Here is a 125,275-nt window from a genome sequence, read left to right as displayed (position 1 = left end):
CGTCCCCGTCCACTTGCCTTCTGCGCCGTTCCCGTCCACTTGCCCCTCTGCCATGTCCGTCCACTTGCCCTGCCGGATGGCTGAAAACATCCTATCTATCGTGCAGCGCTGCGCTGGCCTGTAGAGTCTCACTCCGTAGCCTTTAGTACTATGGGATGGAACAACACCCCCCTGCACCGCCCACGACCTTATTCGTCGGAGCTGGTGCCTGGTGAAGAGAAGCGTTCAGGCGAGTGTCCAATCCAGTCCCGCGACTAGGGGGCTGGTCGTGGGTTTGTGTGAAGGCGTAGCGAGATTGGTCGTTGGAGGCCTTGCGCTGGTCAGGGTAGCACATCGACTGATTAGAGTTTTTAGGAGATGTTCCCCTGGCTGTTTGCATCCTTCGTGAGGCCTGTTAGCTGGGGTACCCCTTTACTTGATGCACCGATACTACACCTTAATGTGTGCATACAAGTGTTAAATACTTATGAGATATATGCACTTATTATTGATAACAATAGGGATTTATCCTATACATTATATCATGGCACACAAAAGATACTAAATAAAAAACTAGTGCCATGTAAAGGACCTACAACTAATAAACCATGTATGTTTCTCATGGTTTAGAGATAAACACAAGCAACTTATCATATAAAAACCTATACTAGGCACTGCAATAAGTTGAAATAAGCACATGCAATCCTAGATGAGGTTCACTTCATCTTGTAAGGTAAGCCTCCAAATCCCCATAACTACTTTGGGCTTCAAGTTTTCTTTGGAACCCAAATCGATTGAGGCCCTTCATGTTGATGATGACTTCCTTAGGCACCCAAATGGGTTGGTTCCATCCCCAATCCTTTTTCTCAATCATGTGTGCAATCATCTTGCTATTTTTCTTCTTCTTGAGCTTATAGTGGTTGCTCTTGATCTTATTTTTTAAGTTGGACTTGGTGTAGAGGTTGGAGGTCTTGTTGGAGAGATTCGACATCTTTTTCTTCTCCTTGGTCCCCTTCTTGACTTGCTTGCATTGGAAGTACTTATGGCCTTCTTGATGGCATTTGAAGCATATCACGGTTGACCCCTCCACAAACTTCTTCACCATGAAAGCATGGTTATCTTGAGGAGGTTGGACATATTCTTTGCCCTTTAAACTCGCCAAGTCCTACTTGAGCTTCTCTACTTCTAGCTTGAACTCATCATTTTCTTGTGCAATGAGATTGTTAGATGATTCTACAATAACATTGTCAACACAAATCTCATTGCAAAGGGGTGAGCTAGATAAATCGATTAAATCATCATAAGAAGTTGAAGCATCTACCTTATGATTGAAATTAAATAGAGAGGTAGATTGCTTCAAAGGGACCTTAGTTTGAGATTCAATACACTCAAATTTAACCTTAAGCTCTTCATACTCCTTGCTTAGCAAATTGAATTTATACAATAATTGTTCATACTTAGAAACAAAGGTAGCATGAATGCCATTAAGCGCATTGAATTTCTTAAGCTCTTTAGATTGTTTCTTAAGGGCCCTTTGTTTCTCATGGATCAAATAAAGAAGTTCATCATATGAGGAAGAATTCTCATCGGATTCATCATCACTTACATCACTATACATACCTTTAACCATGAGGTACTTGTGAGATGACGTGTGCGATGATGACTTGTGTGATGACGATCTTGAGGAAGAGATTTTCTTGGAGGGGAGAATGATGAGGCTTTCATCACTTGAGTTTGACTCTTCATTGTCGCTCACCCATATTCCTATGCTTGTGAATGTCTTGGCTCTTCTCCTTGTCTCCCTCTTGTTCTTGGTTTTCTTCTTCTCATTCTTGATATGATTAATTGCATTGACCAAGCCTTCAATGAAGATTGGATGGTCAATCTTGGTATTGATCATCTTGATGTTCCTCTCCACTTGTGCCATGAGCTTGGCCATCTTGGGATCACTTACTCTTGCTCTTGTCTCCTCATCCTTTCCTTCATATGTTGGCATTGAGCTTGCTTGCTTGTGAGAGCAAAGTTCTTAGCGTCGGATGAGGTAGGGGCTTCCACCTCCATGTTCATGGTCATCTCATGGACGGTGATCTTGCCGAGCACTTGACTTGGAGTCATCTTCTTGATATCATTGTTATCATAGATGATGGAGACTATCAACTTGTACTTTGAAATAAGAGTTTGAAGTATTCTTCTCACCACTTGATCATATTCAATTGGCGTCAAACCTAACCCATTGATCTCATTAACAAGAATTGTCAAACGAGAATACATATCATTAGAATTTTCATGGGGTAGTTGCTTGATGCCATTGAGCTTAGTAATAAGCACATGATATTTCTCATTGCGCACATCCTTTGCGCCTTCACGTATTTCAATGAGACTAGTCTAAATATTATATGCATTGGTGAGAGAATAAACACGATTAAATGTATTAACATATATAGATGATAAAAGAATACTCTTGGCGAATGCATCTAATTGTCTCGCCTTGTTGGTGATGCGAGGTTTCATCCCTTCCTCGGTGACTTTTCAAACATCCAACCATCGGGCTTGCAAATAACAAGACATTAAAATTTTCCAACGTGAAAAATTTATGCCATCGAAAAGTGGAGCACTATGGGAATCCATCCCAACCCTCACAACTCACTAGGCGGTGAAGCCTAACCGATCACAATAAGACTAAGGCTCAAATGCCGCTTGAATTGGTGAAACCTTGTGAAATGTGTGAAGCTCTAACACAAATTGAAGAGCTAGATGTGAGCCCTAGCTCTAATACTAATTGAAAGGATCGGTGACGTCCTAAGAGGGAGGGTGAATTAGGACACTTCGAACTATTTCGGCTTCAAAAACAACATAAGATAAACCTATATCAATTTCTATCTAAATGTGCTTTAAGTTTATCTAGTGTATCTACTCTACCGATTAAAGCAATTGCAACATATCTAAGAAGGTAAATTGTAAGTAATTAAATACGGAAACGTAAATAAGGTAGAGAGAGCAAACTCAGTACAAGAATTTTTTTCCGTGGTATCAATGGCATGAATACCACCCATAGTCCATGTTGGAGCTCCACAAAAGATATGCTTCCGGTCGGCACCCGATCACGTCTTTTGAGCCACAAAGTCACAAAGACAAAGCCTCCACCTGGATGAGCCACCAAGCCACCAAGGCAAGATCTCACCACTAGCCTCTTTTTCGGTTCCTCGCCGCCGTGATTACTTCGAAGCTTGAGCCACAAAGGCAAGGGTCTCCGCGTCCCCGTACAATACCTTGACGTCGCTCCACACCAAGTCGGAGGGTCAACAAGCTTGCCAACGAGTCACCAAGACTCTAAGGTACCGGCGTACCAAGAGGTACATAGTTGGATCACTCCTTGATCCACTCTTTAAGCAGTAATCACCTAGCAACACACTCTCTAGGCCTATAAGCACTAATTACTCTCTAATGGTGTGCTTAATCGCCTTAGATGATCACTTTAAGTACTTTGATAGCTTAGATTCTCCAAACAAACTGCTGCTGCTGCAGGTACTGCACTTTTTTACATTGCTAAGAAACATGCTCATACCAGCTCTGACCGATCCAAAAAAAAAGTTCCATCAACTTCAACTTGCAGAGCACAACATGCACTTTTTCCTTCTTCCTTACCTTCGGAGTTCAGCGAGAGATTCCAATGCAGAAAAAGAGCCACCAACATCTTCCAACTTTCAAATGTTAAGTAACTTGTACAATTTTCAGTCTGCTGGACTACTATATTCAGAGAGTATTTCAGCCGTCTGCATCGTTACCACCTAAATCTCGTCCATGAGATCAAAATTTTGACTTTTGTACTACATCTGACGTGTATCTGCAAAGCATGGATCAGGTTTTCAGATGGTTGAGTTGTCACACATCTTCCCCCAAAGGGTCCCTTGAAATGAAATGGCCCTTCATTCTTCAGTAAGGAACCACCTAATCAAAAGTCAGAGAACAGTAACCTATCAAGCCTTCAAGGACTGTTTAGGATAGCATCGCATATAACAGCATGCACATGTATAAAAGGCCATTTGTTTTCACATCACACGCATCTCTAAACATTGCTCATTAAGTGATGAGATGTGACTTGGAAATATAATTCAGAGTATGCCATAAGCCATGTCTCAGTCTTGCCAATTCATGCTTTCATGGCCACTGCTAAGCTGCAGCAGCTGAACTTGACAGATTAAAGATCCCTGTAGTGCTTGCTGCAGAAATTAATTTAAGCAGAATTCTTAATTAGAATATGCAGACAGTTATTGTTTTTTTAGGGAAAAGAATACGCAGTTGTAGGTATTTGTTAATATAGATGACCTACAACCTTTTTTATTCTTTCCCTGCAAAACACATCAGCAAGTTGATTTTTGGATAAGACGGTGGCGAACACAGGCACACAGAAAGTAACTTAAGCAGGATTCTTCTTTGTTCTTTTCCTGTAAAATACATCAAGTTGAATTTTTGGATAAGACATGACGCAATTCGTTCCAACTGCTCGAAGAACACCCGCAACATCTACTGGTACTCTGAAATCTGTTATCAGGACATACTGAAATATGAATTCGATCTTAGAAGGTTTGCGCTGGATGTTAGTTAGTTTTAGAACAAACAAGAACCCTCACAAGATGACCTGTTGCAGATTGCAAATCTGCGTTGGGTGAGAGATTTGGCGTTCATGTCGACGCGTCATCTCCCTCTGCTTAAGTTTAATTGGTACCAAACAGCTCCGGGAGTAGCATAGCATCCCCTGTTAGGCTACCAGACGAACCTTAGGTATTCTTGAAGCCTACAGAAAGGCGACCGGTCAGTTGCATGCATGCAGGGTATCTTTTCGTTGAGCACCAGATTATAGCAAACGATTAATTAGCATCAAATTGGGTGTTGCTAGATTATGAACACTCATTAAATTGTTAGCTTGTTGCTAATATTCAGAATAGAGGAGAGGAGAGGAGCAGATGAGGACAGACGCAATTGCCGTTCTTGCAGGGCCAGCACATTCTTGTTGCCTTCCGCACCACTCGTCTACTCTAAAGCTATATCATGTATCATTGTGTCATTGACAAAGGGGCGAATGAAATCGGCGTCTTCTTCAGTCGATGAACGTTAGCCACTGATTTACGATCGGACGGATTTCAGCTTGTCTTCTTCCTCCCGCTCCCTACTATGTTATTCTTCTCCACGCGGAAACAGTGCAATGCTCTCTTGTTCCGCCGGCCTCCTCTGTCTCCGGCGATGTCCCTGCCGCCAGATCCGTCGGGACCGTCGACTTGCCTCTTCCGTCCCGGCACCGCCCATCCAGCGGTAGAGATTCCACCTGAAATCTTGGAAGTGTGTTGACAAAATGGTCGTTTCTGTGAGTTCTTAGTCTGCAGTGTCACAGCGAAATGGAAGAGAAAAGATAAGAGGAGCATTCGCATATCTACGCAGACAACGACGGCAGGTAAATCATGGCCCATATTACTGACAGAAAGATGGAACCGGCGGCAAAAAGGGCTTAATAATAAGGGCTGTTACATAAGACTTTGACAGTTCCTGACTTGTCTGTTGTGAATCCATCTTTCTAATTTCTACTTCATGCTCAACCACTACCTTCAGAAAGACATGATGTAACCTGGCATTGCTGGTTGATTAGTCCACAATGCAATCATATTTCCAAGGAAATAGCTTATAGCCTATGGATTTTTATTAAAGTATGCTGCTTGTCTGATATTGGTCCAGGAATCTTTTCTGAATCTTCCAAATAAACTTTGACTGTACATAGCAATATACTCACTTAATCAGAGAAGAAAACATGGGGAAAAAACAAACATGGCAAACTTGTTCGGCGTGCACCCTGGTCTCAGAACTCAAAGAGAAGCCTTTTTCAGAAGGAAAAAAAAACTCAAAGAGATGGATGAAAATACTAAGTATATATAAGTGGATAAAGGCAGCAGGCTGCCACCTCTTTCTAACAGAACAATAGTAGCACAGCACATGAAGTCATGATCAATAACAATGGGAGTATAGCACCTTTTCCCTGGTGGCTTTCACTGCAGAAAGAAAATAAAATTCCATGCTTTGGAGTTTGGACTTGGAAACTGGAAAGGCCTAGAAAATCTTTGCTACCATCAGATAAAGTGCTGATGGTATGGTTTCTTTGTTCATCTTGTTCTCGCTGCTCCCTCCTTGTGACCAAAAGGCACTAAAAGGGACTCAAGAAGACTTGGCAGAAATTGCAAGGAATCTGCATTGTCAACTAACTAAAGGTGGTGGCTTGAATTATGCGAAACTACCAAAATAATAAGAAAGGAATCGATAAACTTGATAGGGATTGCAAGAGAATTGTATCATGTACTTTTACAAAGTAGATTGCCATCGAATTGTAAAGTTGCACTTTGAGACAAGTCAGTATGGAGCTTTCAGATATTATAATCCATTGGGCATAAGGGATGTTCATAGTATACTGAGTGTACAACAATGAAACACTTAGAAAAAGAAGAGGAACCAAAAAGCTTCATTGAAGCATTGCACCAAGCCAAACATTGCCTACAACAACAAATTACCTCTTTTTTATTAAGAACCGGCAGGAGAACTGTCCGCTATATTAATAAGTAGAGAAGGCCCGACGAGCCGAATTACATGAAAATAAACAAAATTGCAGAACCCGAGAAAACAACTAATTACCTCCTATGACAACAAAATTATTGTCCATGTTCCATGATGAACACCTCACAAGTCACAAATAGACACCGGATAAAAAAAAGCATGTTGATTTGAGATTATCAATTCCTCAGCATTTTGATGTTATATACATCCAGTGATCCAGTTTGGCATGATCAGAAGACCATATGCCAAAGAAAAATGAAAGTTTACACATCACAAGAGCTACACTAGAGCAGTGCATAGTATCAAACAAGTTAATGAAATCCTCCATCAGAACAGCTCACTACTCACTGATGGCCACCGCCGGTGGGTGGCGACGGCAGGGGGATGACCCGGTTGTTCTTCCCCACCACGATCGTGATGTACCCGCCGTCCTCCTCGCAGGACGCCGGCGACAGTGGCTGCGGCGGCGGCGACCTCCGCGCCCGCATCGCCTCCTCGGCCAGCGCCCGCCGGTACAGCTTCTCCTCCGCGTCCTTGAGGAACTGGAACTTGGGCGGCGGCGACACCGTCGGTGCAGGGGCCGGGCTCGCCGCCGGGGACTCGAACAGCGGGTTGTAGGAGTTGTCCGTAGCCGCCATCGACGGTGGCACCGGCGAGGATACCGGCGTGTCCGAGCAATGCAGCAGCTCGCCGAGGCTCCGGCTCCTGCCGCACCTGCTCCGGCCGTCCTCGGACTCGAGGTCCTCCCTGGTCTCCTCCTTGATGGTGAACAGCAGCCGCGGCGGGCCGACGAGGCTACCCAGCCGCATCAGCTGCGCCTCCACCGTCTCGTCGTCGTCGTCGTCCTCGACGACGGCCATTGCCACAGCGGCGCCGCCGGCGTGCGGCTCCTTTACCGCGTAGGTGGTCGCCAGAGCGGGCGGCTTCTTGAAGCAGAAGAGCTGGAGCAGCTCACGGGAGGAGGAGGAAGGCGACGAGGCCGCGTCGGAGATTGCGGCGGCGCGGCGATGCAGCCTGCGCTTGTGCACAAAGATGTAGTAGAGCTCGGCGGTGAGCGCCAGCAGGAGCAGCGCAGACACCACCGCGAGCCCAACGCCGAGTATGCTTAAAGCTCTCATCTTGTCCAAGGGCGTCTCTTCCTTTTCGCAGCAAACTAACTCGGATCCACCATTAGAGGAAGCAAACAATCCAAGTAGAAGAAGCCAAGAACTGGAAGCTGCCTCAGAATCTTCTTTTTTGGGCAAGAGAAACCAGGTCAGATTATTCTCCTGCTCAGAAGCTCAGAACTTGTTCAGAGATCCACACAGAGCAGGGAAGATGAGCCTATAAAGCTCAAGATTTTGCCACCTTTCTGGCTTCTATATCCTACCACTCTGACTCTGACAGAAGCAAGAACAGTTAGAAACTGCAACGGCAACAACCACGGGAACGGACTGAGAAACCTGCCAAGAACAGCTGCAACGGTGGAAGCAATCAAAGAGCAGGGAAGAAAAAAGAGCAGAGACAGTTGACCCAACCAAGGAGTGAAGGGAGGCTCCAGGAAGGAGAGGAAGAGGACCAAAGCAGAGACCAAAGGCAGCAAGCAGCACCAGCACACAGACCGAGTGCACCGAAACAAATGCAGCGGTGACTGATCGACTTGTATGGTGAATTGGTGATAAGGCAAGGTGAGGGCTCTGTGTCCAAGAGGAGAGAGAGAGAGAGAAGGGGACAGCTTCACCTCACATGGGGGAGGTGGAGAGGGAGAGAGACTGGAGAGAGAGAGTTCTGTTTGCTTCTGCAAAAGCCAAGCAAAGCATAAAATAGAGCTGGCTGGATTTGGAGGAAGTCATGGATTGGATTGCGGATGCTGACGACGATGATTAGCTTAGGTGAGCTAATCAGGGGTTAAGGAATCCATCCGTGTTATATTCTAGAGAACTCAATTCTCTGAATTGTTTTCTGGTGATGCTGGTGACCTTGCTTGAAATTTCGATCGTTGGAAGGTCCCACTGGTCTCCCACCAGGATTCTCACCAGCAAAGAAAATTGACTGATAATTCTACTCACTTTCATATGCAGATGACAAGACCTTGCCGTTACAGTTACTCTGAAACTGAAATTACAGTGCAAATCGTCTTAGTTCAATGCACTAATGCTCTAGCCTTCTGTAAGAGCTCAGAACTTTAATCACCTCGAGACAAGGGCTATGATTTGTATACTAAATTACAGATGCTAGACATAATCCATTGCCCTAACATGCATGCTACTAGAGCTAGGCTCAATCCATTGCAGTGGACCCTTGTAATCTTCCACAAGCTATATTTCAAAATTCAAACATTCGGGAAATGAGTGTAGCTAGTAGGTGAGAATGGGACATCCCAATCTGGTCCCAACTCGAGTCTAATACATACCACCTAGCTTCACAGACTGAAATGCAGTATCTGCAGAACCAAACAATATTTCTGCTCATTCTTCAGCAGTTTCTTACCAACCATATAACTGCAGATGTATACAGCTGTGCATACAGACAGAGTATATGTGTAGACAGTACAGTAATGTGGTCTAAAGATGTCCATATAGGCGGCCCGGCCCGGCACGGCACGGGTCCAGTCAGGCACGGCCCGTTTTGGGCACGGCCCGTTACAGCCCGTTAGCTAAACGGGTCGTGCCGTGCCGGCCCACGTGCCGTGGTTGCAGCCCAGGCACGGCCCATTTAAGATCGGGCCGTGCCGTGCCGGCCCGTGGCACGATAGGCCCATTAGTATTTTTCTGGCCTGGCGGCCCGTTAACACGTGAAAATCCCGAAAAACATCAAAAAACCGCCGAATGCAGGGATCGAACTCAAGACCTCGTACATGGGAAGCAATGACTCTACCACCCTGTTAAGGATATCTTTATGTATTAGGGATAAATAAATTATATAAAACCTTAAAAAATAGAAAAACTTAAATGGGCCGTACCGTGCCGGCCCGGCGTGCCGCGGCTCCGGCCCAGGTACGGCCCGCCTAACCGTGCCGTGCCGGCACGGTCCATTTACTTTCGTGCCGTGCCGTGCCTGGGCCGGACCAATTTTTTCGTGCCGCGGGCTGGCCCGTTAGGCCCGGCCCAGTTAGCCATCTTTAATGTGGTCCCATACATGTCTCTTCTCGATCTAGCATGGTATGACAGTCTTCAGTGTGCAAAGATTTGTATATGCAGGAATCTTTTTAAATCCTACCTTTGTAACACATTTTTCAGCATGTATATTGGGTCTAAACTTTACTTTGCAGGAGATTTGCATACCAAATGTGTGTACCAAAGTGCTCAATTAGCCGTTGCGCCACCACAAGGCTGATGATTTTTAAAATGGGAAATCCACGAGTCAGCTGCTTCAATTGGAAATTATATGATCCGCATGGATATCTTTTACCCTTTCTTTCTATCTCCTTTTCATCTCAGAAATTATTGAGCTACTAGGCACCCACTAGTTGATTTCAAAAGCCTAAATTGATCCGGAGACGTGAACAATTCACTTATACTCTAACCAAATAATGCTAATATCTCTTGTTTTCCTTGGAGATGTTGCTGTTAGATTCAGAAGCTCAATGATGAATAATCCCAGGTGGAATATTTACATGTCATCAAAGGAAAAGTCTTACAGTGATGCAACAGGGCAAGAGCGCACAGAAACCTTGAGACATAAAATTCAAAAGCTGGCTTTTACAGGCCCATCATTGACAATGAACATACACAAGTGCATAGTGCATATGCACATCGATGTTTTTCCTTCCTCCCACTGAGCACTGAGCAGCTTTTTTCTCCAACATTATCAGCAGCAATAGCAGTAGTACATCACACAGGACCAGAGCACATGAACATTAAAACAGACAGCTGAATGAAAGGAGGAAGGGAAGATTATGATAGTGCACATCCATGCTTTCCATGCAATATCTTCCCTGACGAGGAGACACATCCCAGATTTCCAGGCCATCAGACAGCAGAGGCCAGAGAGCAAGAAACGGAAATAAAATGCTCATGCATGGATCAAGAGGTACAATTAGGTCACCCATCAATCATCTTGCTACCAGTCAGGATTTGTTAATTGACTTGACCAGCGTACAAGGCAAGGGGCTCACGCGACTTGGTGAGAGCTCCACCGCTGCCAGGCCGTGCGGTCCCCTTCCTCTTCGTCTACGGGCGTACTCGCTGGTGGCAAGGGAAGGGGACCCGCCACTCTTCCTGATCTACATTATAGCAAAAACAGACATATTAGACATATGGTCCCTAAAGGTTTCTTTGAAACAGTGTCAGATAAATTATCTTACACGGTTCGTGTTGGCAGCCGTCTAGAATAAGCCACATGGCCATCTAATATAAGTTATATTGTTGATGACTCTAATTATCATGGATCCGCACTTAAGCCTTCTAGAATAAATTTCTGAGTTGATCCACACTGAAATCGTCTAAAATACTCTGAAAGCGTGAGAGATACCGAGGGTTAGGCTTATCTCATAGTTCTAGACCCAACTATCACATATGGTTCGGAAAGTTCTATTTGTGATGATTCCAGCTTAGCACCATTTGAGATACTTTTTACCTGTACGAGATAACCGGCTGTTATCGCTGACGTATTTTTTTCTAACAGCTTAGAAACCATCGGAGATGGGGATTTCCGAGCCATCTGAGATGAGGTTCTTTGTGGTAGTGCTAATAGTATTAGGGTAGTTTGATCCTCAAATAAAGTTTCCTAGCTAAGGTTAGGATTTAGTTTTCTCATGGCGACACATGTGTATGGGGACTTTTGCTTTCTCCATCTCTTCATCGGCGGTGATAGCGGTTTACGCGAGTTCTCCAATGAATATCTAGAAGGATTTCCCTCAATCTATTTACAAACAGGTTCAATGGAATAATTTTTTGTTTGTGTGTGTGCGCCGGGCTTTGCATTCAGAGTCGCTGGCTTGCTGATCTGCCAAAGAAATAAATATTGTTGCCGATGCTTATTCATAGATGCTTGAGGTTGCACTCGTGCTACACGCAACTCTTGCGGTGTTCCAAGGTCTAAAACCTCTTTGTTTTGTTTTGGTAGATCTTGTGCCTCTCGTCTTCAATGTTCTTCGTCTGCTGTGGTGGTCTAACAAGATCCTGAGTGATAGGGATGCATGTCTTACTTCGAGATGAGAATTATCGCTTATGTTTGTATAATTTAGTTAATTTCCAAGATCCTTTTTTTTAATACCAGAATTGTAATCATTGTCAAATATTTTAATATAATTCATGTCCTGTTTGTAAAATAAAAAATAAAAATCTTGCAAGTTGCTACCAGTCTCCACCACCAATCAAGATGTAGCGGAACCAGATCCTCTGACGTAGCCATTTCTACATCAGAGGGCAGTAGATGCTGCCAACACCGTTCGTATCGCATCGAACGGTGGATTCCATGCTCGGGCTATCTCCTACGTCGTGCGGCCCAACAAGGGAGGCCTAGCTCTCTCCACGAGTTTGCTCGGCACTCTCTCTGGCCTAGCTCGCTCTCGCCTCCGCTGCCGGGACAGCACTACGACGCCGATCCCGCCCTGCCACTGGAGGTCGTGGGTGCGCTGGGCTCATGACGTGGCGCCGATTCAGCACTGTGCATAGCCATCGACCCGGCCACCTCGAGCCCCTTGAGGAAGGCCGGCATGACCAGTGGCTCGTGGAGACCGACGACGTCCGAAACAATGCAAAGCACGCGCCCGCTGGTCCCTGGGCCTCTTGCACGAGACCGACAGCAGCATTTCAGAAGCCGGGCTTTAGACGCAGCAGCAGCCAACACTGGGTTTCAGAAGTAGCTTCGTTGAATGTTTTGGTTGAATGTTGAATTGATATTGTAAATTGATGTGAATTGGTTTTCGAAAAAAATGATGTGAATTGAGATTGTAAATCGAGATTGTGACTAAATGTTGAATGTGATGATTGAATGCTTTGTCAATTTAAGATTGTGATCCTTGAATGTTCTATGAATTGAGATTGAGATCACTGAATGTTGTATCGATTTCACTGAATGTTTTGGATGCTACTGCGTCTGAAGCCCAGCTTCTGAAGCTGCTGCTATCAGTCTCGTGCAAGAGGCCCAAGGACTTGTGGGCGCGTGCTCTACGTCGTCTAGGACGTCGTCGGTCTCTACAAGCCGCTGGTCATGCCGGACTTCCACAAGGGGCTCGAGGTGGCCGAGTCTATGGTCGTGCGCAATGCTAAATCGACGCCACAGCGCGAGGCTAGCGCACCCATGACCTCCAGCGGTGGGGCAGGATCGGCGTCGCAATGCCGTCTCGACGACGAAGGCGAGAGCGAGCCAGGCCAGAGAGAGCACCGAGCGAGCTCGTGGAGAGAGCTAGGCCTCCCTTGTTGGGCCACACGACGTAGAAGATAGCCCGAGCATGGAATCCACTGTTCGATGCAAGATGAACAGTGTTGGTAGCATCTACTGGCCTATGACGTAGAAATGGCTACGTCAGAGGATCTGGTTCCAGATGCAGCATATGAAGAGGGTTTGTCAATTGTGTATGCCCTGTCGACAGGTGGGCCCCCACATGGTGAGTGAGTGGCCCAGGCATCCTAAAATCACAAATGCTTGAGGCAATGGATGTCACGCCCAATTTTTCAAAAGAACAACCAGGTGTATTCCACATGTATGACAGGATCTATTTCATCATACACGCGGTGACATCATCAGTGATAAACAATTCTATATCGAACAAAACAACTTTATTAAAACAAATACTAGAGTTTTTAAATCGCAGCGGAAGAACAAGAGGGAACTCCAACGAAGGCTTCAGGGCACACCACAGGCAATCGACTAGGGGCAACGCGACCTAGGACGTTCCATCTTCATTGTAGTCTTTAGCTTCCTTGATCTTCGTGTAGCCTTCTCCAACTGAGCAGCATTTATTATTGGAAATAGCAAGTGTGAGTACATATCGTACTCCACAAGTGTAGAAAAGTATGACATGAGGGATTAAGTCAAGAAAAAGCTAGACACTGGTTTACTGCACTAAACAACCTTAACCTATAACTCTCTGAATCAGGTATCCTATTTACTAAGTGTGAAAACACAACTTAAACAAGAGGAAGAGCTCATCGGATTCCATTCGACTACCAAACTCACCAGATATCCCATATCCAGCTACCATAACTCACCAGATAATCTCATTACCTGGTTACCCGACCATCCATACCAGAACCCTAATCCCAACTAATCAAGAAGAAGTCTAAGCCACTCTTGACCATGAGCATGGCTGATTGATTAGTTTTATACTCTGCAGAGTTTGCACACTTTACCCACGAGATGTGATTCTCATTTTGCTTCACACTTCTGATGTGTAGAGTCAGGATCTCATTACAAGACCTTTACAAAGCGCCTCCAAATCCATATGCACCCACTAAGGTTTCACCACTAACAAAGATTCCATACACTGCAGAGACCCCCTCTTGTGCCACTCAACCATCCACTGGTACATATAGAATAAGGAGGACATCTAATTAATTGAACAGGCCGTACCCATATAAGCCTCGTGGTTGCGCTGTTCAGCCGGGTTACAGGCTTCAAGAACCGGTCCTTAGGACCCCACACAGGAACAAACACATTCCAATCGTGCGGCACAACACATGCGCCTTCATGCACCATCCACATACCAACCATCCTGTTAGGATCCCTATTTCATGTTGCTACGAAAGATTACCATACCTGATTCATGTTGCATAATCATTAGTCAAGATTAACTTCCAACACAATCAGGATAACAACTAGCATATCTACCATTTTCTTCCCATGAGTCATCAACGATGACAAGGATATTCAGACAAAAGCTAATAAACCATATTCATATGTTTTCAATTTAGACAAGCATGCTGTCGGTGTATTTAGAACCAGGGGTCCCTAAGTCCCGAGGCCAAACCGGCCGCCCACCACATATCACCACCCTGCAAGGTAAAAGCAGTACTCGGGAGAGGGTGCTCGGGGCTGCACGTGGCAGCCCGCGAGGACTCGGTGCCCCGAAGGTCTCACTCAAGTACTCGGGAGATGGTGCTCGGGGCTGCGCGTGGCAGCCCCCGAGGACTCGGTGCCCCGAAGGTCTCACTCAAGTACTCGGGAGAGGGTGCTCGGGGCTGCACGTGGCAGCCCGCGAGGACTCGGTGCCCCGAAGGTCTCACTCAAGTACTCGGGAGAGGGTGCTCAGGGCTGCGCGTGGCAGCCCCCGAGGACTCGGTGCCCCGAAGGTCTCACTCAAGTACTCGGGAGAGGGTGCTCGGGGCTGCACGTGGCAGCCCGCGAGGACTCGGTGCCCCGAAGGTCTCACTCAAGTACTCGGGAGAGGGTGCTCGGGGCTGCGCGTGGCAGCCCCCGAGGACTCGGTGCCCCGAAGGTCCCTCTAAAGTGCTCGGGAGAGGGTGCTCGGGGCTGCACGTGGCAGCCCGCGAGGACTCGGTGCCCCGAAGGTCTCACTCAAGTACTCGGGAGAGGGTGCTCGGGGCTGCACGTGGCAGCCCGCGAGGACTCGGTGCCCCGAAGGTCTCACTGAAGTACTCGGGAGAGGGTGCTCGGGGCTGCGCGTGGCAGCCCCCGAGGACTCGGTGCCCCGAAGGTCCCTCTAAAGTGCTCGGGAGAGGGTGCTCGGGGCTGCACGTGGCAGCCCGCGGGGACTCGGTCCCCAGAAGGTTCGCGCAAGATCGTTCAAAGACTCAAAGGGCCCCGTCGCCAGAGTGTCATCCAGTCAAGGGCCCGATGCCGCATTTAATAGGCGCGCGTGGCCTGGCATTCTGACATCCTGACATTCTCGGCTGCCCACGCCCCAGTGTCAGACCCGGCCATGCCCTGGCTGGGGGGCGTGGGTTCATTAAATGCACGGGTCCCGTCCCGTTTCCACTTGCGCACCTCGGGATAACGTTACCAGAATCGAAGCACTCGGCCTGCCACCCTGCCCTGGCAGGAGAACAAGACAGAGTGGGCGCACCGGGCACCTCTGAGGCTGTCCGGTGGGCCTTTTTTTTTGTGGCGCCCCGAAGCTTCCGCAGCGGCTAGTGGTCGAATGCGCGCCGCCTTCCTCCACCGCCCCTGTCACTTCACCAAAATGAGATGATTAGGCCTTTCTCCGTGGCACCTGGGCATTGGCATCCCCTCTTTCCCATTCAGGATATGTCGAGGTCGGCGCATCTATAAAAGGAAAGGAAGGAGGACGCTAGAGAAGACAGAGAGACGAACAACGAAAAAGAGGAGGACAAGAGAAAAACAAGAGGTCAGTCGAAGAACAAGAAATCACCACCCCCGATCACAAGACAATCAAGAAACCAGCTAGCTAGAACATAAGAGCCTCCTGCTCTTTGTAAACAGCTCTCCCTCGAGAACCAGATATACCCTTGAAGGATCTCCTTCAAGGATAGATATAACACTCATACAGGAGTAGGGTGTTACGCCTCCGCGCGGCCCGAACCTGTCCAAAAACCCGGTGTCCCCGCAAGCCATCGCATTTTATTTCCTTTTCCGCTCATTTCCCGTGCAAGCTTTTCTAGGATCATCCCCCCGGCCGAATCTCTAAAAAGGGGTCTCTCGGGATCCCTGCGACAGGAGTTCACTCTCCGACAGCTGGCGCGCCAGGTAGGGGGGAATATCCCTAGATTGTTTGTTTCCCTTTTTTCTCCACAGGAAAAGATGGCCGGTGGGCATCGTCTCCAGTGTTCCGGCTCCACTTCCAGTAACGGAACGCCGCCCCACGGCCAAGAGGTTTTTCCCGCCCAAGGGGATCAGGGCGCTGGGCCCATCAGCGCCGCCGCTGCCGGCGTGCTCTCTGACCCCCAGCAGATGGTCAGGGCCCCGGCCGCTAGGCCCGCCTCTGGATCACGTCGGGCGCCGCCCCGGCGCAGGCTCGCTTTTAGTGAGGCCAGCCCAGGGAGCGCCTTGCTTGCAGCGCAAGCCCTCCTCAGGCACCCTCCCATTCAGGCCACGCCAAACACTCCGGAAGGCCGGTGGATGCAAGACATCGCCGCTTTGGTCGGCACCGCTCGCCGCCAGGTACGGGTCGAGAGCCCTCGGGGGCAGCCACTCCCGAATCCGTGGAACATCGAGCATCTCCGACGCTTCTACCCGTAGATGGTCAAGCTCGCGGTTCAGGTTGATAAGGCCGGGGGCTTCTCCTCGCCCGAGCAATCTGGAGGCTTCGCCCCGTATGGTAAATCGCTGTCGCCCAACCTTGTAAATATCGTACATTCAGTATTTTAATAAAGCAATCACTATGGCGAATTATTTCTCTGGATTCCCTATGTTTAACCTGTCTGGTGAGGTGCTCGGTTGTGCGAGAAAAAGTTCGCTCTCTCGTTTTTTCCCATTGATAAAAGAATCCCAATCGGTATACATGCGAGCAGTCGCCGCTGACTTACGTCCGACGTGGTAGGCTGTGGTGTTCGGTGTCGTGACGGGCTCCCGGGCACTAACCGAGTTTCGGGGCGCTCTGAGTAATCCCATCACTCGAGCTGCTCGAGTAGGCCGGAGCTCAGGCCCCCGGAGCGAGCTGTCGGTGCTCGGTCTGGCCTGTCATACCCGGGTGCCACCGAACCATAGGACCTCTAGGTTATGCCTCTGTCCGCCCTTGTCTTCCGGTTCGGGTATTCGAGAGGTCTCGGGTCGAAAAAACAAGAGCAGTCTATGGCAAGTACCGCACTAACAGAGCGCACCAGACAAAGAAATCCTATATTATCTCTCTTAAGTCACAGGTCGGCAATCACAAGCAGTTCGGCCGCGAGGGCTTCAATGCCCCGGCCTCTGGTCGGCCCCAAGGGTCTTCGGGTGGTCCTACCGCCTAGGCTTGGGTGGTCGAGATCACCCGACCCTAGGAGCCTCGTATGACTCTGGGCGCTCGGGCGCCCCGTTGAAAGGATCAAGTCCCCGGGCCCCCGAGCTCGGAATCAACCCCTTCTGGGTCGGCTGGCCGGAAGGCCGACGGCCGTTCGGTGAGTGGTTGTGTTCAGACAAGTCTGCTTTAAGTAAATTTATGTTCCCGAGTCATTCTCGGGGGCTCTTGCGCTTTAATCTGCTCGGTGAGGTGGTCTCCTGGCCCGTGAACAAACCCTGCCGCGTGTCGGCCTTTTTCTAGAACGACAGAGCGGTTCGTAGAAAGGAGTACCGTGCGTGCGGTAACGTCTGACCGAAGCCCTTCGTGGTGGTCGTGGTGTTCGGTCCGCTTTTAAGGACCCCGAGCACTACCGAGTCCTCAGGTGCCCTGGGTAATCCTATCACTCGAGCTGCTCGAGTAGTCCGGAGCTCAGGCCTTGGGGGCAGGCTGTCAGTACTCGGTCCGGCCCTTTTTTGAGCCCGGGCACCACCGAACCGCGAGGACTCTTGGTCACATTCTCGCTCGCACGCGTCTCCCTTCTACCGGCTGAGTGGTCGCAAAGTGAAAAGGTGTTCACTGGGCACGGCGTGTTCCGGGCAGGGCCGTTCTATCTCCCGGGCAGGGAGTCTGTGTCTTTGTTTCTTAAGCTAGGCAGTACGGACTCGCGAGAGCTCGAAGGCTGGCTGCGCCAACACCGGCGACCACAACTACTTCGTTTTTCGGGGATGGAAAGGTCGGGAGCGGCCCGACTGAGTACTCCTCGGGACTTCCAGACAGAGCGCCGGAAAGAAACCTCAAGCATACAAAAGAAATTGGAGTTTCGAGCCCAAGGAAAAGCTGCCATTATATTCACAAGACCTGGACAAAGCTTTTTCTAAAGGTTCACTCCTACATCTGCAACAAAAAAGATAAGGGCGCCGACGGCCTAGTCTGCGGCAGAGGCGTCGGCTGAGTCTTCTGAGTCGTCCCCGGGGGCTGGCGGTGGCGGCACCTCCCGCCTGAAGCCAGCCGCCACCACAGAGGCGGTACTACTAACCGCTGCCCGGGCGGCCTCCTCCTCAGCCTCGACCACTCCCTCCCGCGCCGGCTCCAGCGGGAAGTTCGGGTCCCTGCTTCGGTAGCAGGCCAGGACATGCTCAGCCACGGCATGAGCCAGGCCACGTCCCTCCCGGGCAGCGAGCTCCTGGACTGCCCAGGGCAGGGTCTCGAGGCGCTCGCAGACTTGCTGCAGCTCCAGCACTTGCCGTGCGGGGCCGTCGCCCTTCGTGTCGCCGACAAGCCGCCCAAGGCCGCCTTTCTCCATGGCCCGTCGCATCCGCCGGAGTATATCCTCCAGCATCTGCACCAGGTTAACCCGCGAGACGAAGGCCGCCTCGAGCTTCTCCTTGGCGACCCGCAGCTGTGCCTCAAGTCCCTGGTCCCCGGCCGGACCAGAAGAACCGCCGGCTGCGGCAGGGGCAGCATCCTGCTTCGCCTTGGCCACCACCTCGGACAGGGCCTGTTCACGGGCGGTCAGTTCCGCCTCGTGTTTCGCGTTCTCTTCCGCCCTGGTAGCCGCGGCGGCCGCCGCGGCAGCTGCCTCGCCTTCCCGGCGACTCAGCTCGCCTTCCCGGCGACTCAGCTCACTCTCCCGCCGGGCCAGCACCTCCTCCTGCTGGACCACCGAGTCCTCCCGGGCTCCGAGGTCAGACGCAGACAGCGCGTTGTCCACTTCCCGGATGGAGACGTCTTCTTCCCAGCGCTTGATTTCTCCTCTGATCCTCTGGAGGTCGTCTTCCCAGCGCTGGAGGTCGGCGCGCGTCTTCTCGACCGCGCCCTCTCGGCGGGCCAGCTCGGCCTGCCGCTCCTCTGCAAGCCGCTCCCGGGACGTGACCGCCGCCTCCCTCACCTGCGCCTGCCCCATCCTGGCAAGGGCATCGGCAGCCTGCCGCCTCGACGCCTCGGCCAGGCGGGCGGCGTCTTCAAGTTCCCGCGCGGCTCCCGCGCGGATGTCATCAAGGAGTTTTTTCTCCCGCACGGTTGCCGCACGGGCCTCCTCTCGGGCGCCGGCCAGCTGCGCCCTCTCCAGTGCCAGGCGGGCGCGCTCGGCTTCGAGCTCCCCCTCCTTGGCATCCACCGCCGCGCCCAACTGCTCGACGGCAGCTCGGACGCCTTCAATGGCGGCCGAGAAGGGATCGGTAGGCCGGCCGGGCACCGCGAGCGCCGAGGGCTCCCGGGCTTCTCCGCCGGATCCCTCCAGGGGGGCCAAGCTCTCCGCCGGGCCCTGCGCCGCCATCCGCCCCGGGCTCTGACTGACCGGGGTAGGCTCCTCCGGAACCAAGGCCTCGGACGGCGGCTGCGCTCCTGCATCAGCCGCCTTGGCCACCGGTCCCGACGAGGCATCCGCCTCCACTGTTCTCCGCCCCGGGCTCTCCGCGCCCGGGGTAGGCTCCGCCGGCGCCGTTTCCGTAGTCGCCGCCACTACCTCTCTCCCCACAGCCGCCCCGTCGATTGACGCCTCCACGTCAATCGGCGCCTCCGCCGTTCCTACACTTGCCTGCGCTGGCGCAGCGGGCAGGTTCGGCTCCGCCCTTGGCGCCTGCTCCTTCTCCGACGCCGCAACGGCTGCGGCCGGCCTACGGGAGACAAGTAAAAGAGTCAAAACTTAGTTCGGGCCGAAAATACCCATGGGAAAGCAAGAGAAATAACTCACCGATATCGCCACTTGGCCGCTGGGAGCCGGACGTCCGGGTCCGGTGACGTCGGTCCGGACCCCTCCCGCCGCCTCTTCCGCTGGGGGCTCGGCTGGGCCACAGCACGGGCCTCGGGTGCCGCCGCCCGAGTCTCGGACTCCGCCGTGCAGGTCGCCGGCGTGGTCGCAGGCGTCGGCGCGGGCCCCATCCGCACCAGGCGCGGCTCCAGCACCGGGAACGCCGCCGCTGCCGTCGGCGACGGCGGAGACTCCGGCGGCAGGATCAAATTCCGGGGTCTTTTTCCCCGGTCTCCCGGCATCGACTCCGCGGCAGCTTCGGGGGCAGCCTCTTCTCCGGCGCGGCGGCTGCTGGTTGCGGCAGCCCCGTCGCCGGCCTGCGCCGCGCCGCCAACGCCCTCCTCGCCCAGGAGATCTTCCAGCCCAGGGAGTTCGGAGGCCTCGGGACTCCGGCTTCTTGGCCGGTCCACGGGCCCTTGGGCGTCGAACTCCGGCAGCCGCTTCAGGATAGCCACCCGGTCGGGATTGGCGCAGAGCGCCATCTCCGGCCACGGAAGCTCCGCCCGGCTCATGTCCTCCGACCCGGTGATCACTCGGATCATCCCTCGCAGCTCCGCCTGCCCCAGATCCCAGCTCGCGCCGATCTGGGTCCTGGTGATGTCCTCCGGCCCGGTGTAGAACCAGCTTGGCCGGGCCCGCTCCCGCAAGGGCGCCAGTCGACGTCGCAGGAAGTCCGCGACCACCATAACGGAGGTTAGCCCGGACTCGCGCAGCTCCAGGATGCGCTCCAGCACCGGCTTTAGCCTCGCATCTTCTGGCGGCGGCGCCTCCCACGTCGATCGCCGAGGTTCCGCCGCCTTCTCTGGCAGTTCGAGCCGCTCGTGGGGGTCGGTGTCGACGAAGAACCAGTCCCGTCGCCACTCCTCCCACTTGCTGCGCACCACCTGGGGGATATATTGGTCCCCCAGGCCTTCCCGAAGCCGAAGGTTGCAGCACCCCGCAACATCCGCCGTGGAGTGCCCCCTCTTCTTCCCCACCGGTCGAAGGACGAAGAAATGGCGAAGCAGCGTCGCCGACGGCACCACCCCCACGAACATTTCGCAGAGATGGGCGAAGACCGCCAGCGCCACGACGGAGTTGGGGCTCAGGTGCGCCATCTGGATGCCGTAAGTCTCCAGCACTTGCATGAAGAATGCGGAGAACGGCGGCACCAGCCCCGCCGCCACGAAGGAGGTGAAGAGGACCGTTCGTCCGGGAACGGTCGTCGCCGGCGTCAGAGTTGCCGGCTTCACCGCCACAGCGCCTTCCTGACCCTCCGGCACCAGCAGCTTCCTAATTTTGTCCGCCGCCTCCTCATTCCTCAGGCGAGACTCCGGCAAAACGCTGATCGGAGCCCGATCCCGGCGTCCCCCTCCAACCTTCGACATCTCGTCGGAGAAGAGGGTGGTTTTCGGTGGAAGGAGAGAGAAAAGTAGAAGCACGAAAGAAGCAGAAGCGCGAGTGCGAGGGAGCGTGAAAAAAGGGAACGGACCGATCCTTCCCCCCTTTTATATCTCAAAATTCAAAAACTGCCGCCCCGACGGTTCGCTCGGCGAAGTGTCGCCTCGATCGACGCAACTGACAGGCGAATCTCCCGCCGATCGCGCGATGTCAGCATTTTGCCAGGCGTATTTTCCTCGATCTGCGCGGCAACCGCACGGGCCGCCCGTATGATTATCACACCCCTCGGAAGTTGTATGGACACGCGTCCACTCATTTGCCCGTTGGGGTCTGCTTGATGTCTAGAAACCGCAGGGGCCACCTCCGGAAAGCTTGCCGCGTGGCATTCGGCCCGCCTTGACCTCGGTCGCGACGAAGGGCCCATTCGCAGTCTCTGTCCCATCGGCTGCCAAACGGGCCCGGGGGCTACTGTCGGTGTATTTAGAACCAGGGGTCCCTAAGTCCCGAGGCCAAACCGGCCGCCCACCACATATCACCACCCTGCAAGGTAAAAGCAGTACTCGGGAGAGGGTGCTCGGGGCTGCACGTGGCAGCCCGCGAGGACTCGGTGCCCCGAAGGTCTCACTCAAGTACTCGGGAGATGGTGCTCGGGGCTGCGCGTGGCAGCCCCCGAGGACTCGGTGCCCCGAAGGTCTCACTCAAGTACTCGGGAGAGGGTGCTCGGGGCTGCACGTGGCAGCCCGCGAGGACTCGGTGCCCCGAAGGTCTCACTCAAGTACTCGGGAGAGGGTGCTCGGGGCTGCGCGTGGCAGCCCCCGAGGACTCGGTGCCCCGAAGGTCTCACTCAAGTACTCGGGAGAGGGTGCTCGGGGCTGCACGTGGCAGCCCGCGAGGACTCGGTGCCCCGAAGGTCTCACTCAAGTACTCGGGAGAGGGTGCTCGGGGCTGCGCGTGGCAGCCCCCGAGGACTCGGTGCCCCGAAGGTCCCTCTAAAGTGCTCGGGAGAGGGTGCTCGGGGCTGCACGTGGCAGCCCGCGAGGACTCGGTGCCCCGAAGGTCTCACTCAAGTACTCGGGAGAGGGTGCTCGGGGCTGCACGTGGCAGCCCGCGAGGACTCGGTGCCCCGAAGGTCTCACTGAAGTACTCGGGAGAGGGTGCTCGGGGCTGCGCGTGGCAGCCCCCGAGGACTCGGTGCCCCGAAGGTCCCTCTAAAGTGCTCGGGAGAGGGTGCTCGGGGCTGCACGTGGCAGCCCGCGGGGACTCGGTCCCCAGAAGGTTCGCGCAAGATCGTTCAAAGACTCAAAGGGCCCCGTCGCCAGAGTGTCATCCAGTCAAGGGCCCGATGCCGCATTTAATAGGCGCGCGTGGCCTGGCATTCTGACATCCTGACATTCTCGGCTGCCCACGCCCCAGTGTCAGACCCGGCCATGCCCTGGCTGGGGGGCGTGGGTTCATTAAATGCACGGGTCCCGTCCCGTTTCCACTTGCGCACCTCGGGATAACGTTACCAGAATCGAAGCACTCGGCCTGCCACCCTGCCCTGGCAGGAGAACAAGACAGAGTGGGCGCACCGGGCACCTCTGAGGCTGTCCGGTGGGCCTTTTTTTTTGTGGCGCCCCGAAGCTTCCGCAGCGGCTAGTGGTCGAATGCGCGCCGCCTTCCTCCACCGCCCCTGTCACTTCACCAAAATGAGATGATTAGGCCTTTCTCCGTGGCACCTGGGCATTGGCATCCCCTCTTTCCCATTCAGGATATGTCGAGGTCGGCGCATCTATAAAAGGAAAGGAAGGAGGACGCTAGAGAAGACAGAGAGACGAACAACGAAAAAGAGGAGGACAAGAGAAAAACAAGAGGTCAGTCGAAGAACAAGAAATCACCACCCCCGATCACAAGACAATCAAGAAACCAGCTAGCTAGAACATAAGAGCCTCCTGCTCTTTGTAAACAGCTCTCCCTCGAGAACCAGATATACCCTTGAAGGATCTCCTTCAAGGATAGATATAACACTCATACAGGAGTAGGGTGTTACGCCTCCGCGCGGCCCGAACCTGTCCAAAAACCCGGTGTCCCCGCAAGCCATCGCATTTTATTTCCTTTTCCGCTCATTTCCCGTGCAAGCTTTTCTAGGATCATCCCCCCGGCCGAATCTCTAAAAAGGGGTCTCTCGGGATCCCTGCGACAGGAGTTCACTCTCCGACACATGCAATGAAGGATAAACAACTAACATAAATTCCTAAAAATAGGTGCAAGATGTTCAATGACACTTGCCTGACTGTTGCTCAGTGTTGTCAAAATCTTGATCTTGAATATTCTCGAACGGCTCCGGGATAGATCATCTACACACAGAGAGAACAACACACTAAGAGCAAGTGCAAAATGAAGCTAATGCAACAAACAAATGTGAAGGCGGGCTTGATTACGATTTTTGGAAGATTTGAGCGCAAGAATCACCCAAATCGGAGTTATGACGCAAAAGCTACGGTTAAACAAATTTTTAAACAGCTGAAAACAATGAAAACCATTTTTCTAGAATTAAACCTAATTTTTAAAAGGCTTAAAACATTTATTTAAATTTCTAGAATTAAACTAATTTTATTTACAACAAAACACATTAAAAGCATTTATTTTACTAAATAAAACATATTTAAAATATTAGTAGAATTATTCTAGATTTTCTAAACTATTATCCAAAAATGAAAACATTTATTTGAATCATTAAACTATTTTTAGAACTAAAATTGGATTAAAAACCTATTAATTTTTTTAATTTAAAACATAATCTATTTTCTAGAATTTTCTATTAAAAAACCTATTCTCAGAATTCATTAGATTTTTGGAATTATTGTTCTAAAGGAAAACCTGATTTACTACGCAAGCGATGATGTCAGCAATGACTGGGACGCAGACTCGGCTCGAAAATATGACGTTGCCGACATGTGGAAGGCACGTGGTGCTGACGTGGACTATGAGTGCTGACTGGGATTATGCAACACATGGCGTTATCTGATTGGCTAGCGAAGGGGTACAAGAGGATCTAATCATGGCCGTTCATCAACGATCGGACGGTGGGGGGGAGGTCTACCTAGGCTCCGTCGGTCGGTGTCGTCGACGATGGGTGGGCGTGGCGGCGCGGCTCAGGCGGGTCGTCAGAATTGCGCTCCAGCGGCCAGTTTGCGACGACGAGCGGCGGAAGAGGGTGCGGGGATGATGACGAACCTCCCTGGGGGTCACGTTGGCACCGGGACGGTCTTCAACGGCTCGACGACGGTGGAGGGCAACGGTGAAGGTTTGGTGATGGCTGGAGCTTCGTGCAACGGCCGGAACTTAACGGGGATCGATCGGGGACATCAAGATGAGGACGGTGACCTGAACTCAGACAAGAAGCGACGGAGCGGCACGACGACGGTGAGGGCGCTCGGTGGAGGTTCGGCGGCAACGTGAGGGAGCTATGGTGGAGGAAACCCAGTGAGGTTTGAGGGCTTGAACGCGGTGGGGCAAGAGGAGCCTCGGTCGGGGGTTCGATTTGGGTTTTATAGCCGCGGGCGGGGCAACGGTTGCGAAAAAGTGAGGGGTGCGCGTTCCAGCGTCGTGGTGGCGATTGTGGGGGAGCAGGAATGGGAGGTTGTGGGCGACGACAGTTGCAGAGACAGACGTCACAACGGAGCACATGGTATGCATGCTGGTATGACCGTACGAGGAGTAGTGCCAGAACAAGAACATGAGCATTGAGATCCATCGATTGAGAGCTGAGAGACTGATATGAGATGGCCGTGTCAGGCAGTCTCTGAAATGAATGAGCAGGCCGGCAAGATGATCCTGGATTCCGGCCTGCTCCATAAATTCTTCGTAACCAATGATCATGCATGCATGGCGGCAGCTGGCAGGAGAAGAGAATGAGCAAACCAACCATACGAGAGAGAGAGGGGGGAGAGAGAGACACTACTATACAACACTACTACACAGGTGGATGGAAACACCTTTTCATAGATGTTTAGCGCACCCGCCTGCGATCGAAGGCCATTTTTTCACATGCGCAAAATAGGCCGCCTGCGGCAGCTGGCAGGAGAAGAGAACGAGCAAACCAACCATACGAGAGGGGGGGGGGGAGAGAATCATCTCGATCCGATGTGATCCGGGGGAAAACAAACCCATGGATAAAATTGGCAATCATCACGATCATGATGGTTATTTGTTTCATCAGAAGACGAATGCAGGTAGGTCTGAACTAACGAGTTATACAGACAATAACAACCGGCCGCAGGAATCCGTGGCATCCAGAAGGCTTCATATATGGATCCTCTCTTTATCTGATGCTGCCAACTTTCTTTTGGTAGTGGACGCGTCAAGAGGAGAAGCGATCTCTCATCTCTGTGTATGTCTTTTGGTAGTGGAAAGATGTTGGTGATGGACTTTGCAATGAGCTAGGTCTCTGCGGCGTGCCGCGTGCATGGTCATGGTGGGGCCGCCGGCGCCACGGGCGAGCTGAGCTGAGGTCAGATTGCCTAACTTTCAGGGGGAGGAGATGAGGACGGATGCAGTGCGAGTGCGAGTGCGAGTGGAGTAAATCGGAGCACGCGATCGATCCAGGTCCGGCACCAAGAGCAGAGCAGAGCTGCCTGCTACCTACTACGTACTACGTCACCAGCACTGCACTGCCGCGTGACGAAACTCATCAAGGTGGTGACGAATTAAGCTTAGGAGCTGACGCAAGGAGTAGCTCCTTGCGCTAGCTCCCAGCAGCTGATCCGGATTCGATCCCGACGGCTGTCTCTGGGGCGTTCACTCCAGGTGGGTGTGAGTCTCTTTAATAAAAAAAAGCTTAGGCCATCTCCAACAGGGGAGGTATTTTTCAGATTCGGCTGCTACAGTTATATGCGGTGTACTGTTCATATACTGTAGCATCTCCAGCAGAATCGTTATCCGGCGCTACAGTGTTGCTCCAGTGCTGCAGAGAGAGAAACTGACCTGCAAATCTGCGAAGCTACTGTAGCATCCCGTAACACTGTAGTAACACTGCTCACAGAGACTGACAGTGGACCCGGAGGAAGAAAACGACGTCTGCTCACGGAGACTGACAATACTGTAGCTGTACTGTTCATAGAGGCTGACAGCAGGCCCAGAGAGAGAAAAAGAGAAGTAAAAGGTAGAAAATAGAGTACCTGCTGAAGATAAAAAAATAAGGGATGTTGTAATAGTGATAGGGGATGCTGTAATAGTGTTTTTAAGGATGAAAGAGCTCGTTAGAAAGACCTTAAGTAACTTAGAGTTAGTGAGGTATGTAGAAAGGGGAGGATTGGTCCGTAGGTGGCTGCCATACACTAAGTTGAGGTATCTCCTATCATTTTTCCGTTGTTTTCGAGCTCGATTCGACCTTCACGTTGTTTAGACCCAAGTTCAACCTAGGCTAGATCCAGTCCATGAGGTATTTTGAGTTTAACTCGGTAAATATTGTCCAATTCATTTTAGAAGCACTCCACTAGTTTTATAGAGCATTTTGGAACCTTTCATCGTCGAAGGTCTCACCGGAGTCCTCGTCGACGACCCCGCAAAGGTGTTGACGGTAAGGTCTGGTGGTCGGACCGCCGATAGGGCCGGTCTGATTGCTAGTTAAGGTCGAAGAATCCGAGTTGAAAACCGTATACAGGGGTTAGACCGCCACTAGGGCCGGTTTGATCGTTGGTCGGTGGTCTGACCACTAGCCCAACACCGGTCTCCCCACCAAAGGCCAAAACCTTCTACACGCCGGCGGACTGACTGCCAGTTGAATGTCGGTCTGACCGCCAGCCTCTGAAAGCTAGATGGATTTGGTTAGCTTATATGGGGTTTCAAACTTCGAAACCCTAATCTTTCAGTGATCTTTTGCAAATATTTTCGAACATCGACGCTCTACTATTATTTAAGCATGCATCTTATGCATACTTTTTCGTTGTTGTTTATTTATGCATTGCATCTGTGATTCTTTTAGAGTGTGTCGAGCCACCAGTCTAAGTGAGCGAAGGCGACGCCAAACCACACAAATTATGTGAGTTCTGTACCGGTAGCGTTAGGCAGATACCAGAGCAGCTAGGTAAGCATCTAAACATATTACACCTCTTGTTCAAATTGAATGGAGTCTAAAATTGATAAATTATGTCTTATGTATGTTTGCATGTATTAAATCAAGTGTCGGGCTTATTCGGGTAGAACCTATATTGGTTGTATGATCTCTAACTTGAGTTGTTGATTATCCATATCCTTATAGCCTGGTTAACAATGTTGTTGTCTAAGTTACAAGATTGAATTAATATGCTTAGCAATGTATAGGCTATCGGTAGAAGATGAGCAATGATTTGATTATTGCTCACGAGCTTAGGGCTTAATTAGTGTTCACAAAATACAACGATGATGTTGAGTTGGTTGAGTAGTGAGGATGAGACGAGATATGTGGTGCTAGGGGTGTTTCTCCTGCCCCGATGTGGAGTTCCCCGGGGTAGGTCGTGAGAGGAACCCGGACGCTATAGATTGCTTGGATCGTTTAAGCACCGGTTATTATTGCAGTTGGCTTTAGCATTTTTTGTATAACATATTCGGATAATAGACGAATGAACCGAGTATCATATGTCGTGCTGACACTTGCTGTGCATCCCTATGACGCGTAAGGAGAAGCAAGGTGGCGGGGAGCCAGAGGTGTCCGAGATACGCTTGCAATAACCCCAGTGCTATAGGGGTATGTGCAAATGGGTAGTTTCGGGTATGAGAAAGATTGTCTCAGTGGTCTAAAGGATGGACCCGAGTCGTGTGGGTAAGTTGTACCCCATGCAGGGTGTAAGAACCATTTGAATTGCCACGCTCTCGGTTATCAGCATCCTTCTGTCTATTTGCAGCAGTCGTAGAGTCACAAATGTGCGTGGTGGTTTGTATATTGTATGTTGGGAGTTGGTTCTGTTTACAGTTATGTTTAGGTTGTTACAAGTTTGGAGAGGTTGTCAGTTAAATTTAGATGCTCACACATATGTGTCTAGGATGCGATCGCATATGTTCTACTTAATCATGTGATCTTTTCTTGCTAATAGCTCAATGTATAATCTTTGGATTAATACTATTTATACGTGCCCTATATGGATTAAGTCTTGCGAGTACCTTCGTACTCACGTTGTTTTTTCAGGTTTTACTGGTGAGGAAGAGGCGGTGTTTGACTACTTCACGCCCACCGATGTCGGTGGCGGGAATGAGTAGTGCATCCTTCTCGTTGGTGTGGCATTTGAGGTGGTGTCTAAGGGCATATAGCATTGTCCTCATTTTATTGTTGATAGGTTTAATCTTCCGCTGCTTAGTTTAGCTCTTTTGTGTAAATTATTGTAAATAGTTGCATGCTTAAGAATTTGTAATGTAATTTAATTACTCACTCTTTCTTAAGCTTTGTTGTGATGCTATATGTTGGAAAGATATGTGTTCGATCTTAGGCACAAAACATGTGTCTGGACTATTGGGATGGTATTCCGGGTAATCATCATGGTCATGATTAAGCAAATGATCATCCTGATGATTGATGGGAATGCTACTTAGTCAGTTATTCATAGCGCATGACCGACTTGAATTTTGCTATTTAAGGTGGATGAAAAGTTTGTACATCCGTGTTAGATTTAATGGACATGAGAGGCACACATTTAACGTGGAATAACCCTCCAATGGGGGAAAACCACGGAAGACCATCAAAACTATTTGGTACAAGATTATATAATATAAGAATGACTGTATTTATAGGTGTTGAGGAGTTATGTTAGATTGCAACTTTATCTTTAATTTAAAGCATAATATCCTAACAAATCCATTGTGAAACAAGGGTAAGAAGAGAGAACACACGTAATGCTAGGCTATCTCACACTAAAAAATCTATCTCCCCATAATGCTAGATTTGTCCGACACATCTCGGACATGGTGAACCCATAGCATGAAGTCTATCGCGACACGGTGGGCGTGGCATATCCCAACCGACTTTTCCCTTCCTTATCTCTCGGGTGTTTGTTTCTATAAATTGGTTGTTTTTTCTTCTAATAAACTGGTTGTTGAGATAGGAAGGGACACACCTTTGTGTAATCTTCGGTCAAGACATAGTGGAGTGTGTACCATGGCCTACATGTCCTCTTCAGGAACTTTAATTTGCCACTAGCTTTCTCCTGCACTACTGTTTATATGTACTGTATAGTTGACCAGGCCAGGCAGTATACTCTTTTGGAGACTACTTTGATAAAAATATTCCTCAAGAATGTATGAAAGTTTAGCAATAGAATATATGCTTGAGAGTTTCCTTTACTTAAGTTTGTCTTTCATGGACTATTTGTTGCTTTATGGTGTAGTAGCAAGGGCTACAACTTTGTAATAAGAGATAGCTATGCGTATCATGTGATACATAGGTTAGGATAATTTTATCCCATCGTTTTTAAAAAAAGGTTTGGCATCCTGAATATTCTATTACTAAATACTAATCCTGAATATCACCTATCACTTGCCTCTCTGTGTATCGCCTATTGACACCTGTCGTGTATTACCGGTTCACATCGTCTGGACCAAACTATTGGCATGTAGTTCTGATGGTTGGAAGCCCTGCAAGTGCCGAGTCACTACCAATAGGTGCCCATCGCTAGGGATGAAAACGGAACGGGAAAATCCCGTTTCGTCCCGGTGCCGTATCCTGTTTTTTTTCAGTTCGTTTTTGTTTTTTCCCGTTCCCATTTATTCTATTTTCGTTTTCGTCTGGCTGAGAAAATGTGAAAGTGAAAACGGTAGAGGGTTTTCCCAACCGTTTTCGTCCGTTTTCACCCTACGCTCACTTATATCTTTGGTTGAGACTTATCACTTATATTTATTATATGCTCGAGTATCGAGTTAAGGTTTATATGGTTCTTTCTTAGAGGGGTACAAAATATGACGTACATAACCCACTTACATCACACTAACGCCTAACACACATGCGCGTGCATGTCCTAAGCACACACGTTATAGATATATTCTCGCTAAACGGGCACGTATGTGCATACCCCTAACTACTAAGGAAAAACCCCCAATAAGGCTCGTGGGTCGATCCTAGGGATCGAACCCACGACTGACCGTCCCTATCAGTCTGTCATTGGGAGCAAACCAACCGAGCTACTGCTCGGTCCTAAGACTTATGTTGTTGTATCTTCGTATCTTGTATTGTTTGAGTCAAATATTGATAAAAAATGATATGTCATGTGAATCGAAAAATCATATGATATTTTTTTTACTTTAATGCGACTTGCGGATTGGATTGGTTCATTAAACTTATTAATTCAGTGTTATCTGAAGATAATGTTAAACTTATACATGTTGACATGTCTTGATGGTTCTGTAGGTCGGTGTTTCCATTTTGTGTTTTTGAATCCCGACCGATATCGGTATTTTCCCGATCGGATTGGTTCGTTTTCGACCCTCCGATTATGTCCGATAGTTTTTGTTTTTTCCCGTTCCCGTCTATCCCGTTTTCTTTTCCGTTCGGAAGAGAAAATATGAAAGTGAAAACGGTTAGAGAGTTTTCCCGACCGTTCCCGTCCGTTTTCATCCCTACCCATCGCTTGCCTCTCCGCGTATCGCCTGTCGACATATGTCATGTATTACCGGTTCACATCGTCGGGGTTGTAGTATTGGCCTGTACTTCTGATGGTTGGAAGCCCCACAAGTGCACAAGTGCACGGTTCACTACTAATAGGTTATTTCAAATGAGTAGGAGTATTGTATCCATAAGAAGCAGAAGATTCCCACGAATGTAACAACCTATGCTTTTGGTGTTTTGTAATAAAAGAAATAAATTACAATAGGAATTGATTTACGAGAGATGTAAATGCAGCAAGACAATAAAAGGACAAGCATATAAGTAAATTGCAGAAGTAAATGTACTAAAAATAAATAACCGATAGCAAATATATAAAAAGCATCTTGAGACTTTGGTTTAAAGAGTGTATAAATTTGATGGGTACCACAATAATATTAGTAACATTGATATGAGGACGGAGCCTAAGATGAGTGAGTCTGATCTGGTCTTACATGTCCTTATAACCCACACTCAGTGTCCCATAATATTACCTCTGCAAGTGAATTAAGGGGAAATCCCTAGGCAATAGCATTAAGATATGGGTCTCCATTTATCCCCGCATCAATGATCGGGGAATTCAAGGCATGGTCTATCGTGATGCCGCCTATAATCCCTTCACACCTAATAGTGTCTTCCTCAAAGTCCACTAGGGCTAAGAGAATGTGAAGTTGATATTCACACATCTCCTATGGAGAAGGATCATCATACCGATTATATCAAAACTCTAGTGGATCCCCGATCTGCATCACATAACCCTACATTAACTACTCATGAATCATAAAGGAGTGCGCTCGCGCACATGCACAGGGAAAATGGAGGCGAAACATGGTCTAAATAAATGGAGAAATAAACAATAAAGGGGTTGTAGAATAACCCGATTCAACAATCTTGTCGATTACAACCTTCGGATCTCGGATACAATGTTTATTGCCAATTCTAATGGAGAAATGGTGTGGAAATGGAGATGGAGTGGAAGCATGGTGGAAAGCCCTTGGGCATCAGCCTTTGTGTTGTGGTTGGTAGTCGATCCCCTTTTCTGATATGATTTCCCTCGTCTTATATTAGGTTTTCAAAGGCACTTCAAACTTTGCACTTCGCAAATGTTGTTCCTCTTGTGGCGTTTTTTTCTTCGGTTGGGTTTGTCTCGGTCTCTAGATGCTTCCATATGGTGGTTGAAATCCCCGAAAATCCTTAGGAAATTGTGTGATCCACCTGAATATCTCCTCGCACACTTGCATCCATCAGATTATAAGTATCTGCCAGATCTAGACATTATTTTATTAGATAACCCAATATAGATGAACAAAATTAATACTAAATACAATAAATTATCGAATGAACATGTATAAAAAATACACGCGTCGAGTTGTGAGCTGGGCTTCTGTTGCGTTTTGATGGTTGGTGTCCAACTGTGTTTTCGGCCTGCAGGTGTTGCACCTATCTCACGTCCTCCCTTCGCCTCTTGTGTGTTGCCTCCGAAGTGCAGAGCGCTGCCTCTGTCGCCTCCTCCACCGCCCACAGCTCTGAACCCTAGTCTGCCACCCTCACTGCCTCTCGAGTCCTCGGCCTCGCCTTGCCATAAAAAAAAAAAAGCAAGAACGAAATGTACTATTGTATTTATGATTCGGTTTAAATTCATGATGGGTTAGTTTTAGCGCACACATTCTTCATCCCTCTCGAGTGTAAGAATTCTAATGACCATCGCTATTGGTTAATTTATTAACTTTTCAATAGATGAAATTGCCAAGTTAACAGCAAGTATGATACTCTGCATATCCATTGTGTTGTTTCTTTTTGCTGTTTCTTGGCTCTTAGAGTCTAGATGCGAGCGTGATGGTTGGACGATGCTCCTCGTCATGGGCCTGGGCCTGGGCCTGGCATACACTAGTCACTCTGTCCTAGCGGTGTAGCAGGCAGGGTTGGGCCGTATACCATATCTCCACATGAGTTGCTTGGGCCGGCTGCCTTTAAACCTGAATTTCTGATTTTTTTTCTTAAAAAATCCATTTTTGCCTTCTTAACTATCATGAAAATCTATTCTCCCTCTCCCTGAGTCCTGCCATGGCATGAAGAAGCCAAGAGAGAGAAAGAGGATGGAAGGCTGATACGAGGCCACATGATGAAAATTCAGGGATACATATTGTTTATTATTGGTAGTTATGGGAGTAATAATATCTAGTCTCTACGGTATAAAATACAAGTTGATTCTCGTGTTACTTTTTTCTTTGCTATTCTTTCGGTTAAATAATTTATCTATTTTATTATTCACTTTCGTCCTTCAATCTTCTGACATCGTTATGGACTATAGATATAAGATTTATTTCATTAATAAAAATAAATAAAAAGATTATGAGAAAAATTAGTATATAATATCTCCTTCTTTTTCATACCTCATCTAAATCAAACTACATCATCACTCTTGATATATTCATTTAACAGTACTCTCGTAATATATTCGCATCTCTATGCTTAAGTTTATATTTAATATTATCGCATCTAATATTATCACCGGTACACATAACGCAGGAAAAACAGACTTTCGCGGATAACGGGTGGTAAAATTGACCTTTCCATTTTCTTTTAGATTAATCTGAATTTCTAATTAGAGAAGGGGAGAGATGAGATTTGGTTGCGTTGACAAAACGCACCCAGTCGGCAGTCGCCATCCCAGCCTGGAGAAAGCGCGTTCCGTTCCAGGGAGGGGAAAGCTTCAAAGCCTTGGCGACGAATCAACCCAAAAGCAAAGCAGAGCATCCTCCAACCAATCCCAAGCCCAATCCCAAGCGAAGAGGGAGAGATTCTTCAGCAAGCGGCAAGCGGAAGAGGGGGATCTCCGCCAATCGCCGGATCGGAAGCCATCGTCCTCCCCCGCCCACCGCCATGAGCTTCATATTCGGCAAGAAGAAGACCCCAGCCGGTATCTCTTTTCATCCTCTTTCTCGCCACAGATTACGATTAAGGGCGAGAACCGACAAATCGGGCATTTTTGCTCTTTGTTCTTGATGCGCAATCGTCAAACTTCATTTTTTACCCCCGCTAACGAGCCAAAAAAACCTGGATCTTTTAGCCGTGTTAATCTCTTTTTTTGTTTCACCCGCCAAACGGGACAACCCTACTTCTCCCGCAACGTCCTAATCAGATTGTTTAGCTTCCAGCCCTAAGCAAAAACCTTGTTTTTAGTTAGTTAGGCAGGTGTTAATTTCGTCTAGTTTGACGCCTATAGAGATAAAACCTTGTTTTTTCCTCCTTTTTGTGTGTGTCAAGTTCGTCTAGTTACTATTCTGACAGAGGCAGTCAATGAAGCAATGCAACAAACTTAAGGGATTGTGTTTGTAATGCTTCCTTCTGGTCAATTCTTTTGCTAAAGAAACCACGTAACCTAATAAACTGGAGCCCTGTAATGCTACTGTTATCCCGCACAATTGGATATGTTCTGCTGTTGACTTTGTTTGATTTTTATGTACTCGACTGTTTCCCTCTGTTCAATAATTTGACAACAGAGCTGCTGCGGGAGAATAAGCGGATGCTGGACAAGTCCATCCGGGACATTGAGAGGGAGAGGCAGGGCCTGCAAACTCAGGAGAAGAAGCTCATTGCCGAGATCAAGAAGGTGGCCAAGCAGGGACAGATGGTGCGCACGACTGAAAATCTCCTTACCTCTTGTTTGAGCTGATCCAGCCCTTTTCCTTTTGTCATTGTGAATGTTAATTTAGCATTGTGCATTTGTGAGCTGTGGTAGCATTCCAACCTACCAATGAAGTAATGTAGATTCAGTAAAAAAAATGAAGTTAAGCAGAAAGAAATATGCCTGTTTGTAGCAAAACGATGCAAGAAAGAAGATCGTTTGAAATATCATTCTTCCTTGAATTTCCTATAGCCATGGTTTTAACTTGTGGTGTTTTCAGTATTGGTTTGATCAAGCGCATCAAATACGGCATCCCTATTTGTATCTGGCTGTTCCTTAACTCTCTGGGTATTGTTTTAACGTGCACTTGTGTGAGTATACAACCATGTTGAAATTATCTATTCCAGAATACAAAATTCATTGTTTATGCGATGTTGAAATCTTTTCCTTCAAACTTTAGGTTATATGATGTATGTTTGTTGCTCGCATGCTTTCTTCTGTTACAAATGCCAACTTTCAATTTTTTAACATAGGCAAACATGCTCATAATAGCATGTTTTGATGTGCTGGGTATTGTTTACAGGGAGCTGTGAAAGTCATGGCAAAGGACCTTATCCGCACAAGACACCAGATCACAAAATTCTATGCCCTCAAGTCCCAACTACAAGGTGTATCTCTTCGTATTCAGGTGCAAACTCAGTTGACTCGCCTTTTCTTAGTGCTTCATTATACTGTGGAATTTCTGATGTTGAACCCTGGGTAAAATCTCCTAATAACTGGTGCTTAATTTTTAGACGCTGAAATCAACACAAGCAATGGGTGAAGCCATGAAGGGTGTCACAAAAGCTATGTCACAAATGAACAGGCAGATGAATCTACCTGCACTTCAGAAGATAATGCGGGAATTCGAGATGCAGAATGAGAAGATGGAGATGGTTAGTGAAGTGATGGGCGATGCCATTGATGATGCTTTGGAGGGTGATGAGGAGGAGGAAGAAACAGAAGAACTAGTTAGCCAAGTCCTTGACGAAATTGGCATCGACATCAACTCTGAGGTAAAAATCTTGCTTCATTCTAATGTTGATCCTCGAATAGACTACACTGGCAAGTGCTTAGTAGTTTGATGGATGATAGTGTATGCAACATTGACTTTCTTCCTTATACCCAGCTTGTCAAGGCTCCTGCGACTGCAGTTGCTAAGCCGGTCGCAGCGGGAAAAGTTCCTGCTCAAGCTGAAGCCGCAGGTGGGGCGGATGGTGGAATAGATGATGACTTACAGGCGCGGCTTGATAATCTGAGGAAGATGTGATCATTGGAGTCTGACAAAATATTCAATACACTTTGTTTGTAGTTGTGTACCATAAATATAACCACTTTGGCAATCCTTTTCACATCTCATTTGCAGTATGTTTGTCATTGCCCCTTGCATATAGAATATCTAGTACCATGAACTAGGTTTCGCGTTCTCTTCCTAATGCACTCTGGCCATGATTCAGAAACTGTTGTGTACCATGTTCTACTTGTGGTACTGGCAGTGCTGCATTCGACTAATTTGGCGACCAATGAATTCGGTTTGAATTTCACACGTTCCTTGCTAACACTAGTTCTATTAAGCATTTCCCCCTGTTTTCTTGGTGGCATTCCCTGTGAAACTTGGTGACGTAGTGAGAACAAATATGTTGCTGCAACCTGCAACTGCAAGTGCAATGCTAAGGTAAAACTGCAGTGGTCGCTGCTACGAACTGATTCAGGAGTTAGAAGTGGCCGCATCACCAGTTGAAGTATAGCATCTTCGAGGGAAAAAAACATAGGAGACTGGAATTCCTCCAAGCAGCTTATTACGAGCACTGCATGCAAATTGTAGGAACCAGTCGCGAGACCAAATTAATTTACTGCAGTGAGCAGTACGTAGATAGTTCACTAGCTACGAGCTACGTAGGTCAGGTGGCGGCGGCGGCGGCGGCGGCGGCAGCGAGGGGAGCGCGGCAGAGCGGGCAGGTGGCGTGGAGGTGCAGCCACTCGTCGACGCAGGCGGCGTGGAAGTAGTGCATGCACGCCGGCAGCACCCTGACGGCCTCGCCGTCGGCCAGCTCCGACAGGCACACCCCGCACGTCGCCTCGCTCCACCCGTCCGCGCTCCGGTACGTGCACACCAGCGGTCCGGCCGCCGGCACCATCTCCAGTACGGCCCCAGCGGCCGCCACTGGCTGCCGCACTCTGTCCCCGCCTCCTCCGGCATCGTCGTTGCTCGGGCAAGGTCGTCCGCGACGACTTCCGTCGTCGGCCTCCTGCACCTCCTTGCGCTTGCGGAGTAAGCAGAGGAGCCAGAGCAGCACGAGGACGAAGACCAAGGTGACGACGATGGCTTCGTACGTGTTCTGGTTCACCATGATGCCGGAGTCCTCATGCTGCCTGTCGTAGTAGTACGACGATGTGTACCGCCGGTACGGATTGCCGTCGTCCTGCATGTGACCATCGTTGCTTGCGCCGCCCTTGCTTGTGGCCATCGATTTCGTCACCAGATTATGATTGGTATATCGACCGATCGTCATCTTTTTATAGAGGAGCGGGCTAACGACGCTTACGAGGATATTAGGGTGCGGTTTTCCCAAGTAGTGTTCTTGTTTTTCGATCTTTCTTTACGTGTCTACTAAGCTAAGGTTTGATCAGCCGACCAAAAACTTTGAAGTTTTCAATCACCTCCCGATATCACAAGGCAGCACATCAGCTCCTCTAGAATGTCGCACATCTCCGACGAATATACGTCTTACATAGTCACGAGCACACATCATAGTAACCAGTCAGTCTCTACATATATATATGTACACGCACACTGTGGTTCGTCAGGCGGCGGCGGTGAGCGGAGCGCGGCAGAGCGGGCAGGTGGCGCGCGCGCGCAGCCACTCGTCGACGCAGGCGGCGTGGAAGTAGTGCATGCACGCCGGCAGCACTCTCACGGCCTCGCCGTCGGCCAGCTCCGACAGGCACACCCCGCACGTCGCCTCCCGCCAACCGTCCGCCCTCCGGTACGTGCACACCAGCGGCGCCACCGACTGCACCATCTCCACGGCCACCGCCGCCGGCTGCTGCCGTGCCCTGTCCCCGCCATCGCTCGGCGGTCTATGACCGCCGCCGCCGGCCTCCTGCGCCTTGAGCGAGCGGAGCCAGAAGCGGAGCAGCTTGGCCAGAACGGCGACGATGGCCAAGCTGAGGACGACGGCGACGGCCACCTTGTAGTGCCACGACATGCCGGAGCCGTACGGCCGCTGGTAGTACGGGAACGAGTTGGTGTTGCCGCCGCTGTTATCGGCCATCGATCGATCACGACTCACCAACTTACGAAATTGTAAGGTGGTCAAGGCTAATCACCTTACGAAATTAAGATTAATCGTCATGTTTTTATAAGGAACGGGGACTAACGACGACGCTAACGAGGCTTAATTACTTGTTGCGATCGATAGATGGCTACATGCTCAAAGAAATGAAGAAATAGCCTGGATCTCTCCGTATCTTGATAGATCGGATCGGAGGAATCTACTATCTAGTGACGAGTAATTAACTGCAGACGTTCGGAGATTTTTATTTATTTTAACATTTTTATTTTAATATTTTAATACCGACTCCTACCGGACTATATTTACAAGAATTAACCTTTTTACAGTGGCGCGACAAAACAAAGTTACCATGCTAAAGGAAATACGCGATGTGGCACGTTTCCTATCACAACTTTTTATTTGAAACTTTTTTAGTCCCATGATAGTAGTCATTTATCACGCCATGACCACTGGCGCGATCAAAGTAGTTAGTTTATGAAAATATAGTCTATAAGAGATTAAGAGTGTGTTTGGATGGATGAATTTGGAATGTTTCTCGTTGGATTCTCGAGAATCTGTAACAAACACACTATATGGAGAAACGTTTTGGAGAGAAATGGGCAAAACGTTTCGTTGAATTGAACTCGCGCGTGAAACGGACCCCTCCTTCCTACTTTGCCTTACCTCGTCTCTTCCTACACCCATCCCCCGCCATGATCAGATCGAGTGTAAGCCCGATTCGATTCAAGCCACCGTGACTGGAAGGCGAATAAGAGATGGCTGGAATATCGCGAACCACCCATGGGCATTAACTATGATAGCTCACTGTCTGAGCTGCCATCGGTTTGCTTGTTTGCGGCACATGCCATGGTGGCTATCTAGCCCACCTTACCTCTCTGAAGAGTCCTGCCTGCACCGCTACATCTGCATCACCATATACCTCTCTAACGAGTCCGCCTTTGCCGTCAAGTGGGTCATCCAAAACTACCTTTGCATTGGGGATGCCACCATTGCTGTTTCACGACTACCCCCACATCTGTCCTCTATGGTGCCAACTGGGGCTCCATCCCCGTCTCTGTTGATGACAACCATGATGCTGACGCAACTGAGGCGCTACGCCGACACCCGCTGAGAAGCCCAAGGAGGCGAAGAAGAAGTAGGAGGAGGACTCTGATGCCTTCACGCCCACCAAGGCACAGGACCTCACACAACTTCTCGTTGTCACACAGATCCCCTTCGAGATCCACATCATCAAGGACCAAGACATGAAGGAGCGACTCTGCCTCGAAGTCGAGTGCCTCGGCTTGTCCGCTTTGATATTGGGCAGTCGAGGCTTTGACACCTCGTGCAGGGCAAGGAAAGTAGATTTGGGAGCGCTAATGACTACTACGTGCACCAATGCGTCTCTAATTTATTACTACTCATTTTTAATATTGTTATTGAAAATAAAAAAAAATGCTATATCAACATAAGGGCAAAGTGGTTAATTGCACCACTATTCTCTCTATCAAGAAATCAAATCCAGCTAGTTAGCCAAATAATTTTAAGAAGTGATTATAATTTACTAGAGAAATGTTTTTATGGAGAATCCGTAACTGAGACATTTATAAGATAATTCGGATCACTGCCAAATAGACCCTAATATTAAGAAAGGTTAAAATAAATAAAAATTCCTTTATTTACTGTCTTGATATTGCAATTGCTGTACCTTGGTTAACTTCTATATCATACATTGTTTTTTTATTCGATGTTTTAGATTACAAGCATTCCGACCAAGATGTACACCTACTAGTTTAAATTGGCAATCTACTCGTGATTCAATAATAGATACTTCTTTTGGAAGAACACGTAGGAGATCTGTGCTTAATTACGTTTAAGGAGAAGGAGTGGTGATTTCTTCTTCCTATAGCACGGAATTATTTGGGTCAAACTCAGTACAGGTCTTTTATACTAGCAAAGATACGTAATCGATTAGAATAGTCATTAATGTTGATGACATGTAGGTCACCATTTTGAAAATTGAACAACGAGACGGTCATAATTTGTAGTTAGGGAGACAAAAAGAAATTCTTCTCGGTGGTGTGACATTTTGAATTGATTAGAATTGCTCTAATCAATGTCAGAAAAAGAAAAAAAATGGCTCCAGCTAATTTTCAATTTTCCCTCGAAAATGGATCAAACCAACGCTCTGCTTTGCTCTACTCTTCTTCCCCTGAAAACGAAACAGAGCAACACTCTGCTTCCTCCTAGTCAGCTTCCCCTGTTCTTCCCCGCCGGCCATCGTCTCCGGCGAGCCCGGCATGGTTGCTCTAAGCCTCTAACACAAGGTACGCCGTCGGTACTCCAATCCAGGGAGGGGAGGCGCTGCTACGTGCGCACGAGGATCTCTTCGAGGGAGACGGAGAGCGAGAGCTGGTGGTGCAGCGACCCGGGGGTGGGGGTGGGCGTCGGCGTGGTCTCGGCGCGGCACATCGGGCAGCTGGTGCTCCCCCGCAGCCAGGTGTCGATGCAGTCGGCGTGGAAGTAGTGCATGCACTCGGGGAGCACGCGCACCGCCTCGCCGTCGGCGAAGTCCGCCAGACACACGGGGCACGTCGACTCGCTCCACGCCTCCTCCTTCCGGTAGGGGCACACCACCGCCGCCGACTGCACTAGGTGCACCCGTGACGACGAGCTCAGCTCCACGCTGTAGCTCTCCTCCTCCTGCTGCTGCCGCGCGCCGCCCGCCGTGGCGGCGCCTCGGTGGTGGTTGCGGCGGCGCCTCCTATCGGCGGCGTGGCAGCAGGTGACGAGGACGCAGTGGTGCATCAGGAGCACCACGGCAAAGCACATGACGGCCAGGAGGCCGATGAACACCGGCGTCCGGTACGTCGATGCGCTGCTCATGATCGACGACAGCTTCGGCACACGAGTATGGGTAGGTGAAGCATGATCAAGGCGTGCGCGTGTGGGCGCAACGAATGAATGGCGTATGGCGCAACGAGATGAATTTGAGAGGGGGCAATGGCGTATGAATGGCGCAAGCGGACAAGGCCACCAGCGATGCTTACGAGGGTTCATGGCTGTTTCTGTTTCTGTTCTTTCTTGTTGCTTTGTTCTTGGAACTACATGTGAAATACTTCAACGAGCAGACCAAACAGATGAGACTTGATCACCTCAAGGTTAAGATCCATACATATTCCATTTTTTTGGACGAAAATTTTATACAGACACCTCTAGCTACAGCACCAACTGGATGGCCGCCATCTGTCTCCAAAGCGTGGGGTGGATCATGTAGAAATGAAAACTTATCCTGCATGCTCTTTACTTGACATATATAATTAGTATTGAGTAGATCTCGTTCATCGTTTTGAGATCCACGTTGAGGATAGATGACGGCCATCCCGATGGTGTTGCACACGCATAGTCCACCGCTGCAGGAGGAGCGTCTCCAACACCGCTGCATAATTTTTTCCATTTTTTGAATCACTAATATGACTTGCAAATTAACTAGCTAATTATTACGACTAATTGCATCGCAAAGTACTCAACTAATCTCCCCATGTTCGTGGTACACATATAGCGGTACGGTGTCGCTTCTTATTCCACGTCGCTTCTCCATGGTTGCCTAGTGATGACGGTTCACTCTGTCCTGTGTCGGGCAGAAGACGACCTTGAGCTCGCCGGGCGCGACGCAATCCTGCGGCGTCGCCTCCACGTCCGTCGAGTTCGTCCTCGTGTCGGGGCACCTCTCCTTGAACACCCCCGCCGCCGTCGCCCCGGCCCCGCACCCGCCCCCCGGCGCCCTGGCGTCTCCGGGGCACACCGCGCCGAGGTCCACGGCGCAGCCCAGGGTCGGGCACTGCCGGCCCTCCGCGAACCCGTGCGGCGTGATCACCACGGCCACGTTGAACCCGTCCACCAAGCTCACGCTGTACGCCGCCAGCCCGCCCGGCCCGCCCACGCTCACCTGCGCCACCGTCACCGGCGGCGCGTCCCCGGTCTCGCACCGGACGGGCGACGCGTCGACCACGTCCTCGGCGCAGCCGGTGCGCGCCACCACGCGGCCGGACCACGCGCCGGGCGGGAACGCGAGGGTCGCCAGGCCCTCGCCGCTGCCGTCGAGGCGTCCCACGGGCTCGCCGTCGTCGCCGACGGGGACGGAAGGGAGGCCAGCGTTGGCCGTGACGAGCGGCCAGACCGGGAAGGGGCAGAGGTTGTGGAGGGTAAGGTTCGCGGTGGACGGCTCATCCGCCGCGGCGACAATGGCGGCGAGAGCCAAGGTGATGGCTAGTGCCAAGGTGGACGACATGGTTGATGGGAGATGCAAGTGTTGATGTTGGAGTGGTGGGTATATATATATAAGAGAAGGTGAAACGAAAATGGTGATGGTGGTGGTTAATCAGCAGCGAACGCATGCATGTGAAGATGATCGGCACGTATGGCATTCTCTCTCATGTTTCATCTCTTGTCAGCACTAGAAACTGGAGTGATGGTTGTTCTAGAAGCTCCTAAGGGCTAGTCTGCGACTGAATTTTTTGTCAGGTGGTAAGCACCTGCAGTATTTGTTGGCATCAAAAATTACAATTTTTATGTAAATGCTTAACACTCTTTTTCCTTAAACACCTAGCTATAAGCACCTAGCATTGTTAATACCCTTATACCTTCTAGAAATTAATGGAGCAACTTGGACGGTATCAACCATGTTCCAGCATATAATGCCTGCATTTCTCATCTAAAGAGTTGCAGAAGCAATCAAAGGTGTTTTCAGCACTACCAACATGATAAACCAAAGGAGCCCAATTTAATTGACATGTTTGCAACAGCTCTAAGAGGATTGGATTACATAGAGTTTCATTAGTCACGAGCGACAACCCTCGTCCGCCTCCTCCCTCGCAACTCTGCAAAACCGAACATCCAAAAAGATTCAGAGCTGCTTGCAACAGACGAACAAGCAGTACGGTAAATTCCTCCTCCTCTCTTCGTCACCTGCTGGTCAAGATGTGTTGGGACAGTTTGTCCCTCACCATGATGCCATTTTCATCTGCTAACTGGCACACCTGCTGCCTGTAATTCACGTCGTGCTCGCTCCATGTGTGCGCCTCATCCATGGCTGCATCCTGCAAGTCTATGATTATGTTGTGCAGCAAGCAGCACACATGGATTATCCGAGGCAGCTTATGCTTGTCGGGGCGCCACATCTCCCCCTGCAGGAACTTCCATGTGCCCTTGAACTTTGCCAATGTCCTCGGAGCGACTGTTCTCGCTGCGGAGTGTCTCCTGTTGAACTCGGCTTTCAACTCTGTGAAGTCCTTTTCTTGGTAAGGGGGGAGGAGCCAGGGAAGAAGGGGGTACCCTGAGTCGCCAATTATGTATTCCCCAATTTCTGATCCATCTGATACCTTCAGCTTACTGCCGTTCAGCCGCTCACCTTTCTCACACAACTTGAAAAGGCCAGAGCTGTGCAAAATGCTCGACTCTTTCATGCTACCAGGCCATCCAGTCACGATGTCCGTGAACCTCGTATCCGGATCGACAACGGCTTGCAAGACCATGCTGTAATTCTTCTCATGGTCGAGCCAGACCTTGCAGTTTGGCTCGGCTGAAGAAAGGCACATTGTGATGTGTGTTGTGTCTACAACACCACAGCAGTTTGGCAAACCGTAGATCTTCTCAAACTTGGATTTGATCTTCTCCATTTCGCCAGAGCTTGGCCAGCGCAAGTGGTGGCTTCCTCGCTCCTCCATAGCCTCAATGAACCTCCAAGTTATCAGCGAGACGGTCGAGTGGTTCACGCCAATAGAGGATCCTACAGTCACCAGTGATCCACCAGAGTTCAACCTTCGCAGAGCTACGGCCACTCGATCTTCTAAAGACAGCATCGTCCCATCAAGAAAGGTGTAGCTGCTGGACCTCACCATCATTTCATCTTTCACCAAGCTGCAGACATAGTTGAAGGTTCTTCTGGGCATTTTGAAAACAGACTCAAATCTTTGTGCGTCCTTGGTAGAAGATAAAGTCCCTACGAACAAAACATAAAACTGGTTACAAAATCCATAACTGGCAAGGCAAGAGCTCACTTTGAAAGTGTTAAAGAGACTAGAGCAACCACAGATGAATTACATCAAAACATTCTTAATCTAGTTTTGTTAAAGTTGGCAGCGAAGTGTTTGTCAGGTGAAGATCAAATTTCAAGCTACACAAGTGTCATCTTTGATACAGTAACCGTAGGGAACAATGGAGATTATTTACGGATCTGCTGGAGGGCACCTAAATCAGAGTGGTCTTAATGAACATGATAGGCATCATATTCAGACAACTAGTAATTGCTAAACTAAGTTCCATTTCCAGTACTCTAGTGTAAAAGGCATCAGCGGTAATTTCTATAAGCAAATAGAAACTTCGAACTTGTTTCCAGTTAAACTAAGCAAAATGAAGACATAAAAGTTTAATCTTCGAATAATAGCCCAGAAATAAATTTTGGGGTCAACCGTGTTTCTCAATATAGCCAGAAAGAGTAACAGTCCCTTTTCTGAAAAATGATCTTCATACCAAAATTCTACTTCACCAAATCAGAAAAAGTCCTGAAACTTCTAAGAAATTAATGAAACAACACAAATGTGCACTGTACTGTGCAAACATAACAAACCAATCCTGACCATCTAGCAAGAGTTACAGACCAGTTACTGTAAATAGAATGGTTGATGCTAAGGTGCTACTACATGGTTGCATCACAAGCAGAACCTCATGCTTCAAGCAAGATTAGCTATGATACAACTAGCTCTGCTATCAACTGATCAAGAGCTTTTCCCACAGTCAAATTAGTGTACTGAAAGGGACTTTTAGTTCGACAAAGGTTCCAATTTTAGCCAACATGAAACACATCTGCTATGACAGAACAGGAACAGGAACAGGAACATGACTTCTCGCATTCAACTAGGATGCAGAAAAAGGAAGCGCCGACTAGCTTCAGTAGCCAAACAAACTACCAAAATTTATGCCTTCAAGGTGTCTGAAGCCTGCATTTGATCTCAAGTTGTAGCCAATCGGCTAAACTACGCACATGAACAGAAAAAAACACAACTTTTTGATCCTCCATGCCCAGTAATCATAAGTCATAACAGAGATAAACAATTCAGAGATAACCTAATTTTTGTTCTTCCCAATTTCAACAGAGAAAACCATCTTATGCATCATCGGCATCCAAAATCACATCTAGAGACCAAGTGTCACTCTCCTGTTCATGTACCACGATGTAATGCAAAACCACTGAACAAGACACACACCACTACTCTACTAGCCCAATGGCATTTCTCCAACTCCTACGATACGACCACATTTATGACGATTACTTGCTAACACGATCGACGAAGCCACAAGATTACTGGCATAATTCATCCCTGATGCAATTTAGATCTACCAATCGCCACCTGACGCTCGCGAGCTACACAATCCGCACAAATCTTAATTGATACCGTACGGCCGGCCGCCACCAGGGCCACCACTTGCAAGAGACGGACGGGAGAGACGCACCTGCCATCCGAATGCAGAAGCCATCCCACCAGTCGGCAGGCGCGCCGCCGTCGGCACCCGCCGCGGCGGCGGCGGCGGCGGCCATTGCCGTGGCCTTCTTCTCCGCCGCGGCTTTCCTGCGGCGCTTGGCCCCGCGCAACGGCGGCATGGCTCGCTCGCACGCGCGGCGAGCGAATCTTGGAGCGCGATTGGGAGGCACGAGGCGAATCAAGAACCAGGGGCGGGGACGGATGACACAGGGAGAGGGGAGCCACGTCACGGCTGCGGGAGAGAGGGGGCGGCGGCGGCGGCGGCAGCGCGGTGCCTCTCTTTCTTCCTGGGATGCAGAGCGCGCGCGAGCGCGTGGTGTGGCTTGGTGAGTTTGTGGGGAAGAAGCAAGGAAGGAGAAGCACGACGAGGCGAGGCGAGGAGCTGTGTGCAGATGGAGGGAGGTAGGGAGAAGGAGAGGCTTCTTCTTGTTCTTGGCAACTTGGGAAGCCAAGGAATAGGATGGATGGGAGATGAGGAGAGAGAAGGTTAATTTGTATGATTTTGTGTATTCAAGTGTACCATGAATTCATGATCCATGTATTAAGTATTTATTACTCGCTCTAATTCCAAACTAGTTAACTAGTGTACGACATTGATATGTTCTTCAAGTATAATAGTTTAATACTAACGACTTCTATGATATGTAACTCCAAACCGAACGTTTTTCGGATATACTAATGTCAATTTTATGTTGGCATTGTACGTAACTCTTAATATGGTGGTGGTCGAAACTAAGATTCAACTACCGCAAATCGGGAAATAAGTTATATTTCTGATCAGGTGAGTATGGTTTAATGATGACAGACAAAAGGTAATACATTCATGTGTTTATTCACAGTAGACAGATAGATTATAGAACGTGTGTACGTGCAGTAGATGATTTGTTCCCAACTGAAGAAAAAGCGTCATTTGCTCAATTCGTTTATAAAAAATATATTTCTGTTAAAATTGAAAAGAAAAATATTGCTGATTATTGTGGATTTGACAGCGCCAATGTAGAAATCAATTGCACAAACCAAGATCTGGTGCTTGCTCTTAGGATTTTATTCGTATACCGATGGTTCGAAACTAAAATTTTTGAGTTAAAAGTCCTAAAAACACTGCTGATTGCTGTGGATTAGAGTGTTGCGGACTGGGTCAACACCATCCTTGCTGTCTCTTTCACCAGAAAGAAATGTTGGGCTTGAACTTGAATGTGTCACCGTTAGCTTATCATTGCCGGTATTTATCCACAACCATTCGTTCCTCTTATTACTAAATTTAATTATCAAGATATTCTTGTCACCATCTTTTCATGAAAATAGTGAGTTGGCAGCCACTCAACTAGGGAGAGAGGTGCGTCTGGTCGGCAAATCCACCGCACCAATCTCAAAGTATGCATACCCACTGCACTTAGTAACTACAGTTGAGTGCTATCCTATTCCTATAGGTGGCGTTTGGATGCATCTTAGGCTAGAGATAAGGTTATAGACTGAGATATAAAAGGTTAGTTAAAAATATGGATATAAGTATATATTTTCTTTTTAATGTATGTTTTGCACTGGGTTAGAAATAGAGAAGAAGAGAGAGGTATATTCCGCTCACAACCCACCCCTTCTGGTGGGATAGAAAAGTGAGAAATGAGGGTCTTATATCTCATTCCTTCTCGCTCTTTATTTCCGAATCCTCCAAACCAAATATAGGAAAAGATTTTTCACCCCCCCCCTCTATTTCCCTTTCCCACCTCCAATATCATAGTAGCCAAACGACACAATAAGGATTCTTCACGCAAAGGAGAGATGTTTTTTTACATATTTTTTAATTTTAGAATTTAAAAATATATACATCCATTTTAAAAATTTACACATCTATATTCTTATCACCCATTCAACGGGTGACAACAGGAGGAGTTGGAGCCCTCACATTGTCCATATTGTCGCACCATGTAGACTCGCCCCATTGAATGACGCGACATGTACTAAGCCTTGTCCATACTGACGGGTCACGTAGAACTATCACCCGTTGAATGGACAACAAGTTCATGTTGCCTGTTGGACAGATGACACGAGTATAGAGTGTAATTTTTCAAAACAGATCTATATATTTGTAAATATTAGAATTAAAAAATATATTAATAAAAAATTTGAGAAGAGCCTGTTTCTTGGGCCTTGAAAAGCCTAGTGGGAATTCATTTGGGCAGGCCTAGCTTCTTGGTCGGATTGTGTACCTAAAGGTCCATCAGGCCAGGTTAGGCCAATGCTTCGTTCTAGACTTGTAAACAATGAAGCATCAGGAACCAACCAAACACTCTAATCCTAGACTTGTCTGGCCATACAGAAAGTATCAAGATTTCAGGCTACTTCGAGGCAGCACTTTTTCTCAGGCACATGGCCCAAACAGACCCTATTTGCAGGTGCGCTCCAATTGTTTGCCCCTGTAAGGAGCAGTTCATGTCACATATTTCTTAGCATCAAACATATTGAAGGAGCAGTTCATGAGTTTTTGTTACGTTGTATCACTTACGAGAAACAATTATATAATATTTGCTACTTGTATACAGTGACGGATTCAGAATTAAAAAGTATGAACTCTTCCTCTTCTTCTTCCTGTTTTTCTCTTGAAGTGGGAGGGAGCCTTAGGGTCGTTGGGAGGGGCTGCAACATTAGGTTTAAGCTTAAATGCCCATGAAAACTTTATAAAATTCATAAAAAATCAAATAGTTATATGGTTTATTGACTTTATTCTATGAACATACTAATCCAGCCTTATGCCTAAAAAAAACTAATATATCCAGCCCTTGGTTGGTATGTGCCTCCTTGGTTGGTACACATGCTTCGCATCGATGTGTGTATAGGAAAACCAAATTGAGGTACGCATTGCGAGCTTAATGGTCTTGGACTTGTGACTTTATGTAATTAAGGTCAGTATATTTTATTTATCTCGAAGGAGCACGTAAGCCAGATTAGGTCATTATTACGCTAGCTACGCGCTTACACTGACGGAAGCCGGCCTTAACCTGTTTTCGTATCGAGACTTGAAACCGTTTACCGCGCACGATATGCATGCAGTATCGTATGAAGAGGGAACGTAACTAAAAATTCAAACAAGGCGAAGGCGTGTGTTTAATTTCCTCAGGAAGCAGGATAAGCTCGATTTGATGCGCAAATACCATTGGCGCGTGGAATGACATCACTATTGCGCTATTCGACCTCACGCACTAGCTCAAGTCAATACATATCCAGGTGACCAGGTCTCTCAGTCTTGGTCTTGGTCTTAGTCTTGGTCAATTGATCCTCGTAAGTGCTGCCTCGTTAGTGGTACTTGTATACAGTGACCTTTTACCCATGCGGTTATTAATCTCACATGTATGTATCAGTTGTTCACACCAACCAGAAATTCCCCGACACACTTAGCACCTGTTTGGCATAGCTGGGATCAAAGAATTCTTCTAGTTAAGTATTCCTACTTTATAGCTCAAAAAATTTATAGAGCTAGAGCTATAGATATACTAAGAGTATTTGAGTCAAATATTTTATTTTTTTAGTCTAAAACTAAAAACTACTTAAACCATCTTACATTAGTTTGCGAACTCAAGATCTGATATGGAGTTAGAAGTCATTGCTACAAAAACTATTTTTTACATTCAAAGTGCCTTTCTACAGGGGGTTTATATAAAAAACCGCTTGAGCAGTCGGAGGTGCCCCCTCTGCGGTTTCGGGTCACATGTGGAAATAAATTTTCAATGACGATTGCTTACGACAATCGTATTTGCAAATGGTACGATTACCGCAGACAATTCCTTATATGAACCGTCTGTGTAAAATGTCATTTTTAGAGACAGTTCTTTATGTAAACCGTTTTTGAAATTGGGACATCAAAGACGATTCCTTATGTGAATTACTTGTGTTAATCATCCCAATTCTAGAAGCGATTCACATAAGGATCCATCATGATAATGGTTATTTTCAGAGATAGTTCCTTATGTGAATCGTCTCTGAAAATGCTATTTTCAGAAGCGGTTCCTTATGTGAACCACCTTTGAAAATGGATAATAACTTATCTTAAAAAATCATAATCATTTCATACGAAGTCAGATGGGGACAATCTTTATGCGTATATTGTAGCCCTCGATTAGATCTACAAATTTGTAGTTGATTTTTTTTTATTTGAAATCATTTAGGTGTCTAAATAATCAGTTGAAGTTTTAGACATACGAGAGATTAAAATAAGTGCATATGCTATTGTTACCACAAGTCCTATTGATAAAAGCAACTCAAAGACAAGGAGAAGAAAAAGAATATTACCAATTCCAATATCTCCAACAAGATCAACAAGAAAAAGACCAAAGACCCCCACCCCCACTATCTTCTCAAGAAGAAGAAAGATCGATGACAATGTAGTGGCCTATAAGGTTAGCATGCAAGATAGGGAAGGGGCCAACCATTTGGATACTCAAAATTTTTATTGATAATATAAATGACTCCAAGAAGGTTTGAATTCCTAAAATGACTTTGAGTTCAAGGGACTCGAGAGGATTTGAAGACTTAGCTTACATAAGTATTAGTGATAACAAATAGCATACGCACTCATTTTGATCTCTTATGTATAAACTTCAAACAATTATTTGGATATCTAAATGAATTCCAATGAAAAAAATTCAACTATAAAGCCGCAGATCTCGTTGAGGGCTACAATTTTCATATAAAGTTTGACTCTATCTGAGTTCGTATGAAACGTTTTAACTTTTTTAAGATAATCTATCATCCGTTACTAGAGGCGGCTACTTATGTGAACCGCCTCTAGTAAGGGATGATTATTATCACAGACGGTTTCTTATGTGAACTAAATGTGAAAATAGATGACAGCTTATATTAAAAAAATCATATATTTTTCAGACAAAATCGGATGAGGACAAGCTTTGTATGAAAATTGTAGCCCTCGACGAGATCTACAACTTTGTAGTTGATTTTTTTTCTTTCATTTAAAGTCATTTAGATGCCCAAATAATTGTTTGAAATTTCAGATAGAAGATATCAAAAGGAATACATTTGCTGCTAGTATTACTAGTAGTTCTCTGGTGGATGGTAATGAGGGTTCGCGTGAGTTGAGGGGTTCCGAGTTCGAGTTTCAAGAACCGCACGCACGCGTATTTCGCGCAAAAAATCACGTGACTTGTGACTTACGATGTCAGCCGTGGGGGGGGGTGCCTGGTCAGTATATTTTTTTTAGCTTTTTTCAGGCAAAAAAATATTGATTTGGGAATCGATTATCACAGGTGGTCTGCTTAAGGAATCACCTGTAGAAACCTATTTCTACAGACGGTTTACTTAAGGAACCGCCTGTAAAAATAGGTTTTTATAGGTGATCTTTTTTGCGCTTGTGAAATTTTTTTATTTCCACATGCCTTCGATCAGAGGTGGGTGGCTAAACGTCTTTAGAAATGGGTAACACCCGCATCTGAAAATAGTTTTTATAGTAATGAGCTGGAGCGCTACCAAATATGACCATAGTGTTTCCATTGTGTCAATCCTAGTATGTAGCTTGCTCTGACAGGAGCCAAGAAGTGTTGGGTAATTTAATAAGAGAAAACCGCAAAAACTCACTTGCACGTGAGAGGTTTTTAAATACCCATCTATATCTCATTTTATTACGGTTTGACATATGCAAGTTTTATGTGTTTTTAAATTCCCCTCTGTGTCTGTTGACCGACCAATGTGGTTGTCGCGTAGCCCCAAGCGTGACTCAGCTTGTCCATCATAACATCATGAGGTGCTAGAGATGCTTCTAGCGCAAAAAATTGTAACAGAGTTTACCCTAGTGCAAAAATGATGAAGGATGACAATGGCAATCGGATTTAGAGAGGATAGATAAATCTCGGAGGTAGCAGCACCAAACTCTGTGAAAACTCGTAGACGAGCTTGTCTTTGGAAAATCAAGTATTCATGCAAAGGCTGAAGAGGCTATCGAGGTCGATCAATGGGCAAAGGTATGATTTGAAAATACATAAAACCTGCAAGTGTTAGACCCTAAAGAATTGAGAAGCAAATGAGTGTTTGAAAAAAAACCTGACTTGCAAGTGGGTTTTTATAATTTTTCCTTTAATTAATCAATAATTGTTGTGCTAACTCATGTGCTACCTTATTTTGCTCTCTATTTAGCTTTAATAACATTAACATTTCCCAACATTTTTATAATCATTTTGCTATCTTCTATAAAGCTTGCATTAACAGAATGATTAGTTGCTTACTTGCATGCTAAGTAACTATAGCGCTAATGAACTAGAGATAACACACGTCAAGATGACTATCAGCCTCTCAAGATGACTTGTAATCTTTCTAAAGTAAACTGCCACTACCACAGAGAAACTTATACGAGACTTCTTGTCTCTCATGGTTCTTTTATAACTGTGTGAAAAAAATTATCTCCCATAGTCGCAGAGCCATGTGAGACAAGCTCTACGGTTTCAGTATGAATCCATCCCAGACAATATTAGGGACATATCCATTTCTGAACCATGCATAATACTCTATAATCGTAGAGGATACCAGAGGGCCAAGCTTCTCTCAAATGGTTCCACTTCCCCACCTGTGAGAAATAAATATGCTCCGTCTTTTGCTCCAGGACTCTTAGCTTCCCACCGGCAGTCTGCCTCCCTACCCCCTCTCCCTCCCTCCCAAAACACCCGAATGCTCATCCCCATTTTCCTCTCCCCTTGGCCTCCCAATCGTCGCGGGCTCCTCTAGCTCTCCGATCACCGCCGCTCCTCCACCCCCAAGGCCACTCCTCCGACTTCGCCACCGCCGGTGCCAGCTCCACCATATCCACATGTGTGCCCACCACATTTGACAGTTTCTTGGTCAAGCATATCTGAAAGTGCATCTAGGTCCCCTATGTGGGTTTTGGATAATTGATGATAAGAGATTAAGGGACTAATGATGTTTAATGAGTTTATGAACATGTATTAGTTTCATGAAGTGTTAAATGACGCTAGAGTCCCTCAAAAAGGAAAAGAAAAGCAGCTTGTGGATACTCAATAGATTTAAAATTATCTTTTATTTTTGAATTTGAGTATATGCATGTCGTACTATCAAGAGGGATACGTTTAGATAGACTTGAAGATATTTTAGTGCTCAAAGTACCTTTTAGCCTATTTGTGAGAGACACAAAACACCCCACGAACACTGAAAAACTCTAGTGTAATAGCTAAACCCGAAAATTTTGGGCTATTCCGGATGTTCCGGATAGCCAGAACCTCCGTACTCTCTCCGGATAGGGGTCTCAAGTGAGTTTTTCTTTCTGGACCCGGAAGTTTCGGATAATTCCAGAACCTCTACATTCTGGAGGTCCGAAAGCTCCAAATTATTTCTGATTGAGGCTCTCGGGTGGTATTAATTTCTTGAACCCGGAAGTTCCGGAACCTTCAGATTCTGTTACTTTAACAGGGTTTCGAGGGTAGCTATCTCAGGGCAATCCGGAAGTTTTGGATTAATCTGGATATTCTGGATTGAGCCAGAGAGCACAGTAACGGCTAGTTTTTGGAGATTGGGTATAAATACCCTCCTCACCCCTTCACCCAGGGGGTGCTGACCTACCTTGAGCCAAAAACTTTTAAAGCACATTTAGAGCTCTCCCACTCTCTTTGCTTCAAATTCTTGATGGATTTTGAGAGTTTGGTGAGGGATTTGAGATTAAGTACTAGCGAACAACATTCCCATCTTTAAGTGCGTGAAGACATCGTCAAGCCACATCGATATCGTGTTTGTTACTCTTGGAGGTTCATCCTGCTAGACGTCTAGGTTTCACCGGCTGAGCACCCAAGCTTGTGGAGTGTCGTGGGAAATTTGTGAAGGCATCTCCTCGCCTCCGCAAGGAAAGAGGACACTTGAGTAAGCCCGAGCTCGATCTTCATGGTCGCTCGGTGAGGAAAAGGGTTGAAAGCGACTCGACTCTTTGTGAGCTCCTCAACGGAGACGTAGAATCCTTGGATCTGAACTTCGAGAAACAAATCACTTGTCTCCTTGCTTATTTTCTTGTGTTCTTGTGTTCGTTTGCGTTCTAGTTGACTTTTGGGCGATTTGCCCTGATCTATGCGGTTGTGTGTTTGTTGCTGTAGGTGTCTTGTGAAAAGGACTCACTACATCATTTATAACATGTGGTTACATCTAGAATAAACTATAAGTGCCTAGGCATTGTTCATTTTCGAATTTATTCACTGTGACTAGATTATCTGGGTTGAGCCTGGAACTTCCGAATAACACTAGAAGTTCTGGATTGAACCCGGAGGTTCCAGATTCTGTTAATCCGCTGCAAAGTTTTAATTTTTTAGGAACGCCTATTCACCCCCCTCTAGGAGACATATCTATCCTTCAATATTGAAGTTGGAGGAGGTCTTAGGGGTTTCACTAGTGGAGATCAACTCTGAGCTCTCCATTGAGTTAAAGGAGGTTGGCGGCGATGACAAGTTCAAATTGTGGTGGGAGGGCAATCCACCACTGTCGGGCTCGAATGAGAAGGCTACGCCACTCCACTGCAACAAGGAGGATGGAGAGGAGGAGGAGGAGGCTGATGGTGCCTCCATCGACAACAACTTATCCTCGGAGGTGGAGGAGGCTGAGGGCAAGGAAGAGGACGAGGCCAAGGGTGACAAAGAGGAGGCGACACCAGTGATGAGGGGGCTGAGGGTGACAAAGAGAACGCCATTGTCGTGGACGACGCCGAGGGAAACACCGACCCAGAGGGTCTGGTCGGCGTGAGCAATGATGGCACCATGGGCCATGCTGACGCGGAGGGCATGGACAATGGTAAGGGCACAAACGATGAATCTGGTGCCGGCCGCCAACCCCCTTTTCACCATCGACCACAATGACACCCTGGATGGGGGCCGAGCAAGAGGCGTAGGATCTTTTAGGATTAGTTAAGTGTAGGTGACGGCGTTCTGAATTGTGTGATTTTATGTGAATTTGGATCTTTTTTGTAGTTATTGATATTTCTTTTGTGTAAATTTATGAAAAGACCAGTTGGCAGCTACGCCGATGGCGCCGCCAAAGAAGGCTAGGATGGAGGGTTAAAATGTACTCATCTTCTTTTTTATAATTAAAAGATCATTTCTTAAATTAAATTTACTTGTGTTTGAATTTTGGCGCCATCTGAATATAATAATGACATGTTAAAAGGAATTTATTATGTTATGTAAACCTAAAATGAAATACAAGCTAGTTTGATGGGAAGAGGGTTGGGTCATATGTAAGTGGTCTTGAGTTCATATCCCCCATTGTTTTTTGAGTCTTATTTTATTATTTTGTCTTTTTAGTCTCTGAAATAAAGTATCACTGCCATCTTGTCTCCCACGCTTCCAACCGTGAACTATAGGAGTTAGCCATTATCTCACACAGCTACATACCTGTGAGATAATCTACAATAATCTGAGATGATATCACTGTGATGCTAAAAACCTGTGTGAGATGAGGTGTTCCAAGCCGTGTGAGGTGAGCCTCTGCGTGTTCATATGTGAGCAAATTTTATCATTCGAGCACTGAACTAAATTAAAGTGTGGGCAAATTCAACCATTGGAATACGAACAGATTTGGAAAAGAAGACGCAGAATAAACATCCCAACCCACGGCCGTTGGCCGATCCATCGATTGCGTGCACTTGGGCAGGAAAAACCAGGTAAACTGCGTGGAACATGCTTGCATGTGAACTTGTCTGCTATAAAGTATATTGTGTTATCCATATCAATCAATTAATCAAATGACAAGTCTTGGTCATCATAAACACATGTGCTGCTCATCTAATACTAATGCAATGTACATCACCTAATTAACCAACTAGAAGGAGACGAAATTAGCACGTCTCACTTCACACCCAATTAATCGTCTCAAACTGCTACAGTATTTCTCAAAGATCAAGCTCGTCGTTTTAATTTATATATATATGTACGCCTAGTGGTCACGGAAGCTTCGCACACGAATCTCCGAGCAAAACCGACGGCCCATACGTGCACGCGTGACGCCACAAGCACGCCGGGAGCTCGCATCCACCGCGCGCCATACCTAACCAAACTACCGCGGAAGAGCATAGAAACTTCGCATACCACACGCGTATGCCACGTGGCACCCTATCATTGGCTCAAACGACCTTGACTTGACTCAGGTCAACGCTGGCTGGCTGGCTAGCTAGCTAGCTTAGGCATCGAGGCATCATCCGCGGCTGCATGATCGAACGGCTATAAATACGTGCCCTGGCTTAGCATTACGACATTCGATAGCTAGCTACCTCATCCAGACAAAAGCGTCTGTGAGTACGTACGTGAAACAAGTACATATGGACGTGGACACAGCAAGAACGACGGCGCCGGCGGCCATCACGAACGCCGGCGGCCTCCTGCTGTTCCTGTCTCTGTCTCTGTCGCCGGCAAGCAGGGCGATCGCCAAGGGCAAGCAAAGGGCGCGGGTGGAGGGCGCGTTCCAGTGCCGCACCTGCGGGCGCCGCTTCGCCACGTTCCAGGCGCTCGGCGGCCACCGGACAAGCCACAAGCGGCCGCGGGTGCGCGCCGACGGCCTCGACCTCCTGCTCGGCGCGCGGCCCGGCAAAGGCGCTGGGAGGGACGATGTCCACCGGTGCCACACGTGCGGCGATGTGTTCACCACCGGGCAGGCGCTCGGCGGCCACATGCGCCGGCACAGGGCGGCGTTCGATATTGTGCATGCGCCAGAGACGATGACCAACAAGACCTCCAGCTTGTCAGTAGAGGGAGATGACGCGGACCCCTTGCCAACCAGTACCTTAATCCACTTCATATGATCGATCATTCATCAATAAAATGTGACCTATACATAAACACGTCACAATGCAACGTAACATTCTTCCTTAATGAATTGGCAGTGCTGCTCCTGCCTCTCTTTTCCAAAAAAAGAAAAGAGAAATACGTCACAAGTTTTATTTGTTTATGTTGTAATGGTTATTGTAACGACAAGTGATACATGGTCTTCATGATCGATGTTGGTTAAATGAAATGAATATATATGAACCCGTATACTGCCTCCGGATCCGCTCAGCCAAATGCAATTGTTTTTTGGGTGACTTGCGCTCTTGTACTGATGGAAACCTCAACTGATTTTGTATTAAGACTTGGAGGAGTATAGCGTTTACTACACATTTCTGTGATGCAGTTTCATATCAAGAGGGAACTATATAACTTGAACAAGAAGTACGTACGACGTTTCCTCCCTCAAGGAAGCAGGATAAGCACGTCTAGTAACTAGCTAGTATTTGCTAGCTGTTGACTTGCTATTGAGATCGATCGAGTCTCTCTGACCACACACCATCCAGCAGGTCTGTCATCAAGTCTTGGCCTTTGGTCGTTGATAGTATGCTCTAGTAACTAGCTAATGTCGATCACATGTATAAGTTGTCCACCAACCACATCCGAGAAATATGTGACATCTCTCTGTTTCTTTTTGAAGGACCGAGAAAGACGATCAGACGGAGGGTGAATACGAGTCTTGTTAGATTTTTTGATGGTCTTTCTTAATTATCACCTAACGTTCATCTCTTCTAGCCGGCTAAGATCACTTAAGCATGATAATCTAATAACCCTAAGAACTAAGCTAGGGAGCTCTCAAAACACCAAGGAAAACGACCAAGACGTAGCGGAAATAACCTTGAACAAAAGCTAAGAAGAAGGGGTGCAAATACCTCAATAGTCGGTTAAACTAAGCACATTGGTCTAACCAATATTATAAAAACAGGAATTTCAGCATGATGCTACTTGAGGGAAAAAAAGGATAAAAACCCTATCAAACAACCTCCAAAAGAGCTCAAATTTGAACCACAAACAAATAAGAACCTATATACAACCTAATCCAAGAAGAATCAACCAAAAAGATTAAGAAAGTTGGGAGCTTTCATGAAAACTTGGAGGAGGGGAAAGACAACAAACAAAACCAAAAAAGTGTGTTCGTGAGAGGGACCAAGTACAGATCTTCAAGGATAATTTCTCACATGTTATAACTTTCAAAATTACCAAGAAACCGCCTCCAAAAGTCAGCTTGAAGGTAAAACGAAATTTCACTGAAAACTGGCAAAACCACAACAAGATCCAAACTTGTGAAGATGGATGGATGGATATTAACACTATAGAAATACCAACCCACACAAACCTCTATCACTACTGGTTACTTCAAAACTAGTAGTGGTAATGTATCATTGTCGGTTTGTGTCAAGAATCGACAGGGATAGTCTATTCGGAAAGAACTGGCACTAATAGTCTATTATCATTATCGGTTCATATCAAGAACTGGCATTGGTGCCGGTTCATATCAAGAACTAACAGTGATAGTAGAGGAAATATCACTGGTAGTGATAATAGTTTGCGATATATCTTTAGAAATTCATAATTTTTTCATACGAAGTTAGATGGTGACAATTTTTATATGAAAATTATAGCTATCGACGAGATCTACAACTCTGTAGTTAACAACTTTTTATTTGAAATTATTTTGATTATCAAATAATCATAAAAAAATTTGGATAACAAGTGTCAAAAGGAAAAAAAATCCCATTGCACTCAGTAATCAGTGATATGTGAGATGGTAAGGACGCTTCGTGCAAGATGAGAGGTCCTGGGTTTAACCCTTACAAACCACATGCATGCGTATTTCGCACGAAAAATCATGTGACTTATGATATGTGGGTGTAATTTTTTTGAACTTTTCCAACCCCAAAGATATTTGACGTGCGACCGTGTACATAGCATATGTGAGTGGTCTAGGTGATTTTTTTTAAAAAAATTTAGCCCCAAAGGTATTTTTTTGGGACAATCACTGCTGGTTTGGCATACAACTATCATTGCTGGTTTGGGAACCATAAGTGATAGTCGCCATTATCACTGCCATTGCACAGTGCCAATTTAAAAACATTTTGAATGGGCATTGATGATGTTTTCTATGGTAGTGGAATATAGAGAAGATATCCCACCACTTGCACCACAAAAATCACAAGAGATCGATATGTAAAAGAGGGAGGCAAGAACTCAATAAATCAACTCAAAAGCAAAGAGATGAACTAGTAATACATGGAGTCAATTGGATGGATGAATTTGGCTATGTATCGCTTGGATAGATGTTATTTATAGCCACTTCTTGGCACACTCTAAGCCTAAGAATGGCAACAAGCTTAAGCACCAAGAGGCATCTCCTTTTTTCCTCTCTTTTCTCATCTCATTTAAACCCTAACTCACATCACAAATATAGGCTTCGAAGGGTAGCACAATCACCCCTCTCTCACCTTATCCTCTTGGACATTTTGACATCCCCAAAATACCCATACATCAACACACACACCCCCTTCCATAAGAGTGTTTTTCGCCCAACTCTTTTTCCTTCATCCGAACATTGTTGGGACCTTCACAACATAGCTTCATCTCGACATGCAAGCTTTGTAAAGGTGCCACATGCACCACCATCCATCGCCCGTAGTTTTGAGGCCAAACCATCTTGCATGCTTCTCAAAGCATGACTTCCTGCTTGCTTCCACCCGAAGCAAGTATTCCTGATCTTGACGCGTGCCACCTCGTCCCGCGATCCTCCACGTTGGCAAGTCTTTCCTGCTTACGCTTCCACGAACAACCTCATCACCTGCACCGACCCTGATCACCTTTGACTTGATCAACCCGCCGTCTGGACCAAACATCCAGTGCTCCTGTTCATGTGTACGATGTGGATCACCTATGAATTCACTCGGCATGTTTAACAACATCACATATTTTGCACATTATAATGTGCATATATCACATCCAATGCATATAGACCAATGCACAATAGACCCCATGCATAAACTTCACTCATCTCGCATACACTGCTCACACCTAAACCAAATCACAACAACTACACTTTTTTAGCAATTACTCATTACTCTAGATAGAATCATCCCTATGATCTCAAACTTTTTATGGGTCATATTATGATTTTTTTTAAAAACTTCATAAGTTTTGATCAACAATTAGTCAAATAAAACCAACAATTAGTCAAATAATATATATGTTTAGTTTACAAAATTTGAATCAATATATTTGTATTTCACATATTTTTTAATACGATATTGATCTTGTAATAATATATTGTAAGAAATATTAGTGATTAAATTACAGTTTTTAAGACCTTTTCAAATCCTTATTTGTCCTATGAAAAGAAACGGAGAGTACTTATCAATCTTGTTTTGTGTAGATAGGACCATGCATGAGCCCCACACTGCATGCGCCAACTTGTTAATCAGAAGTAAACTATGGGCTAATTAACCACAATGATTTTCATGGATTGGGAGGAAGGAAGGTGTTGGATCGAGAATGACAACTAGAGGGGGATAAATAGGTGTCTTACCAATTTCTTTCGAAATGAATGGCCTTCTCCTTTTATCACCCAACGCACCTCAAAAAGCCAATAGTGGAAAACCTGAAGAGAATCAAGTTGCTAAGGAAATATCCAGAAAAACACGACTCTCGTGGATGTATATGAACCCTAGGTTTAATTGAAACTAATCCCATGTGTCATCGCCACAAAAGATTACAACTTTGAGGGAGAAGACCTTAGAACCAAACGAGAAGAGCACCGGATGAAGAAACTCTCCAAGTTAAGGATCTGGAGGCAAGGGAATTCAAGACCCACTTGTTACATTTGCATGTGAATTTTATGCCTCTAGCAACAAGGAGATTGATTTCTCAAGGTGTTGAAAAATTAGCCCAAAAACCAAAACAAAAATCGCATCCAAAAATATAAAACTTGCAACAAAACAAGTAACCAATAGAATGAGACTAGAAGTAGATGAACATAAGTATCGAAGGAAACAATTTCTTCATTTCATTCAGAGGACAACCCTCCTTTTGGAAGATTATAGGACAATTTTCTCAAAAAAGCTCTCACCTATTACAATGACTAAGCTCTCATTTTCTCTCCTCTAAAACCTATCTTTTAAAACTCAACTGGCTGGCCCCACTCTCTCTTATAGCCCTACCCCTTTATTTATAGACCTAGGGAGGTAGTTTGACCCTTAAGTTTTCTTGTTCCCAAAATACCTTTCCCTGGCAATGCACTCCTACCTACTACCGGAGCATTTTGGTCTTTCTTTTTGCTCATCCATCGAACAGCCGTAGTGCCTTCATGACTTAGCTTCATCTCGATGCAAGCTTCACGATGATACCACATGTATTCCATTATTCCACGGTTTTGAAGCCAAACTGTGAAACCGCCTCACACGCTTCTCAAAGCGTGACTCATTGCCACTTGCTGTCGGCGATATGGGATCGGGGGGGTCCCCGAGTCCCGAGGCCAGGATAGTGCAGTGCCACGTGGCACCTTCCCAGTTTCGGGAGAGGGTGCTCAGGGCCAAGTACAGTTGGTCCTCGAGGACCCGAAGGAAGCCAGTTCCGGGAGTGGGCGCTCGGGGCCGGCGAGAGCTGGCCCCCGAGCACCCGTAGTTCCCTGAGGACTCGAGAAGACCCATTTCCAGGAGAGGGTGCTCGGGGCTAGGAACAGCTAGCCCCCGAGTACCCAGAGTTCCCCGAGGACCCGAGAAGACCCAGTTCTGGGAGAGGGCGCTCGGGGCTAGGAACAGTTGGCCCCCGAGTACCCAGAGTTCTCCGAGGACCCGAGAGAAACCATGTTCAGGGAGGTGGTGCTCGGGGCCATGTACAGCTGGTCCCCGAGTACCCACAGTTCCCTGAGTACCTACAGTTCCTCGAGGACCTAAGAAACCCCTTGCCGGTGGACTCCGCAAGGGCTCCATGGTGAGGTGTCAATCGGTGGGAGGCCCGATGCTGCATTTAATGAGTGGCGTGTTCGGTCACATCCAACCACTCCCCTCCACGCCTGTCGTACTGAGTACGTCAGTCCCTGCCACCGCCTGGCAGGAAGGCGTGGGAACATTTAATGCGTTGGGTCCCATCACGTGTCCCCACGCGGGGCCACTAAAGGAAGACGGCATGAAGATATCTGCGATGGGCTTGAGGCTGTCGTCCCGTTGCATCAAGACTGTGTCAGACCAACTCTGACCAGACGGGCGTGAGTGTGAGCTCAGAAGGCCAGCCGGTGGGTGCCCATGCGTCTGCTATGGCTGGGACGTGAAGACCGACAGGACCTTCCATGGGCGCGTTTTCAATCCTTGTAACATCAAACTGTAGCCCCATGATGTATGTTCTACATTTATTGTTTATGGGAACTTGTGCCCTTGTTCTGGGCACGCCCTGGTGGGTCTCCCCGGTAGTATAAATGGGGGGAGCACTCCGTAGAGAAACATGTGCTAGAGAGACCTGACAGAAGCTCTAGAGTAGCTTGAGAGGCTTGACTGAAGTCTGAAAAAGACTTAGGAGATAGACGAGTTGGAACAGCAGCACCTTGTAACACTAGAGATCCAGAGAAAGACATTCTAAGAGCCTTGATAATACACCACAGAACACACAGGAGTAGGGTATTACGCTCCGTATGGCCCGAACCTGTCTAAAAATCCCTTGTGCATTTACTCCTTCTAGCAGCCGATCATCCGTCCTGCCTACATCTCACACACTCGCATTAAATTCACATACGAGGTAGATCCAGAATCAGCCCCTCGGTCGAATCTCAAAGGGGGTCCCCCAGGATCCCCGCTTGAGGAGTTCATCCTCCGACACTTGCCTTCACCACAGCAAGCATCCCGATGTCGACATGTGCACTCCATCTTGCGATCTTGACCACCGGCAAGTCTTTCCCGCTCCCAATTCCTTGGGCCGTCTTGTAACTTGCACCAGCATCCCCTTCGCTTGACTTTGTTAACACGTCACCTTCATCCATCTTCTCATATTTCGCTTGACCTCCTTGTGCAAATCTAGGACCACCCTTGACTTTGCCCGGCCTCTTCGATAGTCCGACACCAAGTACCCCACTTGGCCTTGATCATCCCGCCGTCGGCCACCAAGTTGCATCTATCACTTACACAACCTGAGAGATGCAAACATGCATTTCCAACAACATATAACTCAATCTGTAGTTAGGCCAAATCGAAATTCTCAATTCAAAACACATCTTAGAAAAATTGTAAACGTCGGATGATCCAGCGCACTCTCCTTCTGAGCACCAAACCATCCAGCGTGTGCAACTCAACAGACCTCTATTTGGAATCCTCTCTACAAGAAATATTCCAGCGAAGCATCTGACATGTTCATCCTCAACCGCCAGACTATCTGGAGTGTGCAATTCCACTGAACCACTCATTTTGCAACCTCTCTAAAAGAATTGGTCCAGCGAAGCATCCGACGTTCATCCCTTGAGCGTCGAACCATCCGGCGCATGTAAGCCCACAAGAGCCGATTTGCACCCTCTCTGCAAGAAAAGCTTCGGTGTACCTCAATTTTTGCTTCTTCGTTGAAATACTCCAACGTTCACAATGTCTCATCGCCGGACCATCCTGCATGTACAAATTCTTCAGCGCCGGACCATCCGACGTGTACAATTTTTCTAGACTCAGAGATAAAAGTACCAACTCTATTTTCTTTACAACTTTTATTAGTCATGATCATAATTGCAACACATATACATGCTGATGCCATTCCAAAAACAACAAACCAACTCAACAAACTAGTCAATCACTCATCACAAATAAGCCAACGCACATTTCAATTTGGTTTCTCAGTGTCCCACTTGATGAGTGCATTGACAACCTTTAAAGCACAAAGATGTTGGTTTGAAAAAATACAACAAGAAAAGATCATACCAGTGACCAAAAGCTAAAGATAGAGCAAACTGAGGTCACTTGGCACAAGAAGATTGCATATGCTCGAGGAGAAGCAAAGCAAAGACAAGCCACAAATGCAAAAACTCCCCCTTGATGAATGCACATGTTTCAAGATTCTTCATCTTTTTGATATAAAACATGTGTTTTCCCCCTTTGGCAATGCAAACATAAAAAATAAAACATCATGCAAAATATGAACATGCAACCCTAATGAGCTTTCACAAGTATACCACAAAGTATTTACAAAAGCTAGAAGTATCAAAGGGCTAAGGAGAGTAGAATGTGGAGCTCACAATTACATAAAGGTTCAAAAGGAGACAGTGACATAAGAGCATGAAGCTCTACAAGCTATTCTTGAAGAATTGTTGGTGCATTTAAGTTTCCATAGCCGAATCATGTTAAAAGCGATCACAACATAAGCATTCACTTGTGCCGAGGTAATACAAGCATTAAGAGTTGTCCAACTTGAATCTCAAACTAGGCAAACAAGCATTTATGGCAGTAGGCTTTGCAAATGTTCACATATGAAACCAAGATTTAGTTAGATCAAGTCATTAAAACAGAATTTAATTATTTTAGGCACATTTCTTTGTGATTCTTTTTATCCTCAAGTTGCCTCTTATCCAAGCAAAATGTCGCGCGACTGGGTACATCAAACACCTCGAGGCTTGAAGAAAACTGTATTGGATCACATTTTTATCACAAGAAACTTGATTATTCAAGATTATTCAATTTGCACAATATATCAAGTTTTTCACAAGTTCAAGTCAAGTAGTGTCTTTACGACACAAGGAACACATGTTCCTCCAAGGTTCTATCATTAGTAAATATTTGTTAAAGAAAAAAAATATAGTGTAATATTCTTTAATCCACTATCTTGAACCAAGAAACCTAGAGCAAGATATTCATCAAACTAGCCTTAACACAAGCATTGATTAAGCCAAAGTAATTACAAATATGGTGATTAAGAATTGATCATTTAAAAGTCTACATGATTCATAAAATTGCCAAACTTCATCTTTAGAAAGCTAGCTTGATTAAAATGTTTCGTATGAAAGCATCAAGAGGAACTTAAGATTAAGAGTTTGATCTGCACAACTACTCAACTTATTCTAAAATCAAGACTAGCAAAAGAAAATGATAAAGACATACAAGTCAAAGCTAAACTATTATGATTATGTTACATGAGGCTATGCAATGCAAATGCAACAAAAGTAAGATAGAGTATGTACAAAGATAACTCTCTCTCCATAATGCCATAGGGATGTTACACTCTAAGCCCCCCCTTAAATAGGCAAATCTTGTTGCATCAAGAGGCTTGATGAAGATATCAGCTAGCTGGTGTTGGGTATCAATATATCTCAAGTCAATGTCTCACTTCACATTGTGGTCTCTCAAGAAGTGAAATATCAAATCTATGTGTTTGGCTCTGGAGTGTTGAACTGGGTTATTAGCTAATCTTATGGCACTGGTGTTGTCGCACAAAAGTGACACAGACTTGAGGTCTAACCAAAAATCTCTCGGAGTAGCAACCATCCACAAAATCTGATAATAGCAGCTAGCGACTGCAACATATTCAGCTTCAGCAGTTGACTACGCAACACTAGACTGCTTGCGAGAAAACCAAAAAACAAGAGAGCTACCCAAGAAATGACAAGTACCGGAGGTACTTTTTCTTTCAATTCTATAACCAGCAAAATTCACATCCGAAAAACCTCGAAGAGAGCGAAGAGGAAACAGAAAACCAAAGGTCATACTCAAGGGTGTATTTGAGATACCTCAGTATGCACTTCACCACTTGGTGGTGAGATGTCCTTGGTGATGCTTGGAAGTGAGCACACAAACATACAACAAAGTGGATGTCGGGTCTTGTTGTCGTTACAGGAGGGAGCCAATCATGCTCCTGTACTCCCACTGATCTACCACCTCACCATCTTCATCCGGATCAAGCGCAATCGAGGTAGCCATCGGTTCGCCAAGGGTTTCGTGTCACTCATGTCAAACTTCTTCAGCAAGTTCTTGGTGTATTTCATCTAGTGGATGAGTGTACCTTGTTTGAATTGTTTGATTTGAATTTGAAGGAAGAAGTTGAGCTTGCCCATCATCAACATCTCAAATTCCATGCTCATAGTTTCTGCAAACTTGTCTACAAGTGCATGAGAAGAGACAACAAAAATGATATCATCCATATATATCTGAATAAATAGGAAATCATTGCCATGCCTAAAGGTAAACAAAGTTTTATCCACCGATCCCATCTCATACCTATGATCTAGTAAGAAAGATTTAAGCCTATTATACCAAACTCTAGATGCCTATTTAAGTCCATATAAAACCTCCTAAAGCTTGTATACTCTATGTGGTTATTTAGGGTGCTCAAAACCAAGGGGTTGCTTCAAATAGATCTCTTCCTCTATAAAACTATTTAGGAAAGCACTTTTGACATCTATTTGATACAACTTGAAACCTTGGGATGCCCCGAATGAAGGGAGAATCATAATGACTTCTAATCTAGCTACTGGTGAAAAGGTCTCTCCAAAGTCTATCCTCTCTATTTAAATGAAACCCTGAGCTACAAGTCTAGCCTTGTTTCTCACTGCAGACCCATCCTCCCCCTGTTTGTTTTTGAAGACCCATTTAGTACCTATGGTGTGAATGTTATGAGGTGGCTTTATAAGGACCCAAACTTAGTTTCTCTCAAAGTTTTCTAGTTATTCATGCATGACATTGACCCAATTTAAATAAGATAAAGCATGTCCAACATCATAGGGTTCAAAAGAAGCAACAAATGCAAAATCAGTGAAATGAGCATAATGAGCAGATTTGGACCACGTTACCCTTTCATTGATGTTACCGATCATCATCTGTGGAGGGTGTCGCCACTGAATGTGTTGATTAGTTTTGCACTGCGAGATGATCTCCCTCACAAAACTACCGGTGCATACTCAAATGCAGCTAAAGTGGAAGTATAGGCTATAGGACCCTTTGCTGGTGTAGAAGAGGTAGGAACCATCTCGGGAGCAAGTGTGGTAGTAGGAAGTAGTGGATCATCCTCATCATCCCAAGAGCTAGAAGGTCGTTATCTACAAAGATATTTTTGCTCATCTCTTGATCACCTGTACACTCAAGAACAGGGCTAGCACAAGGGGATGATTCATCAAAGGTCACATCATAAGACTTCATGATGGTGTTAGTATCAAGATTAAGAACCCTATAAGAATGACCATGAAACAAATACCCTAAGAAATAGCATTAGAAGAATGCAACTCGAACTTATCAAGATTGTCACGCTTTAGGATGAAGCATCGACAGTCAAAAACTCTCAAATGAGAAAACTTTGATTTTCTCCCAAAACGTAACTCATAAGAAGTCAGATTCAAGAACGAGCTCAAGATAATTCGATTGGAGATGTAGCAAGCGGTGCTAATAAGCTCAGCCCAAAACTTTCTAGGAGTCCTATGCTCATCGAGCATCATCCTAGCAATCTCCACCAAAGTCTGATTCTTCCTCTCAACCACGCCATTCTGCTGAGAAACATGTGGGACAAAAAATTGATGCTCAATACCATGTTCAAGATAGAAAGCATTAAAGAGATAGTTGTTGAACTCAGTACCATTATCATTGTGAATTGCTTTCAAAGCACAATGAAGTTCGTTGAACAATCTCAAAGCTAAGCTCTGAAAGTGCGAGAACACTTTATTCTTCTGCACAAGAAAGTAGATACAAGAATACACGATAGTTTCCTCATAAAAAGCTCTCACCTATTACAAAGCCTAAGCTCTCATTTTCTCTCCTCTAAAATCTATCTCTCAAGGCTCAAATGGCTAGCCCCACTCTCTCCTACAATTCTACTCCTCTATTTATAGACCTAGGGAGGTACCATGGCCCTTAAATTTCCTTGTTTTTAAAATACCCTTATCTGGCAATGCACTCCTACCTACCACTGGGAATTTTGTTCCTTATTTTTGCTCGTCTATCGAATAGTCGTAACACCTTGATGACTTAGCTTTGCCGCGACGTAAGCTTCGTGATGATGCTATGTTCACTTCAGCCTTCCACGGTTTTGAGGCCAAACCGTGAAACCGTCTCGCACGCTTCTCAAAGCGTGACTCACTGCCGCTTGCTTTCACCCTAGCAAGCATTCCGATGTTGACACGTGCACTCCATCTTGCGATCTTGTCCTCCGGCAAATCTCTCCCGCTCCCGATCTCTCGGGCCGCCTTGTCACTTGCATCGGTATCCCTTTTGCTTGGCATTGTCAACAAGTCATCTTTATCCATCTTCTCATGCTTTGCTTGACCTCCATATGCACAACTAGGACCACCCTTGACTCTGCCTGGCCTCCTTGATCTTCCAGCACCAAGCACCCCGCTTTGCCCCGATCATCCTTCCGTCGTCCGCCAAGTTGCATCCATCACCTACACAACCTGAGACATGGAAACATGCATTTCCAACAACATATAACTCAACCTGCAGTTAGTCCAAATCGAAATCCTCAGTTCAAAATACATCTCATAAAAAATTATGAACGCTGGATGATCCGGCGCACACTCCTTTTGAGCGCCGGACCATCCGGGTGAACTCAGTAGACCTCTGTCTGGAATCCTCTCTGTAAGAAATAGTCAAGCGAAGCATATAGCATGTTCATCCTCAATTGCCGGACCATCCGACGTGTGCAATTCCACCGAACCACTCGTTTTGCATCCTCTCTGCAAGAATGGGTCCGACGAAGCAGCCGACGCTCATCTCTTGAGCACCGGACCATCTGACGCATGTAAGTCCACCAGAGCCATTTTGCACCCTCTCTGCAAGAAAAGCTCTGGCATTCACTGATGCCCAACGTTGGACCATCCGACGTGTACTTCAATTTTTGCTTCTTCATTGAAATACTCCAACGTTCATAATGTCTCATTGCCGGACCATCCGACATGTATAATTTTCCTAAACTTAGAGACAAAAACGCCAACTCTATTTTCTTTGCAACTTTTGTTAGTTATAATCATAATTGCAACACATATACATTCTTATGCCATTTAAAAATAACAAACCAAATCAACAACCTAATCACGTATAAATCAAGATATATTTAACTTGATTTTTCATAAGGTGTAGAATGATGTGGACAACAACAACCTTATCAATCTTAATTACCACACCGGACATGCTAAGTTAGCATTTTCATAGTCAGTCGCACTTGAGACTTTTTTTTTATGTTAGCCTTTTTAAAACTAATATTTTAATAATAACCAGTCGAAATCTAAATGTTTAGGAACTAGCCTTTTTTGTCAGGCCAAAGTATCTGGCGTGACTCCCTAACTTAGTCACGCCATATTCATTGGCATGACCAAAGTGGCCACGCTGGTGGAAACCCCGACGCCTTTACACGTGGGTTCGACGTGGCAGCCTGAGTCACCAATATTTTCGTGGATGAACAGTGTTTTCAGCAGTTTCAATTGTTTTCTTTCCGCTTTCTCTATTTGAGTAGTGGGGTTGCCGTACTCTAAAATTCATGAAACTTTTTTTGTATGTCCTATAATTCATGATGAATACATTTTAAAAGGATTCACCTCAATACCCCATCTAGGTTTTAAAATAAAAAACTCCAAAAATGGTTACTTTTAGAAATTCTAGTAATTTTTAAAGCCTCAAATAAATTCCCAAAAATATGAGAAAATTCACTAATATTCCTCTCATGTGGCTTAATAATTTCTAAAATTATTTTCAATCCTAGGTTACTTGGTGAAAAGGTGAGTTCCTTTGCAATACTCCATTTATATGCATTTTTATCATTTCATACTATTTAGCCTTGTAAGCGCCCTCTAAATAATTAGTAATTATGTTCGATTTCCCTCAAAATATTGCTAGAGATTAATGCAACATGTACAGGTCCTATTTGCAAACATGCACATCCAATAGAGTCGTAGAATTTGAATTATTCAATTTTGAATGTTGGTATATGTTACAATTTGTTCTATAACAATAATACTTAGGTGACTTGTGGAGCCAAAAAGAATTGCCATTTGCAAATAGGACCTGTACATGTTGTATTAAGCTCTAGCAAAATTTTGAGGAAAATCGAACATAATTACTAATTATTTAGAGGGGCTTACAAGGCTAAATAGTATGAAATGATAAAAATGCATATAAATGGAGCATTGCAAAGGAACTCACTTTTTCACCAAGTAACCTAGGATTGGAAATAATTTTAGAAATTATTACGCCACATGATAGGAATATTAGTAAATTTTCTCAGTTTTTTGGGAATTTATTTGAGGCCTTAAAAATTACTAGAATTTCTAAAAGTAACCATTTTTGTAGTTTTTTGTTTTAAAATCTAGATGGGGTATTGAGGTGAATCATTTTAAAATGGATTCATCATGAATTATAGGACATATAGAAAAAGTTTCATAAATTTTAGAGTACAGTAACCCCACTACTCAAATAGAGAAAACGGAAAGAAAACAATTGAAACCGCTGAAAATACTGTTCATCCGCGAAAATATTGTTCACCAGTCAGTGCAAACCAATTTAGCGTGACTCAGGCTGCCATGTCGAATCCATGTGTAAAGGCGTCGGAGTTTCCGCCAGCGTGACCACTTTAGTCACGCCAATAAATACGGCGTGATTAAGTTAGGAAGTCACGCTAAATACTTTGGCGTGATAAAAAGGGCTAGTTTCTGAAAATTTAAGTTTCAACGAGTTATTATTAAAATATTAGTTTAAAAAAGGTTAAAATAAAAAAAAACTCGCACCTAAAGCTAGTCATTTTCAGAGAGAATATTTATTAGCACCAGTGAATGTGCTCCTATCGCTCGCAGCATCTGCTCTGGAAACTTCCCGACGAATCTCGGAGCAAAACCAACGGCCCACGCACGCCGCTGGCACGCGTGTGACGCCACACGTACGCTGGGCCACAAAGCTTGCGTTCGATCGAACACCTCTGTGGACAAAAGCGCAGAAGCTTCGCTTGTCATACGTGGCACCGCGCCATTGGCTGCGGTCACATATGAAAGCTGAATTGGCTTGACGTTGACTCGAGGTCAACTCAGGCATCTCCTGGTCGGGCCGAGGAGTAGATCATCGTCCTTGCATGCGACTATATATACGTGCGTCGGTGCGTGCGGGCTTAGCATTACAGCATTCGGTAGCAGCTCGTTCACACGACGCCAGCACGCACGTGCTAGCTATGGCCACATCACGATGTACGGCGGCTGCACGGCCGCCGCCGGCGAACTTGCTGCTGTACTTGTCGCTGTCGCCGGCGAGCAAGATCATCGCCAAGGGCGGCAAGCAGCAGCGGGTGCGGCTGGTGGACGGCGCGTTCCAGTGCCGCACCTGCGGGCGCGGCTTCGCCACGTTCCAGGCGCTCGGCGGACACCGGACCAGCCACAAGCGGCCGAGGGTGCGCGCTGACGGCCTCGATCTTCTTCTTGGCGCGAGGCCCGGCAAAGACACCGCGAGGGATGTCCACCGGTGTCACACCTGTGGCAAGGTGTTCCCCACCGGGCAGGCGCTCGGCGGGCATATGCGCCGCCACAGGGCAGCGTTCCATGTTGCCGCCGTGCCGGAGGCGATGGCGACGTCCGGCTTGTCGGAAGAGGGTGATGACGACAATGACGCGGGCCACTGGCCCAGTACCTTAATCCACTTCATATGAGTGATCATTATAATGATCAATAAAATGTCAACAAGTTAGGTCGTTTGGACTGGTTGATTTACGTACACCTCCTGTTCATGATTACGTATATACATACATACGTTACATATTTTATTTTACTGTAATGGCTACTGTAATGATAAGTATTGTTTAGTCTTAATCATATTCGTTAAATGAAAATAAGGCTTAATGCATTTTTATATTCCATAGTTTTGTTGGTAATTTGTTGTTGCTATTTTTTTGTCGCTAATTTGTTACACCGTCAGAAAATGTTCAAATTAAACTAGAAATACCATCATCCATAGAAGAAAAATCTAAAAGAGAACACAATAATCATCAGCCACTTGCAAATAGTACTCTTGGGAAGATTGAAAATCATGTGCCGACAGAGCTTGTCACCGCTGCCTTCCCTACATCTCCACCACACGCCCCTTTACCGGACCCATAGCTGCCCGGGCCAATTTGCGACCTGGGACTTGTCGCCTCTACCGCTCATGGTGGCCTGGCTTTTGTCATGTCGCCATGCTGAGCCATTAGCCGTTGTATCCACCATCCATCGATCCTCTCATGTCCAATGGTACTGAATCCAAACCCTAACCCCTAAAGAGTTTGCAAAGCTTCACGAATAAAGATGAAGACAGAGGTGTGGTGGCGCACCAATTGTCAATTACATCCAATAATAATGGTGATGAATTAGACTGGAATCTCAGAAATATTTAGCTGAGCGCTGGTTAGCAAATCCATTTTTTCATAGCACATATATGCACTACCAGGAATAGGATCTTCAAATCAGAGACTTAATTATGTTTATTTGGACCTTTGGTATTTTTCTGCTATGTCTATATATTTTATTGACGATGTTATTGATTCCATCACAAAAAGTAACCTTGGCCCGACAAGGAAAGTATTTTCCTGTCGGGTAACCGATAAACGATTTGAATTTTCACGTGGAGCTATCGTAAAAAAATAATTTTAATAATACATATCTTTGCAGCGTTGTATGATTCAACTAATATGAGAATTTCTCTCAGAACCCACCTGGGTTCGTGTTGGAGCCTTGCATGATGTCTTTCTTCTTCTCTTTGCCTTACACAATTATTCTTCTCTCGATGGATAGAGAAATGAGTGTGTGTGTGCACTTTACTTGCAATAGCGTTCTTCCGTGCTAAGTGATGCAAATGCCCTGTCCTTTTATACTTAAGAAGGATTGCATTAAAACATTACATCCATTCAACACATCTTTTCATGAAACAACCCATTCTTTAGTGAATTGCAACAACCGTTCATTCACTTATTAGTTACTGTGTCTATTCATATAATATATAAGGGAGATGAGAGGGTACTTCAACCCAATAACTCTAATTCTCTTTTACTCTAGCAATCATCACACTAGAAGTACATCAATTATTGGAATAATCTGATAAATTACCTGAGCCACACTTAATGAATAAAATATTCTTACAGCTATGGCGCGGCTGGGCATGCATGACAAGGGATTATCATAAAGAAAAACTGTTCTTGTCAGTTATTGTATTTTCCTGATGGTTTTGGACCATCACGTACGAAACATCCTGATTCCCGGTAGAGTGACGATGGTTATACGAATCACCACAACTTTGTTTTTTTGAACGAACCGGTAAGAGGTTGTGCCAATTTCATGGAATAGAGAAGAATTTTACAACAAGCAGTCCTGGAAGGCTGCAACCTTTTTCTTTGAAGAGAACGGCAGGAGCTGCAGGAGTTATAGCCATATATATGCTTATGGATTGAAGAGAAACAGTTGTTCTAGCTTTGATCGTATGACATGCATTTCAAACATCTTATAGTCTCTCACTTAAAAAGAATCTAGTCCTAAAAATAATCTTGTTTCTTAAAGAAAATTATATTAATTGTAGCTACTTTGGTTGCTCCAAACATACATGGGACAACACATGAGTGTTGATTGGTAGACAGCCTGCAAGGCAGCAGGCACGGAAATTTCCATGAAACTTCAGAGATGTAAGTCGCTGAACGGAAGCAGTACTTGGCTACCATGCAAGTTCTGAGAAACTTCCTAAGATATTTCATCGATGCTTGATTCGTCGATACACACAGCAAGATATGGATATGCTTCAAAACGTGCCCACAATTACATTCGAATTCGTTCCATGCCTAGCTTGACCTATCCACGAGACCACAACTAGCAGGTCCGATCCTAAGCTATATATATGCTTGTGTTATATTGATTCTCTCTTATCTTAGTACTGAGGTTAGTCTTGATTTATACAGTACCTAGTTGTTTTGCTCATATATTCTTTTCATACTGCTGATTCATTTATATTTTAGTTATATATACCGAATCTCTATTATTATATACCTGAAATGAATTAAGGAATATATATAGCTAGCCGTCGGTGGTGCTCATGAGTTCCAACTTCCAAGTCATATGTATATCTTACCAATTAATTCAAAGATACCACTAGTTAAGTAGGCAATTTATCACCATAAAAGAAGCCACATTACTTGTGTTAGTACTAGTCCAGCGCGTTCGTGTCATTTCTTAACAGAAATATAATCAATCTAGATAGCATAGCTTGCACGCAGATGGCACACTCCAGTACCACCACACAATTCATTTCTTAAGATATACTAGCTAACTATCCAGCAAAAATATAAATATTGAGTATAATAACATTAAGCACATACTCAAGTTATGAAGATATGGATGTGCTATAGAAGTATCAACTAATAAATAAATCAGGAGCGATGTCTAGTATGATTTTAGATAGGATTTGAAAAATAAAGAAGATATTATTTGTTATTTTCCCTTCTAAGCTGGTAACGAGACAGGAAGATTGAAGGACAAAGATGGATAGTAAAATTGGATAAATTATTTAAATTTTAAATATTTTTATTAGATAGGATGACAGTTGAGGGAAGAGGTGACGTGAGAAATAATTAAAGCAGGAAACGAATTGAACAGATAGCAACGTGACACTGATTCAACGAACCATGCAAGCACGTACGTATTATAGTGGAGACGACCACACGGATACGGCATGCACCGCGTGTGCGTGTAAACCGAACATATTCTCTCTTCTTGTAAACCTATTTAGCTAGCGAGTAGCTATATAAGCTAGCATCACCTGGATCAGAATATATATAATCTCTTTCATGCTATATATGTATAGCATTATTCGTGCATGAATCAATAAACGATCGAGCAGTAGCAGACTAGCTTAATTAGCAGTCCAAGACTTACTTGCACACGTACGTCAACCTCATCACCGACACGTACGTACGCCCTTGCACACTCATCATGGAAGATAGCCACCTTCGTCTCCATGGAGAAGCAGAGGAGGAGAAAGAAGAAGAACATGGCCACCAGCAAGCGGCATGCGACGTCTTGCTCTCTCTGTCGTGCGGGTCATCCTGCAACCAGGAAGGCGCGGCGCCACACAGTCGTCGTCGACGGCGGCGGCACACAGTGGATGGGGCGGAGCTGTTCGAGTGCCGGACGTGCGGGCGGCGGTTCGCGACGTTCCAGGCGCTCGGCGGCCACCGGACCCGCCACCTCAGGTGCCCGAGCCCGACGAAGCACCGCCGGTCGAAGCCCGTGGTGGTCCACGCATGCGGCACGTGTGGGCTGCGCTTCTCGACGGGGCAGGCCCTAGGCGGCCACATGAGGAGGCACCGCCAGGCTAACAGCATAGATTTTGCTGATATGGACCTTACACAGATCACCATGACCGTGCAAGAGAGGCCCAGTTCGGCCTCCTTGCAGCTTCTCAACCTCTTCGTCTAGATCACGTAGCTTCTATGTTAGGACACACACGCGTGTGTGGGCGTGGGTGAGTGCGTATGCATGTCCCTGTACATGAAAAAAGAATTATACAATAACCTTTTTATGATTTTTTTAATGACTTGGTAGAATACTGTTTCAGTAGAAGTAAATCAGTTTGATTCGAATTCGACGGAGTAAGAATTCGTCGAATTCATCCAGGAAAATAAGTGTGATGCTATATATATCATATCCTTATTTTTTCTTTTTCTTCGGACGATCAATCTGAACCATTCGATGAAGATATGATACTTATTCTTGTTTCTTTCTCCTCCCGACAACTTCATTCTCTCCCACCACTCCGGCGACTTTATCCCCTCCCACAGCTCCCCCGCACTGCCCCTCCTCCCATCGTCTTCGGTGGTTGCCCTACCACCTAATCTGCACCTACTAATCACTCCATTTTTCTCGCCTCTGCCGCTAACCCCTCCCACCGTTTGCCTTCTACCTGCGGCTCCGGTGGTAGCACCACCGTCTCGCCACACTACTACACTACCACTCACCGCCAGTCTGTACGCCTCTTCAAGTCTCCCTCTAACCCTATGGTCGCTGGTGAACCCCAAAACATAACCCCTTCTCTAAACTCTCCGGTGGCCATCGTGTTCGCGGCAAATCACCCATGGTCGTGTACTCTATGAGGCGAGGGAAAGTAAGGATTGGCCAATCAATCGTGAAAGAAAGGTTAGTTCGACACAGGACCCTGATCCATTTAGGTGTGTCTGTGTCACTGACGCTGCCATCATGTCTTGATTACCACGTACCCATGGTGTTCTTCTGCGTTCACCATGACAACACGGACTTCGGCTGACATCTGCCGAGGTAAATGGGAGGGGGAGAAGGATATCGGCACCACCATGGAGACCGGCGAGTTCTTCGGTCTTTACGACACTACCCAGACTAGTCTTCCACATGTCCCATCATCGTTCTTAAACTTAACTTTAGGGTACAAAATGTTTACACGATGCATGGAGAAGGTATAAATTTGGGTGTACATATTTTTGAGCTTGTTAGGGTGTATGTATGTATGTGTGTATATATGCACACACATACACACACATTATCGTAATATATAATTGAATAATACAAAACTATATATATATATATATATATATATATATATATATATATATATATATATATAACATGTTTGTTACTCCCGGGAGTTTGCACTCCTATATACGTATCTCATAATATAGGGAGTATCTCATGTGATAAATGGTATCTATATGGAGCATATGAGTATATAAGATCATTCAAGTAGTATGTATACTTTTTAGGTGGTTTGCACATATTTTTTTTTGAGTATATTACATTTTATGTATAAATATAAAGGTATTATCAAAATCTATTAAAATTGATGGGCGTTTTTTCAATTTTTTCATGTAGTTCACATCGGAGTATTTTAGAATAAGTATATAAGTATACTTATAGTGATAAAGGAGTATATTCAGTTCATTTATGTGGTATATCATAGTAGGGAGTATGTACTCCGGAAGTACAAACTAGTTTTCATATATATATATATATATATTAATATTAATATTAAAAGCATGGGTTGCTTTCTTTTCTACATCCACATTGTTTGGTGTACTCAATACAATTAGCACCCTCTGATTATCAATTAAATCCAATATTACACATTTGTTTGATGATCTGTGAGAAACCAAGTGCATATGTGTCTTGGTTCATATATGATGAGTGATTGACAATGAGTTTGATTTGGTTTGATGCTTGCTTCGGCATGTTTATATCTGAAACTGACCAAATTTGGAGTTTGGAAGTTTACACTCACCAGATTGTCCGTTGTGAGGGTTTTTGACCTCACCCGATAATCCGGTGTGTGGCAGGTGTGAGCACCGGAGCGTTTTCAACGTAGCGGCAGAGAAAAAAAAATTCATTCTCTGGAAGATCCGGTGTAGGCAATGGGTGCACACCAGACTAATATTTCCAGAGAAGGTTGAAAATATGATGGGCATGGTAACACCGAAGGGTATCACCAGAGCCTTTCAGTTCTGAGGAAAATATTGAGGTGTTCACCGGATTGTCCGGTGTTGAGATTTTATGATCACCAGGCTAATTTTTCCAGAGAGGAATGCAAACCGGGTTGCAATGGAGTTGCACTCATCGGATGGTCCGGTGTTGCACTTGTGTGAACGTCGGACCATCCGATTTTCATATTTTTTTTGTTACGTCTGATTTCTTTTAAATTTGATCTTGATTTGGACTAACATGTGATGATGTTCTGGAGGTGCGTGTTTGCTTGTCACATGGTGTGTAGGAGATGGATGCAACTTGGCGGCCGACGACGGGGTGATTTGGGCTAAGCGGGAGGCTTGGTGCCAGATGATCTATGAGGTCGGGCAAAGTCAAGGGAGATCCTAGCAGTAGTTGTGAAGGTCAAGCAAAGCATGAGGTGAAGGATGAAGATGACGTGTTGATAAAGTCAAGCGAAGGGGATGCCGGTGCAAGTAACAAGGCGGCCCGAGGAATCGAGAGTGGGAGAGACTTACCGGCGGTCAAGATAACAAGACTGAGGACATACGTCAACATCGAAAGACTTGCTTGAGGTCAAAGCAAGCAGCTGTGAGTCACGCCTTGAGAAGCGTGCGAGTCGGTTTCCCGGTTTGGCCACAAAACCGCATGCGGATGGAGGGCAAATGGCATCATCGCGAAGCTTACGTCGAGTTAAAGCTAAGTCATGAAAGCTCCACGGTCGTCTAATAGATGGAGGAGAAATCGGGCCAAAATGCCCTTGTTGGTAGTTAGGAGTGTATTATAAGAGAGGGATATTTTGGTAAAAGTCAAAAAAATTAGGGTCAAGTTTTCTAGGCTATAAATAGAGGGGTATGACTGGTTGGGAAGGTGTACCTTGAGCCATCTACATGAGAGACTTGTGCTAGAGTTTTAGTGGAGAGGAAGAGGAGTGCTTAACCTATGTAATAGGTTAGAGTTTTGAGAGATAAATTTTTGTAATCCACCTAAAATAGGGCTGACCTCTTTGAGTAATGAAGTTTAAAGTTTTTGCATATGCTTGAATTCCCTTCCTTCTAGTTTCTCTCTATTGGTTTCTTTGCAAATTTGCAAGTTTTTCGGTTCCCGGTTTTTATTTTCATTTTAGTTTTTGGGCTAAAATTTTAGCACCTTGTGAGGTCATTTTTTGTTGTTGCTAGAGGCATAAAATTTGCATATATATGCTTATGTGATGGGTCTTGAATTTCTTTGCCTCTAAGCAATCAACTTGGATAATTTTGTTGCTCGGTGTTCTTCCCTTCTTGTCTCTTTGCTAGTTGTGATCTTTCGAGTGCTAAGACACATGGATTACTCTTAAATGGAACCTATGGTTCATATACCATTCGTGCAGTCATGTTGCCTCGATTTTCTCTTATTGAAATTTCTTTCTATTTTTACTTTCGCTTAAGTTTTGAAGTACGTTGAGTGGTCAAAATAGAAGAAAACTATTGATTTTGCAAAAAAATTATTAAAACATATATTCACCCCCTCTAACCACCAATCTAAATCCTACAATCTATTTCCAATCTAACAGCTCATGACCTCTTTATGGTCCGTCTCCGCCCGCTCCCTCTTCCCATCCCGCTGATCCCGCTACCTGGCCCCTCACCCGTCTGTTGTTGACTCATCCCAGCTCCCGCCACCTCAAACCCCCACGACCTCTTTCCACTGCCCGTATGCTCTTGCCTCGATCCCTCTATCCTTGGATTTGCTTTACTTCTCTGTTAGAGCTGTTCGCGATGTATCCATCCTCTCTTGATGTATGGTGGGCGGATGATCCCTCCCCTGTGCCGTGCCGTGCACCTCCGGCGTTTCCTCTGCCCCCACCATGCTTTCTCTCGCCGGTACCCGCCACTGAACTTCCCACACCTCGTGCACCATCGCCTCCTGTTGCCCGTCCTCAGTCACACCCAGCTCCAAGCCAGGTCTCTGCCTCTCGCACCTCTAAACCCTAGTTTTGCCATTCGCCAAGCCAGAAAGCCCTCTTCCTCTCCTCGATTTGTTTTTCAATTAGTATTTGGGATCTAGGCCTTTTCAAATTAGATGAAGAATCAATTAGGCTAAAGAAAATTGAATCACTTGCACTAGAAATCTATCTTCCGTGCGAAAAAGGCCGGTTGTGGAATGTGCATGGTAACGTTTCTAGATCGGCCACTGCTATAATACTATGCCAGATTGTTGTGCTACATCGTTACCATGGATAGATACTAATTAAGCTTCATATCAACTGCAAATCCGTGTTTAATTTGGTTGCAAATTCGGTGCTACAACTAGTTAGTTATAACCTAAAAAACTTTCATCTCCCCGTTTTCTCGTTTCACCACTGAATTTGCTTCCCTGGGCAGGGAAGGTAAGCAGTTTTTTCTTTTCTTAGGTGAACACTCAGGTTCCTACCTTTTAGTTTCATTTTTCAGTAACTAAGAACACACCTTATTTTGTCTACAGTTCTATCTTATTATATAGAGTATGAGTATTTATCTAATGTGTGCATTTCCTCTTCGGTGCAGTGTACACTACCAGAGACAGCTTCTTTGCCGAGTGCCTCAGGCAATCGGCAAAGGACGATATACACTCGGCAAAGGCTTTGCCGAGTGCTACACTCGGCAAAGGGCGCTCAGTAAACAGTTTATCGGCAAAGACCTCTTTGCCGAGTGCACTTTATCGGGCACTCGGCAAAGGCTTTGCCGAGTGCTAATCTGACACTCGGCAAAGGTCTCCGCTTTGCCGAGCGCCAGCGAATCAAACACTCGGCAAAGGTGGCATCTGTGCCGAGTGCCACCGGGAGGACACTCGGCAAACAGGCCATCTTTGCCGAGTGCCTGGACCATGGCTCTCGGTAAATCTGTGATGTTTGCCGACTGCAATGGCCTTTGCACTCGGCAAAGCATGTTGTCACTTTGCCGAGTGCCATGGCCATTGCATCCAAACAAACAGAAGATATATATATATAACAAACAGAAGATATATATATATAACAAACATCACCAACATCACATATATATCATCAACAGCACATATATATCACCAACACCACATATATATCACAAACGTCACATGTCTCACAATATATCACAAATAAGTTCACAAGTAATCCAAGTGCTCAATCATCTACAACCATAATTGCAAATAGAAGTACCATTAACAACCACAAGTATCATCACCAAGATGGTCAATGAAACTGATTTGGTGAAGGATTCGCTGAAGCATGAGGATCGTTCGATGCCGCCGATTGATTTTGCACAAAGGAGAAGAGATTGCATGTGTGAGACAAGATAAATATATACCATACATGAATAAAACTTTCATACTCCACTAGGTTTGACTGTAAGCATGAACATACAAACTAAAACATTTATACTCACAGGAGTAGAATAGTGAGGAGGTGGAGGTGGAGCGAATAGCGAAGGTGGCGGAGCTACACCCGTAGCGGCGCCAAGACTTTGCATGTACTGAAGAATCTCCACCATCCTCCGCTGCTCGGCCTCCCGCTCGGCCTCCACCCTCTCCATCGTCGCCTGCATTTGCTCCCGTATCCTCCTCTCTTGTTCCAGCTGGGCCTACAATATATTCACCCTAATGTTACAATAATGCAAAGGAAAGGTATGAAAAAACCAATGAACGGCGAATAAACCAGGAATAACCTCGAGTGCCTCCACCCGGTGGTGTGAAGTGTCCTTCCGAGGTCGTATGGCCGGGCTCGTGCTCGTGCTGCTTGCTCGAATCTGGGAGAGACTGGGAGTAGCGGCCGAGTCGATTGCGCCGTCGCCAATCCAGTATCGCCCATGCTTCTTGCCTCCTCCCACCCTCATGACGACTTCTCCATCAAGGTCCTCGGTGCTCGGATCGTACTCTGGCCCATGGACCTCCCTTTCCATCGATGTGTACTCACTAAGGCGGTTGTGGACGGTCGCATTGCTGTACGCCTCGGGCCCGTCCTCCGGGTTGTAGTCGACGTCGGACGTCACCTTGCCCTTGTGGGCCATAGCAAATGCCTTGAAGATGGAGCAAGGCTGGCCACCATGTGACGCCGACTGCGAGAAAAATAGCAAGATGATTAGAAATCATGCAGAATTGAGCGTTAGAATAAATAAATGAATTCACGTACCCATGTTTGTGCGTATCCGCTGAGGTTGCGGCTGCCTTGATGGTGTGCTACACCTGGCATCATCAAACGCCGCTCCCGGCACAAGTTGTGCGTCTCCTCCCACTCGCGTGAGTACCACTTGTCCACCATCTGTTCCCAGCACTGGGGATGCGCGGCACACCAATAAGGAATCATCTACAGGCCATCAAGTACATGACATATCAGAAGATGAAATTAAGCCTACTTAATCTCAAAAGGAATCAGTATTAATGTTCTGTATTTACCTGCAGGTACTGGTCCCGGGTCAGCGTCATGGTTCTTGCGTCCCTTTTGGTGACCTTCGTTCCAACGACGGTCCCGTGGTAAGTTACGACGGCCTGGATGCGCGCCTCGTAATGCATGTCCACGACGAGTTTTTTGCAGCATTTGGTAGCCACCGCATCCGCCCTGGCCTCATGTCCGTCCTGGCATCTAAATAAATCCTGCATACAAACACGATGTATCCATTCATTATTTCAAGAATGTCCAATAAATACGATGTATTGAGCAATGTAGTGTGAGGAAGACTTACCCACAGCTCTTGCTTCACCCGCTCCGCCTTGTTGTTGAATACCCTGCGGGCCCGATCTGCAGCATCGGGGGCGGCGGCGTAGTGGTCAAACGAGTAGGCCGGCCCCGTCACTCCGGCGTACTCAACCAGGCCAGGGAAGTGCTCCTTGCACAGAAGACCGAGGATGCCATTGACTTGGCGTGTGTGAGCACCTCCACTCGCCACAATCGTCCAGTTCCTGCCCAAGTGATTAAGAAAAATTATTAATTTCTATTTTGATTTTCAACATATCATATAAAGTAGTGATAACATCTAAAGTTACTTACTTTTCCCCCTCGGGTCGAATCAGCGGGCGTCTCTCACGAGGTATCGGTCGCTGAGGGAGGCTCGTGGGACCTCGCAAGTAGACGCTCGACGCGACGGGGCGGCAGGCGACGACTCCCTCCTGCGGCTGCTCCTCCTCCTACTCTCCCCCGGTGCAGCGGTCATTGTCCTTCGGTACAAGGACGTTAGCTTCCTCATCCCACCGCCCACCATCTTTGTTCAATCACCTGCAATTAAAAAGAGTAAACCAATAAGCAAAGATAAACAAGAAGTACTTAGAAAGAGATGCAAAATAAACAAAACGTAATTACAAAATAACATAGTATTACATGTATTAGAAATAATCTTCATGATCGGGATTAGCTGGATCATAAGTCTCATCATCACTATCAATCATGTCAAAATAATCAACTTGCGTGGCCTGTTGGGCCACAATATAGACATCGTCTCCTGGTAAGACGGAATCCTGTCGAATTTCGACTAGCCCAAGATTACAATATGTCCGTCTCGAGAGCTCGCCGGAGATGAGCTCGCTGGAGGTCACGCCAAAGAGGACACCAGCTCCAGAAACACCCGAGAGGATCAAAAGTCGGACGTCGCCATCCACAACTTCACCAAAAACCCAACTAAACTACCAAATCTACAATCCTAACAACTACTTCCTATACTACATGTATCATCGGGTGTCGATTCACTAGTTCCCCACCAACTTCGATGGCAGAGAAGCCGCCAGAGGAGAAGAGAGCCAGCGAAATCGACGCCAGCTTCGGAATTGCCTCCAGAGCAGGGGAGAAGAATGGGAGTGCGTAATGATCTTAGCCAAATAGCTAGCTAGTAAGTCGATGTCACTACCGAGAAAAATCCACCACAAAGCTACGAATTCCTTACCAGGGGAACATACAGTATTCTCCGCTATTCAAGCTTGCCACCTACCTCAGCTTGGCTCCCACGGTTTAATTTTGTTTGGTTTAGTTTCTACGAACACTGTAATATGAGCGCTTAAACAGTCGGCCTTTGTTTGATTAGTACGGCGGTGTTACCTCGAGGAGGAGGTTGCGGGGGAACTGCTTGACGGAGAGCACGTCGGCGACGATAGTGTCGGGTCGGAGCATGTGGAAGGGGATGGCGCGGACGACGGTCTCCGTGGACAGGATGGAGCTGCAGATAAGCAGCACGTCCGGCTGCTCCTCGCACAGCGTGTCCACGCTCCTGAGGAAGCGAATCCCGCGCTGGGCGCAGTAGGCGGAGTAGTCGGATCTGGAGGCGGCAAGCACGGCGTGGCGCTGGCGCGGGGGCGGCGGCGGCGGGCGCGTGTGTGCGGTGTGTGTGGGCCGGCTGGGCCGGGGGTTAAATCCCCCCTTTGCCGAGTGCCCCCGATCTAGCACTCGGCAAAGAGGGGTTTTTTTTAAAAAAATTAAAATTCTTTGCCGAGTGCCCCCGATCTGGCACTCGGCAAAGAGGGGTTTTTTTAAAAAAAATTTAAAATTCTTTGCCGAGTGCCCAGACGTCCTGGCACTCGGCAAAGAGGCTCCTTTCCCGAGTGTCATTTTTTGACACTCGGCAAACCCTATTTTTTTTTCACTTTTGACCTCCAAACTTTTTCTGCAGTCCTCATACAATACCTGGTACTCCATGTTCCAATGTGGCACATTTCTCGGACTTTTTCTATATTTCTTTAATTTATTTCAATTAATTGAATTTTCTTGGATAATTCAAATTATAACTGCTAGTCATTCGAATAATGAAAAAAATGAATGGAAAAATGATATTCATGTTATTTAGTATAATGTGAGGCCGTATCCAGGAACAGACCACAAATTTCGAACATCTTGTTCACGAAACATGACCACGAACTTGCGGTAAACTTCTTCGGAGATTCTTCGGTTTGCAAGCATCGTACGTGACAACTTGCGCAAAACCTTCTCAAATTTTTATCACAGCCTCCACATATGATATCATGACATCTTGACAAGTTTCATGATTTTCGGACTTCGTTTGCTTTTTATACAATTTAAAAACAACTCGACCGCAAGTTCGTGGTCATGTTTCGTGAACAAGATGTTCGAAATTGGTGGTCTGTTCCTGGATACGGCCTCACATTATACTAAATAACATGAATATCATTTTTCCATTCATTTTTTTTCATTATTTGAATGACTAGCAGTTATAATTTGAATTATCCAAGAAAATTCAATTAATTGAAATAAATTAAAGAAATATAGAAAAAGTCCGAGAAATGTGCCACATTGGAACATGGAGTACCAGGTATTGTATGAGGACTGCAGAAAAAGTTTGGAGGTCAAAAGTGAAAAAAAATAGGGTTTGCTGAGTGTCAAAAAATGACACTCGGGAAAGGAGCCTCTTTGCCGAGTGCCAGATGTTTGCCGAGTTCTTTCTCTCTGGCACTCGGCAAATAGCCTCCACGAACTTGGAGCAGAAAAAGTTTGGAGGTCAAAAGTGAAAAAAAAATAGGGTTTGCCAAGTGTCAAAAAATGACACTCGGGAAAGGAGCCTCTTTGCCGAGTGCCAGATGTTTGCCGAGTTCTTTCTCTCTGGCACTCGGCAAATAGCCTCCACGAACTTGGAGCAGAAAAAGTTTGAAGGTCAAAAGTGAAAAAAATAGGGTTTACCGAGTGTCAAAAAATGACACTCGGGAAAGGAGCTTCTTTGCCGAGTGCCAGATGTTTGCCGAGTTCTTTCTCTCTGGCACTCGGCAAATAGCCTCTTTGCCGAGTTCTTTCTCTCTGGCACTCGGCAAATAGCCTCTTTGCCGAGTTCTTTCTCTCTGGCACTCGGCAAATAGCCTCTTTGCCGAGTGCCAGATGTTTGCCGAGTTCTTTCTCTCTGGCACTCGGCAAATAGCCTCTTTGCCGAGTGCCCGATAAAAAGCACGCGGCAAAGTCTGGGACACTCGGCAAAGAAGCCGTCTCCGGTAGTGGTAGGACCTTATTCACACCTGATACAGGATTCATGAGCAGCACACCTGATACAGGATTCATGCAGAAGACACCCAATCCACCATCCTTTACGTGACCTTGCAAGCGGGTGGGATTCAGTCCACTATCGCTGATCACGCTGCGTCGCACATCGGCAAAGCCAGTGGACTCCTGTTACTGCTCAAGGCATTGCCCCACCACGTAAATAAGCAAGGGACGATACCATATATCCCAGCTAGTGTGGCTGAGGAGTGTGGTCTGCTTACACGGGAGGGTCGCCGATCGGAGGTCAGGATGGACGAGAGGCTCCCCGATGCAGTTTTCAAGGTTGCATCTGTTGCTGAGGCTCACCTGCAGCAGAAGGCGCAGGAGTTGGCCCTGTCTGTGCCATGAGAGGCGATCCCTGTGCTCCTCCCAGCCTTGCCGGCCCAGGTCCTCATGGATTCCCTGCGAAGATACGAGTTCAATGTTTTTGATTCACGGGTGTCAAGGGGAGTCCATGGGATCTCTCCTTTGTGGTATCAGCTTAAGGCCTTAAGCTCAACTGGCACGCTTGGCGAAACAAGTACTGAATCTGCCGAACTCTTTCGTGGGAAGAAACTGCTTGCATGGTTTTGCTGTAATTCTGTCGAGTTTGTTGTTAAGTTGTCCACCGAAACAGGACTTGTTTCTGAACTCCTGTTACATGTCACTGACACTCACAAGCCATGATAATCGGTTGATATACTCTGCAGTGCAGATTATGATTTGCTCATTTGAGTGGGGTTCTAGCCTTTTAAATCTAAATTTATGATTTTTTTTTTCTATTATGAAATTTATGTTTGAGAGAGAAGGCAGAACAGAGCAGAGCAGAGGAGCAGAGGTAGTACTCCACTATTTATGTTTATATTAACTAGTTAATAGCCCGTGGGTTGCAACGGTAACCGAAAATTTCGTGAGGTAACATGTGTTGCCATCGACTTCATATTGCAGTATCAAGTGTCACTCACTTTCTCATAGTTATAGCCTTACATAATTCAAAGGAAAAATGAGGAGAGAATGATACCTCGAAAAGTAGAACCTAACTCACCAAGTTTCAAGAACAATATGTCAAGCTCGTACCACATGCGCAGACAGACAAACTTGTTCATCAAGACGTGCAACCAAAGTAAGTAACTCGGCTTTAAAAACTTTAGTAGTTCATCTAGCAGCAGTTGTTATAGGCATAAAAATCACTTCAAAAATGTTCAGTCACGATATATAGATAAATGTTAGGCATCAAACGTTAATGATGAGCTTATGAAAATAGTGTGTTTTGGGTCAATCAACTAACATTACCATCAGGCATGGACAAATAGTACAAAAATAGAAAACAATCTCATGTAAACATGTTACAAAAGCAAGCTGAATATGTAACAACTTAACATTACATCTCAAATTGATGTTCAAATTTAGTTTAACATGCAAGAAAAAACCAGAGGTACTTCTATCTCATTACTATCAGCTTGACTTTGTTTCATTCAGGGGCTCATCAAGTCAACATTGGCCCATTTCGTTCAGGGCTAAGAGATGTCAACCAGTAGCACTTGTGATCTTCAACACTAGTTTAGATCTGTAATGCGTATGAGCATGGTATGAAAGATATGTATTCATTGCCAAGAACTATTATAATCAAATGGTACCAAGAAACTGAACTTGAAGCTAAGCATTCTTTTTTTTATTGAGAAACACAGTAAGCATTATTTAACCATTTTATTAAAAAAAATCTAAAAAATTATCACCAATAAGTTATAGTCTCTTCTACGTCTAAAAACCAGTCTCCATTGGTCCTGAGGTATCCACATAGCTCTCCATCTAAATGCAGCAGATGGTTGGCACAAGAACATGTTACTTTTGAAATTTCACTAAAGTGGCCAATGATGCGCTTATATTAGATTGGGACACAAATGCAAAAACAATCTAGGCGCTGACAATGCAGGGAAAGTAGATCCAGGGCGCACATTAGGGGGTTATAGGCGGTGATATGCTCAGTGCTCCAGTTGATGAGGAGGAGGTAGCACCCGCAGACCGCAGTAGTCCCAGATCTCCCACATGAATCACAATCGAATTCATAAGATACTGCAAGAAGGTTATGGATTCGTACCTTGAGCCCCATGAGCCGCAGCGGAGCCTACTGCCCGGTCACGATGCACTCTAGCCTGGCCGCCTCCACGATTGCCTCCGTGGCTAGCCCCTCCCCAATCGGATCCGGATGCTGCAGAGTAATCAACTACCCTCCAAAATTAGCCTTCCTACACCTAACCAAGCCAAACTAAACCAGACAGCAACCAAGCCAGTGCATACCTTCATGATGGCGAGGGTGTAGGCGGCCGAATTGTCCTACTCGGCGATGAGGAGTACGGGGCGTGGTGGATGTGCGGGACCGGGTGGATTCCCTGCCCCACGGTGGTGGTCGTGGCGTGCTAGGGCTGGGGTGTACCTTCATGACAGTGAGGGCAAACGGGAGGCCTCAATACTGATTCACCACCATACTGGCCTTGATTCCTTTGGATCTGACTCTGAGCATGCCGCTGCCGTTGGTGTGGAGAGAGGATGTGCCATGCATGGCCTCCTGCAACCTGCTGCCTAGTGATGACGCTACATTGGGGCCCGAGAGCCGCACAATCCTAGCCGGCGTAGGGCCACAACCAAGGAGAATCCACAGAGACCCACCGACACCATAATCAGACATCGGCCAGTGTGGGCGTGAATGCGAGGACGAAGGAGGTTGATGGCGAGAGCTCATCGCTGGGGAGGGCGAGGGAGTGGTAGGAGGTGAGGGCTTCGATGTGCGCGGATTGGGTTTAGGGGATGGTGACGGTGTAGAAGGAGGAGTAGGCGAGGTTGCTCACCGGTAAGGGCAAATCCGGAGGGGCTCTGCGGGGCGTTCTTGCGGGGGCAGGAGGGATGTGTGGACGACAGCTGCGCTGATGGGCAGGGGTAGCAGGATGACGCAGTGCAAGGCAGGAGAGAGAGGGAGATTGAAAACGGGGACGGGGAGCGGATGCAGGAACAGGGAAGCTGCTGCACCTGATGGCGAAGCCGCACTGCGACCCAGACAACCGCATCCAGGAGGCGCTCGCCATGGGCATCTTCGAGTGCATCCACGTCCGGTTCTACGACCACCCGGGCTACGACACATGAAAATTGGCCCACACAGCCCAAAATTGTTTTCCTGCGTCTCCTCCTCCTTAGTGCCTCCACAACTCAAAGTGAGAGCCATATGGGGCAAAGCAATTTAATCTCTGCTATATAAAACACATGTTAGTTCTCGTGTCATCTTTTTTCCCTATTTCTCTAGCCCTTCCGCTCTTACCGGCTATGGATATGAGACCCGTTTTACTAATGAAAATAAAAAAAAAAATTAGGAGAGAACTTAGTAGATAATTTTTTTTTTGAAAAGAGAACAAGAACATTGCCGATTTTTTTTATAGAAGGGGAGAATTGACTAAGTTTATAAGGAAAATCAGGTCCGAAAATCTTATAACTGTACGTTTAAAAGGAATTGGTAGACAACCCAAGACAACAATACGACCTCAACTCAAAACAGAACGACAGCCATACCAAATGACACAACCAGACAACAAACAAGTTTAACCCAACTCAACTTACGCGCTAGCCAACCAAACGATATAACTCCCTCACAACTCGATCGGCGGAGCCTTGCTCTCATGCCACACCTCTATGTCATATAAGTCGGTAGTGTGTCGCTTGGAAGGAGCACGCATTGGGACAAAACAATGTCGTAAAGAGCCAAACAAGAATGAAGAGTCACCAACAATCGAGGATGTAGGAATACACCTACAGAAGAAGCCGACGAAGCCATCGCCGAAACTGGTCAAAGCTGCACCAAGAGAACGGTGGCCACCAAAAAACTGTGAAGGATTTCCAATTAGCAAACAATCTTCTCCTAATTTTTTTGATTCCATTCAAATCAAACTACGATATCACTCCCGACGTATTCATTAGGCAACACTCACATGGTATATTCGTATCTCTATAACTTAAGTTTGTGATCGATATTACCATGTCCAATACTTGCATTTTCATTACAACTTACGAGTACTTAGCTTGTTTGTAGGAATTTGCGTCTTGGTACAAATAAATCCAAACCCAGCGGTTACAATCCTCAGTGCTCGTCTACTACTGCGGTACCACCATTATCTGGAACGAAGCTATCTATGTCAAACTGGCCGGATCCGGGAGGCAAAAGCAAAACAAGATCCAAAAAGATGTTGAGCCTTGACTGGACTCCTCCACTTGTTCACCATAAACAGCTGCAGCATGGATCATCATCCAGGTGCACATAGATCGATCCGACCATACCTGCAAAACGGAGCATATATAATTCAGCACCAATGTAGTTTACCATTCCCCGGCATCGACATGTCTAGATCATGGCCAAAAGCTGATCATCATCATCATCCTCTCGCTCGCTGATGGCCCAGCAGCACGTCAACGATAAGATGACCTCCACTAAGACCTATAGCAGGGGCGACAAGTGTTATGATCCTCACACAGGCTAAAGCATCCTTAATTTTCTGTCCATCGATCACCCAGTGGATGTTGCTTTTGTTCTTCTTTGGAGACCCAATCATCCGAAATGGGTGGTGATTTCGGTTTCGTCTGCCTTGCCACGGGATCACCTGCGAAATTCAACGTTTCTTATCACCTTAAGCTTTCGGGGCAATCGCCTGGCTCGTCAGCATGCAGGCATCTACATCATGGCCAAGACTACAGCACTACAGAAAGTCTGAGGTTCACGTTATCTGTAAGAAGCCCTAGGTTTTCTACCATCTAATAAAAAATTAAATTCCGATGTAAAAGCTCTGAAGAGTTACATTACTTGTCAACCTTATTTCCAGGAACAAATTGGCCAGTCCATCAACTTGCAGTAGTCTCCATCCTCATACAATGAGAATTATCAACAGATTTGTTGATTGTCAAGATGATATACAGCGGGTATTATGCACATATATATGCGCAAAATGGACCCTCTGAATAAAAATAAAGTATTCAGAAGAGATTCATTTTTTTCTGCAAAATTGCAAAAAAAAGGCCACGTCAATAAACTGAGTGCCTGTTAGGTGGTGAAATTGCTGTTCACGCGTGGTACTGTATCATCTCGCGATACTGTAGCTCATGATCAGATAGGATTACTAGAGTTTTACTATTAGTTTAAATCATATAAGAGTTAGAGATAAGTTAAAATTTAATTTGAATTAGAACTATATATGTCAGCTGGCCAGCTATATATACACGGCGTCAGTCGTGATTAATCAATGAATCAAGCAAAAGAAATCAATATAGTTCCAATCCTTTTCTTTGATATCTTCTCTATAGTTCTAAATATCCTTAATCTATAGTCCAATCCCTCTCCTAGCAGTCGACGCCGACTAGCTATCCTCATGGTGGATGTTTATCCTAACATTTGGTATCAGAGATGCTAGGTTCTGAAATCAGTGTTCTTCATGTCATGGTGAGCTATTTGCTATACCTGGTGATTGAGAAGGTACTTCACCAGGTCTTCGACCCATATGGTGCTACGGAGGTGCAATTGTTCATGGTGGCAACACATGTGGAGGCGTTTGTCCGGTTCCAGTCAGCACACGACGCAGGTCGAGCTCACGGCATACGCCACGGGCAATGCATCTACAACGACTGTTGCCAGTTGGACATCCAACATATGCAACCAACACTAGCACCTTCACCGTCAACAACCTTGCCAGCCTCCACGGAAGATCACTTGTGCAATTCCCTGACGTTCGGCGAGGGTGCTAGCTCTCAGGCCATCAAAACTTTAACCAAGTTAGTGACCAACATGCAGAAACAACTCAGCAAATTAGCACAACAGGTGGTTGCCATCGACAAGCGTTCACTAGATACAACAAGTCAGCTGGCCATGTTGCAAATCAACATGTCATCCAGTGGAGACTCTCCTTGATCGGCGGAGGCCTCGGCGTCCATGGAGGCCTTGGACGACATGACAACTGCCTCGCCGATGCACTCCACCATCACCACCACGGACAACATCGCTGTTGCGGCTGTGTCGAGAGTGGACACCATTGCCGTCACCGAGCCACCTACCATGTGTTCGACATTGTGCCCGAGTGGCGGCAACGGGGCTACCGGCGTTGTAACCACGTTGTCACCAATGATCATCATTGATGTCGACCACAACGTGGCTGCTGCTGCTCCAAACAAGGAAACTTGACTCTCACGTGAAGGGATGCTGACGCCACAACCATTCATCAACATAGGAATTTCAAGAGCTGCAATCATGGTCACCACCATAGCTCGACGATGAGCTATCTTGAAGTAGGGGTGAAGTTGTTATTGGATAGAATTACTGTTCATTTGTTGGCACTGTAGCATCACGTGGCACTGTAGTGCATGATCAGATAATATTATTTAGATTGATTGTTAGAGATAAGTTAGTAGTTTAAATCAGATAAGAGTTAGAGATAAGATCGGGGATAATATAGAGTTGGATTTGAATTAGGACTCTGTAGGTCTGCTGGCCGGCTATATATACACGGCGTCAACCGTGATTAATCAATCAATCAAGCAAGAGAAATCAATTTAGTTCCCAATCCCTCTCTCCTATGTCTTTCATATAGTTCTAATTCTCTTCAATCTATAGTCACTACGTCAAGACAGGATGTAGTAACACATGTATGTGTTACTATATATCAATAAATGTGTTACAGAGGTTTGTAGTAACATATTTGATATGTGTTCTTGTTGCCTATGTTACTACGGTACGGTCTATTGTCGTATATAATAGTTGTTCCTATATGTAATAAAAGATGTTACAACTGAGCTATAGTAACACGTATGATATACATTATTATAGACAGTAGTAACATATTTTTCATGTAGCGTTCATTTTTGAAGGAAAAAAGCATCTTGTGAGAATCGATCCAGGATGCCTCCCTCGTAAGCAAAGTGCACTACCGTGCACTATTATATCTTATCATGAATAGTTTTTCCTATTTTTTTCATATAGCTTTCCTGCATATTATGTGTTCCTATAGCACTTCTTTTTAAACATATTTTCTATAGCATTCCTGCATATTATGTGTTCCTATAACGCTTCTTTTTATAACACATTTTCTACGTGTTCCCGTACCCCTTTTATTGTAATACCTTTTTGAATCTCATGATGCATGTGTTACAACCTACCTTTGTAACAGGTTTGACGTGTTGTTACAATATTCCTTTGTAACACAATTTTCAATGCGTTACAAGAATGTGAGTTCAATCTCTTTCCTAGCAGGCTGGCTATCCTCCCAACAGGTGTTTACCCTAGCAGTGCCATACCCACATATAAAAATAAGAAGACAAACATCAATATCACATAGGTTTATTGAATTTTTACTGCTCTGGTGCTCCCCAACAACTACAATCTATTACATGATGCTGAGTCGATAGGATACCAAATGCACATATCTGAGAAAATGACCAGACTTAGGTCGTGCATTTTATGGATATGGAAACAATGATAGTTATCTTCAAACGGTTGGTTGTCAAGGTGATTGATAGCTGGTGATTTTGCAAATATGCGCAAAATGAATCCTCTGAATACAATAGACATAATACAAGTAGAGTATTTAGAGGATTCATTTTGTTCATATGTGCATAATTGCAAACTTTCAGAAATGTCAATCAACTGACACAGGCCCACACCCATATATGAAAAAAAAAGATACACAATAATATGACAGAGGATTATTGAATTTTTACTGCTCAATGCTCATCAACATTTACAAACTATGGCATGATGCAAGTCGAAAGGATTCCAAATGCAAATTTCTGAGAAAAGGACCTGACTTAGGTCATGCATTTGATCGACATGGAAACAGAAAATAAAAGTTTTCATCACACAGATGATGACTGATCAATCTAAAGTTAGTACATCCTGCCACCAGCCAAAGAAAGGAAGATGACCTCTTGTGCCGGTCAGAGACTACAACAAGTGACAGAGACAGATAAAAGAGGCACAAAAAAACAAGCAAATAGACAGAGCAATTCCAGAAACATGAGAAAATTTGGAAAGACGATTGGGCTCTACGTAGTGGGATATAGAGCAGTGTTGCAATGTATGGAGAGTCTTCCAAAAGCAAGATTGATGCCAAGATAAAATGTTGGTGAGAGGCCGTCCCCACCACAAAATGGACTGCAAAACAGATTGCAGGTTGGTGGCCTCCACATCAGAGCTTCTTCCATGCCTTTTCTCCCTTGCTCCCGGTCAGCCTCACGAGCTTCACACAAGAAATGGTATTTAACTTTGTGCTAAGGGAACCTTTCAAAATCAAAACAACTAATTCTATAGCAATGGAGAAGTTAGGTATCCAGGATAAAAAACTCCTCAGGACCTAAGTGGCTAAGTGTCTAGAAACCTGTCATTTCATAGCTTTCTTCTCCATACAGGCAGAAGTGATATGCATAAGACAGTAATGAGTGATGTCAGGAGCTATAAAAAGATCTTATCATTTATTAACATCTCACTCACTTATCAATCAACCGGGATGTCAGAACTATAACAAAGAGCGAACGGGCATGGAGCCCGATTGGCAAAGCCACGAGGGAGTGGCTGAGCCCGCCCGGTTTGAACCCCCGACGTCGCACACCCTGTTACATAGTTTCCAAAGAAAGCTCCGGGTAAAGGGATCCGGCTTAAAGAAAACAAAGATGACATATGTCATATGAGAAGTCACACGCTTATTTCTGATGATGCATATACTGAACCAAGAGAAGAAAGTACAATTTTAAATACAAATAATCAAAACTCTAAGATAGACAGACATTGTTTTAGCAGACAGGAGGTAGAGACCACTAATGGCGGCTGCTGTAGCAGCCAGCTTACCTAAGCATATAGTGTGTAGTGGCACTAAGTAGAAAAGCATTTTACATCTTGATATGATCCCTTTGTTAGGTGTTCTAGGTTCATTCCATTTGGAATCCTTAGTCCAAGACCTAGAAATGCACAAACATAAGTAATCACAAGAAAGATAACTTATTTTACTTCAGATTGGTTGATTATCTTGATATATCTATTTTTGAACATTTTTGCTGAGCAGGGTCTGTCCACAATATCGCTTCTATCTGCTACCTTCTATAACAACACTTGACCACTACACTTTTGATATGTGCTATTTAAAACACTGCAGACATCTTATCTGTGGTGTCATCAGTAAAACTGATTTGCACCACATAATGGCATAAGTCATCCTGGTAGTTGATACAGACACACCAAAGGCTACTTTTATGTGGCTCAAGTAACAACAGACGGACATATTTACAAGGCACGCTGAGTGCCAGAATATGCATTTGAGGATTTGCATATGGCTTGTGTATCACGGAGATGTTCCGCTATGCGTAGGATAATGGTTGACAAGAAAGGACGGATGGAGTCCTTTGTGCCAATGATAATGGCTGACAGAAAAGCAAATGCTTTTCACTTCCAGAAAAAAGAAAATGAGGAACACTCAGGAGGAAGTTTTCCATCCTCCCTACGTGGTTCGTGCCTATATGAAAATATGTCTGCGGCAAACAAACAGTCCAATTCATGGATTAGCATCAAGAATCTCTAAATGCTCGATTATCATACCTCACCTGGTAAAAAATTCTGATGAAAAGTAGGGGAAATATTTTTTTGCTTATCTGATTTGTGGAAAAAACCTGCAGCAACCCATTTATAATGTCCATGAAGCATATACAAAAACTGAACTGAACATGTTAGCATGTTTAAAGTGCAGGTACAAATCATGTACCAGAGTATGGGTTCAATGAAAGGCAAACACCAGTATCCACTTCAGATGTCTATTCATCTTATCAAAGAATAAGATGCTAAAGGTAATAATGCTATTGGCTTATTAAATAATCAAAATAATTATAGCCACAAAAGTTTCTCCTTTTTTGCAAAACATAACAAAACATATTGTACACAGATCTCCTTCTATACATGTGAAAAAATCAAGCAAAAATGAAATAGAATGCACTCACCTTTACTATAGAAGCAACCTCTATTAGATATGCACATGCAAACAAAGTAAAAAAAAGAAAAGAAATATAGTGTTCTCTATTGTTTTATGTCAAAATGGCTTTGCTACACAAAAGCAGTGGAATCAACTGACACAGTTAAAAGATAAGACATAAGAGTTATATGTATTCTGAATCCATTATAAACAAACTTGACTTGTCCGTTCCCTTCTATAATCTGTAACTCAAAGCAAGAACCAAAGGAACCAATTCTGTTAGCAAGTCTGAGCACAACCCAAATGATGATAAGGTCTATAGGATTATCTAAATCACACCCACTACGTCATGTGACCACACAAGAGCTTCCCCTTCTTTTTTTTTTTTTGGAGAGAATAGCTTCCCCTGTTGCCTATAAATGGGTGGCAAAAGCCAGCAATCCAGTACACAGCCTAAGACAAAGTGGCTTCCTCTCCCTAGTAGGTACCTTCTTACTATCAGGCTGGAGTTCATCAAGGATCTAAACCTGAAACTGGAGCCCACAAGCACGCAGAGGAAGAAGAGCAACAAGACTAGTTCCCAGCCTATCCAAGGTAGAAGCAAGCAACGTTAGCCTTGCAGTAATTTTATTACCCAATATGGTGACAGTGAGAGAGGAGCTGCGCAAGGGGCCATGGACAGAGCAGGAGGACATGCAACTGGTATGCACTGTCCGCCTGTTCGGAGACCGGCGTTGGGATTTCATTGCCCAAGTCTCAGGTTTGAGGGGTTGGGGAACTGCAAATTAGGTAGCTATTTTGCAATCCTTCGCGCATAGACGTCGCAAACAGCAACGTCATCCTGTCTAACCCACCCTCTTCATACTTCACGCTCTGTATGGTCATGCAGGTCTCAACCGGACAGGCAAGAGCTGCCGCCTCCGGTGGGTGAACTATCTCCACCCTGACCTCAAGCACGGCCGCATGTCACCACAAGAGGAACACCTTATTATCGAGCTCCATGCTCGATGGGGTAACAGGTTTGATCCAAAAGAATTTTTTCTTCACAATAGCTTTTCTCAATTACTACAGGAGCAGGTGAAACTCACTAAAATTGTCTATATGTAGGTGGTCTAGGATAGCGCGAAGGCTGCCAGGGCGCACAGACAATGAGATCAAGAACTACTGGAGGACACACATGAGAAAGAAAGCACAGGAGAGGAAGATGAGCATGTCACCTTCGTCCTCATCCTCCTCACTGACATACCAATCCTGCCTCCTTGACACCGCTCCAATCATTGGGATGGGCAGTGGTGACACTCACAATGGCAGTAGCTGCATCACGAGCGCCCTCGAGGACACCCAGAGTGTCATTGATGGATATCCCATAGATCAGATATGGAGGGAGATCGAGGCACCTGCCTTGCTGGGCATTGATGAAGAAAAAGAGAAAGCATGCAGCAGTCTTCCCTGCCCACTGCTGCCAACTGCCATGTGGGATTACAAATGCCCCGAAGTTTTCTGGAAGATGGAAGATGAGGAAATCAGGATGTTGGCTCCACAATTTGGTTATGGTAAGTAAGGCCCTGGCTATTGAAGGCTGAAGCTACTATACATCTAGATATAGTTCAGATCACTAAGCTACATATCTACCTACCATATTTGTAGTACTTCATAGCTACGTTTACATTAGTATGGATTTCGATATTCGATAATCTACTGTAACATTGCAGGTGTGCTCATGATGTATGTACCTATGCAGTGTACGAAATAGCTTGTTTCAGTTCCTTTCATAGTGTGCAATACAAGGGTGCTTTATATGCATGATATATTAATAACTGATATAGTTGTTTATCTCCTGTGGTACTATTCTACATTGATCAAGTAACAACATAATATGGTTAGAAACTATAATTCACAAACAAATTATGGTGCCAAGTAGTAAGTTCACATCTAAATTAATATCCTTCCTAAGGTTATATAAAGGCAGATTGTAGTAATGATGAAAATTTTCTGGCTCACTTGGAGATACAGAAAGGTATACTAGCTTTAACTGGAGCGAATAGCAAATGCTAATGGAGATGTGTGCTTGAGGTTCTTATCTTGATCTCGCATCACAGCGGAAGCCTTATGACATACAAAAGCCTGAGGATGCATTGCCGATCGTAGACAAAACGGTTTAGTTGGCGGAAATGATCGTCGGCTTGACAAAGATGATCGGTGTAGGCGAAGTAGAGATGGCTGACGCATGTAGTCGATGAAGATGCGGCGGTGACGGTCTTTACCTATTGTCTACACCCTTTAATATCGTCTTAGGGTTCCAGTATACGGGGTAGGTAAACTCACGGGATCAATCCATGAGGTGCCGGCTCTCCCTCATCTTTATAGGCACAGTATAAGGTGGGACGCCAACCAATCTTTTAGTTGGTACTTCCGATCAAAGCGTATCGGTCTTCAGGGCTCAGCCCTTTAGGACTAGGTCTTTAGTTAAGATACGTGAGGGAAGCCGACATTAATATCCAATAGTGCGTGGTTATTCTAACTATGTCCATTGTAAAGATTAAGAAAAAACCTCCCCATGTGTATTGTGTTTGTGATTTTTAATAGTTAATTCAGGGGAGGATATCCAAAGTACCAGAAGGTCACAAGATCTGGTTTTGTTTTGACATGTTGATAAAAAGATCTAAAACGTTTCTCAGTCCTTAAAGGAGGTGGTGCCTAAAGGATATGATGCAGACAGAGAATGCACAAGGGAAAACTCACCCAGCCTAGCAGGAATGCTGGATCCATTAATCACTTGGAAATCCTGCAATAGCAGGTGGCCAACATATCAAAGTTCAGACCTTTTTATTTAGATAAAACAGACCTTGCTACATATTTGTAAAGAAAAGAAATATTTCACTCACAAAACTCTTACACATTATAAGTTCCAGGGCGGACACTAGTCACGATCAACTGTATCAATTCCAAGTGAAAACTCAACCAGACAAGCTCTTACCACACCTCACAGTTATATGAAATCATAAACATGAAAACTGAAAGGCAACTTTCGATGTAACTTCTACATAGAAATAAAAGTGGCATGATATCTTCAGTTAAAAAACTGAGAACAGAAATCTCTTCGCATTTCAACATTAGTATGAAACACGATATTAGTTAGAAAAAAACACCAATACTCTATTTGTGTTGGATATGTGTCGAATAATTATATGAAGTTGATTACGTATAGGATTTGAAGTTATATTAGCGGTATATGATGAAATCCTTATAGGACTCTATGTACACTACTACAAAATCTATTTTTTAAGATGTATTGGGTGTCTTTCCACATACGATTCATTTAAAAAACCATCTGAGCAGTTGGTGAGGAAACTTGTGGTTACGGACCACCTGTAGAAATAAATTTTCACATGAGATTTCTTATATGAACTGCCTGTGATAATGAATAATTATCATAAACGATTCATATAACAAAACACCTGTGTAAAAGGTTATTTTTAAAGGCGGTTCCTTATATGAATTGCCGCTGAAAATGATCATCCATTAAAAAATCATAACCCTTTCATATGAAGTTGGATGAGGAAAAACTCTATATAAAAATTGTAGTCATCGACGAGATCTATAACTATGTAGTTTATAAAGTTATAGATCTCATCGAGAACTACAATTTTGATATAAAGTTTGTCCTCATCCAACTTCGTATAAAAATTGTAAAATTTTAAGATAAGTTATCACCTATTCTCATAGACGATTACTTATGTGAATCGTCTGTAATAATGGATAGTCACTTTCAGATGCAATTCATTGTGTGAACCGCCTATAGATTGAGTAACAGTTTATCTTAAAAAACTTATAATTTTTTCATACGAAATCAGATGAGGACAAACTTTATACCAAAATTGTAGCCCTCGACGAGATCTATAATTTTGTTGTTGAAATGTTTTTCATTTGAAGTCATTTAGATATCTAAATAATTATTTGAAGTTTCAGATATAAGATATCAAAATGATTACATATGCTATTTGGCCCGACCAAGTACCCCTGCGGTCGCGCCGTCGCACCATATAACTTGTAGTTGGTGAGGGGTCCCAAATTCAAGTGCTAAGAATCGCAAGTGCACGTATTTTGTATGAAAAAACTTGTGACTGGCGACGGCACGATCGCAAGGGCACTTGGTCAGGCCAATTTTTTTTCGCTTTTTTCGTGCCAAAAAATATCGATTTGAGGAGGGATTATCACAGGTGGTAGGCTTAAAGAATTGCATGTAAAAATAGAAATTACCATAGACGGTTTTTTAAGTGAACCACCTGTGATAATAGGTTTTCATAAATCGTCTATTTGTATAGCCTTTCGATCATAGGCTGATACGCTAAATGCCTGTGAAAATGAGTTACCACCCATCTCTGAAAATAGTTTTTTTAGTAGTGGTAGAATTCTAGTAGAATTACTGTAACCAGACCTCCTTATAAATATGTGAGGAGAGCCGCTGTTTATAACCATGATGACATAACAACAAGTTCGTAAGGCGGCAGCGAGTCTGTCGGAATATGAGGAAACGACCGATGTTGCTAGTTGAGGAGGAGCGCACGTAGTCATGGCTAAGGGATGTGGCTTCGACTAAACCTCGTTAACAAATATCATACCTCTGGTGTCATCTGTGATCGTGTGCATCATCTTGGTATATCCATCGATTGCTTTAGCTGATGACTAATTTACTAACAAGTGATATCAAAGTTATGATTGAATTGATCTAGAGTGTTGCGTGGAAGATCGCGCAGAGACGTGAGATTTATGCACCTACAAGGCGTCGTAAAACGCACAGCCAAGGCGGAGCGAACATGGCGTAAGGTGGAGTATGACGGCGGCTATTGCGCATACGGCTGCCGCGTCGACGTGAGCGTCGGCGGAAGTCGTCGTCGAGGGCAACACGGATGTCGCGGTGAGGAAGTCGGGGTTGGCTGCAATGCACGCGAGCGCATGAGGCATGGTGTGCATCGTGCAGGTCAGCGGCTCGTGGCTGTTGCGGCACGCGGTACGGGCAAGGTTCGTGGTCTCTACGCAGGAGCGTCTGGAGGCTGGTCTGGTACGAAAGAGGCAGGTGAGCGCATGGCCTGGACTTCAACTTGGTCTCGGTGACGTGCTCGGCTTAGAGGCTGGACAGGAGTCCGAGGCCATGACGACGTGTGGCGTCCGAACTTGAGGAGTCTGGCCAGGGTGAGCACGCGACGGCCTGGTGCGTGCGCGAGACAGGAGCAAGGTTAAGTTATCGAGCTCCGGCGGTAACCGAAAATATGTGATAACCGCGGTTACCGGTCAAAAAATTAAAAAAAATCAGAGAAAATTCATTTGGCAAAATTTGAATTTTGGAAAAAAAAATTGCGATTTTAGCTATTCGGTAACCGCTCGGTTTTGGTCGGTTACCGAGCGGTTTTCTCGCATTTTTGAATTGGTCGGTTACCGAGCGGTTTGGGTCGGTAACCGCTTGGTTTTCTCGATTTATCGAGCGGTTTTATCGAATTCCAGCGCAGTTCAACAAAAAATCCAAAAAAGGGCTCAACCTTGTAAAATCAATAACTAATTCATCTGAGCTTCAAATCAAGTGAAACAAATTTTGTTGGCTTCCTTGTAACATGATCTACATGATAAAAGTATTTATACTCATAAAAAGTTCAAAATTTTTTTGTGAGAAATTGTATTTGTTAAACCAAGTTAAATGCATAGTTTACTCTTTGCTAATCCAAAAATCATGAAACTAATTTTGTTAGTCTTCTTACATGATCCTATGTCTTTTAAAAATACATGAACTCATAAATTAGTTATTGTAACATGCATGGTGCGCTAGCTGACGGCGGGAGCTAGCGTGGCCGACCAGGGAGGCCGATCGAGGCTGCCGCGCGGTCGCCGATCGATCTAGGCGAGCCGAGGTTGGCGCACGTAGTCAGACCTCAGGTCGGATGGCTCGGGTCGGCTGGGAGCACAGGCGGAGTCGACCTGCAGAGTCGACGTAGAGAGCAGGCCGATCGAGAGCACAGTATAGCGGCAGGGCGTGCAGTACCTGGTGATTGCCCCGTGGGCTGGGCGCACGGGAGCATCGTATATGGAGCTCGTCCAGGCGGCGGAGGAATTCTTTTTTATATATTTTTCAAATATTTCAAGATTATGTGCACGTTTGAAAAATAATGAGATCTAACTTACCGTCACATGTTCAACCGACGAAAACAAGGTCCCACTTGTTGAACGGGTAAGACTTTGTGGGCCTCGGCTGCCAACAAATTTAATAATCGGAGACAGAAAGGTCTCGAAACAGCGGGCAAGAACTTGATCTCACTCATTGAACAAGCGAGAACTTCGTGGCTGTGACATCGCGCGAGTCCACCCAAAAGGTCTCGTCCGTTCAACGGGCAAGATCTTTTGAGTATTTAGACCGTGCCGATGTCAGCATCTCATTTCATTCCCATTTAGCCGAGAGAAGAGGAGAGGAGAGGAGAGAGATGAGAGGGGAGGGAGATTTGTGTGGTGAAACCCTATTGGAAAAAAGAGGTAAATTTGTTTCCTATTTTTTCTTAATAATTCCGATAGGATAGTAACTAGTGCTAGGTTTTGATATAGATTAGATGTTAGATCTAGACTTTGTTTTACAAATCTGGTAGGATAGTCACTAGATATAAGTTAAAATATAGATATAGTTTTAGAATTAGGGTTAGATATAGTTCAGCAATTAGATCATATTTATACTTGTATTTTAGAAATTAGATATAGTATTTAGACATATATTAGGTATTAGATATAGGATTTAGACATAGTGTAGTCATAACTGATATGATAGATGTAGGATTTAGATGTGTTTGATGTAGCGAATCAGGAATATGTTGTTGTAGTATAGATTACATGTTGGGCTATACTTGTAATGAATTTTGCATTGTAGATGTAGTTTAACATGATTCTTTCTGTTCTATTATAATAATATCATAGTTTTTGTCGATGGTTGCTAGATATGTTGGATATGTGGCAGTTCAGAATTTTTTACGGGGATAATAAAATCTTATATTGTCCTAAAGGGGTAGTATTGTTTGTTTTTAATTCAATAGATAAGGGTATATCTAGACCAATGCACAAAAGCATTGGACACTTGTATGTCTAGTTTATGCGGGGTTTCAAAGTAGACTCCGAGGTTCAAGAGATGACCATTAGCATTGTGGGCAACCATTTCAGAGAAGGTGTGTGCTGAGAGGTGTACCCGCTCTGGGAAGATGAAGTGGGGAAGATGTACCTGTAGGATGTTGTGCATAGTGGTTGACCTCCTATGTTGCTTGTGCAATAGAAGAATAAGGAGGCAGTTGGGGAGATGCAGGGTAGAGGGTACGCGGAGGAAGAGGGTGATGAGGAAGAATATGATGAAGATGTCGATCTGGATGGTGCACATTCATCGGATTATCCGACTGAACCGACTGGTGAGACAGAATAGGGGGAACAAATCCCTTCTCCAATTGAACAGATGGAGCGAGATGATCTTCAGGCTGATGAAACTCCTGAGTATGATAACTCGGATGATGAGGATGATGCTTCGGTTCCCATGGACTGGAACAATCTAAACTTCAACAATCTTATGGTGAATCAGAGGAATCAAGTGGCCTGCGAGTATACATAGAATGAGGTGACCCAAGATGCTAGGTATCCTACTAGTCAGGCCATGAAGGATGTTATGACTCAATGAACGACCTCACTTCGACGGTAATTTATGTTGTCACGTCAATCAAGAAGAAATATGAGGTGAAGTGCGTGAATGAGAGTTGCCCGTGGTAGGTGCACGGCTTCAAGGGAAAGTGAGTTGACTATTGGGAGGTATCGATTGTGGTCGACCACACTTAAATGATGGACAAACTTGAGCCCAACTAATGTGATGTACGCCCAGATTGTGAAAAACCTGAACTACGAACTAGAGTCCATAATTATACAAATTGAGGAGAAGTACAAGTACACTATCAGCTACAACAAGGTATGAAGGGCGAATAGGAAGGCAATTGAGATGAGGTTCGGGACCTACGAAGCGTCATATGACAATCTACCATATTTGTTACAGACCATTGCTTGAAGGAACCCATGGATTTGTTACGATATTGATAAGTACACATTGCTGTCCAAACCTGGCAAATATGTCCTGAAGTGATGTTTTTTCGCAATAGTCTTCGCAATAGGGGCATGTATCGAAATTTTCAAGCATTGTCGGCCTATCCTGTGCATCGACGACACTTTCCTTACCGGCAAGTTCACGGGGCAGATCCTGACTGCTATTGGGGTTGATGGGAACAATCAAGTTCTACCGTTGGCCTTTGCATTTATGGAGAGTGAGAACACCAGCAGTTGGTATTGGTTCCTGTACCGTTTGAGGATGATAATTGTTGGTGCTCGTCCGAACGTGTGCATTATACATGACCGATATGTAGGGATGCTCAAGGAAATTTTAGAGTTGCAAAATGGAATGGACGATGGCTTGATTGGACCTGTGTGGCCAGATCTGCAGAGTAGGTGGTGCATGAGGCATTTGAGTGTAAACTTCTTTTGCCAATTTAAGAAACCTCATGACATGTTCAAGAGGCTATGCGGTTAGAACTACAAACGGAAGTCCGATGCTTTTTGAAAGACACTAGATGAGCTGACGAAAAAGCAAACATAGGAGTGTGTAGGGAGGCCAGGGAGGCCCGTGATGGGACCGGAGGACGTACCAGCATCTCTTGAGTCTCTGCCAAATGACAATGAAGCTGATATCATACGGAGGAGCGGGTCATCTACTAGGTCATTTAGCGAGTGGATTGAGAATGAGTTCAAGGAGAAGTGAGCTCTTTTCTATGACACAAATGGGACTAAGTACGGCATATGACCACAAATTTAGCAGAGGTTTACAACTGGGTGATGAAAGGTGTGAGGGGGTTACCGCTGGTGGGGATTGTAGAGTTCATACTTCAAAGGAGATGCAAGTATTTCAGGGACCACTATGCAGTAGCGCACATGGCACTGAATAATGCTAGTATGATTTATAGGACAAAGATGACTAAGTACATGAAAGACAAGGCGGAGAAGGCAAAGATGCACCGGGTGAAGATTATTGGAACTAAACAGCATAAATATGAAATTCTATGCAGGGACAAAAGAAGGAGTGGGGGCAAGCGTGAGAGAGTTATCCACGAGTGCACCATCTTCAATAACAGGTGTGTTTGCACCTGCTACAAGCCGATGCTACTACATAAGCCATGCTCCCATGTGATTGTCACATATGTTGTGATGGGGATGAGGACTTGGAGGTACGTCTCTGATTACTTTAAGAAGGAAGCTATGTTTGACACCTGGAACCATGATGTCTATAGTTTCAGGATTTATGGTTCTTTCATGAAGGAACCTAGGCCCGATGTTGTGTTCATACCTGATCCTGATAAGATGAAGTAGAAGAAGGCGCGGCACAGGACTACGAGGCTCCGTAATGACATGGATGAAGCAGAAACTAGATGTCGCGTGAAATGGTACAACAAGTGCAACAGAACAGGACACACTTACAAGAAATACACTATTGGTGTCCCAAATGTGAACCCCGCATAAGCAAGTCCTTTCGGGTCTGTTGCAGATGGAAGACGTCCTCGTAGTTGTCGATCGTTGGCTTCGTCAGCTCATTGAGATCCATAATGTTGTAATTTGTGGTGTGATGGATATTCACGTGCACACTATTGTACTTCACTGTGTTAGTACCGAGATAGTCACAATATGTGAGGTTGTAATGTGTTATGTTATGATTTGTTCACATATTTGTGTACGATTTGAACAATCTATTATATCATGTTATATGTTGGACGCTTACTTGTTCAGTTCCCACAAATAAAGACCAGTTTAGACCAAGTCTATACCGGTTAACACTTCTTACTCTTTGTTTGTTTTGCATATAACAATGTAAATAACTTGTGAACATGCATGTATGGTGCAGTTTCGGTTTTTTGCATCTTTCGATGCATACAACCTACATTCATTATTACATCAATGATTAAGCATAACAGAAACAAGGTTTTTTTAAAAAAAATAACATCAACCACATAACATATGATTATGCGGTCACCCATTCTTGGCGAAGACTTGCATGGCCACCACCTCCAAACAAGTGGCATGCCTTATGTCTTCTCTTTGTGTTTCCTTTTGAAGCAGCCTCTAGAAACGTAACAAATAGGTTCCTCTGAAGACTCCCTCATAGAATATTTTTTTTATTAAAAACTATATCATTATGGCAGAGCCATATAGACCAAAACATGGTAGCCGCCCCAACTAGAGCTTGGGAATTAGAAGTAGCTCCCATTGTGCTTGGCCAATTTCCCATTATATGACCTATATTGTTAGGTTTTTTATTCCCAAGGCAATAGTAATTATGTGCCAAATGGACCTTGCAGAATGACACTCAAAAAACAAATGTTGTATGTTTTCATTGTGGTTGCAAAAACAACATTTAAAGCTGCCATTCCAATTTCTTTTTGCCAAATTATCCTTGGTCAAAATTACACCTCTGCATAAGTACCACAAGAAAACCTTGATTTTGAGTGGGAGCTTAAGCTTCCATAGACCTCTAGTAGGGACAGAAATGGGTTGTGTTATCATTTGGCTATACATTGAATGAACCAAAAAATTTCCATTCGAATGCAACCCCAATTTAAAGATGTCTCGTCCACTCCATAATTGAATATGTACCAACTTGGACATCATATTATACCAAGCAATTTGTTTATCCCCAATAATTGGTCTACAAAATAAGAGATTTAGCGGTATGGAACTCATGACCTACGTCATTGTGCTTTGTTTCCTTCTAACCATATTATACAGTGTCGGATATTGTTCCCTCATAGTGATATTACCCAACCAACTATCATTCTAGAATCTAGTTTGGCTACCATCCTTAATATGGAAAGATCCCCATTTGAGAAAATCTTTTTTCACTTTCATGAGTCCAGACCAAAAGTGTGAATTTCCTGGTTTCCCCTCAGCCTGTGTGAGAGATTTTCCGCCAAGGTATTTATTTCTGAGCAATTGCTGCCAAACCCCATCCTCATTAAGCAGTCTAAAAAGCCACTTGCTGAGGAGGCAAATATTCTTAACCGAGAGATTAGTAATACCTAATCCACACAGGTCTTTTGGTTGGAAAAGTATATCCCAACGAGCTAGCCGATATTTCTTTTTATGACTATCCCCTTGCAAAAAGAACCTAGATCAAAGATGATCTAGTCTTTTAAGTACACCCTGGGGGACTTCAAAGAAGGACATCATGGAAACGAGGAGACAGCTTAACACTAAGTTTAAGAGTACTAATCTTACTCCAACAGACATAAGATTTGCCTTCCAACTGCTCAGTTTCCTCTCAAAAATTTCTTCAACCCCCTTCTAATCACTATTTCTTAGCTTCCTGTGAATCATAGGAATGCCAAGATATCTGAACAGCAAAGAACCAATATCACATCCAAATAATTGTGAGTACTGGTCTTCACATTCTTTGCCTTCCCCATAGCAAAAGATCTCACTTTTATGAAAGTTGATCTTAAGGCCAAATAGTTGTTCAAACACACATAGCAAAAGTTTTATATTTTTTGCTTGCTCAAGGTTATTGTCGGTGGATGAACACCGCAAGCGGGGATCCTAAGGGACCCCTTTTGAGATTCGGCCGGGGTGCTGATTCTGGATCTACCTCGTACGTGGGATTAATGCGAATGTATGAGATCTAGGCGGGACGAATGATCATCAGCTAGTAGGAGTAAATGCTCAAGGGATTTTAGACAGGTTCGGGCCGCACGGAGCGTAATACCCTACTCCTATGTGTCTGATGTGCTATTAATGCTCTTGGAATGCCTTTCTCTGGATCTCTGTGTTACAAGGTTTTTTTGTCTAAGTCTTGAGCTTCAGTCTTGCTTCTTGCTTCAAGTTAGCTTGTCTCTCCATCTCCGAAGTGCTCCCCCCCCTTTTATCCTACCGGGGGAGGCTTGGCATGCCCAGAACGGGGGCACGAGTTCCTGTAAGCCATCAATGGAAAGCAACCATTATGGGTCTACAGTTTGATGTTACAAGGGTTGAAAATGCGCCCTTCGGCCGGTCCCGTCGCTCATTACACCCCAACTTTAGCAGGTGCAGGGGGGCCACCGGGCAACCGCTGAATATTCCCGCATGCCCGCCCGGTCAAAGCAGATCTGACACGGTCTGACGCGGCAGGGTGGCAGGCGATACGTCTCGAGCCCAGCGACGATATCTTCAAGCCGTTTCCTTTATGGGCCTCACAAGGTGCCGTGCGATGGGATCCGTCGCATTAAATGTCCCTACACCTTCCTGCCAAGCGGTGGTATGGACCGACATACTTAGTACGAGGGGGGAGTGGTTGGATGTGACAGGCCACGCTCCCTCTTAAATGCAGCATCGGGCCTCCCACTGATTGACACCTCACCGTGGAGCCCTTGTGAGGTCCACTGGCAAGGGGCTTCTCAGGTCCTCAGGGAACTCTGGGTACTCGGGGACCAACCGTTCTTGGCCCCGAGCACCCTCTCCCGGATTTGTCTCTTCTCGGGTCCTCGGGGAACTCCGGGTACTCAGGGGCCAGCTGTTCATGGCCCTGAGCACCCTTCCCAGAACTGGCTCTTCTCGGGTCCTCGGGGAACTCCTGGTACTCGGGGGCCAACTGTTCATGGCCCCGAGCACCCCTCCTGGAACTGGCTCTTCTCGGGTCCTCAGGGAACTCTGTGTACTCGGGGATCAACTGTTCTTGGCCCCGACTGCCCCTCCTGGAACTGTCTTTTCTCGGCCCTCGGGGAGATGGTCCCCGAGGGATGGCGCCACATGGCACTGTGCTATCCTGGCCTTGGGACTCGAGAACCCCTGGTTTCCATATCACCAATAGTTATGATCCATGAAAATGATGGTATCATTCCCATATTGCAGAATAGATAAGACATCATCCACCAGGTGTGGCACAACTCCATTGATTTGCCCATACCTTTTTGCTTTAGATATTAATATTGCAAGCATATCTGCTACTATATTGAAAAGTATGAGGAATAGGGGTACCTTGTCTTAGTCCTTTTTGAGTTTGGAAGTAAGGTCCAACTTCATCATTGATCTTAATTCCTACATGTCATCCCGATACAAAACTTTGGATCCAGTCACATCATTGTGCTGAAAATCCTTTCATTCTCAATGTTTGTTGGAGGAATGACCATTTGACCTTATCATATGCTTTCTCAAAATCAATTTTAAGGATCACACCATCCATTTCTTCCTATGCAGCTCATGAATGGTATCATGGAGTATTATCACTCCTTCTATAATGTTTCGACCGAACATGAATATAGTTTGTGTGTGACTGATTACATTTTGAGTCAGAACACCGATCCGATTAGTGGCAACTTTAGTGAAGATCTTAAAGCTGACATTAAGAAGGCATATAGGACGATATTCTTAATCTTTAGCGCATTACTTTTTTTAGGAATCAAGGTAATGACACCAAAGTTCAGACTGAAAATGGATAATTGTCCAAGGTGAAAGTCTTTGAATAAAACCATGAGATCGCCTTTGATGATTTCCCAGAACACTTGTAAAATTCAGCCAGAAAGCCATCAGGGCCTGGAGCTTTATTATGCTCCATTTGGAAAATTACCCTTTTAACCTCATCCTCTTCAAATTGGGCAGTGAGGATCTCATTTTCGCTTTCACTTACTTGAGGAATATCGCTAATTAAAGATTTATCCATCGCAAAATTATTATGCTCTAGTTTTCTGAATAAGCCTTTATAATACTTTGTGATGTATTTTTTAAGAGCGACCTCACCAATTACGGGCCCATTCTCTTGTTCCAAATTTTATATTCTTGTCTTTTTATTTTTACCATTGGCCACCAGATAGAAATATTTGGTATTATTATCTCCCCCCAATAACTCTTTAACCTTAGCTCTTTGATACCATTTGAGCTCTTCTTCTTTTAGCATATGGGATAACATTTCATTAAGGTAATGCTTCAAAGAAATCTCGTTAGGCATTAAAGGATTATTTCTGCCCTTTTATCAAGCTCATCTATCATGATGATGAGTTGTAGTTTTTCTTTCTTATGAGTGCCAGAAGTATGTTTGGCCTATCCTCTCAAGTATTAGCGTAGAGTTTTAATTTTATTTTGCCATTTTCTATTGCATTATTCCCTCTATGCTCATTTTGCCATATATTAGTCACCATCTCATAAAAGCCATCGCGAATCAGCCACCCTAATTCGAATTTGAATAGGGGTTGTGAACCAAAGTTTTGACTAGCCCCTGTACTGAGCAATAAAGGGGTATGATCAGATCGGGACCGATCAAGTGGCTCAACCTTAACTTTTGGGTACATGGATTCCCACTCAGTGCTCATGTGAACTCGACCAAGTTTCTCAAAAGTTGGTGGATCCAATTCATTTGCCCATGTATATTATCTTTCAGTCATCTCAATCTCCCGTAAATCCAATGTGTCAATTATTGCATTGAATAAACGGGACCACCGAGGATCAAAGTCATCATTACTCTTGTCCTCCGGTCATCTCATAATGTTGAAATCTCCTCCTATGATCATCGGGTTAGTTTCCAAACTACAGACATGAGCCATTTCAGTTAGAAATTCCACTTTTGATTCCTCTTGGGCCGGTCCATAGACCGCATATAATGCCCAATTGAATCCATCTTCTCTGTTCTTTAAAAGGAATTTAGAGTAGAAACCCCCTTCAACTATGGAGCCTATATCAAAAACAGAAGCATGAAAATCAATAATCATTCCGCTCAATCTTCCTCGTGGTGGCATAACATGCCACAGATAATCCAAACCCCCACATAAATGGTTAAGGGTTGAAGCAGGAAAAGTACTTCTACCTGAGAAAATCAAGATGTTGTTCGTTCACTATGTCTGATATATAATTGTATTTAGCCAAGTCTTCTAGATCTCTGCTATTCCAAAAGATACCTTTCATCGGATATGTCGTCCATCCATGATCCATGTGTTCAACAATATGCATGGTGCAGGAATCATGAAAAGGCTTACGCATTCTCAATCACGTATACTCTACTGTTTCGTCTTCTGATACATTTTTACTAGCCAACATTTCCCACATATGATCCAAAAAGGAGGAAAAAAGAAGGTATTTATCGACCTATGTCCCGTTGCGCAGAGAGATGACATTGGCTAAAAAGAAGTGTTGGTTTTTTTCTCACAGTGAAAGGTGTTATATTATACATCTATTCAATGGGCTACACATGTGGACCCTTAAACCAACGAGACTTATTAGTGGTATAACCTTTAGTCTTATATTACTTATCCATCTAAAGTCTGTGTGATGCGTTCTCTCAAGCTCTGCTCCGAGGGAACATGGCCCATCGAAATTCTAATGCGGTGTTCCATACAAACTACAATATGTATGTACTGGAGGTGGTAAAAACGAGCCAAACTACAATATGTCAAGAAATGTGTTTAAATTGTTATACAATATACATACACATAAATGGAGTATGGTAAGCCAGAAACAGAGTAAATCCAGCTAGCAACACTGCCTAACATGATTGACAGCCTACTAAGAAGAAGCAGCAGAAAAATGCGATGGATTGAAATGGAAGAGAGTACGTCCGTACATGTAGCATGCTGGCAAGGTTTGGATTCCAACTGATTCAAGATGTAGCTAAGCTTAATTTGGCAACAGCATCATCCGCCGTCAGCGAGACCTCCTCCTCCTGTCGCTTCTGATCTTCTTCTTCTCCTCCTCCTCTGGATAAATTATCGTCCTCCGGCTGAAAATATACGGCCAGTAGCTACAGATTAATTTAAGTAGAGGGAAACGGGTATATATGTGCCGAGAAAGAAAAGGAATTGTAATAAGAGAGAAATAAAGAAAAAAAATATTAATTGTACAGAAACCACGAATTAATCATTCTACCTCTTGATCTTGGACAGATGAGATCATTTTTTCTTCATTGAGTTTGTACACTTGAAGTGTTGGACGGTTGGGATGGACATCGGTTTTGTTCCTCAGCGCAGCCTCCGCTTCATCCACCTCAGCAGCAGACGCACCCTTACAGTTCATACTTACTGTGACTTTTCGAAGCGAAGTGAGATATTCCAAGCCAATATTACCAAGGCCCGTACAAAGATAACAGTCGAAAGCACTTGAAGGTTTGGCATCACGGCAGAGGGTACGCGGCTGCAGTCATTTTCTGTAGAGCACTTGAAGGGCATCGCATCGGTTCCATTCCATATATGAAGTGAAACGCTCGAGTCCTCCTTGCTGCGCTGAAACTGGACCATGGAATCTGGCAACGAGAACATCCTCAGCTTCTGGAAGCAGCCATCACTGGCATTAATATTACTTACTGTTACCGTCAATCTACCAAGGAGTTTCAGATAACGGAGCTCAGTCAACAAACCAAGGAGTTTCAGATCCCGCTCATCCCAACTATGCAGCCTAGAGAACTTGATAGGATGTACAACCAAATATCGGAGATGTCGCGGGAGGGTGAAGCCTGCTGCTTCCCAAGATGCTATATCCACTACTTCCTTAATAAAAATTGCAAGTGTTAGATACTGGATCTTGTGGAGATTGCGTAGAGACTCCACTAACTCACTCTGCTGGTTCTCATCTATCGAACACAAATTAACCAGGAGCACCCTCAGTTCCCTTAGCCTGCCCAGCTCCTTCACAAACTGCCTCTGGGACTTGTCGCTGTCAACATGTATTGTCAGCTCCTCCAGGGACGTCAGATTTCCAATCCCATACGGCTCTCTCGTGCAAAGAAGATTACCGAATAGGCAGACCAACTGTGTTAGCAGGACAACGCTCGCTGGTAGTTCTTTTATAGAAGTATCTGCCACATCAAGTGTCTGCAGAAACTTCAGATTCCCTATTTCTTTTGGGAGCTCATAAATATTGTAACATCCTAGTTTAAGATACCTCAAGTGAAGTAAATTCCCAAGATTCTCAAGATGGAAATCTTCCCTAAATCGGCAATTTTCTATGACCAGCACCCGTAGAAGTTTAAAGCTTGAAAGCAAAACCATCTGACTAGAATCACACCTACACGCAATATATGACCTCACTTGTGGCATGTCCATATGGTCATCCTGATGAGTATTGTTCTCTACGGTTCTATTTTGGTGGGCTAACCTCCGTACATTGCCTTGTGATAATCTGCCTTCAACATTATCTAATATAGCAACAAAGTTTTCTTCACATGACAAGGAACGGATGAGATCAAGAACCATATCATGAACACAACAACCTTCTACAATGCCACCCCATTCGGACTCCACCGCCTGTATCATGCTTCTATTTATGAGATCGTTGAAGTATCCTTCTCCGAGCTCAAATAAGGACAATTTTCCTTGTTTCTCATGGATAAAACCTTCAGCTATCCACTTCCATATCAAAGGATCTTTCTGAATAACATAATCTTCTGGAAATGCACTTAGATACAATAAGCATGTCCTTAGATGTGGAGGCAAATCATAGTAGCTAAAAGACAATATCCTCATAGTATTTTCGACATGCATATTATCTTTATGTCCAAAACCAATAGCGCTATACAGCTCGCACCATTCTTCCCTTGGTCTACCCACCAGCAAACTAGCCATTGTGATGATAGGTAACGGTATACCAGCACATTTCTTCAAAATTTTATCGGATATCTCATCTGGTTGATTATCAAGATATTTTTCTTCACCACCAAATATCCTTGTATAGAATAACTTTTTGGAGTTGTCATATGAAAGTGGTTGTAGCTCGTAAACCTCACCAGTTCCTTTGGCAACTTCATGGTTACGAGTAGTTGTGATTACTGTACTTCCATAGTGATTCGCAACAAGAGCCAACTTGATTGTTTCCCAAGATTGTAGCTCCCATATGTCGTCAATAACAATGAAATACCTAACCACACGAAAGGGAAAGAGTCATGATTAACTAAAGCTATCTGGAGCGTCTACAAAAGCGAGAAGTGAGCTAACATCAAGAACAGTAATCAAAGATGTGCTCACACTAATAGAAATAACTTACTTGCAGAGGTTCAAAATCTTTGCCAGCAATCAACTGACAGTAATTATGGTTACGAGTTCATAATGCCTCCAGGAAAAATACGTAATTACTCATCTAAGTTCAGTTGTGAATTATTAATGTTTAAGTAGTAGAGTTAAACTTAAATATGTTGCCCAAAACTGTAAAGTGGATTGTTCTTCTGTATAGGTACGTAACAGTAAAATAAAAACGTTCTTCTTCTCAAAGTTGAACCAAAAATTGTTATGTAGAAGAGTACATGACTACATGCTCTTATAGATGTGGAATCAAATATGTATGCTTGCAAAGGAAATTAAAAAACTAAAGTACTTGACTACATTCTGAGTATTTGTCTGGGCTATGGACAAATTTTGAACGTGGCTTATTACAACACGTATCAAAGTGAATCGATGAAATGGCATATTTCTATGCAGATCCAAAATTCAACTGCTCTCTAGGTAAAAGGAAACAAAGGCAAATATAGGATTTCCTGTTGAGTGCCTCCTCTACGGTACCATGGCTGGGCTCAAATCTGTTTGCCCGCCTATGCTGTGCTCATTCTCAAACAAACACCCAAAATAAAGTATCATTTAAAATGTTAAATTCATGATATTAGTTTCTTAGAACTTTCAAATATTCACTACTTTCAGTAAATAGAGTTTGTTATGACAAGGCACTCTTGTTTTTTAGAAATTTTGTGGTGCCTCCAACAATTGCACATATTACGCAATACAAAATCAAACCATCATATTACTAGTCGTCAAGTCGTAAGTATTGTGAACTTTTTCATCCATAAATTATCTCACTACTCGGTTATTATTTATATGGACTGCTAGGTGAGTATAGGGAAAGGCTATTGATGCTCGCGTGCCCACTATTCTGTAATCATTTGATGAGTATAGGACTCAAATATGTAATTTGTAAAACAGAATAAGGAAAATAGCTGGATGTAATGCTTCAATGGAACAAATGACTAGTGGAGGAATTCATAAACCAATATGATTTGTACTATATACAATGCAATGCATAAGTAGTTAAGTACTGCAAGGACAAGGAACAAAACACTTGTTGCACGCTAGATGGAGCATACCTCTTATTTTCAAGGAATTCTCGGAGTAGATCGATAAGCTGTTTTCCCTCCCTTTTTGTGCTATGAATTTTCTCATACCTAACCTTGTCAAGTTCATAGAGGATGTCCTTGAATACTTTATTTATGTCAGGATTCCGACCAACCGGAACGAAAGCCCCACAATCGAAATCCCCTTTGATGAGTTTGTCATACACTGCTTTGGCAAGAGTTGTCTTCCCTAATCCCCCGACTCCGACAACAGAAACTTTCTTCATCTTCTTCTCAGGCACATCATCCCCACACTGATAAGACATCATGGATATGAGTTCGCCTCTTGCCTTGTCAATGCCAATGAGTTGCGTCACTTCATTGTACATAGCTGCAAGGCGAGGATCAATAGTGGACGTCCTCGCAGCAGGCTTAGCCAGATTCTCGTCGACTTTGTACCTAGCACGCCGCTCGGCCACCTCCTGAAGTTGCTTCCTGATGTCTTCGATGGCGCTTGCAATTTCACGGCGAGCCTTGCCCTTGCTGAACAGGTCGCCCATCTTCTTCAAGGCGCGTTTGAGCCTGCCCTGGACTCGCACGAGGAAGGTGTCGAGGATGTCCTCCATGTCGTACGACGCCTCCCTGACCTCGCATGCCCAGACCTTGACCTGCTCGTCGAGCTGGTCCCACGGCACTGCTGCCACCTTGCGGAGGGCGGCGTGGATGCTCTCCAGCTCCTTTGAGAGAGACTGCACTTGCTCCCTCACGCCAGTCTGCAGCTTGTACTCATCTTGGAGCAGCTGCAGCAACTTGGAGGCGAGGTTGCCCATCGCCCCCGTCACCAGATCCATGATGGCAAGCTCTCAAGATTAATCACTCTATCTATCAGCTTGGAAGTGCTTGCTCTTTCTATCTGCTTGCTTGAGATCCAGCAGACCAATGGAGCAGCAACATCAATTACTCGAATCAAATCAGCTGCCGGCCGGTACCTAATTATTGTGCGCACAGCAGGTTGTGACTTGTGAGGTTAGTTGTCTGGTGGTGGAGAAGCTCGATCTATCGACCTCGTTTTAATTACTACTCCAGTTGGTACGAATTAGTCTTAGGCAGGCCAGTCTCACCTATCGCACCTTCTCGCGGGGTTCACCTCCGCGAGGTACGAAAAGACTAAGTCCTGGGAGAGGTCGCTCGGGGCCACAAGCAGTTGTCCCCGGGTACCCGGGTTCCTCGATGATCTGCGAAGACTAAGTGACCGGGAAGAGAATGCTCGGGGAGGTGAACAGTGACCCCCGAGCACCGAAGTCCCCCGACGCCCAGGAAAACCGAGTACCGGGAAGGGTGTGCTCGGGGCTGCGAACAGTGGCCCCCGGGCACCGGAGTACCCCGAGGACCCAAGGAAGGTAGTTCCGGGAGAGAGTGCTCGGGAGCGGCGAGCAGCGGCCCCCGAGCACTCGGTTCCCCGAGGATCCGAGCAGTCAATTCCGGGAGAGAGTGCTCGGGGCCGTGAACAGTGGCCCCCGAGCACTCAGTTCCCCGAGGACCAAGAGAGGGAGTTCTTGGGAGAGAGTGCTCGGGGAGGTAAACAGTGACCCCCGAGCACTCGGTTCCCCAACGGCCCAAGAAGTCCTTCATCGGTGGCTCCCACAGGGGTCCAGAGATGAGGTGTCAGCCTGTGAAAGGCTCGATGCCGCATTTAAGAGCGCGTGTGGCCTGTCACCTCCAACTGCTCCTGCCACGCTCGGTGTCAGTCCCTGCCATATTCTGGTAAAAGGGCGTGGGGACATTTAATGCACGGGTCCCATCCCGCGTCATCCGGCTCGCCTCGGGATAGCTTCACAAGGCCCGAGGCACCCGTCTGCCGCCCTGTTGTGGCAGGCGTACAAGACCGAACAGGCATGTCGGGCCGCTTTGCAGCTGCCCGGTGTGCCCTTTCCACGGCGCCCGTCGCCAGCACCATTATGTCGACTGAAGACCGGGCGGGGGACGCGTTTTCAACCCCCCGTCACTTAGTGCAGAGGCCATGATGACTCCCTTTCCATTTATGGCGCCTTGGAACTCGTGCCCTCCCTTTCGGGACACGCTACCGTCGGTGGGTATTTAAGGCAGCCGGCAGGCACAGACAGGAGGGGCTGAGATCGAGATAGACAAGTTGAAGCTAACAGAAGAGCCCAGAGCAGAGGACGCTCAAACTCTCAGGCATTTGCTCAGAGACCGAAGAACAAGGAGCCCAAAGCTCTAGGATAGACAGACTTTCTTGTAACCAGCACATTCCTGAGAGGTATTCCCAGGGCATTTATAGCATCCACACAGGAGTAGGGTATTACGCTCAGTGCGGCCTGAACCTATCTAAAAATCCCTCCAGTGCATTTACTGCGTTCTGCATTAGATCATTTCATTCCACCTGTCATCGCATTCATATCCATTTATTTCTCCAGCAATCATATTCAGAATCATCCCCCAGCCGAATCTCTAAAAAGGGGTCCCTCAGGATCCCTGCGACAGGAGCTAACCCTCCGACACCAACCAACCATGCATTTCATTTATATACATAGGAGAAGATATATATATATATATGTATATATATATATATGTATATAAGAGCGAAAGATATATATAGGAGAGTAGCCAAGAAAATAGGGACAAGGATTCGAGTGGGGAATATTTTAATTTAAAGCATGAATGGTAGGTTACTATATACATACAAACAATGAAAAAAATCTATATAACCTCTTGAACTGATTGTTGTATACTTAAAATTCTAAACTACAAAAGCGGGTATTATAGGCTTTCAATTTTGCAAAACCATTTACTTAACCCCGAACTGGTTTCTGAGGCGGTTTTCGCTCAATCAGTATGCCACGTCGACATTTTATCCGATGTGGTAGTCCTAGTCAGCTCAGCCGAGCCATGTCAGCATGTCCATTCAGCGTGCTGACAAAAGCGTTACGTAGTAATTTAATTTTTCTTTTAAAAAATAATTTGTAAAAATAGATTATTTCGAAAAATATGTGGTCTATTTAGAAAAAATCTAAAAAATACAAAATGATTTAGATAAATGTTTTAATGTGTTTTTAGCTTCATTTTTATTTCTGAAAATGTTATTTAATGTTTTTCTAGTGTAAAAATTATTACAAAAATATTAGAATAAATATTTTAATTTAGAAAATAGTTTTAGAAAATATAGATTAATTCTGATAATGTTTAAAAATATTTTTTTTGATGAAATAAATGATTTTAATATGTTTTGTTGCATATAAAATTATTTTTAATTCTAGAAAAATAAAAATAAATTCTATAAATTTTTTAATTAGTTTTATGTTGAAAATAATTCTGGAAAATTTTAAATAAATATTTTAGACCATTTAAAAATTAGGTTTAATTCTTAAAAAATAGTTTTCATCATTTTTAGCCGTTTAAAATTTGTTTAGCTGTAGTTTTTGCATTGTTACTCCGATTTGAGAGGTTCTTGTGCTCAGAAAAATAGTTTTCGTCGTTTTGAGCATATTTGGGCACATTTCGTCAGAACTCATATAGGTAGTCCATAGTTTTATTATTTAGCCTGCCTCTGCTATGGTTGATTTAGTGGTAACAGTTGTGTCCGTGCAGTTGTTGCGTGGGCTCTTACATGGAGTAAGGGGCTCTTTGGAACGTTCCATTCTGAAAACACAGGAATAGGAAAAACGCAGGATTGAAATGCCCTAGCACAACGAATCCTATAGAATGAAAAAACACAGGAAAATTGCAGGAATGGCCGTTTGGATGGAGCGCACGAAAAACGCAGGAATCAGATGAGAGAGATAGACACGAAGAAAATTTTCCATGAGGTTAGACCTCACGTTACAATTCCTCCAAAATTCCTATGAAATGAGTCATTCCATAGAATTTTCATAGGAATTTGGCAAGTCCATTCCTTTGTTCCAAAGGGCACTTAATCTGCATATCCTTCCCTCAGTGTTTGATCATACAGGCTACAGATATGCAAGAATTGATGATGCATATCAGGAAGAAAAGTGAAACAGATAACATTGTTGTATCACGTTTGACAAAATTTAGGCACATGATTGTTTTTTTTCTTATCCGTCTGTACTCACCCTAAGGTTTTGGTTTCTCTTCTCTGCTTCTTCTATCTAGTCCAAACTCCAAGCATTGAAGACTTGAAAAAAACAGAGGAAAATCTAGACATCAAACGACGCACCAACTGTTAATTTGGTCCTACAGAAGCATGAATCCATCAAAACTGTTAACTGCTGTTACCCCATATCTGAGAATTGATAACTTGCGTTATGTGCAACCGGCGCGTTTATATGGATTAGAGTAGGATATATATCATCATTTATCAACAACTGTATTCTAGTACAGTACTAATTAGGCAAACCAAACCAGTTTTATATATTCATCACTCTGACAGGCTTCTTGCAACTACTCGTCAGTCTGATGCGTTATCTCAAGCTCTGCTTTGAGGAACAGGGCCTATCTAAATTCTATTGCAATGTTCCATACAGACTACAATATGTATGTATTGGAGTGGTAAAAACGAGCCAAATTAACTTTCCTCAAAATAAGAAAAACATGAGGCAAACAACACATATGTAATTATGTATGCCTCCTTCAACACAACATATATATATATGTTCCAAACTTACTTGCACGCAGATGCTACAATGAAGAAAGAATCTAACAAGCCAGCAGTTCAGCATGAGCAATATTATAAAGGTTTAAAGCAGCAGTAAACTGAAACTTTGATCAAGCCAAATGATGGATACAGATTCAGAGGAGGAGAACGTAGACCCCGACTGATCGGGCTGGCGCCCGAAGAAGCGAACAACGTACAATACTGCCACCGTCCCAGCAGAAATCAACTCGCGTCACAAACTCTGATCGAGGAGCAAGCCAAGCTGGACATCTGCATGCGAAAGGCTGCCAAGAAATCTGTTTAAATTGTAATGCAACGTACATACACAGAAACGGCATGTGGAGAGGACAGCCAGAATCAGAGTTGAATGGTGCCTAGAAACAGAGTGCATCCAGCAAGCAACACCACTCAACACGAAGAAGCAGAAAAATGCGATGGATCGAAATGGAAGAGGGTGCGGAGAGAGTACGTACGTACATGTAGCATCATCAGCCATCAACTAAGCTTAATTTGGCGACAGCATCATCAGCCTCCTCCTCCTGTTGCTTCTCATCTTCTTCTTCTTCTTTGGGTAGATTATCGTCTTCCGGCTGAAAATTGGGAAATAAGGAAATAGTAACTAACTAGCCGGTGATCAATATACGACCAGTAGCTACAGATCGATTAATTTAAGTAGAGGAAAGAAAAGGAATTGTACAAAGAGAGAAATAAAGAGAAATATTAATTGGATAGGAACCACGAATTAATCATTCTACCTCTTGATCTTGGACAGATGAGATCATTTTTACTTCATTGCATCTGTACACCTCAAGTGCGGGACGGTTGGGATGGACATCGGTTTGGTTCCTCAGCGCAGCCTCCGCTTCATCCACCTCAGCAGCAGACGCACCCTCACAGTCGATCCACACTCGGAATTTCTGAAGCGACGTGAGATATTCCAAGCCAATAATATTGGCACAGTCACCGTTGCCATCCTTTAAGGCCCGCACAAAGACACAAGTCCTAAGCACTTGAAGGTTTGGCATCACGGCAGAGGGTATAGCACAAAGGCTGCAGTCGTTTTCTGTAGAGCACTTGAAGGGCATCGCATCGGTTCCATTCCATATATGAAGTGAAACGCTCGAGTCCTCCTTGTTGCGCTCAAACTGGACCATTGAATATGGCAAAATGAACACCCTCAGCTTCTGGAAGCAGCCATCACTGGCATTAATATTACTTACTGTTACCGTGGACTCTGAAGCCAGCATGAGATAACGGAGCTCCGTCAACCTATCAAGGAGTTTCAGATCCCGCTCATCCAAACTAGCCACCCACAATTCCAAGGTGGTGAGGTTGGGAAGACGTGCGGGATTAATGCATGACGGCAGCCTAGAGAACTCGAAAAGTAGAACCAAATATTGGAGATGTCGCGGGAGGGTAAAGCCTGCTGCTTCCCACGTGGCTATATCCACTACTTCCCGAGTAGCAATACGAAGTGTTAGATGCTGGATCTTGTGGAGATTGCGTAGAGACTCCACTAACTCTCTCTGCTGGCTCTCATCCATCCAACAATCAATACTAACCACCAGGACCCTCAGTTCCCTCAGGCTGCCCAGCTCCTTCACAAACCGCCTCTGGGACTTGTCGTCACAAACAGCATGCATTCTCAGCTCCTCCAAGGACGTCAGCTTTCCAATCCCATCCGACACACTCAGGTTCAACCAATCAGCGCGTAGGCACACCAACTGTGTTAGTAGAACAACGCTCGCGGGCAGTTCTGTTATACTAGTTTCTGCCACATCAAGTGTCTGCAGAAACTTCAGATCCTCTATTTCTTTCGGGAGCTCACGAATATTTGTGCCGCTTAGCCCAAGATACCTCAAGTGAAGTAAATTCCCAAGATTCTCAAGATGGCAATCTTCCCCAAATCGACAATTTTCTATGGCCAGCACCCTTAGAAGTTTAAAGCTCGAAAGCAGGACCCGCTGACTAATATCACACCTAGAAGCAATATATGACCTCACTTGTGACATGTCCATATGGTCAGCCTGATGAGTATTATTCTCCATGGTTCTATTCTGGTGGACTAACCTCCGTACCTTGCCTTGTGATAGTGTGCCTTCAACATTATCTGATATAGCAACAAAGTTTTCTTCACGTGACAAGGAACGGATGAGATCAAGAACCATATCATGAACACGACAACCTTCTACCATGCCATCCCATTCGCTCTCCACTGCCTGTATCATGCTTCTATTTAAGAGATCGTTGAAGTATCCTTCTCCGAGCTCAAATAACGACAATTTTCCTTGTTTCTTATGGACAAAACCTTCAGCTATCCACTTCCATATTAAAAGATCTTTCTCAATAACATAATCTTCTGGAAATGCACTTAGATACAGTAAGCATGTCTTTAGATGTGAAGGCAAATCATAGTAGCTAAAAGACAATATCCTCATAGTATTTTCGACATGCATGTTATCTTTATGTCCAAAACCAATAGCGCTATAGAGCTCACACCATTCTTCCCTTGGTTTACCCACCAACAAACTAGCCATTGTGATGATAGCTAACGGTATACCATCACATTTCTTCAAAATTTTATCGAGTATCTCATCCGGCTGGTTATCAAGACATTTTCCATCACCACCAAATATCCTTGTATAGAATAACTTTTTAGAATCGTCACATGAAAGTGGTTGTAGCTTGTAAACCTCACCAGCTTCTCTAGCAACTTCAAATTTACGAGTAGTTGCGATTATTCTACTTCCACAATTATTCTCAACAAGAGCCAATTTGATTATTTCCCAAGATTGTGTCTCCCATATGTCGTCAATAACAATGAAATACCTATCCACATTAAGTGCAAGAACCATAAGTTACTAAAGCTATCTGGAGCATCTATAAAAGAGAGAAGTGTGCCAACATCAAGAACAGTCATCAAAGATGTGCTCATACTTATTTGCAGAGGTTCAGTAATTATGGTTACGAATCCATTATGCTTCCAGGAAAAATACGTAATTACTCATCTAAGTTCAGTTGTGAATTAATAATGTTTAAGTAGTAAACTTAAACTTAAATGTGTTGTAAACTAATGCTCAAAGCTGTTAACTGCGTTGCTCTTCTGTATAGCTAACAGTAAAATAAAAGTGTCCGTTCTTCTCAAATTTGAACAAAAAAAATGTTATGTAGGAGAGTTCTTGACTACATGCTCTTATATATGTGGAGACTAAAATAAAAGCTCAAATATGCATGCTTGCAAAGGAAAAAAAATCAAACGAAGTAGCGTGGCATAGGTGACACGTATTAGTTCTTCTACATGAACCAAGGACCAAAGCGAAGTGAGGTGATGTGCATACGTGTGTCAGCCCCACGTAGAGACTGAGCTATGGACGAATGTTGAACGTGGCTATGAATCGATGAAACGATATATTTCTATGCAGATGCAAAATTCAACGCCTCTAGGTAAAAGGAAACAAAGGCAAATATAGAATTCCCCGTCGAGTGCCTCCTCTACCATACCATGGCTGGGCTCAAATCTGTTTGCCCGCCTATTCTATGCTCATTTTCAAATAAACTTCCAAAATAAACAATCATTTAAAATGTTAAATTAATGATATTAGTTTCTTACAACTTTCAAATATTCACTACTTTTAGTAAATAAAGTTTGTTATGACGAGGAACCCTTGTTTTTTTTAGAAATTTCGTGGTGCCTTCAACATAAGGTCATAAGTATTGTGAACTTTTCAACCATAAATTAAGTCAGTACTCGGATATTATTTATAGGGACTGCTAGGTGAGTATAGGACAAGGCTATCGATGCTCGTGTTCCCACTATTCTGTAATAATTTGATAATGAGTAATTTGTAAAACAAAATAAGAAAAATAGCTGGCTGTAATGCTTCAATGGAACAATGACTAGTGGAGAAATTGATAAATCAATAGGTTTTGTACCATATGCAATGCACAAATACCACAAGTAACAAAAACACATGCACGCTAGATGGCGCATATATACCTCTTATTTCGAAGGAATTCCCGTAGTAGATCGATAAGCTGCTTTCCCTCCCTTGTTGTGCTATGAATGTTCTCATACCTTTCCTTGTCAAGTTCATAGAGCATGTCCTTTAATACTTTATTTATGTCGGGATTTCGCCCAACCGGAACGAAAGCCCCACAATTGAAGTCCCCTTTGAGCTTGTCATACACTGCTTTGGCAAGAGTGGTCTTGCCTAATCCCCCGACTCCGACAACAGAAACTTTCTTCATCTCCTTCTCAGGCACGTCGTCATCCCTATGCTGGTAAGACAGCATGGATATGAGCTCACCCCTTGCCTTGTCGATGCCAATGAGTTGCGTCACTTCTTTGTACATAGCTGCAAGGCGAGGATCAATAGTCGACGTCCTTGCGGCAGGCTTAGCCAGATTCTCATCGACTTTGTACCTAGCACGCCGCTCGGCCACCTCCTGAAGTTGCTTCCTGATGTCTTCGATGGCGCCTGCAATTTCACGGCGAGCCTTGCCCTTGCTGAACAGGTCGCCCATCTTCTTCAAGGCGCGTTTGAGCCTGCCCTGGTCTACGGTCTCTCGGCCTTGGACTCGCACGAGGAAGGTGTCGAGGATGTCCTCCATGTCGTACGACACCTCCCTGACCTCGCGCGCCCAGACCTTGACCTGCTCGTCGAGCTGGTCCCACGGCACTGCTGCCACCTTGCGGAGGGCGGTGTGGATGTTCTCCAGCTCCTTTGAGAGAGACTGCACTTGCTCCCTCACGCCAGTCTGCAGCTTGTACTCATCTTGGAGCAGCTGCAGTAGCTTGGGGGCGAGGTTGCCCATGGCCCCTGTCACCAGATCCATAGTGGCGACCTCTCAAGATTAATCACTCTATCTATCAGCTTGGAAGTGCTTGCTCTTTCTATCTGCTTGCTTGGGATCCAGCAGACCGATGGAGCAGCAACATCAATTACTCGAATCAAATCAGCTGCCGGCCGGTACCTAATTATTGTGCGCACAGCAGGTTGTGACTTGTGAGGTTAGTTGTCTGGTGGTGGAGAAGAAGCTCGATCTACCGACCTCGTCTTAATTACTACTCCAGTTGGTACGAATTAGTCTTAGGCAGGCCAGTCTTCACCTATCGCTTTACCACCTAGGTCATCTCGATCAAAGTCACGTCTTCTTAAACAAAAAGAAAAAGAAAAAATACTCCATTTTATAATAACAGAGAAATCAAAGGATCGGTTGACTAGAAATTTATGCAATATTGCTAGCTTTCACGCAAAGGTAGTGATGGAATACTACTGGTTGGAAGAAAATTCGGGAGGCCAGTCTTCACCTACCGCTGTTGCCGCCTAGATATGAAGCCGGTCCAAGAGTAAAATCCCAAGAAAAAATTCTTTCCTGTGACATGTATGGTGACACTGTCATATCTTCGTTTATGGACACGCCATCGATAACAAGATTGGCCATATATCCTTGTCCGCACTATGGCAACCCTCGCAAAGAAAAAAAAGAATACTATGGTAGGAACTCCAACTTCGGCATTCAATCGTGCTCGTTTTGACCAGCAGAATTAAAGAAACATGAAGGTCATAATTCATATATATGATTGGCGTAAATTAAGAGCTAGGACAGTGACACTATAGACATTCATATCTTTACCAAACGGCCGGTAGGTGCATCTCCAATAATCCATGTGTGACGCACGTTTCTTCTCCCATCAGGCCGGCCCATCTCCCTGCGCCCACAGCCCGGCCCCGCCCGCTTCTCCCTCCCTTTCGTTCTCTCGCTAACGAGCCAGGCTCACCCGTCATCCCCTTCCTCCCGCGCGCGCCGTGCTCGCTCGCCCGAAACCGCCACCGCACGTTCTCCACCCCGAGCCTCTCTCCGCAACCTCCTTCTCCCTCCTATAAATCCCCCTCTTAGCTCCCTTCTTGGTTTCGCACCCATCCCACCGTCCCCCACACTCTAGCACCGTCGCCGCTCTCCTCTTCCTCACCTTCGGCCGACGCCCGCCACCGCGCTCGATCTCTGCCGACAAGCCACCTCCGTCCTCCCTGAGTGGTTCTCCGGCACCACATGTCCACGAGGAGCCGCCCTCGGTTCTTCCCAACGCTCCTCCACCGCTAGACAACCCCCCTCCGCCGAGCTCCGACCTCCGCCGAAGCACCTCGCCGCTGCAACGCCACTACACACCTCACCAACATCGTCTTGTGCGCAATATGGAATCGCCGAGTCCCCAAGATGTCGTTCCGCCGCTTGCCGGAGCTCCTCGGACACCACGATGACGTCTCCGCCCCACTCCGGTGACCTCCCGAGCCACGCCGTCATCCCAACCTCATCCCCGTCGCCGTCTAGCAGTGGGCCATATGTATGTATATGTGTGTATATGTATACATATATATACGTACAGGTATACATGTATACGTATATACATATATATATATATATACATATATACGGAATTTTCTTTTTCGAGAAATTCTAGAAAATGACGAAATGAATATTAGTTACATTAATAAATCGGCTGAAAAAATATAAAATGCAAAGAAAAATATCTAAAACTCAAAATAATATGAAACAATTTTTTTGGTTAGTATTACTTTCATCTACATGTTAAAACTATATGCATGCATAAAAATACTATTGTTTTCTCTATAATTAATTTAATGTGTTTAACATTAATAGTTTCATAAATAAATATTAAAATGTACAAAATTTGTGAACTTAATTTTTTAGTCTTCTTTTATCGTACTCTACACAGCAAAATAAAAACACTATATCCTAACGGTGGCGGAATCAGCGCCCTCCCAGGGCCCTGCTACTTAGCAGTGGGCACTGTGCATGTATATATGTATATATATACAT

The 125,275-nt window shown here is 45.2% G+C and overlaps 11 protein-coding genes and 2 pseudogenes across 25 annotated transcripts; 7 read left to right on the top strand and 6 right to left on the bottom strand.

Annotated features, from left to right (window-relative positions):
* Positions 1 to 6,712: 6,712 nt before the first annotated feature.
* Positions 6,713 to 8,353, bottom strand: LOC133887484 (uncharacterized). Its single transcript, XM_062327453.1, has one exon. It carries the CDS (start codon positions 7,689 to 7,691, stop codon positions 6,918 to 6,920), a length of 774 nt encoding a protein of 257 aa, XP_062183437.1. The 5' UTR covers positions 7,692 to 8,353; the 3' UTR covers positions 6,713 to 6,917.
* Positions 8,354 to 33,759: 25,406 nt separating this feature from the next.
* Positions 33,760 to 36,205, top strand: LOC133886817 (vacuolar protein sorting-associated protein 2 homolog 1-like). The gene is made up of 5 exons (XM_062326672.1): positions 33,760 to 34,030; positions 34,614 to 34,744; positions 35,322 to 35,426; positions 35,533 to 35,793; positions 35,907 to 36,205. The coding sequence occupies exons 1-5, from the start codon at positions 33,994 to 33,996 to the stop codon at positions 36,045 to 36,047; spliced, it is 675 nt and encodes a 224-aa protein (XP_062182656.1). The 5' UTR covers positions 33,760 to 33,993; the 3' UTR covers positions 36,048 to 36,205.
* A 473-nt stretch (positions 36,206 to 36,678) lies between these two features.
* On the bottom strand, positions 36,679 to 37,245 carry LOC133886548 (RING-H2 finger protein ATL51-like). Its single transcript, XM_062326216.1, has one exon. It carries the CDS (start codon positions 37,243 to 37,245, stop codon positions 36,679 to 36,681), a length of 567 nt encoding a protein of 188 aa, XP_062182200.1.
* A 336-nt stretch (positions 37,246 to 37,581) lies between these two features.
* On the bottom strand, positions 37,582 to 38,052 carry LOC133886547 (probable E3 ubiquitin-protein ligase ATL45). The gene has a single exon (XM_062326215.1). It carries the CDS (start codon positions 38,050 to 38,052, stop codon positions 37,582 to 37,584), a length of 471 nt encoding a protein of 156 aa, XP_062182199.1.
* An 862-nt stretch (positions 38,053 to 38,914) lies between these two features.
* LOC133886546 (universal stress protein PHOS32-like) lies at positions 38,915 to 39,844 on the top strand (annotated as a pseudogene).
* A 377-nt stretch (positions 39,845 to 40,221) lies between these two features.
* LOC133886044 (receptor homology region, transmembrane domain- and RING domain-containing protein 1-like) lies at positions 40,222 to 42,608 on the bottom strand. Its single transcript, XM_062325777.1, has 2 exons — positions 41,781 to 42,608; positions 40,222 to 40,930 (listed from the first exon to the last, which is right to left on the bottom strand). The coding sequence occupies exons 1-2, from the start codon at positions 42,341 to 42,343 to the stop codon at positions 40,420 to 40,422; spliced, it is 1,074 nt and encodes a 357-aa protein (XP_062181761.1). The 5' UTR covers positions 42,344 to 42,608; the 3' UTR covers positions 40,222 to 40,419.
* Positions 42,609 to 42,816: 208 nt separating this feature from the next.
* On the bottom strand, positions 42,817 to 46,084 carry LOC133886043 (protein ALP1-like). Its single transcript, XM_062325776.1, has 3 exons — positions 45,565 to 46,084; positions 43,021 to 44,053; positions 42,817 to 42,932 (listed from the first exon to the last, which is right to left on the bottom strand). Exons 1-3 carry the CDS (start codon positions 45,710 to 45,712, stop codon positions 42,893 to 42,895), a joined length of 1,221 nt encoding a protein of 406 aa, XP_062181760.1. The 5' UTR covers positions 45,713 to 46,084; the 3' UTR covers positions 42,817 to 42,892.
* Positions 46,085 to 55,848: 9,764 nt separating this feature from the next.
* LOC133886048 (zinc finger protein ZAT18-like) lies at positions 55,849 to 56,600 on the top strand. Its single transcript, XM_062325782.1, has one exon. The coding sequence runs from the start codon at positions 55,897 to 55,899 to the stop codon at positions 56,374 to 56,376; it is 480 nt and encodes a 159-aa protein (XP_062181766.1). The 5' UTR covers positions 55,849 to 55,896; the 3' UTR covers positions 56,377 to 56,600.
* Positions 56,601 to 70,474: 13,874 nt separating this feature from the next.
* LOC133886049 (zinc finger protein ZAT11-like) lies at positions 70,475 to 71,142 on the top strand. Its single transcript, XM_062325783.1, has one exon. It carries the CDS (start codon positions 70,520 to 70,522, stop codon positions 70,988 to 70,990), a length of 471 nt encoding a protein of 156 aa, XP_062181767.1. The 5' UTR covers positions 70,475 to 70,519; the 3' UTR covers positions 70,991 to 71,142.
* Positions 71,143 to 74,156: 3,014 nt separating this feature from the next.
* Positions 74,157 to 74,778, top strand: LOC133886046 (zinc finger protein ZAT11-like). The gene has a single exon (XM_062325781.1). The coding sequence runs from the start codon at positions 74,289 to 74,291 to the stop codon at positions 74,772 to 74,774; it is 486 nt and encodes a 161-aa protein (XP_062181765.1). The 5' UTR covers positions 74,157 to 74,288; the 3' UTR covers positions 74,775 to 74,778.
* Positions 74,779 to 82,492: 7,714 nt separating this feature from the next.
* On the top strand, positions 82,493 to 85,286 carry LOC133886545 (uncharacterized; annotated as a pseudogene).
* A 9,830-nt stretch (positions 85,287 to 95,116) lies between these two features.
* On the top strand, positions 95,117 to 96,545 carry LOC133886045 (myb-related protein MYBAS1-like). 3 transcript variants are annotated; one of them, XM_062325778.1, is made up of 3 exons: positions 95,117 to 95,306; positions 95,602 to 95,731; positions 95,820 to 96,545. In XM_062325778.1, exons 1-3 carry the CDS (start codon positions 95,132 to 95,134, stop codon positions 96,271 to 96,273), a joined length of 759 nt encoding a protein of 252 aa, XP_062181762.1. In that variant the 5' UTR covers positions 95,117 to 95,131; the 3' UTR covers positions 96,274 to 96,545. The 3 variants fall into 3 exon arrangements, with proteins under 3 accessions (XP_062181762.1, XP_062181763.1, XP_062181764.1); XM_062325779.1 differs by having other exon boundaries at positions 95,170 to 95,472; XM_062325780.1 differs by having other exon boundaries at positions 95,170 to 95,501.
* A 13,593-nt stretch (positions 96,546 to 110,138) lies between these two features.
* Positions 110,139 to 123,507, bottom strand: LOC133886040 (disease resistance protein RGA5-like). 13 transcript variants are annotated; one of them, XM_062325762.1, is made up of 5 exons: positions 122,430 to 123,507; positions 119,188 to 121,261; positions 118,963 to 119,022; positions 110,637 to 110,738; positions 110,139 to 110,490 (listed from the first exon to the last, which is right to left on the bottom strand). In XM_062325762.1, exons 1-5 carry the CDS (start codon positions 123,266 to 123,268, stop codon positions 110,371 to 110,373), a joined length of 3,195 nt encoding a protein of 1,064 aa, XP_062181746.1. In that variant the 5' UTR covers positions 123,269 to 123,507; the 3' UTR covers positions 110,139 to 110,370. The 13 variants fall into 13 exon arrangements, with proteins under 13 accessions (XP_062181746.1, XP_062181750.1, XP_062181751.1 ...); XM_062325766.1 differs by lacking the exons at positions 110,139 to 110,490; positions 110,637 to 110,738 and adding an exon at positions 118,370 to 118,728 and having other exon boundaries at positions 118,906 to 119,022; positions 122,430 to 123,504; XM_062325767.1 differs by lacking the exons at positions 110,139 to 110,490; positions 110,637 to 110,738 and adding an exon at positions 118,370 to 118,702 and having other exon boundaries at positions 118,906 to 119,022; positions 122,430 to 123,504.
* Between the last annotated feature and the right edge of the window lie 1,768 nt (positions 123,508 to 125,275).

This window comes from Phragmites australis, chromosome 12, assembly GCF_958298935.1.
Source record: "Phragmites australis chromosome 12, lpPhrAust1.1, whole genome shotgun sequence".
NCBI lineage: Eukaryota > Viridiplantae > Streptophyta > Magnoliopsida > Poales > Poaceae > Phragmites > Phragmites australis.
This window is presented reverse-complemented; position numbering and strand designations above follow the sequence as displayed.

Bases quoted from the DNA above. Each gene is read 5' to 3' on its own strand.
- LOC133886045 (XM_062325778.1), top strand. From the start codon at position 95,132: ATGGGTGGCAAAAGCCAGCAATCCAGTACACAGCCTAAGACAAAGTGG. The intron at 95,307-95,601 runs GTAGAAGCAAGC...ATGGTCATGCAG, and splicing joins TAGTTCCCAGCCTATCCAAG to GTCTCAACCGGACAGGCAAG. The intron at 95,732-95,819 runs GTTTGATCCAAA...GTCTATATGTAG, and splicing joins CATGCTCGATGGGGTAACAG to GTGGTCTAGGATAGCGCGAA.
- LOC133886049 (XM_062325783.1), top strand. From the start codon at position 70,520: ATGGCCACATCACGATGTACGGCGGCTGCACGGCCGCCGCCGGCGAAC.
- LOC133886040 (XM_062325762.1), bottom strand. From the start codon at position 123,268: ATGGATCTGGTGACAGGGGCCATGGGCAACCTCGCCCCCAAGCTACTG. The intron at 119,023-119,187 runs GTAGAATGATTA...CCCAATTTTCAG, and splicing joins CATCTGTCCAAGATCAAGAG to CCGGAAGACGATAATCTACC. The intron at 110,739-118,962 runs GCTGATGATGCT...GATGAAGCGGAG, and splicing joins AGAAGCAACAGGAGGAGGAG to GCTGCGCTGAGGAACAAAAC.
- LOC133886817 (XM_062326672.1), top strand. From the start codon at position 33,994: ATGAGCTTCATATTCGGCAAGAAGAAGACCCCAGCCG. The intron at 34,745-35,321 runs GTGCGCACGACT...TATTGTTTACAG, and splicing joins TGGCCAAGCAGGGACAGATG to GGAGCTGTGAAAGTCATGGC. The intron at 35,427-35,532 runs GTGCAAACTCAG...CTTAATTTTTAG, and splicing joins GTGTATCTCTTCGTATTCAG to ACGCTGAAATCAACACAAGC.
- LOC133887484 (XM_062327453.1), bottom strand. From the start codon at position 7,691: ATGAGAGCTTTAAGCATACTCGGCGTTGGGCTCGCGGTGGTGTCTGCG.
- LOC133886043 (XM_062325776.1), bottom strand. From the start codon at position 45,712: ATGCCGCCGTTGCGCGGGGCCAAGCGCCGCAGGAAAGCCGCGGCGGAG. The intron at 44,054-45,564 runs GTGCGTCTCTCC...TTTTGTTCGTAG, and splicing joins CTTCTGCATTCGGATGGCAG to GGACTTTATCTTCTACCAAG. The intron at 42,933-43,020 runs GTGACGAAGAGA...TCGGTTTTGCAG, and splicing joins CAACACATCTTGACCAGCAG to AGTTGCGAGGGAGGAGGCGG.
- LOC133886048 (XM_062325782.1), top strand. From the start codon at position 55,897: ATGGACGTGGACACAGCAAGAACGACGGCGCCGGCGGCCATCACGAAC.
- LOC133886547 (XM_062326215.1), bottom strand. From the start codon at position 38,052: ATGGCCGATAACAGCGGCGGCAACACCAACTCGTTCCCGTACTACCAG.
- LOC133886046 (XM_062325781.1), top strand. From the start codon at position 74,289: ATGGAAGATAGCCACCTTCGTCTCCATGGAGAAGCAGAGGAGGAGAAA.
- LOC133886548 (XM_062326216.1), bottom strand. From the start codon at position 37,245: ATGGCCACAAGCAAGGGCGGCGCAAGCAACGATGGTCACATGCAGGAC.
- LOC133886044 (XM_062325777.1), bottom strand. From the start codon at position 42,343: ATGTCGTCCACCTTGGCACTAGCCATCACCTTGGCTCTCGCCGCCATT. The intron at 40,931-41,780 runs GTGCCCCGACAC...GATCATGAGCAG, and splicing joins GCGGGGGTGTTCAAGGAGAG to CGCATCGACGTACCGGACGC.